The sequence below is a fragment of the Mytilus edulis genome, chromosome 3 (genome assembly GCF_963676685.1).
Source record: "Mytilus edulis chromosome 3, xbMytEdul2.2, whole genome shotgun sequence".
Taxonomy (NCBI): domain Eukaryota; kingdom Metazoa; phylum Mollusca; class Bivalvia; order Mytilida; family Mytilidae; genus Mytilus; species Mytilus edulis.
Genome location: NC_092346.1, coordinates 53,167,542 through 53,272,817, shown reverse-complemented (window position 1 = coordinate 53,272,817; position 105,276 = coordinate 53,167,542). Strand labels below are relative to the sequence as shown.

Here is a 105,276-nt window from a genome sequence, read left to right as displayed (position 1 = left end):
AACTAAAATATTTCCCTATTCTTTGAACATTTAACAAAATACATGAATTAGTGCTTTGCTTTGAATAGAACCCAGTCTGGTGTCTTGTGATTGTATTGGTCCTTGTCTTATTTTCGTATCTATTTTTTATATACAATCTAGAAAAAATAAGCTTAAATATTTCATTTGAGTTTTTTAGCCTATATATATAGAAGCTTCGGACGCACGAACTTTTAGTTTGCTTTTTTCACTGTTTGTAGTACACTGTGTATTTTGGCCTGAAATAGCGTCTAAGATGAAGAACCAGTTATACCAGGATTTGCTATTAATACTACTAGATGACTATTCCTTTTATGTTGTATTGTAAACGCTATGAACAATTGAAAATAACACTATTCAATGACATCCTAGACGACTACAACATAGATTTAAATAAGCTACCAGTGAACATCAGACCAAAACGTTTATTTTCTATTACAGCAAGTTTGTTTCTAACTTTATCTTGAACTGTTTTTACAATCAGAGAATCTTTGACCAACTTATTAAACGTGCCTTACCATATTTTCGTCTAAATTTGAATTATTTTTTCAATAATGAAAATCATATCATGAGGGTACATCGTAGATCTATTTAGCTGACTGAAAATCACTAGTATATTTGAATATAATTCTTTGTTACAATTCAGGTTGCACTTTGATATTAAAATTTCTAATTTCTATTATTACATTTCAAATGTTGTTACTACAATCCCGACACCTTTTTCATGAATGTTTCCTACCGTATTAGACTTACTGCGGGGTTTGTACTTACATGAATAACACGACGTATGTCGCGTGTAGAGAAGGATTTGCATACCCTCCATGATCACCTGAGATGACCTCCAGTTTTTGGTGGGATTCTTGTTGTTCAGTCTTTGATTTCTATGTTGTGTTTATTTACAATAGTTTGTCTTTTGGAGTTTTATCTTTATGTCATGGCGTTGTCAGTTTATTTTCGACTTATGAGTTTGAATGTCCCTTTCATATCTTTCGTCTCTCTTTTGCTGTCTCATGGTCTGTGTCACATACAACGTCGTGGGCAGCAGGTTTCATCTCATTTATATTCTGGTATTCCAAAAATGGTTGAATAATGCAAAAGTGATTGCACAATACAAATTGCTTCTAAAGCCTTTCATCTGCAAAATGTTCTTTTACTACAGTAAAACTGCAGAACCGACAGTAGGCTTTCAACGATAAGCGAAACCCATAACGTGTAGTTAGCTATAAAAGACACCAGCATGGCAAACCAAGAAAAAAATCGAAAGAGAAAACCAACGGCCTGATTTGAAAGAAAAAAAAACCCAAATAATATGCAACGACTACTAATTAGTCAGAAGCTAATATATTGAAACAGCTGACACAGAATGTGGTTGGGCTATTAAATCTAAATTGCTTAAAAGGAAAAAAAGAAAACCAACTATAAAAATCAGTTGGAAAATGGTCGATTCACCAGAACGCCACTAAGCTCACAAAAAAACTTACAAAACGGGGACAAAAACCAACATTAAGTCAAGGTACCTAAGAGTAATCACTGTCACTGCATGCTAGTTCAAAGGCTAATTCCAACTAATAAACTAACCAGGTTTCCCCAGACTGTCAAAATAGTTACGAATAAAACTGTACTAAACATTTATTCATACATTTCATTACCGTTATGTCTTAGAAACAACGAGTGTTCTCTGTATCATTTGTGTGTTGAGTTCCTGCTTATGCAGATAATTATCTTCAAAGCCTTGAGCTATTGCTAATACCGTAAATACAAGAAAGCATTCTCCCTATAATTTCCAAATTCTGAAAAATTACTACTGACTGGATTCAACTAAATATGAGAAAATTAAATTTTACGAGAAATACTTCTTACTTCATTAATGTTCCATTGGCAAAACAAATACTGCTTTTCGGCAATATGCACCAAGACTCTCATCAAGGCAATACAGCACCAACCAGTTAACGCAAGCGTTCCCACATGATATCTAACGTCGAAACGTCATAAACCTCTCTGGCAACCTTGTATCAGATCAGAACGTTGCTATCTATCTGCCTGCCGCTTTTATACGCCTGAATATATGTAATTGACTTTTGAAAGTTTGGTGAAGATTGTAGGAATCTCATTGTCAGGTAAGACGATTTCTTTTTGTCTTAAGCGTCATTTTCCGCAGTAAGTCCAAAGGAAAATTAGCAAACATTATTGGTGTATTTGATTATAACTGTAAACTATTAATCAAGTTTCTTGTTTGTCAAACCTCAATTTTACACAACTTTGCAATTTGGAACTGGGGTTTTTTTCTGACGCAAGTGGAATCTATACATCATTTCGGTCTTCCAAGTTAACAGTCAGGCTACAAAGTTAGAATAATTCAAGTATTGCCATATTGGTTGTTTGACTGAGAACCATTTAGTATAAAATAATCCTGTGAAAAAAGTCTCTTGTTTTCAAGTAAAGAAAAGTAGCTATTCCAACACTGCCTACGGTATTATCTATTTATTCATTTATTTATGCTTGGTTATTGTTTATTTTTTTTTTGCTGGAATATTGAACAATGATCAATACACGTAAAATTATGTACAATTGCAATATAAAATAATTATAAAGGTACTTGAAGACAGTCTGTTTATCTAACAGTAGTATGCATATAATTCAAATGTAATATATTTAAGTTAAAAGTAGCACAGGTAGTATTATACCAGCTGAACATTTAAAAAAATTCTACGGCCGTAGGCGCTTTTCTAGATTTACCTTCCCCAGTAACGCTCAAATGTGTTATCGATGTAAAACACGTAGACTGGTTGGAGGCACCACAAATAAATGCTGTAGAAAGTTAGAACCCTTGAAAACTGCTGTTTGAATAATAATGATATTTCTGTGGCAACGTCGCCACTTTGTTAACTTTCTTGCAACAGTGTACACGCTATTTACGATTTCAAACTAAATTATTCATTTGTCCGAGATTTTGCAATCGAGACTAACTAGGTAAGTTTATATTTATACACATTAAAACCCCAAAGATATTGCATGGACGAGCAATAGGTTGAATGGACCAAACAATAAGTTGTTTGATCAGATAAAAAAAAACATACGCGAGAGAGAGAAAGAGAGACAGAGAGATCTAATCAAAACAAATTACGCATGATATAAAAAAAAAAAACCACCGAAAAACAGCAACTTTACTGTAATATTTCTCTTTGGTTTTTTTTTTTAGAATAGAAATGGAGACCGATAATAGTAGTCTTGAATGGAATATCCGTAGTTTAATAGTGTCGTTATTTCAAGTTGTACTGCCTTAAACTAAGTTGCCGTCCGATATATGTTCACACTAATTTTATATTTGACAAACGTTATTATTCTAGAATGAAAGAACTATTAAGTAATAGCTATACTAAAATCTAAGTTTTTAACACTACAGAAATACACATTACTTCAATCAATAAAGAATATTGGCATCCATATTTTCTCATTTTGAAAAAAAAGAATGACATGTAGTGTGTCTCGCAGTCTGTATGCTCTCTTTCAGACTGTCCTCTTAATAATTTACTATTCATGTATTTCATTGAATGGGGTATAATTTTCTTTGACAGCGTTGCGTCAATTCTGAATACTCCTTGGTTTCATTTTCAGCGAAATAGAAGCTAACATTATGTCTGGTGCACAAATAGTTAATGGTATCGCGACTGAAATTCCATTAAATAACAGAAAAGAAGAAATAACAGACAGCGACGAATGCGCTGCTTTTTACAAATCCGTCAGAGATGCTGAATACAATAGACTTGTTGACGCATATGCCAGAGAAAAGATGATCCAAGAAGAAAAGGAGAGCAATATGAAAACAAGAGAACAAGAAAAGATAATTTCAACCAAAGAAATGACAGACGACGATGAATGTGCTGCTTTTTACAAATCCGTCAGAGATGCTGAATACAATAAACTTGTTGAAGCATATGCCAGAGAAAATATTATCCAAGAAGAAAGAGAGAGAAATATGATAACAAGAGAACAAGAAAAGATAAAGAAACAATTTGAAGAATTTTGGAAACCAGCCACTGACATTGATTCACTACGGCATGTTTTTCAGGAGGTATTAACACATATAATTTTGAAATCTACATGTATGTTTCCTTCACTTGATTGTCTGAGTATTGGGTTCTATGGAACGTAGCATTTTAACTCTTTAAGTACAGCAGTGTATATTTTTGTGTACAAAACTATGGTACCAGTGCAATTACACTTTCATAGAAGCAACTCTCCAATCAATCAGTAGCTCATAAAGTTTTCTTTCTTTTTAATCAAAATTTGAAAATGACCTGTTTCAATATTTTGTGCGTAGATAGCAAAAGTTTAATATCGTAATTTTCATGTCTTATATATTTTTTGTTGACAGACAAGAGTCAATAAAGAGAAGTCTGGGACTTCACAACAAGAACTATATCTTAAAGAGGAACACGTAGAGAAAAGACAACAAGGACCCTTTCTTTCACCGGTGAAAGAAGAAAGAATAAACTCATTTGTGAGAGAACAGCATAACAATCATCAAAGCTTCCAAATGACAGACACGTGGAATGTACCTATCAACAGTAAGCACATATAGAAATTAACTCATAGTACGAAAATGTGGGATTTAGAAAAAGGTCGAGTAACACAAATAAACAAATTTCGTGTCCGAAAGGAAAAAAAAACACCAAAACTAACAAATCAAAAAAACTTTCATTATACCTTCTTTCATACATTTTGATGTAAAATTACTAAGTTCCAAAGTCTGAAAACATGGCAAAAATCCTCAAACAATTCACCGATAGCCATAGCAGGTGCGCAACTTCAAAATCTTCCTGTGTAGTTTTAGGAATTTGGGTAAAAACTGTTGATTACTCAATACATGTACACTCTTTTATAAATCTTGCTGAACATTGAAAAATCAAACATGTATGTAATACATAAGTCATTTCAATAGTGTGTGTATTCAATTTTCAAGTTTATAATTGAGGAACATTTTTGCTTTGCTTTACAGAAGAACTGGACGGATATGTAATAAGTGAAACTGTTCCAAATAAGAGGGGATATCTTCAACGGATAGCCAATAAAGTATTTAAGGTAAATTATATTGATATTTTAATAGTGAAAAAAAAAATCAGTAAAAGATGAAATGACATTTTTCAATTGATTCGCAGGTACGGATGTAACGCTGTCTTTTATTATAAGTCATATTTTTAAAGGAAAACGTCAAAATAACATTAGATACACGCACATGTTTTCCCTGTTGAACTATTGGGGTGGTCTTTCAAAACAGAAAGCCCCCATCATGACTGGTATATAAAAAAGGATGTAATAACGCTTTAGTTCACTCTATTTTTCAGAGAAACAAGTCTTCAACAAAAGATAACCAGCTTGCGTTAAAGGAAGAACTAAAGTTAGATTTGTCGACATTGGATGAAGAAATAGAGGATGAAGGTAAATTATATCATATCCCCTTTTCTATTTGACGTAATATTCATTTTATAACCTTGATGGCTTAAAGTTCGGTTTATAACGAATTTTACAAATGATGGATATCAACACTAGTTGGTTTTTTTTTTACGTAAAACTTTAAAAAAGTCATCACTAAAATTTTAATCACAATTATGTACTTAACCTATAAAACTCAAAGTAGTTTTTCTATGATTGATAATGATATTGTAATTTAAAAGGCGTGAGTTATATATAAAAAAATCGGACTTCTACTGTTCCCATGTTAATAAAGTTCCATTTTCTTAAAGATATACCAGACACATCTAGGACGTCAGACAGTGAATGGTTCAGTATTAGTTTAAGTGACAAAGAAGAAACTCCTAGACCACATTTAAGGCCATTCTTTTCACCACTAGAGAAGGAAATGCATGTTTCAACGATTACTAGTAAAACAAATGAATCTGCAATAGATATAGAAGTTGACTTTCAATCCAAACCTAACGGTGGATTCACGAGCTTTCGACAGTGGTTATGTCAACTGTTTTGTTGTCATAGCAAACCTGATGAAGATTTTGACAATTGAATATAATTCTTTTCGTTGTTTTTTATTTATTTAATAAAACTTTTATTTTTGTTTAATTTTACATTTAATTCAAGTATTTAAAATTTGAACATCATCATGACATTGATGTTGTAGAGGAAAGAACATTAAATCTATGTTATAGATATGTGTAAACAACAAAGATTACTAGTACATAATTTTTACCGGAGACCAGCATTTATTACTTGGCGTTCAAGTCTCATATACTTTCACATATGAAAAAAATCATAAACCGCCTAAAACATGACCACTTCTTTCAACCGAATGACAAAATTACTCGGGTCAGTTACTACTAGCACCCTTTCTGTTATAATTTCCCTTATTTTAACAGGCATATTTTCAGCATCGCTAAAGTAATGTTTGATGCTATTATAAATAAAAATGCTAATTTAAAAGAGAGACGAGGGTTACAAAAATTATATTTAAAGTAAAAAACAAACTGACAATGCAATGACAAAAAGCGAAAAATGACCTATAACAAACAACAGTATACACAGAACAACATAGAAAACTTAAATTTGAGCATCATGCACCCCACCCAAAAGAAAGCGTGAAAATTGTATACTAAGTATTTCTATAAAAAAAAGAGAAATTTTCTGAATAAGGAAACTATATATGCACTGCCATATGGTTGCAATGATAACTTCTAAGGATTATGAAGTTTTTTAAATCCAACTGGCAGTAATTTACATGTCTACGCTTATTTCGCAAACTTATTACACAGCTACTTTTGCATAGGTACTATTTCTGTACTTAAAATCTGTAGTACTGGAAATTTACTTGTAATATTCAGTACTATTTCTTTACTTTAAAATTATTGTAATGCTTAGGTACTTGTATTTTCCAGTACTTGATTTGTACTCAAAATATTGGTACAAAAATGATGCCAACAAAGATCACAGTATTTCATGTTTGAACATCATAACTTCATGAGATTTGAAAAAGACAAACGTTCAAAATGCTGAAAAAATGTAACCGTGCAACCAAAAATCTGTAGTACTTAAATTTCAGGTACAAATCAAGTACTGTAAAATACAGGTACTTAAATATTACAATAATTCGTAAGTAACACAATAGTACTGAATATTAAAAGTAGATTTCCAGTACTACATATTTGTGGTACATAAATAGTACATAAATAGTACCTATGCAAAAGTAGCTGTGTACCCGAGTATAGCCATGGACAACAACATTACCATCGACCCAATATAAAACAAGTGTTTTTCTTTCTTTTGCATCTTCATCATCCGGTAGTTTTTGATTACATTATAACTATTCTCTTTTTACTTCTTGTTGATTTAAAAAAATGTTTGAATGACTAGTAATATTTTCTATGGTGTACCATTTGCACGTGTGTCATTCGGTTTATCGAGAGAAATGATCGTGAAAGAATACCGAACGGTGGTCAAGTATTGCAATTTGATCGTGAAAGCTCTATTACCGGATCGTGAATTCAATCTTATCGTGAAGACATATGCAAGGTCAATAACTTAAGCTAGGTTCACACTGCCGATCAGATCAACTCGATCAAGCCCGATCAAGACAAATTACGTGATCGGGAGACTGGTCTGATTCAATCGACAAGGATGTTCGGGATAGTCTACCTTACTCGTCATCGATCTGACTTTCTACCCGAGAGTTTTTGACACGTCAAAAACAATCGAGTAAGGACCGAAAAGCAAGCCACTCGAGAAGAGGTCGAGAATTCGTCGAGTAGCGGTCGAATTGATCGGGAAAGGATCGTGTAGAGATCGAGTTCGGTCGGAATACAAAAAAATTACCGATCAGTACTCGATCATTTCGATCTTTGCTCGACTAAAGTCCGATTATTTCCAGATTTACTCGACCAATGTCCGATCTCTTCCAGATCACTACGACTTATATATTGATTTTATCCCAGACCAACTCGACCAATACCCGATCCCTTTGCGACCACATTCGACCACTCTTCGATCTCTACTCGCCCATACACGAGAACACATGACTGCTACACGATTCTCTAAAAGTGTGTGCAGATCTGTCATAAATCTGTCTCCGCAAAAATATATTGGCAACATCATATTTAACTGTACAAAAACTCCTCTATGTACAGTACGTGTCTTTACTTTTGCAAGTAGAGATAACATTTTAAAAGAGAGGCAAAAGACACCAAAGGAACAATCCAACTAAAAGATCGAAAACAAAGCGACTCAGCCATAGCAAAAAAAGAGAACCGACGAGAAGACACACAGCAGGCCACATAACATAGAAAACTAAAAACTTAGCAACACATAACCCAACAAAAACCTGGGATGAAGTCAGGTGTTCCGTAAGGGAAGAATATCCTGTAATTTTGGCACCGGCGGTTTTTCAAATACGAAAGTAATTGATCAATAACATTCATTATTAGACTGCTGTCGACTAAGTTATCTTTCGAAGTTGGTTTATAAGAGCATCGATCAATATTATATTTACCTGTTTTATGGGATATTTTCTGTTTTGTCTGTAAGTATTTTTCGTTTGAAATGTTTGTACTAGTATAAAAAAAAGATGTAGTACAATTGCCAACGAGACAGCTCTTCACAGAACACCAAATGACATAGAAATGATTAATAACAACTATAGGTCACATTACTGTTTTCATTCGAACCTTTTTACGTAATTTCACACAAAAAGGAGACGAAAGACAATTTTATTTTTATTTGGAGCGAATTTCGTTCTTACACTAGCGATATAAACAGTTCAACGTGCACATATTTTGATCATTTGTTTCTAACATACTTTTGCAAAGTTTGCATAAACCCATTTCCCCGCGTAATAAGTTCAAATAACAACAAATTGTGCATGCGTTTTTGACAGTTCAAACAGGGTCAGCAAACTCCGATTAAACGATGCATTTGTTTCTACTAAACTATAACAAATGGCACTCAACGTTTACTCAACTTTGGTTAAAAAGAAATGCACTCTTGATCTCTTGATAGATATATGTAAAGTTGTAAACAGTTTCAGAAAAGGTATCACTCCAGGGGATTGAAATTCGACTTTGGGTAAAATGTTGGGGTTGTATATGACATCTTTGCCCTTTTTTGCAATATGTTTAAGCAAATATATGCAGGTTGTTGCCATACAGAAAAAAAGAAAATAAGTATTTTTAACCATTCAACTACTGGATATAGAGACTGGTCTGACTCATTCGACAAGAATGTTCGGGATAGTTTATCTTGCTCTTCATCGATCTGACTTTCTACCCGAGAGTTTTTGACATGTCAAAAACATTCGAGTAAGGATCAAGAAGCAAGTCACTCGAGAAGAGATCCATAATTCGTCGAGAAAAGGTCGAATTGATCTGGAATGGATCGTGTAGAGATCGAGTTTGGTCGGAATACAAAAAATTTACCGATCAGTACTCGATGATTGCGTAAACCCCTGGGGTTTACGCAGTATATATTGGACGAGTGATGTAGTCTTTCGGAACACCGGATGTTAGTCGGAACACTTCTGGTCTTTCTATGACCACCTTTCAAATACATGCGCAATAGCTATGACCACCTTTCAAATGCATGCGCAATAGCTTACAAATCTGTTGAATATGCATTAGCATCTTAAGTTGCTATAGAGATATTTTACGTATGATCTGAAATTTATTATGATATAATATTTTCTTGCACACGATTACAAGCTGCTAATATTAACCTACATGCGTAGTATTTTAATTAGTCAAACGATGTAACCAGCTGTGTTTAGATATGAGATAAGATTTCATGTAAACAATGCGCTTTATATTCTGAACGAGAATAATTAAAAATAAAATCTTTAGAAAGAGTTTTAGTAGCATTTTATTTTAGATTTTACGTTTAGTGAAGATGTACATGTTGTAAAAAGCAAGCTATTTATTTTTTTATACTGAAATTAAAGGGAAGTCTTTCTTGCATATGATTAAATTACAGTTATTTTTTTTGGTTAAATATTGCAACTTTAATAAAAAAAAAATGGTTATTAAAAATAAAATTAAATAGATATTGAATATGAAAAAATAAAATATTTTGAACGAGAACAATTAAAAATAATATCTTTAAAAAAAGTATTAGCACTTTTTGAAATTTTACGTCTAGGATAGACCAAGGACATGGAAATATAATCATAAATACGTGCCTCAAATAGGTGTAAAAACGAGGATTCAAAAAAAATTCGTTTATTGAAAATAACGTTAAAATTAATTATGAAAGTTATGTCCGTATTTATTTTCATTAATATTGCAAATTTAAAGTTATTTTCTTTGTTTAAATATTGCAACATTATTTACTTTTTTTTAAATAACCTCTGAATCCTTTTCGTCATTAAAATGCGACTGATAAGTATAAGTATTCAATATGAAGGGGAAAAAAATAACCGTGACTGAAATTTAAATCTAAAATTTATTTAAAAAAAATACACATTTGACCATGCAGATGTAAGAAATGATACTTCAAGCAATGAAACAACGAATTAAATGTGCCACTTTAATTACGACTGATCATGCATGCATTTTTAGCAGACTTAACCAGGTCGGCGATAAGATATCGAATATAAAAAAAGAAGATATCGGGTTTGGTGTCAATGAGACAACTATCTGCAAGAAACCAAAATAACAAAGAAATACAAACTATGGGTCACCGTACGGCCTTCAACAACAGGCAAAGCACATACCGCATAGTCGGCTATAAAAGGCCCCGAAATGACAATGTAAAACAATCAGTCAAAAAAGAAAATTAACAAAGTCCGTATCATCGTATCCGTAACTTAGTTGCTCACCAGAGGAACTTTACGCAAGCGTTTAAACACGCGTTCCATAAGTTTGAAGTACGTCGAAATGCAAAGGTATACGCTTGGTGAACGCTTTTACTTCAGGAAAATTTTAATGGAACATAAAAAAAAATCATTCAGCTCAAGCGTTTGTCAAACGTATATACATGTACCTGTAAACTGCACGCACATAATATACACGCTAAACGAGCGTTGAAAACGCTACAGATAAGTTTTAGACACGTTAAGGGCACATTGCATACAAAAATACTCGTCGCCTTAAAGCTTTCATTTAGGAAAAGAAGTCCGATACGGGTGAAACTTCATCAAACCTACAGAAGATATTACACCCTCTCTAACCATGCAACATGGGACTAGACATAGAAGTACAGGAACTACTCACATTAGTTTGAGCTGTACAAGATCTACAAAAATATCCCGCCTGCCTCAAAGGTGCAGGATCGACCATGGTCCAGCACTAATGATACAAATACCAACCAGAGTTACAATGACGTGGTAGTAAGTCTTTAAAGGCCACCGAGCGGCCTTCAAAAATGAAAAAAAAACTACTATTTAGTCGGCTATTAAATGCCCCGACCATTAAGATTTAAAAACAAAAATCAAACAAAACTAACCAGCCTTATTGATAACAAAATAATTTACGAAAACAACTTGACCGACATGAATTATGAACAACAACCACTGTACTACATGTTTCTGGCTTTAGAATGGACATTGGCACATAAACAATGTGGTGGCCATAAACCCAACCCTCCCAAATGAACCAAACCTTAAGGACAACACATCGCAAGAAAAAACTGTAAAATATCAGTTGCAATTCGCGTCCCTAAAATTATGGGTACGGTGCACAATAATCTCTTACATAAAAACAATAGACACAAATCACTGAAATAATCGCACTTACCGAAAGCTATTTCAAAGCTAGTGAACATGTAGACGAACCAGTGGACATAGACGGACTGGTAAACATATAAACAGACGGGCGAATGTGACAGACTTATTGACAAACATTCACATATAGACAGACCTGCAGTTGGGAATGTAGGAAGACCAGGAGAAACGCCAAGGTACGCTTTACGCACACCCAATACACGCTTTAAGCTCGTTGTGCACACGATACAGATATATATGATTGACAGGTTGAATGCATCAAAATTACTAGCGTTTTGGTAGCGTGCATGATTTTTTTTTTACCTCGGCCGACGTACGTCGGATCTATACGTTGATGTGTGAAGCCGGTATTACATTATTTAAACCACTAAACAGGCAATGTCAGTTTCTAATTCTTATGCACAACAAAAGTAATATAAGACAATACATCTTTATTAAACAATTATCTAATATATATATAATGCCAAACAAGCATTTGGGTTTACGATTGCATTTCTTTTTTTAAAGAAAGCAACTTGTTTCAACCTTTGCTCGACTATCCGATAATTTCCAGATTAACTAGACCAATGCCCGATCGCTTCCAGATCACTGCGACTTCTATATTTATTTTATCCCAGACCAACTCGACCAATACCCGATCCCTTCGAGACCGCATTCGACCACTCTTCGATCTCTACTCTGCCATACACGAGAACACATGACTGCTACATGGTTCATTAAAATTGTGTGTAGATCTGATTAACTCTCATAATTCTGCTTCCTAAAAATATGTTGTCACTATCTATTTTTAACTGAACAATAATTCCTCCGTGTACAGTACGTGTCTTTACTTTTGCAAGGAGATGTAACATTTTAAAAGAGAGGCAAAAGACACCAAAGGAACAATCAAACGCAAAGGTCGAAAACAAACCGAAACAGCCATTGCAAAAAAACGAAAACCGACAAGAAGACAAACAGCAGTCCAAATAACATATAATGTATAAAACTAAAAAACATAGCAACACGTAACTCAACAAAACCTGGGATGATCTCAGGTGTTCCGGAAGGGAAAAAAATCCTGCAATTTATGGCACCGGCGGATTTTTCAAATATGCAATCACATTTATTATTAGACTGCTGATGACTAAGTTATCTTTCAAAGTTGGTTTATAAGAACATCAAGATTATATTTTATCGGTCGTCCAACTGTCTATATCACTCTGTTCAGCTCTTAATATTATTCCGTATCATGTCTTTGTGACGTCAAATACGTTGACCCGGCCTTAATACATATGACCCGGACATATCAGCGACGTCATAATGTTTGAACCGACGTTAATAACTTTGACCCGAACTTATCAAGTCATCTTTTGTGTGCTGGTGAAACAAAGAAAACACTTCTGAAACACGCAAATATAGCCCGATAAATCGATTATCAGATTATCTGCATATTTATATTGTAAAATATCAGCTGCTTGACATTATATGAAGGCTTTTTGATCTCGTTCGCTACGCTCACTCGACAAAAAGCTTCATATTATGTCTCGCAGATGATATTTTACGATATCAACATGTAGATAACCTGATAATCGGTACTTAACTGTTTTATGGGCTATCATCTTTTTAGTCTGTCCGTATTTTTCGTTTGTCCAGAAATGTTTTTAGTGTTAACAAAGAAGATGTGGTACAATTACCAATGAGACAGCTCTTCACAGAACACCAAATAACACAGAAATTATTAATAACAACTATAGGTCACCTTAGTCATTTTTTTCCCATTCGAACTTTTAGACGTTATTTCACACAAAAATAAAACAAAAGGCAAATATTTTTTATTTGGACCGAATTTCCTTCTTAAATGTTAGTTTAACCGATGCATTTCTTTCTAACTTTAACATTAAATCAATTATCTAAACATGTTCTTGCTTGTCATAACTCAAAACAATGTCTAAAATTACTCAAATTTAGGTATTACCTTCCTTTCTTTCATTAAAATAACAGCTATGAAAGAAAATTTGAGTAAAATTAGACAATATTTTCAGTTATCATGCAGTGACAAGCAAGAACATACCTCTTTTTTTTTTTTTAAATAAAAGGCTTTATCGTCACTATCTGCACACATTCATCGGATTAAGATGAAGAACTGCCAATAAAATTATATATGCATAGATGAGCTGTGTCCTCTGTGTCTATGACATCTTCTACGGAGGCTATTTTCCTCGCGTAATAAGTTTAGATAACATCAAAATGTGCATGTGTTTTTGACAGTTCAAACAGGGTCAGCAAAGTATGATTAAACGATGCATTTGTTTCTACTTCTGTAACGTTTAACAAACTATAACAAACGGCACACAACATATGGTATTATAAAATACTGCAACCGAAGGAATTGTTTTAAAGAAATATAGTCGCTGGCATATATGTGCTTGCTTCTTGACTAGAATGTTTTCATGTGTAATTTATATACTTCTTTTTTGTCTTAATTAAAACCTGCAAAATAGCAAAACTTCTTATGAATCGCTAAACTGCCGAAGCAGGCAAAATAGCGCCAAGGAGGCTATTTTGCCGGCATCGGTAAAGACCGTAAACTAGCGGTTAAGAAGCTAATTTGCCGGAGCCGGCAAAATAGCTACTAGATATAGGAAAATGTGGTATGAATGCCAATGAGACAACTCTTCATCCAAGTCACAATTTATAAAAGTAAACTTTTATAGGTCAAGATATGGTCTTCAACACGGAGCATTGGCTCACACCGAACAGCAAGCTATAAAGGGTCCCCAAAATTACTAGTGTAAAACCATTCAAACGGGAAACCAAGCAGGCTGATCTATATAAAAACGAGAAACACTTAAGAACCACATAAACAGACGACAACCACTGAACATCAGATACCTGACTTAGGACAGGTGCAAACAATTGCAGCGGGATTAAACGGTTTAATGGTACCGAACCTTTTCCCTTTTCTGAAACAATAGTATAACATCACAACATAGAAAGACACACTGTAAACTATCAATTGGAATGGCTTAACTAAAAAATAATAAAAAAAATGTCTTTATTTCTATAAGGTCTTCATATAACAATACAAACACAAGCTCTAAGTAGCTGGGTTTTTTTTTTACCGAAAATCATCAGAATATTGTATTATCTATATCACAGGTAGTAATTAACCTCGTCATATCGAGGAGCATTTAGTAAAGTGATTTTGTCATCGTTTGTTTAAGTTGAACATGGTTAAGTTGAGTTACTTTCCCGAACGATTGCCTAAGTTCTATTCAAACGAGCAAATAGAAAGCAAATAAAATGTTTGTCAAACTATCTACATTCGTGATGTTTTTTTTTCTCAAGAAATTAACGCAGAATAAACAAACTATCGAAATTGCTATGGTTGTATTAAGCGATTGACATGGTTCGGTTAAGTGTCTAAATATTTGTCAATGTATATAGATATAAGATGTGGAATGAGTGACCATGAGATAATTCTTCATCCAAGTCACATAGACAATATGTAAAAGTAAACCATTATAGGTCAAACTACGATCTCCAACACGGAGCATTGGCTCATACCGAACAGCAAGTTTTAAAGAGCCCCCAAATTGTTAGTGTGTATACTTCTCATTTCTTAACATATATGTATTGCATGCATTATTTTTTAGTATTTTAACAGATATATTATGATATGATTACTATATGTATATTGAAATAGACATACACCAGGACAGGAACGGATTACTCCTTTAAGAATTTCCAGGAATTCAGTATTTTATCGGTTAATTATCGTCCACAACATATCGGCTCTCTCATTCATTATGACGTTAACCATCGGACGCAATCACGTGATATCAACAGTTATATTGCAAACTTGCCTAACGACGTTCTAAAAGAGTACAGTGATCGAGTCAACAATGCCGACATCTAGTCAGACAATGATTGTTATGAAGGACAACGGAGAAGATCCAAGAATTCCAAGGCGGCAGTTCCCTTCTGCATCTGCCTTTCCACCGATGGACAGCAGTCAGTACGATATTCCAGATACTACAAGGCGAAACAAACCATCTTTGAGTAATGACAACTCATCTGGATTTCCAGATGTTGCTGATGCAAATGGGTTCAGAGGAAAGATGTATTTTGATAGGAAGACACAAAGCCTGCGTTGGAAAATCCCAAACATGAATTTTAATCAGCTTGCCAGAAATAAACTATCGCCTACGGAAACTAAACAGCATGCTGCAATTAAAATTGAAGGAAATGAAGGTAGATAAAGTTAACACAAGTTGATTACCAAACACTGATGTATTAACTTGCAAAAATCTAGTAAACAAATCAAATAAAAAAATGCATTATCTTAATTACGCATTTAGCGTTAAATTATTCTTTTAATTCAAATAGTCGTTTTATATTCTCTTTGCGATCCTCTTTGGTCAGGGGTCGTTTTGTATAATCTTTGTGACCCTCTTTGGTCAGGGGTCGTTTTATATTCTCTTTGTGACCCTCTTTGGTCATATAGCTCTTCATATGTTCATGTTCCAATACATCCTTTAAATTTTTTTGGTTCGAGTGTTCCTGAGGAAGGTTTACTCAGAAAAGCGCATTAAACGTATCAACTTTTCTGTGTGTATATTGGCGATGGCACATTTTTGACACCAACGTTGTCTTGCTAAAGACTAATGAAAATTCTAGTGGAATCATGTCCTTCAATGGCAATATTTACTCGGCACCTTTTTATGCAACATACTTATTTTAAAGTAGGTAGAAAAACTTTCAATGACAAAAAATGATAAGCAAGATTAAGATCCACAATTAGGTTGAATAGACGAAGTCTATCCGCTCCTTTTAAGAGATATCCTTTAGCCCGGAACTGATGATTTTTTTTAACGATTTTAGGTATCTTGAAAATGATCATTAATTAATATCGACTAAAATTTCTCTGGTGTTTACTTTAAGCTGCTATATATATTATAGCGCAAAACTGGTTTACAGAGCTCTACCAGGACTTCTGACAGAGGTGTTCAGTAAATCATAATATTAACCAACTTTTTTTTAAAACAGTACCGATATACAAACAAACCTCCCTCAAATGTGATTTAATCAAAATATCTTTGATTTTATTAATTTTTAAAAGTACTATTCTATTATTCATTTGCTAAACAAGATCCGAGCTCAGATAAGATTGCAAAGAGAAATGCCACCAAAAAATCAGTTTGTTTTTTTACCAATTCAAGATGTTCTTTTTTATATATTTTTTCAGAAAACCAGATGCGCCTAGAAAATCTAGGTTTCAGAAGACGCCGAGGTATCCACGGGAACCGAATCGAAACTGTTAGCACGAGATCAATATCTTCAACCCTACCTAAAGACGCAAAATATATGCCAGCACCACCGGGAGTAAAACCAAGTCATATTCTTCCTGCTATTGTTCCACCTGTAAATAATTTCAGCTCTGGTGATAGCTTAAGTTGCAGTACTTACAAACACAATAGGTAATTATATATATTAAAGCAAGTGTACCACTTTAATGAAATGCCTGAATACAAAAGTTGTAAAGCACTTCGAGTTACTAACTTGATGATAGAACTTCAATCTAATTAACATATATATGTACAGTTCTGATTTCGGCGCACCTTATAAAAGCTATACGAGCACGTCAGTAAATATGGATCAGAATTTTGGTCAAATGATAGAACTTTAGTTACATTATTGATACTTACTGTTAATCTCACAATTCGTCATCTATTAAAATATTTACAAAAATGATTATCTTCTCTCACAGTAAAGAAAATAGATCACATGATGAAGGTATATATATGCTGTCACAATCCTTCAGCGGCATTTGAAGAATTGTTGCCAGAATTCGCATATTTTTAAATAGTTATTCAATTGGCGGATGTTAGTGCTTAAATACCTTAATCTATATTCAAAGACCCCTTCAAATGTTAAACAGTATCTTGTCTTTTTTTTATACATGCAAATTGATTAATATAAGCTCGGATTCTTTTCAGTGTACCAGACAAACCAAAATCCTTGTTGGATGAACTGAAGGAATGCATATCTTACGATAGTAGAGTGTTCCCCTCAATGGAGATGAGGAAATGTTTACCACCAAAGTCTCCAAATAGTGTCGTTTTCACCCTGAGAAACAATGAGGAATATACGTACAATGAAATTTTAGATTTGATAAAACAGGAAACCGGTTTAAAGGCGGTGTCCCTTCAGTATGACCCTGTGGATGTCCGAACTGGAAATTCTAAGGTTCCAAGTAGATGGATTGCTGAATTCGGTTTCCAAGATGATGTTAGGCTTATTTTACAGAACGGACTTCAGATCAATGGTGAAAAGGTTGTTGTCAGATTGCTTGACAACGTTCATAAAATGGAATTTGAAGCTTACAAGCAAAAAATGGAAGAAGAAAGAAAAAGAAATGAGAGAGAAGCGAATACTTGTGTTCAAAGAAAATCTAGAAGAAACAAAAAGAAAATCAGTAATAAATTGTAAATTATATTTATACTGAAAATAAAATTATTTTGAAAAAATAATGGTTTTATTTATCCAAAACTTTTAATGTTTTGCAATCTTTTTGTTTCAGACTGGTTTGTTCGTTGTTCTGTTTATTTCTAAAGAGCCAGATCTCCCACAGCTACACCATGGCGTTTCAAATAAAGATTCAACGTCCTCCAATTTTTTATCTTTCGTTTCTGGTAAGGTGAAGAAGAGAAAGATAAATCCTAGCACCACAACAGCAGCAAATAACCAATAAGTTCCTGGAAAGACACAAAAAAAATAAGAATGTGTTCCAAGTTCACGGATGCCCCATCCGCACTATCATTTTCTATGTTCAGTAGACCTTGAAAATGGTATAAAATCTCTAATTTGGCATTAAAATTAAAAAGATCATATCACAAGGAACATGTTTACTAAGTTTCAAGTTGATTGGACTTCAACTCTATCAAAAGCTACCTCGACCAAAAACTTTAACCTGAAGCGGGACAGACAGACGAACAAACGGACGAACGAACGAACGAATGAACGAACGGACGCACAGACCAGAAAACATAATGTCTATTAATGGGGCATAAAAAATAATATTCTTGTACCGGTATGATTTAAGCTTTAATCTTAATTGTGCACTGCTATCTTAACATTGTTTTTCCCCAGAGGACTAAGGGGGAAAATGGCTATGAGTCGATATAAATGAGAGAAAAATAAGTACTATCAATAACCAATATATGAAAGGAATTGCACTTACAATTGCTTTCTTCGTTTTAATAGAATCAGGGAGATGCCCCACAATGAAATAAAGAGCATACAGAACAGTCATTGTGATATTGTTTGAAAACCACTGCTTATATATCTTTCAGTGAAGGCCGGAATACAGATATTTTTATTCCGAAAGAATTTTCTTTGAAATGACATTAATTTTTAACATATATTGCAAACAAGTGTGACTATACCAGTCTGTATAAATGCACCATCCTACAGAGAACTGGTGAAATAGACAAAGAAGGTTGAATTAGATATGAACTTTAAATTTGATGGTACCGGTTTATTTGTCGGATACGATGAAAAAGATTTCGGTCATTAGCTTACACAAATCGAAGTACAACATATGACATCACAATTTAGGAATGAAACACAAATGTGTACATATGAAATCAGGAATTACAGACTTACCATAAGCTCCAACACTATCCGTCAGAGACAAGAACGACAATGAAATTACCAATGAAAATAACCAATTTGTTGATGATGCAATCGCCATACAAGTACTCCTGGCCCACAAAGGATATATCTCTGAGTTAATTGTCATCGGTAAAGGACCAATGCCTGAAATACATGTGGAGTTTACGTAAAGCAGACAGTAACATAACGACACGAATAACAAAAAAACACACACATATCATGTTTTCTTAGCAGCACATGATGATTTTGAAATTCTTAAATAATATTTAAGAACACGCAGTTCATGATTTTGAGAACAGAATGTTGCTTTATATGATTTTTACATTTTTTTGGGTTTTCCACAAAAGTTTTTTTTTATGACAGACTCAAAAATAAGAGAATACATTTAATTTTATCAACCAATATCCTTAGATCGAATTGTAAAGATTGACTTGGTTGCCACGTTTATAAACATCCTTATTGGTGATGAAATTAAAGTTTGAGACAATTGATATGAAGAAAACAAACCTGGAGAAAACGTTATAAGATATAACGAGAGACCTAGTAAGCACATCCAAAAATATTGAGATGGACACGATGTTGCTCCCCAGATTAAGCCATCTGATAACTCCGTTGAATTGCATCTACCATACTTAGCTGTCATAGTATCTAACTTTTGTGTACATGAACCATTAATTGCAGAATAACCGTCTTCTATATAACAAAATCCACAATTTGGTTCTTTGATACATGTTGCACAGGAACTACAAAGGCAACAGTAAAATTCAGAAAATATCTTCAAATACTTCAGTAATTTATACACATTTTTTCGCAATTTTCTTTTAGCTTTGATCAAATTGGATAAAAAAAAACATGGCTATATGTTAAATCAAGTTTGTTGTTTTGTATATAAATCATGCCGTTATTTTTTCTTTTTATTCGAATTGTTTTACATTTGTCATCTCAAGGCTTTTTATAGCTGGCTATGTGGTATTGGTTTTGCTAATTGTTAATTAAGGGCCATACAATAACCTATTATTGTTTACGTCTACGACATTTTGTCTCTGGTGCCGTGCTGGTGGAGAGTTGTTCCATTATATGCCAATGGTCTGCATATAAATTTTTATAAAAATTAAAAGATTGCTACAATACAACTCTTCACCAGAAACCAAATGATGTAGAAATAAATACTGTTTTTAAATATCTTATTCTAAAAAAAATACAAAAATAATTGAAATCACGGAAGAGTGTTGAGACAATATTTTTTTCACACTCTTTGGCAAATAATTTATAAGTATAATTACAGTATGTGTTACCTGTAAGATAAGCATGTATTGTTAACATCCTCACTATAAGTAACTTCTGGTGAGTTGATTTCAGACAACTGGAAGGCAACAGCTAAAACAATCAAACTTAAAAGAACACCTGAAAAATAGAAAACTTCTGAAAATGCCACAAAAGACAAGCCATTATGTTTAGTCATTCCAGCGATGAATGTTGCGATTTGAGACACACATTCCCAAAAGATGACATAATGTGAGGGTTTGCAATACATTAGTAAGAATACCAATATCATGCATGATTTGAAAGGTAACAATAAATAAGGAGATTTAGTGCGAATTTAGGGAAGAGGTGTGTGCATTGCCAACCCCCTTTATGGAGCTTCATACATTATAAATGCATAGACTTAATATTTACAACCATATCTTCAAACATTGGCCTGCACCCTTTAGAAATACAGGATCCGCAACTGCTAAGACTACCCTCCACCGGTAGTACAAATTATGCCAATGAGACAATTATCCAATAAAGACCAAACGAAAAGGATTTAATTCAGCAATTGTAATTTTCTGGAACAGATGATCAAGGATTGCGTTAATATGTTGTTTTATATAACTAGTCTTTTACTTTGCAGAATACTACTTAAGCGTCAGTTGACCGATATCAACTCCCCTTTAAATCTCTAACATTGTAACATTATCAGATGGTACCTGCAAGGCTACTCAAAATGAGTTTACGTCTGCCGACTTTTTCCACAAGATAAATGCCTGACAAAGTAAAAATACAGCTCACGCCTGCAGTGACAGCTGTCAGCCATATTGCCATTATTTCATCTCTCACACCTGACATTTGGATGATAGTACCACTATAGTACCTGTAGAAAGAGCCAAACAATCTTCAGATACAGATATTCATTGAAAATAGTGCACTTGGTCAACTCAGTTTCAAACAGTACTTCTTTTAGCAGGCAGTAACATAATAAGTTGATTCAATTCAAACGTTCAACTTGGAAATAACGATCAAATGATCATTGTGCCTCCCTTGCAGTTGTAAGTTGAAATTAACTTGTATTACACTTAATCAAAGGAATAATGATTGAAGTCTTTAAAACAGTTAATGAAAATGTTACATTAACTGAATTTACTCGTATATATCTTAAATTAGGAAATTAACTAAACCATTTTTTTTTTATTTATTTTTTTACATATCTACAAATTGTAATTACGATAAGAATTATAGTGTACGTACTCACATCACTGTATTTATGCCACTAAGTTGTTGAATTAAAGATGTAGAAACTCCAACTATAAGTGCTCTGCGAACTGATGGTGTGCACATTATCTTCTTTAATGTCCATTCATTTCCTTACAAAATAACCTTTCTTTATAATTTTACATAGTATCACCTAATTGACAAAGCTTAAACCAGTATCACTTAACAAGTACAAAATTCGTCTTTAATTTATTTAAAATAATTGATTATTTTTCTACTCTTCTCGTCTTTTTCTGTTTTTAAAAGACATTTTAGTAAACTTCAGATTTTTCACTAATTAAACGAAAGACACTTAAGATTTGTTTATGTTATAAAAAATTAGAAATAACCTTGAAGTTCTTTGAGTTCTTTTATCTCTTGTTGGCATATTTCTTTAATTTGTTTTATATCGTCCGAAACATCAGATCTTCCTCGAATCCTCTGTAGAATGTGTGTCGCCATGTCTTCCTTGCCATTCCGCACTAAATAACGAGGTGTCTCGGGCAGGAATAAGAATCCTATGAATTGTACTAATGATGGCACACCAGTGAGGCCTAGCATGTACCTAAAATACACAAAGACTACATGTTTGGAAAAGCATCATTATTTGCATTGCAATTCTCTTTTTATCAAAGATTCTGAAAAATGAATGAATTTCTATAAGATCTTTAAAAAAATATTTTTTTTAAAAAGATCTTTTATAGTTTCGATAAATAATAGTGAATTGTAAACAAATATAATAAATTTAAGTGAGTTCATTTTACCTCCATCCAGTCTTATCATAACTAAACGCGCCATCTACAATGCTGGCTACTGTCCTTCCTATCGCCATCATACCAGTACACAGTGTAACTAATGGTCCCCTGTACTTTACCGGTGAACATTCAGCAATATAAACTGGTGATATCATTAGTATTACTCCTATTAATCATAAAAAAACATGTTACAATTGTCAATCATATTCATGCTTACTGATAGTCAAGTGGTGTTTTCGTTCGCAACTTGATTCGTTTAATCCGTTCGTCTGTTCGTTTAATCCGTTCGTATGTTCGTTATTTGTAACCACAACTCCTTTTAAACAAGAGAATGACTAGCAACAAAGCTTTCGAATATTCTTTATTATAGCTTCCCATTTAAGCTTTTGATCTTTTGTGGTCCTCTATAAATCGAATAAGATCTTTGCGAGATCTACTAACCTAATATGGAATATACACGGTCTCCACACGGTTGCTTTTAACCAATCATATTCCTATAAATGTATAGGAGGTAAGATAAACATCAATATCCACAACTTCTCCATATTTCAATAAAACTTTCCCATAATCTTACTTACATATTACGGCATTCAAGTCCCTTTTCGGTCCAAATAATGTTGGCGGCTTTACGCAGCAAAACAAATGGACTCGGTTATCTCTCATTTATGCAGAAAAGAGTGGAATTAATTTCAATTTGTAAGCTCTGCATGTATATTCACAGATTTACTTATTATTTAAAAAAACATTGGAACCAAACATTTAGGGGCCGGCTATGCTGTTTGCAAATATAGCAAAAGTATATAGTTATCATGTCATTCACTTGGCATATACGTTCTGATCTTTGATTGCGAGTAAAAATTTATTTATATAAATGTAGCATATTTAATTTACTCTTGCAATGTTAGTTGTAAACACATGTATATTGCTAAGTCGCACTGAAACTTAGAATCAATACCAATTGTTTGAACGATAAAAATAACTCGCAAATGATTTCACAAGTCATGCCTAATAACATATCGAATAGAAGTTGAACTCCAATAGGATTAGTGACGAACAAACCACCTTCAAGCAGACTTACCAATTCCAATGCCTAGTAAACCACGTCCAAGTAGTAACATCCAGTAAGTCTTAGAAACTCCATTGAGTATTGTAGAAACTGTAAAAACAAAACTACCGATCAACATGGAAGGTCTTCTTCCAATTTTATCTCCAAGGTAGCCAGACATGAATGCTGTTATCATGGCAGTTGCTATAGTAACACTTACAAGTACTTCCTGGTCAAACGAATCTAATTCGAATTCTGCCCGTATAAAGAGTAATGCTCCTGAAACAACCCCAGTATCATATCCAAACGAAAAACCACCGAGTGCTCCAAATACTGCTACAAAACATAGATAGCATGTGAATTTAGAACTAGTATTCTTAGAGTCATATTCGGTTTTACCACTATTGTTTGTAATTTTGTTACTGGAGATAGTTGAAACTTTCTCCATTTTTGATATTGAACTATGTTTTCATGATATAGATAACTGGTTCAGCTTATCTTTCTAGATCTTCTAAGTCAGTTCAGATTTCATTATCGGAAGACTAAATATGTAAAGAGTTACACGAATAAATTGATAGATCTATAGTTATTGATAATGACCCTAGACAAGCTATTGTATTAATAATTTATATCACTTAAAAGAAAAATAGTAATGAACAAACAAGGAAGAATGACTACTCGGCTGTTTCAACAGAGTAAACACCGGTCTTCTAGAAATACTTTTTTTGCTACATTTTTTCCCCAATTAAAATCATAATACTGTTTTATTGCGTATGGATATCCTTGTTCGACCATCCGTCAACATATTGAAATATCAGTGAAGCATAATGCTCACAAAAATATCTTTACATAGATTATTTTTTTCAGGATATATACCATCCGATTTATTTGATTAAATTGTGTCATAGGAGCATAATATACAAATAAAGGAATTCCTTATTTTTGGATTGTAAAAAGGTCGTTGTATGCTTTAGACATATCAATGATTAAGTGCTTTTAATTGTACTTTCTATTCTGTTAACAGTTTTGACCTTTCGACTATCTACACTACACTTTCACGTTATCTTATCAGACAGAAACTTTTGTATTTAATAAAACGAGCCTTCGAAAAACCTGAATGTAAATCTATCGGCTGCAGTTCAGCCTTAAAGTTACATATGCTTACCCTTCCGGAGCACCAGGTAAAGGTAACATTCAGTTTTGTTGGGAACTTGTTGCTCTGTCTTTAGTTTTCTATGTAGTATTTTGTTTATTTCATTCTCTAGTTGTTCTTGGGAGGAATTAGTGGTAGGAGACATCTCTTTTCACTCAAGTTTTCTAAATTTGCGGTTGCCCCGGGTCCCACTGTCCCCTGATGTGTAGTATTTCGCTGGATCAATGGCAATCAACTGGTGTTGGGTCTCGTAACACAGCACTAGGCTCTGTTTCCATCGTCTGTGTTGCAGTGATTCCCATTGAAGTTGGCTCAGTAGTTAAGTAACACATCAAGGAGAGTTCTCCTTGAAACAAAGCGAGCTGCTCGTCTTTCTACCTGCTCTATGTCGCGTATGGTGGTAAACTAATTTGATGAGGATCTCATACCGTATATTTAGCTATAAAAGGCCCCGAAATGAAAATGTAAAACAATTCAAACGAGAAAACTAACGGTCTTATTTAAGCATATTCCAGAGTCGTTCTTACTAGCGTTGAGTAGGCTATGGCTTTTGTTGCTGGAGTACACCTACCAAGATTTCTTCGTAAAAAGCCAAGTGTCTTTCCCTATTGATATGGTTTGTCCAGATGAGGTGTTTGTTGATATAGTGAGCCTAAGGTATTCCCCTCTGTCTACTGTCTGGGGGGGGGGGGGGGGTCTAATGTGTGTCCATTGCGTGTATAGGACGTCTGGTGTTGCTGACGTCGTCCTGAGACACGGATGGATGACTGTACACATTTTTTTCGGGTTGAAACACTAATATGAGAGTAAAAAGGAAGGGCAAACAAAACAAATGTTAAGAGTTGTTTTTTTAAGTATTTTTGTTGTAGTTGTTGTTGTTACCGTTTTTTATACGACCGCAATTTTTTAGTTCGTATAATGCTATGGTGTCGTCGTTGTCTGTGTCGTCGTTCGGAGACACATTTGGTTGCTGGACAATAACTTTAGTTTAGTTGAATGGATATCTATGATTTTTTTAAGAAGGTTCAATACCACAAAAGGAAGGCTGGGATTGATTTTTGGGATGATGGTCCCAACCGTTAAGGAATTACTTAGGGGCCCAAAACAAGCATTTTTCTAGTTTCAGGATATCAACTTGTGTAAAAGTATTTCAATTACTCTAAAATTGTACCACTAGTAGAAAGTTTAGATTCATTTTGGGGGTTACGATGCCAACAGTTTAGGAATTAATGGCCAAAGAGGAACTAAAAACGAGCTAGATTCCATACTACAAGGGAAAGACGGATATTGAGTTACTGCTACGTAACAAGGGGTATACAAACATGACATTGGGGCCATTTGGGGTCCAATCTTTTTTAAGGGTTTCACTTTTTTTTCAAAATTTTTCAAATTTCAAATTTTTGAAAAGTTTCAAGAAGAAATCTTCAATTGCACAATATTGCGCTTCAGATTTGAAAGATCTTTGACCACGTCATATTATTTTGTGTCCGAAATCTATATTATATAAAAAAAAAATTGATCACAATACAAATTCAGTTAGTATCAAACTTGAATAGTGTGTCCAATTTTGCCCCAACTGTTCAGGGTTCGATCTCTGCTGTAGTATCAGGCTGTGCTCAATCACAGCATTTTAAATCAGGTTTTATTGATAGTTAAACAAATGTTAAACAGTTTTTACTTTATCAACTCTTCACAACAAAAAACTCTCTAATTTCTGTTGATGTTCTGGAAATCACGACAACTGTAAATAATTACATTAGCTGTATGTTTCATTATAATACGTTATTCTGATTGGCTAACTGCACATCACATGTTATTCCGTAAGCAATTGCATTTAAGAATTGAATGCTCTTTTTTGTAAATTTATTGGGGTGTAAAAGCGTTTATAGAAATGAATCGCTTCCGCGCTTCATACAAAATGTACTTCGGTCAACGCTTTTCCCACCCCAATAAATTTACAAAAAGAAGCATTCAATTCTTTAATAAGAAACTAAATATCATGGAATATAACATATTCAACTTTTAACCTGCCAGAATGGTCTGATTGATTTTTTACCTGCGAAAAAAAGAAGGAAATCAAATGCTGCACTATTTAAAATATGAAATTTGAATATACATAAAGCCTTAATTACATTAAAAATATATTATTAATTGTCAAAACAATTAACAATTGTTTGTGCATTTTATATGTTGATTTTACAGCTGGTCCTAACCATGGAAGATCAACGAAGCTAGTGTACATAAAACCTGACCATTTTTAAGATGGAAAATAGATCGGATACTTCACTTCATACTCATATATCATTTGTTTTTTTTTCTTCAAATATTTAGCCTTCGATATTTTTTTATATCCAATAACACTTTAAAATTTTAAAATAATATGTATTCTTTTAAACGTATAATTTTAATGTAAAGGTAAATTTTCGAAATTATGCGATATTTGTGGCACATTTACGGGTCTGTAGTGATGGAAATAGCGTCTCCATTAAAAAATCCGAATAGATGATCAACCAAAACGATTTTTTTTTAACTTCTGTTATTTACAATTTTGGAACCATTCAAACGAGATAAATTAAAAATTATAATTCATATAGTAGAAAGTGTTGTAAAAGAAAGATTTTAGTGTGAAACGTTTGTTATAAATATTTCAATATGAGACTATCTGCTTTGCTTGTTCAGTCTATGGTAAAAGTCAGAAGTGTTCCGATAAATTTGGCGCAAAATTTAAAAAGAACATTGATGATGCCGTCGACAGCTGAAGTTAGAGGAGCTCTTATTGTATTTGAAGGATGTGATCATAGTGGCAAAACAACTCAATGTAAAAAACTTGTTGCAGCTTTGAATGAAAAGGGAATTAAAACGGAAGCTATGCGTTTTCCAGGTAGTTTGAGGCGAACATCAGTTTGCCGCTTTATTTTAAAATTTTTGATTATGTGATTACTTGCACACCTCTATGAGCAAATTTTTGATGAGGGTCCTCAAAATTTGACATAAACTTTGGGATCTTGTACTGCTTACATAGTTCTGCCTAATGTCCTGACCAATATAAAACTATTTTTTTCCTTACATTAATTGACACTGAATTAGTCATTCTGTATTCTGATAGGCCTTCAACAATGGGCAAAACCAATACTGCACAGTGAGCTATGCACCTTATCACTATTTGGAAATCAGTCCAAGTTGACCTGAGAATTATCTGCCCGCTTGAACTATCATAGGGGGATCCAGTGGGGGGGGGGGGGGGCTCCGGTCCCCCCCCTTTTGTGGGAAAAATTTGGTTGATTATATAGGGAATCATTGAAGCATGACTGGAGCCCCCCCCCCCCCCCCCTTAGATCAGTCAGTTTTGAATTATTTCGAATCAAACAGGATTTTTCTGAATATCGAAAGAAAAAATTAGATCCACATTTTAGTCTAAAATGATAAAATCACTATAATGAATACATGCAATAATTTCTGAATTTACAGTAATTTATTTGTGTAAACGTCCTTAACTTCATAATTTTCTAGTACAACATAGATTCTAACATGACGTCCTTCAAACACTATGAGTACACACCCGTGGTAAAATATGAATATATTGCCAGGGCTGTTCTGATCGTACTCCCACGTCATATGCTTTTTCATGAATGAGGTGCCAGATGTCATAGAACGATGACCTAAGAATATAAGCATTTTACAGGCAAATACAGGATTGTGAGAGCGAAAATCATCACAACAAGGAAACATAAACAGACGATTGCTAAAATGAGGTATAAATGTGAAATGGGTCAGGATCCCTAATAGACCTTGAGATGAGGAACTCAGATGACGTAATTAAAAAAAATATTAGTCCGCCATACAATTGTGGATGCTGTGATTTTAAAAATGGACATAAATGAACAATAAGAACTGTTTTATAGAGCTGGTGTGATGAGAAAAGAAAGATGTAGATTTGACCTGAAATAAATTATTAGAAAGGACAATTTTTTCATTGAATTTTATGATCAGAATTTTGGGATTATTTCATGAGGAGACTGACATTTTTCACCATCTTCCGGGGTCCATCAATTTGCGAAAAAAGTAATCTCACTTGCCACCCCGAAAATTTAACCAGACATGTATAAATGTATCAGCTTCGATATGAGCCATCATACATGTTCAAGTAAACGATATGGACTGAGCAACGGAGGAAAACGTTACCATTACGGCCTATGGAGAATTAATTGTAAATGTATACCCAAATTAGAAGCTTACTTCCAGAAGTTTTCAGGCTGATTTATGGATGATTTCACCTTGTACACCACCGAAAATGATGGTTAGTAGTTTTTTATTTATACCTAGTTATTATAAATGGTTTAAGATAAATATTATTGATAAAGATCAGCAAAAACTCAATGAAACTTTGCTTTTAAAATGCATTACTGGCACGGGGCTGAACACTTTTTTTAGGCACAATCATCACTTTGTTTACTTCCGAGAGATCCGAAAGGAATTTGTTTACTATATTGAAAAAGGCAAGAAACAACTTTTAAATATTATTACAGTAAATTGTAAGTAAACATGACACAATATAGTCTTTGTTATGTAATTATCACTTCGGTCTACAGGAATACCTGATAATCAAGGGAGATAACACACTTCATACGAGTAAAGTGAGATACATCATCGCATGTGCTTTTATCCAATGATTTGACCCCTGGTCAGTAGATATCATATGCAAAAAAAACAGAAAAAACATGTACATGTTTTAAGAAAATCATGAACTAATATTTTTAATGCGCTTGAGCAAAACAATAGATATTGTCATTTCTCAGTGAAAAAGGGGGAGGGTCAAACCTTTTTGAAAACAATATTTCTGCACCTATTCAACTATTAAGCTAGTTAGCTACTACCCATTGCTTCTAAAATAAAAGGTTTAAATGAAGGTGACTAAGCCACAAGGGAGAAGCATTTGTCTTTCTTTGTGATTAAACTTCCAAGAATTAGATTTTTCTCTCTCAATAGTACTTATGTATTTAAATCAAATGATAACACAGCCTGAGTAATTTTTTTGTCTTATTTCAGTTCCAGACATATCATTACTTTTTAGCCTGAGATGGCAAACTAGAGGTTTTAAAAAGTCCTGAATAACTGGTAAGCATTTTGCTTTATTAGGCAAGCTCTAAATTGTTTATTTATGGTATTTATGCAATTGAAATTACAGTCGGTATGTTAAAAATATGCAAATATGAAAACTGTTGCTATGGTCTTGGTATTAAATGAAAAGGCTTAGTTACAGATCGTTTCGACTCAATATTTCGAGTTAAATCTTGCGGCAACTGTTTCTCACGTAACACTGCAAACTATATTTAGCTCTATTTTGATCTGTCGTTATTTAATGACGCCATAATACATGTGATGTCACAATGTTTCCTTTAAAACCTCATGTGGATTTCTCACTAATAAAAGGTTTTCACTGAAATACATGTTAAAAACATTTTTTCTCAAATAGAATTATGTGAAAGGACAAGTTTTGAAAATTTGCACTATATTGCACTCTAATTATATGATAAAGATGACTTTCCAAGTAGTTAAGAGTGCTTTCCACAGTTTTAAATACCAGATTTCCACTAGTAAGAATAATTATTTTGGTGTTGGTTTTTTTATAAAATCTTCATTTTTGCATAATTTCTCTGTCAAAATGCACTGTAAGGCACAAGAAAATTTTATAGAATGCTTTAACAGGGTCTGTGTATTGTAATTAAAGGTTATAATCAGAAGTTTTGTCCTTGTTTTGACTAGTGAAGGTATTCTGGAAGAAATTAATTATACAAACACATTGTATTCAAAATAAATGAATATAGCGACGAAAGTGGCATTGCCTTATAGTGCTAAAACAACTTTATTTTTTTTCAGAAATGGACAAAAATACACAGATTTATTCAGAATGTTATACCGATGAAGATCACATAAAAATATTTGGAAAAATCAGAAGTATGAATTTCAATATGGGTCAGGATCCCTAATAGACCTTGAGATGAGGAACTCAGATGACGTAATTAAAAAAAATATTAGTCCGCCATACAATTGTGGATGCTGTGATTTTAAAAATGGACATAAATGAACAATAAGAACTGTTTTATAGAGCTGGTGTGATGAGAAAAGAAAGATGTAGATTTGACCTGAAATAAATTATTAGAAAGGACAATTTTTTCATTGAATTTTATGATCAGAATTTTGGGATTATTTCATGAGGAGACTGACATTTTTCACCATCTTCCGGGGTCCATCAATTTGCGAAAAAAGTAATCTCACTTGCCACCCCGAAAATTTAACCAGACATGTATAAATGTATCAGCTTCGATATGAGCCATCATACATGTTCAAGTAAACGATATGGACTGAGCAACGGAGGAAAACGTTACCATTACGGCCTATGGAGAATTAATTGTAAATGTATACCCAAATAAGCCTTTTTTTTTTTTTTTTTACATATAAGACAAATAGTAAATTATCATTTAATTTCCTCCAAAAACTATCTAAATACGTTATGGTAAATACCGGTAGTTTAAGCATGTCACTAATTCAGTTTGCTCCATCCTTTTACTCCTATTTGATAGTGCATTTATTTATGGTAACGGCAAATATTTGCCTCCACCTAGAGTGCTTTCATCCAAAATAATTGCTGTATTTGTCCTATTAGAATCGAAATAATTGATATCCAAGATGTTACTGCAGTATAGAAAATCTCATATGTAACAAATTGTGATAGAAACACTAAGATGGTTCCATGGTGGTAAGAGAAGATACATTGTATATCTATATGTACAAATATTTAATATGTGACACTTTAATAAACTATTTTACTTACTAACAGGCTACTGTAACTATAAAACTTCAGCTTGATGAAATGTTTGAATTGTTTTCTTTGTAGACAGAACAACAACAATTGGTAAAATGATTGATGGTTACCTTAGTAACAAATGTGAAATAGAAGACCATTCAGTTCATCTTCTATTTTCAGCCAACAGATGGGAAATGGTGTAAGTTTGACATTTGCATGTTACATTTTTTTCAATTTTAATATAGGTTTGCTAATTACAAAGGTTAAGTAAAAACATAATACATGTACAGAATAGAATAGAAAATTGTTTAATTGCTAATCACAGCACCCAAAGCTAAGCTGAATAATTACATTAAACTTATTTACAATGATTACATTACAATGATTGTTTTAAAACAAATGCCGATGAAAAAACCCATTAGGAAAACAGTACAAATACATTGTTTTTGTAAATCCACCCAAAAAATCAATTAAGACCAGCAATATGAAGCAGCTGGTAAAGTAAAAATAAAAAATGTATGCTTCTTATTAGAAATAAATGAAATATATACATTTGGATTTCTTTTTAGTTATAAAATGTTATAAATATGTTTGTTTATATATAATTTTTACAAACACTAGGCTGTATGGCATTTTTATTTGGTCAATTACTATTGGCTCCTGGCAGCATATTTCTGTTCATCAAATGTTGCATTATACATGTCCTGCTCCATAGCATCCAACATGTACAAATGTACATACATACATGTACATTGTTGACCAACAGCATTTTATGATAAATAATGTGTGAATGTAAACAAGTTCATGAGGTTGGTATATAATCATCCATTTGAGCACATGGAAAGTTAAGGTGGTCAGACCCATAGGTTCATGTTCTTTGAAATATTTTAGGATTAGCCATACACTATAGTGCCAACATGTACATGTATCAGCTTGTTACATTTAACCCTTTTAAGACCATATATTTTGTGGATGTTTAGATACCTTTTGTGTCTGAATTAAAAAAAAAAATTTAACCTTGTTTTATTTTCAAACAGAAATTGCATGAGAAAATTAACATTGTATCTCTTACTACGTTAGATATTATTAAACATCCTTGAATATAGGTCAAAGCTACAATTTGTTGAATCTATTAGTTCACTTGTATTTCAGGCCTAAAATGAAATCCATGTTAGAAGCCGGGACTACATTGATAGTGGACAGATATGCTTTTTCTGGTGTGGCATTTACAGCAGCTAAAGAGGTACTGTTACCTTGTAATGTAAATTTAATTTTAACATGCTCTATTTTGATTATCTCAAAATTTGTTATATAGACACATACATGTATGTGAGCATGTAGATAGATATAAGATGTACATGTGAGCATGTAGATAGATATAAGATGTGGTACGAATAGAATAGAATAGAATATTCACGGGCCCCAGGAGGGCATATAAATCATACAAACAATATTATTATAAATAATAACATGCAATAAATTTGTACATAGACAGTATGTAACATGTGTAATAAAAAAAATATATACTACAGGAAATACACTCAACAAAATAATAGCAATATATTATAATTTAATTAACACTGTTGACATTGGCATTGGTATGAGTGCCAATGAGACAACTCTCCCTCGAAGTCACAATTGGTAAAAAGTAAACTATTATTATAGGTCAGTACAGCCTTCAACATATTCCTCATGTCATTAATGCTTTTGATGAACAGTTTCCACTTAAATATTGTTAATTTGTTTTCTTTAAAGTATAAAAAATAAGTTTTGTGATTCTGAATAAATAAAAATCTACAGTTTCAAAATGTTTTATGTGTAAACATTTTATAATTTTTCAGAGGCATTTTATAGGACATTTGTTAAATAAAATATGTTATTTATAATAGGGGTTTGATATGAATTGGTGTAAACAGCCAGATGTTGGTTTACCGAAACCAGACAGAGTTATCTACCTTACATTAAGTACAGAAGAGGCAGCAGCTAGAGGAACTTTTGGAAAAGAGAGATATGAACAAACAGAATTTCAACAAAAAGTCTCAACAAATTTTGAAAAGTTGAAAGATCCAACATGGCAGGTAATGTATTTTCATGTGCTGGTTACCATGGTAACCAGCTATTAAAAGTTTTGATTCCAGATTTTTCTCCATTTATAAAATACCAATGCTACTGACAGAGAACATAAGCAGTGATAATAACTTTTCATCTCATAAAATTAGTAATAGAATTTCAGTTACAGTGAGTTGCTTATAGGTGTTACTGTAAAATTTTACCTATAGCTCAACCTGTTTTTAAAATTGACAACACAATAGGGACATTTAAATTGACCAGTTGCATTTGTATTGTTAGATTTAAATCTACCTTGATGCTACCTGTAAAGATTTTTATTCACCTAACCCAAAGTTTCAGCATGATTTTTTCCTGAACTTTTTCTTACCTAGGATTATTCTATTAAAAAATTGATTGGGAAGAAAATAGTTTTGGTTTTCATTGTTTTAAATCCCTGATATATATAATTTATCTATTTTTTACCTAAAATTCTAAATCAGTAAAAGATTAAATTAAATATGTATTACTATGTTTGAAAATTAAACTGTTTTTACACACTAAATGCTTCTTTAAAATTCTAGCCCTTATATATAGTATTGTCCAGCTGCCAGTGAAACAAGAAATAGCTGTTCAGGTGTTTACAGTTTAAATTTTCAGATGGATATGTTGTTCATTTCTTCACATGTCCCTTCAAGATTCTCATTTTGGATTATTATTTGCCATGTTTGAAATCTTTTGGTGTCATTGTGCATACAATATTGGATTTTTTTTATTTGAATTCACTTCTTAGATTTTTTAAAGCAATTTTGCTTCTTAAAATGTGATGTGTTTTTTTCAAGATTTTATTGTCATGAAGGACATCAAGGAGGAAATAATTCATTCAAACTGTTTTGTGGGGCTTACATATGATGTTGTACATGTAAAATTCGAAAATAAGTTTGGAGTATACCTTGCTGTGTTTTTTCTTTGAAATCTATTATAATATTAGTGGGACTTCTGTGCATAAAATGCTGTGTTTGCTCAAGGAAATTCAAATTTTCATACGATGGGATTTAGTTATGTTAAAGATTAAAAAATTTCAAAACTGGAATTCAAGTAGGAGATATAGTGTGAGTTCATCCAACATGTTTCTGTGGCTTTAAATGTGATCATACTGTTATATTATTTATACATGTACAATGTCATGATAGTGATTTCAACTCTGAAGATCAGCTACAAACAAACTTGAATTTAATTCATCTCTAGAGGGACAAGGACAAATTTTGAATCATTTTTTTATGGCCCCGCCACTAAGTGGTCGGGGACATATAGTTTTACCCTTGTCAGTAATTCCGTCATTCCACAACAAACCATTATACAGAGTTTTTTCAAAACCGCTTCATATATTGGGCTGATCTATGGAATGTAAGTTCTTCATGATGAGTTACAGATCAAGTTTAAGTTTGTTCTGCTCCACTAATTTTTGCCAAAATTACGGGCCGTGGACTTTGATAAATTGTTGAAAATCACAGTTATATGGACTTTTCTAAACGCTTTCAGATATTGGGATGATTTTTGGTATGTGAGTTAACCAATCAAGTTTTTTTAGTTTTGTTCTGCTCGGCTAATTTTTGCCGAAATTACGGGCTTTGGACTTAGATAATTTTTGATAATCAAAGTTATATGGACTTTTTTTCTAAACGCTTTCAGATATTGGGATGATTTTTGGCATGTGAGTTAACCAATCAAGTTTAAGTTTTGTTCTGGTCGGCTAATTTTTACCGAAATTACGGGCTTTGGACTTTGATAAATTGTTGAAAATCACAGTTATACAGACTTTTTTTCTAAATGCTTTCAGATATTGGGATGATTTTTGGTTTGTGAGTTACTCTTGATGAGTTACAGATCAAGTTTAAATTTCGTTCGGTTCGGCTAATTTTTGCTGTAATTTCGAGCTTTTGACTTTGATAAATTTTTGAAAATCAGTTATGCGGACCTTTTTTGTAAATGCTTTCAGATATTGGGCTGACTTCTGGTATGTGAGCTAACAATGATAAGTTATAGATAAAGTTTTAAGTTTTGTTCCGCTCTGCTAATTTTTATTAAAATAAAGGGTTTACAAAATTGTTGAAAATGACAGTTATACAGACATTTTTCTATACCCCTCCAGATTTTGAGCTGGTTTTTTTTTATGTGACACTACCATCATGTTTGTGTCCACATGTGTTATTGAAATTGCACATTTTTTCAACTTTTGGAGACGGGCCATTCGTGTTGCTTTGACCCATCTAGTTTTTACATCTTTTGACAAGCACATATCTACCAATCAAAGAGAAAGGTGCTAACTACTCCTAAATATGAAAGTTTCTGACATTGAATTGGTGTAACCTTTGCTCATCAAGATAGCATTTAAATGAGACAGGTCTTTTACACACATAGTTTTGGATGCAGTTAGAGTTTTGAATACTCCCAATTTCAATCTGCTGCAGGCATGTGAATTATGAACTATGCATGTGTGTATATTTAAAAATACAAATTAAATAAAGAATTATACTAAGTGTGCATCTACCTTTGGGTGTTTATGAACAACACATACATTGTATTAATGAAACCATTGATTACATATAAAGAAAATAAGAAAATATATATGTATTAACAAAAATACTGAAATCCAAGGTAAATTGTAAATTAAAAGTTTATATTATATATTGTAGGAAGTTGAAGCTGACAAGTCTATAGAAGACCTACACAGAGAAATTCTAGTGATTACCCAAAACATTATTGAAGAATCTGGTCATAAACCTTTACAACAGTTATGGTCAGATGAATAGGGTTCAGGTTTCTAAAATATAAAATATATTTTAAAGAGGGGGTGACAAGTTTTTGGGGGATTAGGGATAAAATGGGTAAAAAAAAAAGCACAAATAAAACTGGATCATGCTGCATGTGCAGTATCAGCATATGCAATGATTTACACAGAATTTTTTTACATGTCATATTTGAGGAGCTCAATTATAAGGTATATTGGCCTATCAAAGTCGGATAATTTGTGCATATTTTCCTAAGTTATGAAGGGTATCCATATTATGTACTGTAATCAAGTCCAATTAGAAATATCTTAGTAATAAGTATTGCACGACTCATTTATGTAATTTATATAATATTCTAAGCATTCAATTTATTATAATCATACATTATTAAGTCTTGATACAATGTGTTTTCTGTGATATTATGTAAGTTATTATGTTGTTTACATCATTATACTTTGGAATAAATATTTTGTAGAATAGCATTTGTTAACTATACTAAGTGAAGGTTCAGGTATTCATATAGTTAGATACTGTAATTTAATTTACATGAAATTGTCTCACAGAAATCTTTTTGTCGATCCATCCTGCCACTTTTGTTACAGGAAGCTCAACATAGGGATAGTGATCAGGCAGCTTTAGCCAACCTCTTAGAAGGCAGAAGACCTGAATGCTTCATACTTTGTATATAGATACCTTATGTTACAAAGTTTCCGTCTATCACATGTCCATTGTGCTCATTTTCATGGTTCAGTGACTACTTGAAAAAAGAAGTTCAGATTTTTTACTGGACCATGACCTCATTTCATGGATCAGTAAACAATGTTAAGTTTTGATGGGCAAGTCCATATCTCAGATATTATAAGCAATAGGTCTAGTATATTTGGTGTATGAAAAGATTGTTAGCTGTATATGTCCAGCTGGCAGGTGTTATATGACTGTGACCTCATTTTCATGGTTCTGTGGTCAAAGTTTTTGAGTGTTTGTATTTTTTCTAATACTACCAGTATATGCAATAGGTCAACTATATTTGGTGTATGGAAATATTTAATGATGTATATGTCAGTCTCATCAGTTTTAATTGACCTTGACCCCATTTTTATCCGTCTATTGCTCAGTGTTAAGTTATTGTGTCTGGTCTTTTTTCTTACTATTTGTTGAATGGGAGGATTGTGAGATGTATGTCTGTCAGGCATGTATCATATGACCTTGACCTCATTTTAGTGGTTCATTTGTCAAGGTTAAGTTTGTTTCTTAGATACTATAAGCAATAGGACAACCATATTTAACGCAGATTGATTGTAAGGTGTACATGTCTGCCTGGCATGGTCCATCTGACCTTGACCTCATTTTCATGGTTCATTGGTCAATGTTTAGTTTTGGTTAAGTCTGTTTCTTGGAAACTATAAGCAATAGATCAACTATATTTAGTTCATTGAATAATTGTAAGGTGTACATGTATTTCTCGTTTGGTTTGGTTTTTCTTTCTTGGATTACATTAAATTTATGTGCTAGTTGTAATAAAGCATTATATTCAGGACTATCCACATAATATCAATGGTTAGTAAAAAAGACAAGAAAATTCAGCGTGTGCACACTTGTTTTCATTTTCAGACTTCAGCCTTGGGACTACAACATATAGCTATTTTGTCAGGTTTATAAATACCATGTGAAGTTAAGTGTGTTATCTCACCATTAACTAAATGTATTTCCTCCAATTTTAATGATTTATCTGAAAGCTAACCAACTCCCATCAAATTAAAAAACACATAATTTTTCTTTAATTATATCATAAAAGAATATAAGTGAACCAACACCTGAAGTGGTTATATCTTACTTAGTTTCTGTTCCCCTTTGGTGTATAATAGAGAACAGAAATATGCATGTATTGGATGGTAGTGTGTACTATCAGGAAATTATTATACCTAGTGATTGTGCGGTAGGGTAAAAATATAATTATATCAGTTAAGAGATTTCTCTCTGGATTTTTCTATTCAGGGAGTATTCACCCTAGTATTTTATAAGATAACTGTTTAGAACACCCAGAACATGAGATTGATAAAGCTGATTGGTTTGCATAGAACATTGAAAATAAATGGGGAATGTGTCCTCCCACTTTGCATATCATGTAAAGTTATAAAGGGACATAACTGTAGAACGGTAAAAAGTGACGCTACCCAAATTTGTACTTGATCCGAGTTTTGTGTAATAAGTATTATGTACAAGTTTCATAACATTTGTTTAGAGAACAGACTTTACAACCAATAACTCTGGAATGGTTTAAATGACACCCTTAATGTTCAAACTTGATCTGTATATTGTGGTAATAAGCATTGGGTATAAGTTTCATAATTTTTAGGCTAGGCATGCTAAAGTTAGAGAATGAGGGAAATTTTTCCTTTGAAAAGAGGCTCTAGAACTGTTAAATTAATGCCACCAAAATTCAAACTGCATCTGTGTTTTGTGGTTATAAGCATTGTGTGATGCAAGTTTCAATACATTTAGTTGAGGCAATTTCCATTTTAAAAGGGACATAACACTAGAATGGTAAAAGTGGTCCCACTAAGATTCAATCTTGATCAGTTTTTTTGTGGTAACAAGCACTGTGTATAGGTTTCATATTATTTGGTTGAGGCAAACTAAATTTAGAGAAAGCGAAAAACATATGTTCTGCAATTTTTCTATTTGAAAAGGGGCACAACTCTAGAACTGTTCAAGTGCCGCCACCAAAATTCTAAATTGATCTGTGTTTTGGGGTTATAAGCATTGTGCAATAAAGATTCATAACATTTGGTTGAGGCATACTAATGTTAGAGAACCGAAACCAACTGTGGGACATACAGACAAGGGTAAAATGGCCCCTCCGTGAATGTTCAAATGAGCAAGCAATACAAGGTCTATTGTGAAATTTGTCTGAAGGATCGAGATAAAAGACAATACATCTCACTTTCCCATTTACCAGTTCCAAGTCAGATTTGTTGTATGCTGGAGGATTTAGAGCTTTAAATATTGAAAAAGCACCTGTTTATTGTTGGTATATCTCTAGATGTATTTTGATAGTATTTGTCACTAAATCTTATTATACATACCTATAGAATCATTTTCATAATAGCATGGAAAACCACAATACTTGTGTAGGTAATAATACTTAATCATTTGCCTTTAACTTGTTTGTCATCGGCTATTGATAACAGCTATTTTTCGCTCACTCATTCTGTCAGAGGCCTTCCAATGGAATAAAAGAATAAAGTACATGCAGGTGCAAGAAAAGAAAGTTTAAGTATTCATCATTTAAATCATCACACAAGGTTTAGTCCTCTGCTAGTTATTGGTGTTATTCCATTTATGGGTTTAGAACCTTTTGCGACCCCAAAGTTAAAATTCGATAACACGTACATTATGACAAGTGGGCGTTACAGAAGAACGTTCAATTAATCTGACCCAGTCAAATAATTACCTGAGCATGCAAAGAAATGGTTTAGTCCACACTTATATGAAAATGATCCTATATTATATAATAGATGCTTAGGCCTTTATCTAAGAATTAGTATATCTGGAATAAACTTTATTAATAAAATATAACATTTATCAATATAAAACATCTTATGAAAATAATGAACTATGGGAAAAATGAAATGTGGAAACATGAAACTAATAACATTTTCTTAAAACTTGTCAAATAAAACTATTAAACAGTAAACATGTAATGATGACTTTATAATGCTGCCTTACCAATTCTGCTGCATATAATGATAAAATACGAAACAGTTGTAAATTCTGAACCATGTTTGATTAATTGAGCTATGACCAAAATCTTATTTTAATGCATCTTCTAAAAATTAAACTAAAAAATGTATCAATAGTATAAACTGTGTTGATGAATGTACAAAAATACACTAAAAATATACTAAATACCATTTTCGTCTTAAAAAAATATATAGAATTAACTTTTGCAATATCATATTTCACAATACAAATATTTCATTTAATAATGTTTTTTTGTCAAAGTCATAAAAATTTAAAATATGGTTATAAACACAAAAATACAGTTTTAATGTAGAGCAGTTTTAAAAATAATCCATTTCAGCTCAAATAATTGTAAAGATCCAAAAAGTATACTAAAAATTTAACAAAGGGCCTTGACCTTGGATGACAACAGTAACATTGATTCAGGGAAGCAGATAATTTGTGAGTCATCCAAAGGGTAAATATTTCTTTTTTTATAATGCAATATGATGTTTTCTAATAATAGGGTATCAAGTTACCCTTTCATGCCGTTTGACTGTACACGTCAATTACATATAGCACCAAGACATATACAAACATATATACTAGAACAATTATTCATCAACTTCTTTAAACTATATAAAAAATATTCTTGCAAATTAATTTAAATATACCAAAGCAATCTATATACACATTATTACTGCAACTGCAATTATGTATTTACTAAAAAGGAATCAAGCGTCTAAAGCATTCAGAATTTCTATCTCATTAACCTTTGCAAAGAAAAATCAGATTCCAATACCATTAGGCTGCTTCAATTTCATTGACCATTTCTGTCTGGTCTGATTTACATTCCATAGACTCCTCTGTAACTTTATTTTCTGATTCATCCTTCTTATGAAGCTCTGTAGAATCATTTGTTTCAATACAGTCCTCCACAGTATTTCCTGTTTTGTTTGTGTCTTCATTCTCTCCATCTTCCATTTTAACATCAAGTACCTTTTCATTAGATTCTGTTTCCATTAATTCAACTTTTTCCTTCAATTCATTATTTCCTTTCATTGTAGTTTTCTTCTTTGGTTCATCTTTTAAATTTTGTTTAGCATCATCCACATCCACACTTGAACCAGTTGCATTTTGATCACATTTTCCATTTGTATCTTTATCAGTTGATTTCAGCTCATTCAAATCTCCTGATATATTTTCAGCCTCTTCATTTTTTTCAGGGGCGTCTTGTCTTTCGCTCTTTATCTTTTTCTGAATTTCATCTTTTCCATCTTGTCTTGTAATTTCATCACTCTATGAAGAAGATTGTGAACTACTGATCTGACTAGCGGTTTCATCAGAATCAAAACCAGAGTCCTCTGTTAAACTTTGTCCATCACCCTGCAACAATAGAAGTTACAATAGAATGCTATTAAAATTACATTTGGTGGGGAACTATCCACTATTGTTTTCTTTTTATTTTTGTAAGTTTTAAGCTGACATGTATGTGTTTTTAATCACCTTATATTTAAAAATTTAACACATACAAATTTCTTTCTTTCTTATGATAATATTCAGCTCTGTGACAAACTTATGGTCTTTATTAATTTCTTACATATTCCTTTATTTGGGATAAAAATAAGAAGATATGGTATGATGGCCAATTAAAACTCTCCACCAGAGGCCAAATGACATAGATTTTAGCAAACTATATGTCATCGTTAGGCCTTAAAGAACGAACATTTGACAGTGAGTATGATTTTGAACACTATATATAGGTAAGTTAAATGAGCATAAATATTTCTACATTCATAGTTTTTTTCACCTCAAAAGTCCATGGTGGTGGTGGTTGATCGGTGCATCTTCTTAAAGCAAATTTCCACACCAAAAACCCAGACTGACCAGTTGTTGACCAATATTTCTCTACAGTGTATAAACCTAAAAAATAAATAATGTACAAATATTTTTATGAATATCTATATATTCAGTTTAGGTTAAAACAAAATTTAAGTGTTTCATTCTTTCAACATAACAAAGAAATGAATATTTTAACTTTGTCATCATGAAGCTGTAAACAATACATTCTCTGGCCTTTGTTAGTCTTGTATGATTTTAATTTTAGTTAATTTATGTTTCGAAGTTTAGTATGACGTCCATTATCACTGAACCAAGGGTCCGGAAACGGTCATATATGCCAGTCTTCACCTAAACTGAAAGTATTTTGTCCTAAATGAGTAATTGGGATTTAGGACAAACTTTATTTTTTTACAGAAATAATTTCGGTCATTCAATGTCATTTCGTTGACATCGAGTTTCTATAAACATTGTCTAAATCACCATTTTGAACTTTTTTTGTTTGTTTGTTATCCGTTTCCTGTAATAAAACTGCCACTCCAGTAAAGTGTTATAATTCTGAGGGCCTTCCTAATAACTATAGTAGTGCCTCGGGGAAATATTGGCTAATGATCGCTAATCTCTTTACCTGTGTTTTTAATTAAATTTTTTATTGATCACGAGCTCAGAACTAATATTTTAAAGAAATTAAAAGTTCATAACAACTGTCTGCATTATTTAATTACTTTCCTCAGCTTAGACAATTGTCAATTCTGATTTAAACTTAAATTAATTTACGTAGAACAAAATATTGTTTCACTACAAACACACGTGCTTTGTTTACTAATACGCATGCTTGAAATTCTCTTCCGCAAATTAGACACAAAATCGTAAATTCAAAATGATTTTATGCTAAATTTAACAAGTCCAACTATTATAATCATTATTCAAACACTATTAAAGGTAAAACAGTTAAAAAGCCGACGATTTCCTGTGAATTTGATAAAACTAATCCCGGAAATGAGTCCGGAATTGGTCGTTTTACTATTGTCGTAAAACATCCGGTTATAATTTTGTCTTCAAAATTGAAAGAAACGTAAGCGAAGTTTGAGAAATTTATCGTTTTGAGTCATTAAAATCATTTCATTTTTAAACTGTTGCCTTCCTTTTATTGCTCAAGATCGATTTTAAGGAAAATGGTAGGGAAATTTCTAAAGTAAATGCGATGCAACAGTAAACAAGCTTGTTGATGATACGAGTATGACTGTATGAGCATACACACAATCTTTGTTTGAAAAAGGGCACCAACTTTTTAAGTTATCCCAAAATGACCGAAATTAGGTGAAAAAATTTCCGGATCCTTGCACTGAACTAGTACACATTTTTGTTTAGGGGCCAGCTAAAGTACACATCTCGGTGTGTGATTTACTCGCAATTGGTGGCCTTGGGCTGTTTTCTCTTTAAAACATTCCCCAATTCCATTCTCAGTTATATATGCAGGAAGGTATACAAAATATATATACAGTTTGTGTCTAGGTCACCATGGAGCTATAATAAGCACTTTTAAAAAACAAACCATCATATCTGTATCCATCCTCAGGAGCATATTGACTGAACTGCTGTAGTTTATATCCCCTAATCACTCTGACTGGGTTTCCAGTTTCAACATTACGACTCAATGCAAGATTCCCACGGGTCAGTGTCTGATCTTTAGACTGTGGTGCTGTTCTCAAGTAGTTCTATAGAAATGTAAAATTTGTAATTACTGATGTTTCTTTCTTTCAACATAACAATAAAATGAATATTTCAACTTTGTCATCATGTAGCTGTAACCAATACATGTTATATATGAGTACCTTTGGTTTGTTAGCTGTCCCTTTCAATGAGATGCACATAACTACACTGTTTTTAGAAGTGAACTGCAATGATGGTGCTTATTTTCAATAGTATCAGTACACTTAAGGGCATACTATACAGTTACAGGGGAGGTAATGACGTTGCTAACGTAAAATTTTATTTTTGCGACGTCAAACTGTGACATATCGGGAAAAGATGCATTTTTTTACTGATTTTTATCATTCAAACTGATTTAATTTGAAAACGAGTGCATGGACCCCTATTTTTTAAAACAACATTTTGTTTCATTTTGCAGGGAGATTATGTGGACCAAATTTTATAAAACTAAATAGTGCAATTTTTTTAATTTTGGTAAATATACAGCAAAAAATGATGTTTTTTTTCTCAATTCATGACCATTTGATAAATATGAGTTATTTCTGATTAAAAAATGCATAAATTTTTAGGATACTTATAAAATACAGAAATTACAAAGTATTTAACAAAAAACAGTTTGTGTTTTTCTTTTATAACAAAAAGTTATGTATTTCTTTCGAAAGGAAAAATATGGCCACAAATCCGAATTTTGAGCAAATATACAAAATTTCGACCTCATTTAACTCAAAAAGTAGCACATGAAGGTATATATTTTATTACATATTTGATTTAATTAGTCCAAAAATAGCCTATATGGAAATTTTCATCAAACTGTAAATACAGGATCCAAACTATATCGTATGCCCTTAATTACTCTGACTTACAGGATCCAAACTGTATCGTATGCCCTTAATTACTCTGACTTGACTATCTGTTTTTTTTTCCATTGCCCAATTCTCTTTCCCTTTGCCCAATCAGATTGTAAAATTAACAAAACAATTGGGACCTTTATACCAGTTTGTATACGTGTTGATATATAGATGATCACTCATGCATTTTTAGAGTCTACCTTGATGCTGTGTCATAACTTCACCTATCCAAATGTTGTTGTTGTAGTGTTACTGAGACAGTTGTTTTCAAAACTTTCCAAAACACTTCAGTTTATATTTGTTTAGAAAAATTTCCTGGTAAAATTAGAATGTATGACTGAAGCTAGAGTATGGCCATGAGATGCAAATTTATGCAATACCAAATATATTTCATGTTGTTTTTACTGAAAGTATTTCCCAATATGTTTTAAAGAATCCTAATACAAGTGGTTATATAATTTTCCAACAAAGCATGTACAATACACTGTCAGAGTTGTAAAACAACATTTTATTGTAGTTTCATATTTTAAGTAGAGAAGACAGAGATTTTTTTTTCTTTCCAGCAGAATATTTAATTGTATACCATACATTGCACTGCATATTTGTTTGTTTAATGTTTTAATAGCCAAAAACTGAATGCTTTAATTTTTTTTTATACTTTTCATCTTTTACGACTATTTTCAATGGGAGATAACTCAAAAACTTTTTATGTAGAAATAAAAGTACTCCATAAACCAGTATACATGTTTTATACATATCTGAACAAAAGTGTGCAATCACTCATTTAGACTTTTGTTCAAAATAACAGTTATGAATGAAACCATTTTTTCTTCAAGTTGTGTATTACATTATAAATATTTTATTTTTCTTAATTGAACAGGCACTTGTCTCTGAGAAATACTATATTATTAACAGGGTTTATGTATACTAGGTAAGGAATAATTGTGTGTATACATTTTTTCCAATTGTCCAATACTTTTATGTATATTTAGATCAATAAAATATGATAAAGAAAAAAAAAAACTTTTTAAACATAATTCTACTCCCATCTGAATGAATCTGATATCTATTTATTTTAAGGAAGCACTTGTTTTAATTTATACTTATTAATATTTGGCAACTATAGTTACAGCGAAAGTGGGTAAAAACTTAAAATTAAGGGGAATTAATTCAAATACCGTAAGGGTGTTCAGATTTGTATGAAATTTTTGCATTTTCAACCTTAAGATATTGGAACAATGTCAAAAAATGATAAATTAAGTTTTCAGGAGTAGTTGCTAAAAAAAAAAGGTTGACATAATTTTCTCAAATTAAAAAAGACTTCAAAGATAGAACTTGTTGAGCTGGGCTGGCCATTAATACTCGTCAATTTCTTTTATCTAACTGCTTTAGATGTTTTAATTTACAATGTGCAGGATGATGGACTAACAAACAAGCACACACTACCCCGACACTTAATAGTAGGAGTATGACTTTCAAAAGACCTCAGTATTCTAAGTAGGGAGAGTTAAAGACCATATTTTACCTTATGTTTGTTAGCTGTCCCTTTCAAATCTCTGCCTCCTGCAAAATAAAATTACTAATATTATAACTCTTTTAATGCCATTATGGTCAATATTACTAGATAACTACCAAAATTTCTTCCAAGAAGCATGTTACAAATATTGCATTGTTGACCTGTAGAGGTCTTCTCTGTTTTTATGTTGTTGTTGTGTTGCTGTCTAACTGACCTATACCTTTTATCAATATGAATTTAATCAATTACTGATTTCTAATTAGTTTATAGCATTCTGCATGGTGTCTGTACCTTGACACTGAAGTAACAGTCATTGTCCATTATTTCAATTACACCGTATTTTTCCCATTTTATCCGAAAAAATGTGTCTTCTGGTCAGAATAGCTTACAAACCTTTTTTGTAAGTGGGTTCAAATTGAGGGCATCAAAGTAAATCCATTTAAAATTTGACAAGGGAAAAAGTGAATAATCTTTATTATTCCTTTAATTTTAGTTTATCAACATTAGCCACCTGTAAAACATGGTAAATAATTTTTCTGGTTTGTATATGCATGTATGTGTGACATAATTTGATGCTGCTATGTTGTTTATATGTTGCTTACGAAAGTTGTCACATTAAAACATGGTCTATCAAAAAATAAACTGCCCATAAGAGGCAGTTTATACTTAGGCCTTAATTACATAAATCATTTAAGAAATTTACTTTTATAGTAACGACAGAAACAACAGAGATGTAATAACCTTCTCCTGTGTAAGTAAAACAATCTCCCAAGTCAATATTGTCTTCATATCCACCAGAGAGAGCAATAGAAAATGATCCATCTTGTCCAGCATGGATTCCTGCTACTGTAGGCCTACAAATCACAAAAAAAATCTATCTATGATAAAAATCAGGGGAAATAACAAGGATGGCGCTATCAAAACTTCTACGCCATTTGGTCTGGGTCAGGATCCCTAATAGACCTTGAGATGAGGAACTCAGATGACGTAATTAAAAAACAATATAAGTCCGCCATACAATTGTGGATGCTGTGATTTTAAAAATGGACATAAATGAACAATAAGAACTGTTTTATAGAGCTGATGTGATGAGAAAAGAAATATGTAGATTTGACCTGAAATAAATTATTAGAAAGGACAATTTTTTTATTGAGTTTTATGATTAGAATTTTGGGATTATTTCATGTGGAGAGTGACATTTTTCACCATCTTCCGGGGTCCAGCAAATTGCGAAAAAAGTAATCTCACTTGCCACCCCGAAAATTTAACCAAACATGTATAAATGTATCAGCTTCGATATGAGCCATCCTACATGTTCAAGTAAACGATATGGACTGAGCAATGGAGGAAAACGTTACCATTGTCGCCTATGGAGAATTAATTAAAAATGTTGACCCAAATTGTGAACTATTATTTCAAAGGTGTTGGAGTGTTTCATGGTTCAATGATCACAATTTCGGATGGCAGCTGCTGAAATCGAGGTCAGTTACACTCTTTTAGTGCTATTTGATTAAAAAGAATACAAAATGGCTACCAATAATTTAGATTTTTATCAAAAATATACCAATTTTATACTTATAAACAGTGAAGAGGCAAAAAATGGGGCATGCATTATTTGGACTGGGGCCACTCAGAGGAGAAATAATTATATTCTAGGGATGATCAATGTCACATACCCAAATGCCAAACGTACTAAAATGAATGTTGCACGTTTAGCAAAAATTTTGCAATTGAAATCTACTGATTTAGCCAAAAATTTAGATGCTTCACACCTTTGTCATAATGCATTGTGTGTGAATACAGACCATATTGTTTTAGAACCTCGGGAGATTAACAATCAAAGAAAAATATGTGTAGCTGCACACCAATGCACCACACATATTGTGCATGGCACAAACTATACTAACTGCATGCTGAATCTGAAATTGTGGTTTGTTATGATTTTGTAGTAAACATATGCACCTTGCACATTTTACCTCCACATTAATCATCTCTGAAAATACAAGTTTTTAACACAAGTAAAAAACGAAAATGGGAAAAAAGCCCACCCTCATACCCCCAAGACACTGAAACAAACATGGCAAACATGTTTATGCAAGATTATAAGCTCAGTCAAACATTTATGTGGTTTTTTTCGCCAGTGTTTACTAATTTTTACAGTGCAAGGGGAGTAACTCTTGATGGTTTCATTACTGTGTCAGAAAACTGGGTCATTCAATCAACAGGTGATCACAGGAAGTAAACATGCGGTAGAGAACTAAATGAAAGTGAAACATAGAGACAAATCAATGAACAAAGTATGACAGTCATTAATTAAATAAGTTAACAAAAAACAAAAGAAAAAATAACAGAAAGGAAAAAATCCAAATATGACATCGAGTTACAAAGGCAAACTGTGAATGACCTAATGTTGTAATATTCATTTTACATGGTTTTATTTTGTTTATAATTTTGTTTCAAGGTATGTGTTTTCCAATAAATGCATGTACTGTGGCTGGATGCATTGCATTGGGAGATATGAAGTGGTCTTTTTGTCTGATACAAGGTTTATTTCAGTGTCTTGGACCATTATCCCATTTTCATAACAAACTTAAAATAAACAAACTTTTTAATTTAAAAAAAACACAACTAACTCATATCATGCTCATATATTCCTGAAAAGTGTTTGTTTTAATATAATATAAGATGTTTAGTATTCTCTGTAAATAAATAAATAACTACATATGCTTCCTGAAAGGCTGAAAGAAAACCATATTGTGTAACCTTTTAATATAAATGTTAATCTGGCCATGAACTACAACCTGGCTGTGGAACGAATTCTTTCGGACTTGAATTCTGACATAGCTTTGGTTCTAACTGATGTTTTTTATATCCACTAATCAACCTGTTTCGCACTCTCTTGTTTAACAAGAAATCGATAGCCTGTTTTTTACGAGCTTTTAACCTGTTTAATTTGACACGTAAACTTTTTTGATATGCACAATCATATATTTCACGTTTACGTATTTTTTTCAGAGCCACTACAGCACGAGACTTTCTACCCAGACCACAACCTACAGCTTTTAGGGTCTTAGCCAATGCAACATCCCGTTTATTATTGACTTTCAAGACTGCTGCAGATGCACGGCCTAAGGCATTGCGAGAAAAATTCTTATTCTTCGGTAGGTATGTAGAAATTGTCCTATTGACGGACTCACACTTATTTGTATTGCTGAAAAATTGCATCTGATTTAATGCGGTCTGAGACAGTTTCATTTCTAACAATGATTCTATTAATAATTTGTCAGTCTTATTTGGTTTCAAAGACCCATTTTGTAAACCATGACTGCTAAGGTTAATAGATTTGTACCACCAACTAGTTTTTATACCACCATTACATAGTGTTATGCTCCATCTACACGTATCGCTACAATTACCACTATAACAATTCACTACAGACTTAACAATGCGTGGCAAACATTTTGAAATTTGTTGTCGGTCACCATTATATTTTGCAAATAAACATTTCATTATACCATGCGAACGTAATTTTAAATCATTGGCAAAAGCTATTTTAATATCATTCCTCTGAGCCTTTGTAGCTCCAGGGAACATACCGACACTAAATTTTGCTCGCAATACCTCACGGAACTGACTTTGACCCCGGTGTATAGTATCTGCCAGTCTATTTACTGACCATAAAGGGTCAAATATTTCTTGCATGGCTTCTTGTAAACCTTGTACACTTTTTGCATCCCCATCAGTAGTACAATAGTCCACAAGTAAATCAAGTTTAGCAATTTTTTTACCTATTTCATACCCAAGATCCTTCTCACTCAAAGGATCATGCCTATTTGTATTTGATGTGCAGTACTCGTGATTAGGACATTCAATGTCATAACCTTTACCGCGTAACCATGCACCAACCCAGCAAAGTTTGTTTACAAGGTGAAAACCAATGATATCATGATTGTCAGTTTCATTTTCACAGGCAATACCAATGACTTGTGATGCATTTTGTCCCATTTTATGCCTACTTTTTATATGCACACTCTGATAGGTACCATCCATTTGCAATTTTATAGGACTATTTTTATTTAACCCTAAGGTTTCATTTCTCTTTCTGAAACTCTCAACCACTTGTTCGGTTTCATTTTCCGCAAGTTTAACAACCTTGTCACAAACAGTATTTGTTATTCTCTGCATTGTTCCTTTCGACATAGGAGGAATACATGAACTAGTTAAAAGTAGTTGCGCGCTATCATTACCAATATTACAGTTTATCACGCCAGTCTGAAACCCATAGTTAATTGTAGCACTCTTGCGACCAGCACGTCCTGTGTCAATTTCTCTAAATAGTTTATATTTTTCTGAAATAAATTTACAATTGGTACACTTCATTTTCCAAATCCAACCAAGACCCCATTGAGTCTCTTGTACCAGTTCAAAATGTGGAACAACACACTTTGGACTTTTATTTAAATGACATATTATAAGACTATTGATCATTAAAATATTAAGATCTCTATCTACCGTTCTATTTTCAGTACTTTTATCCTCTAAATATTCATCTAAATAATCATCTGACAATTTATGCGGTCTTAGTAGTTTGACTGTAGTCGCACATTTTTCAGTTTGGGGGGCTACATAAGATTTTTTATCGTAACTCTCTTTTGAGTACAGCTTGAATTCCTTTTCTGTAAGGCGGGGTAACCAGACAGATTCTGTGGTGTTTTTAGTTGCCAAATCTGTAGCGGAATTAGATAATTTAAATTTAGGTGGTGCAGGTGAAACTTGCATAGATAAATTTTTTAAAACCTGTGTAGATGGAGGTGTAGATGGAGCTGTAGATGGAGCAACACTATTATTAACACCACAATCTTGATCTGTTGTTAGGGATACAAAACGCAATAGATGGGCTTGGTTACCAACCTTATATTGGTTTCTTTTCCTTTTCCCTTTCATTATTGAATAAATACACACTCTGTTATGTTTGTACAATTCTAAATTATGACACCATAAAGTCATGACGTCACAAAAGCGATGACGTCACAATGTTATCTTTACCAAAGAAAAGCACCATTTTTCCCTATTTGAACACTCACACAAAAAGAACTCTAAAATGGTTATTGCTTGATGGATTTTAAAACTAAAACCTGTTTTAGAATGGTCTGTGAATGATCTTAACAGTTATAAAAAAATAAAAATGTTCTATTCCTTATTTGAAAGAAACAAATATCAAAAACATTATTTTCTGAGTGAAAAAATCCTTAAATTTACCTTATTTACAGTAAAAAACACAATATTTTCATGCTTTATCATCTAAACATGATGATTTTAATAAAGTCAGTAAGGTAATGAAGGTTTGTTGAATGGCACTTTAAGCTATGAAAAGTCTTAATTAATGTCTAAATTGTGGATTGATAACATATGGATTTTGTGCTTTTTTCTACTAAAAGATATAAGGAACAGTAATAAGCATGCTTACTTAAAAATACTAAAAATTAACTTATTCTATTTCAGATGCGGAAAAAAACTTCACAGAATTGTTCGAAAAGGTCTACCGATGGAATTCATACTGCAATACAAGTGGAATCTGACATTTGCTGATCTAATATGGGTCAGGATCCCTAATAGACCTTGAGATGAGGAACTCAGATGACGTAATTAAAAAACAATATAAGTCCGCCATACAATTGTGGATGCTGTGATTTTAAAAATGGACATAAATGAACAATAAGAACTGTTTTATAGAGCTGATGTGATGAGAAAAGAAATATGTAGATTTGACCTGAAATAAATTATTAGAAAGGACAATTTTTTTATTGAGTTTTATGATTAGAATTTTGGGATTATTTCATGTGGAGAGTGACATTTTTCACCATCTTCCGGGGTCCAGCAAATTGCGAAAAAAGTAATCTCACTTGCCACCCCGAAAATTTAACCAAACATGTATAAATGTATCAGCTTCGATATGAGCCATCCTACATGTTCAAGTAAACGATATGGACTGAGCAATGGAGGAAAACGTTACCATTGTCGCCTATGGAGAATTAATTAAAAATGTTGACCCGTCTCTTGTGTCGAGTTGTCTCATTGGTGACTCTACCACATCCTTTTATTTTTATATAACAAATTAAACATACTGATTTCATTGTGTGCTTTACATGTTCTGCCTTTAATAATAATTCAAGATTTGAATTCATAATTTATAACCAAATTATTTTATTTCATAATCTTTTCTTTGAAATTGGGAGTTGATGGACTCCACAAAGATTTATTAATATTTAAGCCAAAATCAAAATTAAACAGGTTTGCTTGCCATAGCCTGACTGACCTGATTTCAGATGATTTGGAAATTTCTTTAATCTCCATTCACCCAAATCTTAATTTCAATGTGATAGGAACAAATGGAAATAAATTTACCATTCTTAAAGGATTTCTATAATATTCTGACTGTCTGGATGATAAATGATGGAAGTTAGTATGGTGATACAGGTGAGGTATCATACAAGTAACCCAAACACATATTAAGCTAGGAACCATATTTTGTTTGAAAATCAAGCAATAATTTGAGCATCAAAATCTCAGTGTGGTCCTTGTATTGGATTTTGTAAGGAGTTTCACTTTAGCTCTAAACTTCAACATTTCTACTTCTAACATTCTAATAAACAAACATAAAATTTTCAAATGATTTTTGTCGAGCCTGCAACTTTTGATGCAGAAAGCTCGACATAGGGATAGTGATCCAGCGGCGGCGGTGTTAGCTCACTTCTTTAAAGCTTTATATTTTAGAAGATGGAAGACCTGGATGCTTCATACTTTGTATATACTGTATAAACATTAATTTTCGTGGGGTTAAAATTTCGTGGTTTTGTATCCAAAAGTAAGTTCGTGGGGATTAATTTTCGTGGTTTTTAAGTTTAGAAAAAAATTATACAAATGTCACTTTATAATTGACAATACTCAATAAAACTGATGTGAACTTTTGCCGTTGGGAAAAATCAATAATTGCATTTCATAGTAACAGTGAGCACTAATCAAGTGTTGTAACCTGCATACGCTAATTGGCTGTTACACACCTTTGATGTTTTATTCAAGGACAATGATTGTGTGATAAATGTATTACGACTTGAGGGCATTACAGACACATTAGACTGTTAAATGACATTGATTGACAGTTCTTGATCATTATTAATTACTGTACAAACAAAGGATTAGGATTATCATCTGACTTAAAGGAAACCTTTGAATATCGATGTCTAATCAATTAACCTATTTATTTCATTGTCTGCATTTATGTTCATCAATTATATAATGTCAATAAGATTTAGTCAGATCATAAAATAATGTAAATCTACAGTTAAATTTTCGTTGGGGTTTTAATTTCGTGGATACTTCTTATCCACAAAATAAACGAAATTAAATCCCCCACGAAAATATGTGCTTTTACAGTAAAAGCCTCATGTTACGAAGTTTCCGTCAGTCACATGTCCAATGTCCTTGACCTCATTTTCATGGTTCAGTGACCACTTGAAAAAAAAGTTCAGATTTTTTGAATTCTCTCTTATTATAAGTAATAGGATAACTATATTTGGTATGTGCGTACCTTGCAAGGTCCTCATGCCCGTCAGACAGTTTTCACATGACCTCGACCTCATTTCATGGATCAGTGAACAAGGTTAAGTTTTGGTGGTCAAGTCCATATCACAGATACTATAAGCAATAGGGCTAGTATATTCGGTGTATGGAAGGACTGTAAGGTGTACATGTCCAACTGGCAGGTGTCATCTGACCTTGACCTCATTTTCATGGTTCAGTGGTTATAGTTAAGTTTTTGTGTTTTGGTCTATTTTTCTCATACTTTATGCAATAGGTCTACTATATTTGTTGTATGGAATAATTGTAAGGTGAACATGTCTAGCGGACAGATGTCATCTGACCTTGACCTCATTTTCATGGTTCAGTGGTCAAAGTTAAGTTTTTTGAGTTTTGGTCTTTTCATCTGATACTATACGCCATAGGTCAACTTTATTTAGTGTATGGAAATATTTTATGATATATATATTAGTCGCGCAGGTTTTATTTGACCTTGACCTCATTTTCACGGTTCATTGCTCAGTCTTAAGTTTTTGTGTTTTGGTCTATTTTTCTTAAACTATAAGTATTAGGTCAACTATATTTGTTTTATGGAAGCATTGTAAGCTGTTCATGTCAGCCTGACATGGTTCATCTGACCTTGACCTCATTTTCATGGTTCATTGGTCTTTGTTTAGTTATCTTGGTTAATGTAACGTTTATGTGACAGTTGTAATAAAGCTTTATACTTAGGACTATCAACATAATATCAATGATTAGTAAAGAAGGCCAGACATTTCAGTGTGTGCACTCTTGTTTGCTTTAGCATTATTAATGAGAACATCCAATACCTGTGTATGCCATCACGACAGCATTCCATTCTTGTGGCCCATACTGTTCCTACTTCCACACCTAAAATGGAAAGAAAACAACATGGTAATTCAAATTTGTAAATGATAAAATATACCGTTTGAACAAAAACAATGGCCACTTGTCCAAATAAGAGAAATTATGTTTTCAATTATCATTGTAATATGAGTGTACTTTTTGCTATGTGTTACCATACTTATCAATTAACCACTACTATGACAGAAAGACTATCACAGTATAGAAACATGACCCTCAGTCGACTTATAAATGTCTACTGTTTTTGCATAGTTTGTTATCTGTCTCTAGACTTTCATTTAGGATAATTTCTCTTGTGTAGTTAATACATGAATAAGTTTTCGGCAAAAAAAACCCCAAAAAAACATTGAAGGAAGAGAGAACATTTACACTGTATTACAAAACCAGATGATGCCACAAATTAAGATGCTTTGACTTTTGTTAACTTTAGTTGCAGATTAAAAGCTGACAGAAATGATTCAATAATAAGACTAACAAATGAACAAGAAAAATAGGTATGCCTCCTCCTAAGAAATTTGGATAAACTGTATAACATATTACCTGGAACTGCTCCGTAAAAATTTGGTCTATTTGGTGCAACTTTGGCCGGAGCATCATTCTCATCAATCCATTGGTCAACTTCTTCCTTTAATTCTCTTTCTGTTGGCACTTCTTTAAATGCAAGCCAAAATATAAATAATTTTGTCAGTTTGTAAATTCAGACTTTTTATATGCATCTCAATATTATATTTTTATACTTATAAAACTAACAAAAGTTATAATTTTTTATTTAAAATAGATACTAGATTCGTGCACCAAGCACAGTTTATGCAAATTTTGTTAGTTAGCTATAACCATCACTCAATATATATCATTTATAATTTTTTTTATGTTCATCTATTGGATATTTCCAAGGTTGTGCTAGATCCACTTTGCTTTTTATTTTTTCTAATAAGAAGTGATTAAAAAATTGATAACAATAAAGCCAGTCCCTTTAGGATTTTGATTGTTTAAAGGCAATGTTTACCCCAAAACATACCATCTGTTACTAAAATCTCACACTGATTTATTTTTAATTGATCTCTTAGTCAACCAATATATATCACAATATGGCTTTAAAACAAATAAAATAGTTCAACCATGTATAAATTAAACAACAAAAGAAAGAGTTATAATTGCACAATATTAAGTCTTTAAAAATGCATGGCTATCATTCCAATTAGATATCAGAATTGCTTTTGTGGAAATTTCCAATATATATATGTACCTTTCCCTTAACACGAGCTGAACGTCTACCACTTCCCCTCAAAGATCCAGAATTTTCTGGGTCTAATTCAACATGCTTCTTTGCTGGTCGACTAGAAGTGCTGTCTTCTGCTTTTCTCTTGTTACCACGAATACCCTTCTTGAAGCTGACTTTCGGTAAGGATTTGTACTGAAATTGAAAATCATCTAGATCAAGTTTTTTTACTTTAACTGGAAAATACAACTCTTTTAGTACAATATGACATAAATTTCTAACCCTCTCACTGTATAGAAGTATCCAATTAGGTCGATGTTGTTTTCCTAGAATTAAATAAAATTTAAATTGCATGATCTATCTTTTTTCATACTTTGTTATTAAATCTCAGTGAATGTTGGTTTGTCCACAATAAAATTTCCCTCCTTGAATTATTTATGAGATCTTATAATAAATACACATTGCTGAAACTGCTTTTTATCAAAATTGGTAGAATGTCTGCAGCAGTTATTGTTAAAGTGGTAACCAGGCCAATACTTCTTCTATCAAAATAGATACAATGTAGTTATGCTATTTTTACAGTGTTTTCAGGGATTTATGGTTAAATATGGCTAGATAAAACATATTTCAATGGTTTGCAACTTTGCGGTTCATTAGTGTTTCTAGTTTTTTTTATGTAGATAAGACCGTTAGCTTTCCTGTTTGAATGATTTTAAACTAGTCATTTATTTTGGCCCTTTTAAGCTTACTGTTCAGTGTGAGCCATTGCTTTGTGTTGAAGACCGTACTTTGACCTGTAATAGTTTACTTTCACAAATTGTGACTTTGATGGAGAGTTGTCTCATTGGCACTCATATCACATCATCTTGTATCATTTTAACAATAGAGAAAAATTATCAAGGCAAGTATAAATTTTGTACGAGATTACTCTGACGTCCAAAGGCTGTTTTGCCAGACAAGCTGGACCCCTGGGACGTCAGAGCTCGTCCCATATCAAAAAGTGGCTATTTGCCCACCCAAAATAGATGCACTGCTTCGTCGCTTCTGTTTCGCTTTAAGTTTCACCTACCTGCCAACCTTTATTTTTCCATATTTTAACAGTTTTCACAGAGACCCATGATTTCTGCATTTTGACTTTCACTTTCAAATGGACGTCAAGTTACGAGAGAGTTCGTGGCCTCGAGACTCAAATATGCAAATATTTATATTTTTTCACCTCCTTTACAGGAGATCGGTATTAAGCATTTAGTTCCGACCACGATTACAATCGGAAGCTCTCGGACATTTAGATAACTTGCATCGTAAATGAATGAGGTGTTACATTATGGTCATTTGCACTGTTTTCTCGTGGTCACGTGATAATCTTTGAAAATGAAAGTCAAAATGCAGAAATCGATGGGTCTCAGTGAAAACTGTTAAAAAGTGGAAAAATGAAGGTTGGCAGGTAGGTGAAACTTACATAAATGAAGAGATAAATGAAAAATGAACAGATTGATGCCTGATTTATATAATTCCAAGGCCCTCAATCAGCACCAGAAGCGACGAAGCAGCGCATCTATTTTGGGTGGGCAAATAGCCACTTTTTGATATGGTGAGAGCTCTGACGTCCCACGGCCCCAGCTTGTCTGGCAAAACAGCCGTTGGACATCAGAGTAATCTCGGACTAGTATAAATTATTCTAGATGGTGTATAAAAAAAACCCACCCCAAAACGCAATTCATGGCTCTTTGTATCCTTTAACAATGTTTAATGACTAGATATGAAAAGTTTACAAGAAAAATATAATAAAAATCTCAACAAATCAAGTGTGTAGCCCTAAAACATATAAAAATAAATATAAAGGATAAATATAAATTATAAGTAATTTCATGGCTAATATTAAGAAAATATTTACTGGATTGATTAATCCAATCTCAGCCAAAATTCTTCTGTTATCTTCTAGATTCTTCAATCGGACTTGTTCATATTCGTTTTCAGGCATTGTCAACCTCCAATATTCTATCCTGATAATTATCTCGGTTTATGTTTACATTTGTAGAATACCATGTGTTATTTTCCCGCCGTTCATCACATGACTTACTGTTCTCTTGTTGCAGGCTCGAATCGTACGATAAACCTAGAGAACTAATCATGTGTTTGAGGTGACAAGCATCACATGACCCTTCAAAATGGTAGACGTTCCAAAAGTTTTACCGGTTACTTTATTTCTTGCATTTGTGCTTTCTTTAAGTGTAAATGCAGGTATTCCTAAACTTCTTCGAGGGCGACCAAAAGGTGGTATGCTTGGAGTACCAAAATGGAATGGAAAGAAAGAAGAATTGCCTCCTGACATGTGGCTGAAACAAAAATTGGACCATTTTGATAATGCTGATACATCATACTGGGAACAAGTTTGTACTATTGAATATTTTGAATTATTTTATTTTTATCTTCTTGTCTAAATTGGGGTCTCACTAATTAGCGACAAGAAGCGACAAGAAGCGTCAAGAAGCGACAAGAAGCAACAATTAAGAAGCGTCAAAAAGAATAATTTTAGCGACAAGAAGCGACAAGAAGCTTTTTATAATTAGCGACAAGAAAACTTTTTTTTTTATTAAATATAAAAAAATTTGCATTTAGGCAGCAACCATTTGATTTTCTGGGGGGGGGGGGGGGGGGGGGGGCTATGGTTTTTTTTTTCTGTGCAAACTTTTTTTTTCGCCTTCGGCGAAGAACAATCTATTTTTTTAGTGACAAACCGAAGACAATTTTTTTCTTTCAATTTTAGCATTACATATAGTGGCAACTGAGGGTGAAACAAACAATTTTTTTTACTCAGGGTCCAAAACAAATTATTTTTTTCACCAAAACCTGGAAACAAACTTTTTTTTCCAAAAAAAACCATATAGCGTGGACTATTTGTTGTAAGTTGTGTTGCTGCGGCTGTTTTTCTTTGCAACGCATACTGATCTTTCTCTTATATATATATATATGGTTGGGGCCTGTTATCTAATTTGTAACAAGTGTATTGACACTTTATTTCTACAATAATTAACAAATAACTCACTTGTTGCGCCTTAAAATCTTCTTTTTATCAAATTTTATAACACTCTGAAGCGGCTCAGAATCCAGAAAACACCCGGTGTTTATGTATGACACCAGAAGCATACCTATGACGTCACGTAGTGTAGGGACCAAAGAAGATAACATCTTTTCGCGGAATTTTCTTTAATGAAGATTTTACACTGAAATTGTGATTGAAATTTAATTATGAACTTGTTTTGCATTAGAATAGAGATAACTGTATTGTATTTGAAGCTTTGCGGACGTCCATCGGTAGTTTTACTGTCGCATACAGAGGGAAATTGAAATTGGAAGTTGTGCCAATTATTATGCCCTTTGCTCCGTTACATAACCGTACACGGGTTCCTTTCTTTAGTTCTTCGTCCATGATAAGATTTATATTAGATAATGCAGACTATAAAGCAGACGAAAATCGCGAAAACCGAAAGTAAACAATCAGTTGTCAAGAAAAAAAGTAGTCCCGGCATGACCTTTTCCAGTGAATAATGACCTGATCAACGGCCAATGAAAATATTGGAAATTTACGAGATAAGCCAACCAAATTAACGTAATTTTGATATCACTTTTTCATATCACACTCCGTACGGTGTGATACGAAAAATATCTATTCACGTGGGAGTTAGATAACAGGCCCCAACCATAAGAAAATTTTTATTATTATATTGATAGATGAAGAAATTTAAATTAAAATTACTGTGGTAACCTGATATATTTCTGTTTTTTATTACCTTTCAAGAAGTACCAATTTAAAAGTTCAGTAATAATCAACCTGTATAGGGGTCTCAATGGGGAGGGGAGTATGGGCAGTTTGATCTCTGATCCCGCTTATTGTTTAGTGAGAACCCTGTATCCCGCTACTCTTTGCCATAATAGCGCATGTAATTACACATGTCCCACTAGGCTTCGTTTCTGTTTTCAGGCTAAATTATTCAACTTTTATGGGTCGAGCTTTAAAAAAATCAGCCAATCATGGGTCACGTTTAGAACCCAATGCATACATGTGAACCTCCCAATGGGAGTACAATAATCCCCTTTTCAGGGGTCTCCTCCCGTCCTCCTGTTTAGGAGAAAAAACTCCTGTGTATGAAATATTTCATGAATGAAAATTTTTCAGCCGCCATATTTGATAAATTCTTACTACCATACGGGTGTAATTCACACCTGTGTTAAATTTAACCTGTAAATCAAAGAAGATGTATAATTATATGGCTTCACTTGACAGCTTGGGTGTCAATCATACTGGTAATCAACGATGTTTACCTATGGCTTACTGCCGTTGTGTAATAAAAACTTTGTGTTTTGAAAATAATCAGCTGATAATTGAAATACATTTTTGTTACTTCCCTTTGAATTATTCTGTTTTAAGTTATTTTGCTTTTAAAAAATGTAAATTGTAAAAAGACTATAAATGAATAATATTTTAATCAAATAATCATAAAAGGATGGTAATTAAATGAATTTAAATGTTTTGGGACAATAAAAAAAATATAAAATTATAAATTATTTTAGCAATCTAGACTTCTTTTCAAGGATTAAATTGAAGTTTATATATTAAGTCTATTTGAAACCTTCAGGACTTCTGCCATTGTATGTAGAAAAAAAGAAGACTGAATAAAAATCCTAGTGAGTTTAGTTCCTATGAAAACCTTGGGATCGAGAATTGTTTATGTCAGTATTTAAGATTTTATTGATTAAGCTAAAGATACATGTAGCAAGACATTTTACACTGTGTGAGTCTTTAAGTTTTTTTTAGAAATATGACTTTCATAATGCTTAAAAACCATGCAGTACTATTGTTAGTGTTTGTTATTTTTCTAATTAATTTATCATGTTGCAAATATACATGTATAGCATACATGTATTTCTTTCTTATTTGTCTATACAGTTACCAATGATAAGGAGATGGAGACATACAGATAAATAAATATAATGATTTATTTGCAAGCAGTGAACAATCAATTATCGAAAACAAAACAAAACAAGAAACAGATTATTCTTAATATTTTATTTTTATTCAAATAGAAAGGCAATTAGGGTACTATAAACATATTACAATTTGATGAAAATTGAAGAAAAAACACAATTTCTACATCATACGGTTACATTAACGACAAAATTTATGTCGATGAAAAACCTCCTGATCTGAGTCCTAATCTCCTGACCAAAATTTCCAAATCTCCTGATCTGAGTTTCACAGTCCATCACATGTATGCCAATGAGACCCACTGTATTGGCTGTATGCATTCTGATCAGAATTTTAGAAAGCCATTGATTTGGTGTACACTCTGAAATATATCTTTTAAACTGTTAAATTATTTAGCTATAGTTAATGATTCTTGTTTAACTGTACGAAATTACAACGCTTATAATTATGAACTTCAAGTCTGAATCTGATGTTATGGAAACCAAATTGAAATCTGTAATGTTGAAAAGTTCACTTCCTGCACTAAATTAAATACATCATGTACAATGGTAAAAAATGTCCATAAATGAAAGGGTTGTAAAATTTAAATGGTAAACTTTAATCTGCATTTACATCTATATTATATGATATATTAATATATAATTAAAAGAAATACTATTTTATTCAAACCATTGTTTGTGTTTGACATCCATTTTGTTTTCAGAACTTTTCTCTCTCGAGCGCTCCTTTTACTCTTACTTTTTCTTTATCATGCTTATGCTAATTTTTAATATTCATGATATTTACAGAGATATTTTGTAAATGATACCTTTTACAAAGATGGTGGTCCAATTTTTATTATGATTGGAGGTGAGGGTACAGCAAGTCCCGTCTGGATGGTGGAAGGGATGTGGATAGAATATGCCAAAACTTATAATGCAATGTGTTTCCAGTTAGAGCACAGATATTATGGTAAAAGTCATCCTACTGAGTAAGTTCCTCATATAATTGTCAGTTTTTGATGAGCCTATGATTTTTGTCGTAGAAAGCTCAACATAGGGATAGCATACATTGATAGAGGCTTTAGCTAACTTCTTAAAAGCTTTATATTTAAGAAGGTGGAAGACCTTGCTGCTTCATACTTTGTATATCGATGCCTCATGTTACCAAGTTTCTGTCTGTCACATGTCCATTGTCATTGACTTCATTTTCATGGTTCAGTGACCAGTACTTGAAAAATAGTAAAGATTTTTTGTAATGTTAATTTCTCTCTATGAGTCAGAGTAATAGGATAACTATATTTAGTATGTGTGTACCTTGCAAGTTCCTAATGTCTGTCAGACAGTTTTCACTTGACCTCAACCTCATTTCATGTTCAGTGATCAAAGTTAAGTTTTGGTGGTCAAGTTTATATCTCAGATACTATCAGCATTAGGTCTAGTATATTTGTTGTATGGAAGTACTGTAAGATGTACATGTCCAACTGGAAGTTGTCATCTGACCTTGACCTCATTTTCATGATTAAGCGGTTTTAATTAAGTTTTTGTGTTTTTGTCTGTTTTTCTTATACTGTGATACATGCAATAGGTCTACTATATTTGATATATATAATGATTTTAAGATGTACATGTCTAACTGGTAGTTGTCATCTGACCTTGACCTCATTTTCATGGTTCAGTGGTCAAAGTTAAGTTTTTGAAGTTTTTGTTTTTTTCTAATACATATCATTTTTGCAATAGGTCAACTATATTTGGTATATGGAAATATTGTATGATGTACATGTCAGTCTCACAGGTTTTGTCTGACCTTGACCTCATTTTCACGGTTCATTGCTGAATGTTACAATGTAAGTGAACTGTTTGTATATTTTTCTATTAATGGTAACTTTAATTAAAACATTATTCATTGTAATAGGATTAGATTAAACAATAAAATAGATTATTTTGAATATTAAGTATTATTTAAAAATCATTGAAGTGGTTTTCTACATACATTTTTTGAATGATAAATATCAAATGATTAATAAACAGTAGTGTATTATTTCAGAGATACAAGTGTAGAGAACCTGCATTACCTCAGCAGTGAACAGGCCTTAGCAGATTTAGCCTTTTTTATAAGATATGCCAGAGATAAATATCAACTGTATCATAACAAGCTTATTACATTTGGTGGATCTTATCCAGGTTAAGTCTTCAGATTCTGTATTATTTTGTTCTGCAATTCTTAGGAAAATAATCTTCAGTCGACATCCTATACTGGTAACATAATAACATGATAGTGTATATAAAATGTTGTAGAATTTTGTAAAAGGAAAAATATAACAAAGGAAAAGTTTTTGTATTTTTTGTTATTTTGAAAAAGTTGTGATGAATAGGTATCACAAAAACTAACAAGTTGTATTAGTACAATTCTGAACATGCAATCACTACACAAACAAACATGAGAATGAAACAAAAGGAAAGTTAGGCCTACAACATACATTTTCAGTCAAATACAGAAACGATACATACTTTAGACAACCATAGGTTCCATCACAAAAATTTTTGAGATAACTTATAAGAAATTACAATTTGTTCATTTAATTTTTTACTAATTCTGTATTAATGGTTGTATAGATAATGAACAAAACAAAAAAAAAAAAACTGGTAAAATTTTTCAAGATTTTTAACAGGATGCATAATAAGAATAAGAATAAGAATATTTATTATTCCAATCAAGGGCCTTTGATGGGCAGCATAACATGTACACATAAAACAATACATCATGATTTGTAACAGAAAAACATTTATATATGTGAGCTGGCAATGAATAGTTTTCCCCATTGAAATGATACTATCCAGTGCAGTGAAAGTGAAAACAAATAAAGAAATTATTGTGATCATAGATTGATATTTGTATATTTCAGGTTCCCTGTCTGCCTGGTTTAGAGTAAAATATCCACATTTAGTCAATGGTGCAGTTGCAACTAGTGCTCCAATAAATGCTGTTCTAAATTTTGTTGGTAAGAAAATAGCTTAACTTTCATATGAAGTGGATTTATAAATAAGATTGATTTTTTTAAGGAAAGAAAACAAATAAATTTTTATACTACAAAAAATAAAGTCTAGTCTACTACATGGTCTATTTTACATGTAAAATCATTGCCATTCTCATCTGTAATTTAGGTCCAAGAGTTAAGTGAACAGCTAAAAATAATAAGGAAAAATGCAACCTGAGCAAACTTAATAAATTATCTTGTAATACAGAAATGTTTATTATGAGATATTGCCTTATAATTTTTTTCTTTCTGGTCTTTGTACAATAGAATAAAACCATCATAATAAGATTATGGAAATGAAAATATTAACTAGATATGATGAAACATATTAAAGTGCAATTTAAAAGAAATTGTTATGAGAATTATCAGAATCACATTTTACGGAAAAATTGATATCTTTCTAAAGAAAAATTGATATCTTTCTAAAGAACTACGGTTAAATTATGCAGCTATATGCAATAATGGTAAATCTAGATTTTCCCCACCACCATACCTTAATGAAAGACTTAAAAAATGTTAAAATATATACAAAACCATTGCAATCTATGTACCAGTGATTTCAATCAATTGATCTATGTAATTTAGCTTGTGTTTTTGCAGAATATTTAGATGTAGTATCTAAAGCCTTAGACACAACTGGTCCAATGTGTAATAAGATGGTTCAAACAGCACACATGACAGTTGGCAAACTGCTTCAGACAGACTCAGGAAGAAAGCAACTGAAAAAACTATTCAAGTTTGTATTTCATTTTATGTCATTGTGTCAATGTTTTGCTGATGCAGCCAAAGTATTTGAATTTTGTTCATCTTACCTGACTTAAAAAATAAGTGTGAGCAGTTGTGTTAGCAATAGTCAGCCCTTTTTATTGACTTTTTCATACTTTAAAAAAAATAATCTCGTTTGAAATGCCTTGAGATGATTGCAAGGCTTGAAAAGGGTAATGTAGCTAAGAACCTTCATTAAGGAATTCATTGCCAAATGCTGTTCTAGATTCTGATTGAACATACTTTTGAACAAACCAACTGTCAGATCTTTTCTGGATATATACAGCTATAGGACTATAATATGTCCTTCTATATTGACAGCATTACAGTAGTCCATAATGAAAAAATCACATTTCTTTATTCATTTTAAGCCAAATTTGGCCAGAATTTTTTTTCAATTTTATCTCATATTATTTTGGTTAGATAAAATATATCATTTACTTTCTTAACACCTGTGCGACTCCACATGTTTCTTTTGTTCTCAGTTTTTTAGAAGAAGTTTGATATTTTGTAGGTTGTGTGATGATATTGATATTGCTAACACCAAGGATGTAGCTAACTTTTACTCTAATTTGGCTGGTAACTTTGAAGGTGTTGTACAGTACAATAAAGATAACAGGGCTTTTGAGGTTTGTTTCACTTCCTAAAAATTAAAATAATAATTTATTTACCATTATATTTTTCTTTTAATTACCATGCAGTGTTTATGGAAATAGAGGTAATAGCAAAAAAATAATAACTTTAGTGAGGCATCTTTTTTATAATTTTATGCAAAACAGGATGCTTTTTTTCTTATCTAAAAAAAGGGTGTATATACCCCTCAACATTAAAAAAATTATATATCAATATGGGATAACATTGTTCTAAAGCATCTTGATACTGTCCTAATCTTGTGTTTACTCTGTCATTTTCAAAAATATAATCCATAAATATTTGGTGGCAGTTTAGTGAAAAACATTTACTCTTTCCAGTTTTTACTCATATCAAAATGTAACAACCTGTTTGTTGTCTGAATATATATATATATGTAGGACTCAAATCTATGGTGGGTTCCAAATCTATGGCAGATTTCTAATCTATGGTAAATGTGACGTCATGCCATCCCAAATCTATGGCAGATTTTTTACAATCCTAATCTATGGCAAGTTTTACAGTTTCCTTATCTATGACGGATTTTTGTTGTTTCCAAATCTATGGCAAATTTTGAGCAAATGGAAAACAATGCAGTACATATATGATCAATGATTTCCGTGAAACCAGTGGAAATGTACGACATGTCTATAAACATTTGTGAAATAATGGTCAACCAAATCGTGATGTTAACCAATTTTTTTTTGTAAATGATGGAATTCCTCAATACAGACTTCAGGCTTGAAATGTTGTGCCCCGTAAAAATTAAAAAAATATATGTAATCATGGTACTTATAATTAATTAACCCATTCCTTAGACCAACTAGTAAGTCCCTTAACAAAAAAAAATTGTGAATTTTCAAAAATATTATTTTATCGTTAATACATTTTTTTTATTTGTTGACAAAATTTAATCAAATAGATATCCGTTAATTTTATCTATCACTTAATTAATAAACTTTTCCAACTGAAGATAGTAAAATATTTACTATAACTCCTTTTTTAATAATCCAGTACTGAAAAAGTGGTGCCCTAGCTTGTTCGTCGCGGGTTTTGGCTGGTACAGCACATTTGGACCCTCTTCCGAATAATAGGTCACATCTTCCTTTAAACCATCTGCAAATTGTTGTCCAGGATATTACCTTCATCTGGAATCGTGTTCAAATCTATGAGCTTCACAATAGTTTGTGGCGGCGACCATGTAATTTTGCGTTATTCCATTGTGACGCAATTTAAAGATCTGCCATGGATTTGGAGAAAACAAAAATCTGCCATAGATTGGGGATGGCATGACGTCATATTTGCCATAGATTGGGGATGGCATGACGTCACATTTGCCATAGATTGGGAATCTGCCATAAATTTGGAACCCGCCATAGATTTGAGTCCTACATATATATTGATTTGCACATTATAGCTTGTTAAATTAACCTCCATTTCGGGTAACATTTTTAAAGATTTTGATTTTTTTTTCTTTCTAAAAACAGAATTCCAAACCTAATCAATTTCAAGTTGATAGGTGCTTTCACTAATCAATTGATATGGCCATTGTAACTGTAAATTCAAAAAAGAACACTCAAACGCCACTTTTTTTTTCTCTTCAAACTTGAAATTGTTCTGTGCAGCTTTAATAAGGACATAGTTTTTTATCCACATGTCATGTATGTAGAAAAAGCAATAAACACAGTAGATATTCTTTGTAATATTAAGATTTTACTATGTTTACAGGGTGCAGTTGGGACCAATATAACTGTTGATACATTGTGTAACATAATGGAAGATGTTGGCCGTGGTGATCCTATTAATAGATATGCAGCTGTTAACACTTTGATGTTGACTACATATTCAGAAAAATGTATGGATTTTTCTTACAAAAATATGATAGATGATCTAACCAAAACTGATTGGAACAGCAGTGCTGCGGAAGGCGGTAAGAAACACATATGTGTATAACTTTTTCTATTTAAAATTATAAATTTTTTTATACTGATTTTTTTGCTCATCTTTTACATTTTAATTTACCAATAGTAAGGTCATATAAGCTTTGGCACACCATATTTGGCATAAGTTTTTTTTTCATTCACATCTTCTTGTTCTCTGAAAGCCCTGCTTTTAACTTACTTACAGGGCCTACTTTAAGAAATGACTATTTGATGTATTATCCTTTTATCAACCAGTATGGCAATTGAATTTTGGGGTATATGAGGGAAAAAAGAATTCTGATCCAAAAATTTTAGAATACAATTTGATGCTTTATTAACCCCTGAAACGCTCCTGTTGAGGACAAGTGTTTAAATTGCATATTGTTTATATTCTGGTGAGAAAATATACAGTTACAATTTTTTTTTTAGATATTAAAATTTTTTGTATTTGAAATTACTTTAACAAATGACTTCAAACTAGTTTTAAAATAAATATTTGGCATGTTGTATAATGAGTATGAAAATGAAATAAAATAGCCTTCCATTTATTTTGGCTGCAATTAATATTGCAAAGACAATATGTGCTAATTGTGTTTAACGTTGGGGATTGGAAATTTGTGAATGTCATTACTGCCTGTCCTACAATATTTTATTTATTTATTCTCACTTTTGCCTCTTTTCAGGACGTCAGTGGATGTACCAGACATGTACAGAGTTTGGATTTTATCAGACTTCAGATTTGAAAGATCAACCATTTACCGGTTTTCCTTTGAAGTAAGGCATTTTCATAGATGTAAGAAGTTGTGTTAGTAGTGCCAATGTGACAACCTTCCGTCAAAGTCACAATTTGTAAAAGTAAACCATTATATTCATATCCAGTTTATACAATTAAATAAGAAATAAATGTTGCAAAAGAATTATGTTGAACTGCCCTTTGCCTTTGGCATTTAATTAGTGTTGTCAACGACCGAATACCGAATACCAAAAACGCTAACCTGTTAACCGGACTTTTTTTTCAATTTTGATAGATTTGATATAAATTTGTATGAAATCAATAAATAGTTTTATTTGACAACACTACATTTAATGGAAGATGTTAATGAACAAAACTAAAGTGTTAGAAATATTTTTTTTACAAAGTTAGATGTTAATATAAAAAAGAAGATGTGGTATGATTGCCAATGAGACAACTCTCCACAAGAGACTAAAATGACACAGACATTAACAACTATAAGTCACTGTACGGCCTTCAAAAATGAGCAAAGGCCATACCGCTTGGTCACCTATAAAAGACCCTGAAATAACAATGTAAAACAATTCAAACAAGAAAACTAATGGCCTTATTTATGTAACTACTCTTAAAATGGAATCAAAGGAATACCTTTTATCAATGACACATTTAGCCTAAAATGAACCCAATGTCTCATATTTAGATTTGTCAAAAGCATATGGACTTGGTTAAAGCAGCAACAAAATATTTTGATTTATACTTTCAGTTTCTCTATACAGCAATGTATTGATATATTTGGAGCCAAATTTAATGCTGATTTAATACAGAAAGGAATCAACAGAACAAACACTAATTATGGAGCATATGCCATGAAGCCTACAAAAATTGTCTTCCCTAATGGTTCTATAGATCCATGGCATGCTCTTAGTTTTACTACAACCAGTGCAGATCAAAACTTCACTACTATTTATATTGACGGTAAGTTATTTCTTGCTTACATTTCTTGGAAAGAATCAAAAGCCATGGTGTATCTATCTACTCAGAACTTGCTAGTTTTACAATTGAAAAAAAATATAAATTAAGAGTTTGATATTCAGTAAATGTATTTGAAATTCCATCTACATGTAACATGAATATTTGCTGTTGTGGTGAAGTCTTTCCCGTAGAATACCTGAAAAATAACTGAAAATGAATGCATTAAAAGAAATCATAGGCTTTTTAAAGCATCTACAAAAACTGATAATCTTTTTATATAGCCTTTTTGAGTCATGTTCAGCAATTATATCTAACAATATCGTCTCTCACTGGCTGTCACACCCTTCAATCATTTTTAGCTCACCTGGCCCGAAGGGCCAAGTGAGCTTTTCCCATCACTTGGCGTCCGGCGTCGTCCGTCGTCCGTCGTCCGGCGTCGTTAACTTTTATAAAAATCTTCTCCTCTGAAACTGCTGGGCCAAATTTAACCAAACATTGCCATAATCATTATTAGGGTATCTAGTTTAAAAATTGTGTCCGGTGACCCGCCCAACCAACCAAGATGGCCGCCATGGCTAAAAATAGAACATAGGGGTAAAATGCAGTTTTTGGCTTGTAACTCAAAAACCAAAGCATTTAGAGCAAATCTGACATGGGGTAAAATTGTTTATCAGGTCAAGATCTATCTGCCCTCAAATTTTCAGATGAATCCGACAACCCGTTATTGGGTTGCTGCCCCTGAACTTGTAATTTTAGGGAATTTTTGCTGTTTTTGGCTATTATCTTGAATATTATTATAGATAGAGATAAACTGTAAACAGCAATAATGTTCAGCAAAGTAAGATTTACAAATAAGTCAACATGACCAAAATGGTCAGTTGACCCCTTTAGGAGTTATTGACCTTTATAGTTATTTTTTAACCATTTTTTCGTAAATCTTAGTAATCTTTTGCAAAAATCTTCTCCTCTGAAACTACTAGGCCAAATTAATCCAAACTTGGCCACAATCATCTTTGGGATATCTAGTTTAAAAAATGTGTGGCGTGACCCGGCCAACCAACCAAGATGGCCGCCATGGCTAAAAATAGAACATAGGGGTAAAATGCAGTTTTTGGCTTATAACTCAAAAACCAAAGCATTTAGTGCAAATCTGACAGCGGTAAAAGTGTTTATCAGGTCAAGATCTATCTGCCCTGAAATTTTCAGACAAATCAGACAACCTGTTGTTGGGTTGCTGCCCCCAAATTAGTAATTTTAAGGAAATTTTGCAGATTTTGGTTATTATCTTGAATATTATTATAGATAGAGATATACTATAAACAGCAATAATGTTCAGCAAAGTAAGATTTACAAATAAGTCAACATGACAGAAATGGTCAATTGACCCCCTAAGGAGTTATTGTCCTTTATAGTCAATTTTCAACAATTTTTATAAAATTTGTAAATTTTTACTAACATTTTCCACTGAAACTACTGGGCCAAGTTCATTATAGATAGAGATAATTGTAAGCAGCAAGGATGTTCAGTAAAGTGAGATGTACAAACACATCACCATCACCAAAATACAATTTTGTCATGAATCCATCTGCTTCCTTTGTTTAATAGTCACATAGAGCAAGGTGAGCAAAACAGGCTCTTTAGAGCCTCTAGTATATATCTTGGCATTACCAAGACAAAATGATTTTAAGTAGAACTCAGACTTAAATAACATAACAAATTACAAATAAACCAAAAGCATCATTCATCAAATAGAATGTAAAGACCAACAGCATGAAAATTAAAAGGGTTCACTTGATCTGGATCTCAATTTTAATGGGTTCATTGACAGGTTATATTCTCAGAAACTATAGATAGAAGGTCAATATGTTTTTAAAGTATTCCTTTTTTTTTTTTTTTTTTTTTTAAAGTTTCATCTAACATGGATGTCATTTTTATGAGTATTGTTTATGTTAAGTTTTGTGATGCCTGTATTATTAAAGACCTTGATACCAAACACTTTCAACATAAACTTTACACATTTGACCTATAAACCCGAGAAAAAAATGTTTTATATTGTTCTCTTAGACATGATCATTTTATATTATATAGGTACGGCCCACTGTGCTAACATGTATCCATCTACCCCAGCTGATCCACCACAACTAACTGAGTCAAGAAAAACAATAAATACCCTGATTGGTCAATGGCTAACCACATGACAACTCAGTGGGAACAATGCAACACATTTGATACACATGGTTTAACAATATATATAGCAGATGAATTTGAGAAATGAATGCAGTTCTCCGCTAGGATCACAGTCAAGAGATGATATTAATGAAAAGAGTATAAGATTTTAAATAGTATACATTATATGCATTTTGATAAATCTTGCCAATTTTTATTTCTACCTGAAATGTTTATTTTTACATTATAATTATTATATTTATATAATTCTCAATTGTTTTGTTAATTAAAATGTTTTTATGTAAGCTTAACATTACTTATTGTTTTTTGCAAGCCATAACTTTTTACTATACTGTGTTTGGTCTGATATTGACAAAATGGACATGGTAAAGATGTAGGTGAGACAACAATGTCATGATGAATTTGATTGATTGCTGATTGCATTACATCCAGTGGCAAATATTGCATGCATGTTCAGGACAAAAACAAATTAACAAAAAGTGCAATCATTAGGTCCTGTGATAGCGAACGTCCAAGAAGAAGTTGGAGAAATAAGGACTGCCACTGGAAAATCAGGGGGTCTTGAATAGCGACTGAAATTTTGCCTTGCAACAGGTTACCTACAGACCCCTAAAAGAGTTGTTGCAAGGAAAATGTGCAGAGAGTTTGGCACTCTCTCTACACAAGTATTAGATTTAACATCCCTATTCTAACCAAAAGTGGCTTCATATGTAAAAACCAATGCCCTACTATGGGAAGAGTTTTACTGCTTTATATATATTGCCCACCTGCAGTTGTAGCCTAATAGTCAGCACTTTTGTGTTGACTTGAGTTATCATTGATATGTTCATAATTATATTAAATTAAAATTAACTGTTAACAAAACATTTTATTTTTTAAATACTAAGGCTTTTCTACCTTAGAAATTGATTACCATGGCTGTATTTGGCAAAACGTTTAGGAACTTTTGATCCTTAGTGCACTTCAATTTCGTACTTTATTTGACCTTTTTAACATTTTTTGGTTGGAGTGTCACTGATGAGTCTTTTGTAGACGAAAAACTCGTCTAGCATAAATATAAAATTTCAATCCTGGTATCTATGATGAGTTTATTTGTATGAGAATCAGTATGTTTTCTGTGTGCCTGATTTTCTGTTATCGGGCTAAAGATTTGGTGAAAGTAGGGAAAACATAAAGATGTCTTTACATCAAATTGAAGCTTGAGAACCATTCATTATGAAATGAACTTTTTGAATTATAATCATGATATCAGGGTTCTCTGAACATAAACATGATACTGTAGGCAGAGCATAGTGTCCTCTGGACATATATGACTATTTCCCACAAAAGTAATCTAAGACAATTTTATGGATCTGGATAAGCTCCTTTTAATGCTTATGCCCTCAACAGTTTTATAAATTTTGCTTTTTTGCCTCTAAAACATAACTTCATGTATAGATTGGTTTTGTTTTAGTTGAAGGTTGTATGATGACTTGTATTTGTTCACATCATTGTCTTTGGTGGAAAGTTTTCTTGATTGCAATCATACTTAATCTGCTATTGCCCCCTGAAGTTTTGATTGTATAATTTCAATTATACATAGGAGCTAGGTATAAAGTGTTAATTGCAAAAATGATCAGTATGACAAGATGATTCCTCCCAGAAAATTGGAGAAAAATCTGTTGACAGTTTTTGTGTTATTGCTCAAGAAATAGTTTTTTTAGGCCATAAGTGGCTGTTATCATGAAAACAAATGTAAAAGAGTTAATTGCAAAAATGATTAGCACTATTAGATCAATAGTTCCTGAAAAAATCAGAAAAAAACTGTCAACTACCTTTGAGTAATTGGACCTGAAACAAATTTTTCCAATTTTGCCCAGGTGCTCAGGTAAAAGTCTTAAATATAAACTGCAAAACTTGTCAGCATAACAAGATCTATTTACTCTGATATTTATACTTTGTACTTGTTTGGCTTTATAAATATTTTTATATGAGCGTCACTGATGAGTCTTACATAGACGAAACGCGCGTCTGGCGTATTAAATTATAATTCTGGCACCTTTGACAACTATTTATTACAACCCTAGGGTATCACCAGCCCAGTAGTCAAAACTTCTGTGCTGACTTGAATTATCATTGATATGGTCATATTTATAAATTAACTGTTTACAAAACTTTAGAATTTTTGAAATACTAGGGTTTTATACCTCAGGAATAGATTACCTTAGTTGTATTTGGCAAACATTTTAGGAATTTGATCCTCAATACTCTTCAACTTTGTACTTTATTTGGCCTTTTTAATTTATTTGGATTTTAGCGTCACTGGTGAGTCTTTTGTAGACGAAACGCGAGTCTGGCATAAATACAAAATTTAAATCCTGGTATCTATGTTGAGTTTATTTACAACCGCTGGGTCGCTGCAAATTTTATTGATCTTTCATTGATTTACAAATTGAAAAATACGGATTTAAGTTCGGCCCTAACATGTTTGTACGTTTTAAAAATAAAGCCATCATATCATTCGGAAAGTCATTTTTTGTCGAAAGTATTGGAAAACTTGAAAGTTATATAAAGTTTTTGAGGTAGTAGAAACATATGACAGAGGTCAACACTAGACAACATACATTGAATAGAAATTACAAAGATCATATCACAATGATCATGACATTCATTTAGTATTGTGCATTTCCCTCTCTCCTCAGTTAGCACAGATGCACTGCCCTGTCATCACGAAACATTTCTAAGGACAACTATTTAGTTAAAAGCTATTATATATGAAACAATGAACTGCTATATATTTATTTGAGCAAAGCAAAAACCACATACCCACTATTTATCCCTGCCAATAGTGGGCGGATGAAAAATTCAGAATCCTTGCTGACTGTAGTGTTTATAAAATTATAATTTAAAAGTGACTTCTTTTATGCATACCAACAATACACATAACCTTTTCCAATATTTATTTAAATAGTGATGTCAAAGTCAATATACAGAACTAACATACACTGTTTAGAAAAAAAACCAGGTCCCATGATCACAAAACGTATACTCTGATAACATAGAATATATATCCATATGGGTCAATCAGTTTTTGCCACTTGAAATTAAGTTGAGAGGAGGTTGGGTCAGTGAAAAAACTATGTGAATTCATTTTTTTGTTATCCTACATTAAATTTTTGATGTTGTCCTTAATTCCGGCATGGGTCGATTTTATATATTGTGTACATCAATATATAAATTCTTTTAAATAATGTTGTGTTTTTTGCACTGTTGTTTGTTTATCTTTTTCTTTTAAGGAATGGCGTTGTGAGTTTGAATGTCCCTTCGCCTCTCTTTAACTATTATGCCGTCAAAATATACACAGAGCAGATGTAAGATAGAAGGATTGAATCTTATTTCATATGTAAAACAACACAATTACAATAACCTTTTAAATTAAGACAGAAAGATTAATACGAATAATATTTGCACAGCTCATTGTTTGTCAATTTATACTTCTGATTTGTATGACCCAGTCGTAGTTAATTTGGACATAAAATGATACTCTTGACCTACCATCCGTCTGTACCTATTTCGTTTCGCACTCTTACTTTTAAGCTTCCTGATTAAAATTTGAAGACACTATATACGGTGCTAAGAACCATTACTCGCAGACAGAATTTGAATTTTGGCAGTGAGTCACTTACCGTTCTAGAGTTATGCTCCTGTTCAACTTAAAAAATTGCAAAGCTTCCCATCATGATTTTCTTGATAGAAGGTTGCTGCTCACATGGAAGCTTTTCAACCAAGAGTTCCAAATGGTGAAGTTGAAATCATCCCTTCGTAAATTTTACGGACGCCATCACGAGTTGGTTGACCGTTATGTGATGACCGTTTCACTTATGATATCGGATTCTTTACGTAGTAACTACAATCACCTGCCCTTTTCACGAATGTGACCTACCGAATTAGACTGTTTACCGGATTTGTTACAACACGAGCAACACAACGGGCGTCACAGGATCTGCTTACCCTTTCGGAGCATCTGATATCACCCCCAGTGTTTTGCAGGGTTCGTGTTGCTTATTCTTCAGTTTTATATGTTGTGTCATGTGTACTATTGTTTGTCTGTTTGTCTTTTTAATTTTTAGCCATTTTAGTCAGTTTATCTTCGATTTATGAGTTTGACATAAAGTGACACTCTTAACCTACCATCCGTCTGTACCTATTTCGTTTTCGCACTCTAACCTTTTTCAGCTTCCTGATCCAAATTTGATAAAAATTATATACAATGCTAAGAACCATTACTCGCAGACACAGTTTGAAATTTGGCAGTGAGTCACTTACCGTTCTTAGTCTAGAGCTATGCTCCTGTTCAAATTAAAAAAATGCAAAGCTTAAGAGCGGATCATATGAGGATTCAAAGAAAGTTCTCATCAATACACTGTGCCGTGTAAACTACCAAAAAGAAGAAAAAAAAGACTTAAATAAAGCTAACCAGCCAATGCTATACAAGGATTATGCTTCTAGAGTTTTTCTTTCTCGAAAATCATTAGGATCCTTAATTTGAGACTCATAATATGTTATAGGCGAGGAAATCTCTTTGTCGAGATATGTATGAAATACCTAAATTGATTGCATAATTAATTCAACTTACACAACCCGTTTTACTTGGGTCCGACAGGTAGAAAAGAGGGGACCAGAAATAACCTTTAATAGTTATGTCATGAATGAATAGCTTCTTGAATTTTGTCCCAGAACACAATATTTCCTTCTACGTCATTTGGATATTCGATGTACGATTGTTTCTCTATAAGTTCGAGCATCATAAGTGGCATTTCTCTTGGTTGAATTTGCTCCAGGAATACTAGGAAAATGATATTCCTTCCATCTCGAGAATAAATGTTTTCCATACGGGCCATGTTGAATTCAAACATACAGTAGTGCGACTCAAAAAACTTTCTTGTTATAATGCAAACCGTCTTTCTGCTGTCATGAATAGCGTTTGTAATATTGACTGTTATCTCTTGGCCATGTAAGAAATCACGTTGGTGCACGCATAATTTAGCATTCCCTTCAGTTTCTAAGTTTGCAATGCAATCTTTTAATACAAATGCTTTATCATCATCACAGTACGAAATAAAAGCATCGGAAGTGTATTCACCGTCGTCTGTGGAACCCTTGTAACCATAGAGTTAACTTTTGGCAAGATAAAACATGTATCGAAGTTTTCATCTGTATTTATACACTAAAGCCAAAACAATAACGGTCAGCATGACTGCCAAACCTACAGACAACGCTATGACTAAGGTCGTATATGCCGTACACCCCTTCTGTACTTGCTGTATTAGTGAGTTTATGGGGTAGAAACTAAAACCGGTCCCATCTTCTAAATTACACTTTTCGTTAAGCAGCAAATCAACTTTTGTTTTGGAAATCCACTTTAAAAACGGTAGTGTGTTGCAGGTACATCGCAATGCATTTTTTTGTAAATTAACTGTGAAATGGGTATTTTTAGACAGGCCATCGAACATTGCCATAGCTTTCCCGTCTAATGTCGTAAAATTGTTGCTTGATAAATCCAAATACTGAAGACTTTTCGAATTGCGAAACATCAAAAGTAACCTTTTGCAGCTTGTTGTCATTCAGATTGATATATTTTAAATTTGGCTGTCCCTTGAATAATATAAATGCTAGTTTTTCAATACCATTCATCGACAAATCTATAATCTCAAGCCTGCTATATTTACTTGACATTTTATAACTGCGAGTACTAAGAAATCTTCCTAAATAATTATTTTGTAGACTAAGATTTCGAATATTCACTAAATCTAACGCAAACTTCTCGAGTTTATTACTGGAAAGATTCAGTTCTTGTAAACTTGGAGGAGGTGCATAAAGTTTAGACGGTGGAAAGCTTTCACCAAGTCTATTGTCGGTCATTCTCAGATACTTTAGAGACGAGTTCTTTAAATTTAAACTAATCGGATTCCATGGATAATATTCAAAACTACATGAAAAGGTGTTTTCAAATGACAAAGTTTCTAATGGCGTCAGTTTCAGTTCGTTTGTGAGACTAATAAAATGCAGTAAATCTTGTACCAACTCCAGGACTAGACTGTGCACGTAAAGCTGTCTTATACTTTGTAGACTTTGGTGTCCACCCAAGATGATAAACATCTTACACTGATTGTCAAAAGAAATGTTTGTCAAACGTGGAAGAAACTGAAAAGTTTTTGCATCAATGTATACTGGATAATAACATCTGCCGATATTTAGAGAACTAAGATGCTTTAAATATTTATATCCGTCTCCAAATATAATGTGTGTGGCGGATTGTATAGGAACGTCTAATTCCAATTTCTCCAATGTCTTCAAGTCTGACATTGTTTTATCCGAGATCACTTTTGTCCGTTTACTAACCCTTTTAGTTGTACTTTTAATGCAAAGATGTTTTAGAGAGATTTACGGGATAAAAGCACCGTTTGGAAACATTGTATAAGCTATTGGGTTGTCATTTAAGTTTAATACTTTGAGTTTCCCCAATCCCTTAAAAGAGTGTAATTTCAAAAGATTAATCTTATTATATGATAAATCCAATAAGGATAGATTTGTTAGATTTTGAAATACGTTGTCCTCTATTTCCTTTATACAGTTATGTTGTAGGTTTAAAGTGTAAACATTTCGTGGAACGTCAGGAATTTCCATAAGTTTACCGTTTGCACAGTCGACATGTAATTGGGATGTTCCTGTCGCATTAAAGCACTGACACTGAGTATTGAAAATACACACGGAGGATAACTTTAAATCGATATCCATATTTGCACCAAGGCAAATTAACACAAATAGAAAATTAACAATTGCAGTCACCATCATTGTCCTTTGTTGGTTAAGGGACCTGTAAAATATAAAACTTTTTCTATAATATTTATTTAAACACAAACATTTCATTTGCAACAATACAAGAAAACAACTTATATTTTCCATATTCGCAATAACAATCAAAACGAGACTAGGTTTTGTATTGTATTATGATATAAAAAATGAAAATCGAAACATTTGAATTTTTCGTTTTCTCTATTTAAAACAAAAAATAAAAACAAAAACGAATGGACGAAGAAAACAGTAATCTATTATAGATAGCCGTTGCAATCTCAATTTTATAAAGCATCTGGTACTTTATTCATTTATTATAATTGTATTTAAGAAAAGGTTAACTTACTTTTCATGTACTGAATGATTTAGACATGTTAGATGGATTGAAGGACGTTTTCGAAACTGAAAATTATATCCTAGTAATCAAGTCAGTCGGGCGGTACTTCCTGTTTCTACGTCATATTCATTCATCACAAAGAGGAAATTAATGTGCTTAATTTGTTTAAAAAATTACAATTTTGACAGACACATATCCTGTCTTTTTATCATTTGATAGTTTTGTTCAAATGTTGAAATTGAATTCGTAACTATTTAACATATAAATATGAAAACTTTCAAAGTCGATAAATAGTAACAAAGGATGCAGTGCAACATATCTTCGCTCCTTTATGTACATAAAACCATAAAAAAAAGATTGTGGATTACTTTCCAGTTCATGCCTGTGTGAGGTCTTACGTGCTCGTACAATACTCATTTTGATTAAGAATATTACTAAAAGCAATGCGTTTAACAGTGGGTTCAATAAAAAGTGAAATCACTAAAATACTGTACTCCGCGGAAATTCAAAACAGAAAGTCCCGTCACAAATGGCAAAATCAAAACTCAAACACATCAGACGAATGCATAACAACTGACATATTTCAGACTTGGTATATGCAGTTTCTTATGTAGAAAATGGTGGATAAATTTGGGTTGTATAGCTAGTTAAACCTCTCACATGTATGCCAGTCACATGAAATTCCATTATATTGTTACGATGTGTGAACAAAACGACACTCATAATAGGTAAAAATTTCAAAAAAGTGATACAACAGTCAACATTGTTTTATAATCTTAATAAATATGAAAACAAATAAATATGTACGAAAGAAAAACAAAAGGGCATAAAGACAAAGCACATAAGCAAAAAATGAAATGTAATAACAATGTGTCAATTTATTTCAAGAAAAATAGTGTTGTAAAAACTAAAATCTAAGAATTCAAATTTGAAATACCCTTATATAAGCATGTCATTGCCTCATTTATAATCGTCAAATGTGACGTCATTTTTTTGTCATTTGTTACAATTTCTAATATGACGTCACTTGGCGTTGAGGTTTAAACTTATTCTGATGTGTTGCATTTTGTCGGGTTATGTAATGTATTTCGGTTGTTTCCTGCAATTAGTTAATACTTCAGTTTTATCATGTACATCTTTTGTAAAGTCATTTTATAAAATTAACTGTTTGCAAAAGTATAAATTATTCTAAATAATAGGGATGCTCTTGTACCTAACAGAAAACCCTGGCCGTTTTTTGCACAACTTTTTTGAACTTTTGGTCCTCAATGCTGTTCAACTTTGTACTTGTTTCGGCTTTCAAACTTTTGTATCTGGGCGTCACTAGTAAGTCTTGTGTGGACAAAATGCACTTCTGACGTATTAAAACTTGTTGCCTTTATTAGCTATTATTCGTGTGTTTCTTTGTCAGTTGTGTTCTCCTATTTATTTATATTGTAGTCCTGGAATGTTGTGTTGTCATTTTAATGTTATTTTTCACATGGCCATAAAAGAGGGAGGTTTGGCATGCCACAAAACCAGGTTCAACCCACCATTTTTTTTTACTTTAAAAACGTCCTGTACCAAGTCAGGAATATTGCCATTGTTATATTATAATTCGTTTCTGTGTGTGTTACATTTTAACGTTGTGTTTCGGTTGTGTCGTTTGTTTTCTCTTATTTTTGAGTGTGAATTCACATTACTATAAGACGTGTCACGGTACTTATCTATCCCAAATTCATGTATTTGGTTTTGATGTTATATTTGTTATTTTCAAATTTTTGGATTTTGTCTAATGCTTAGTCCGTTTTTCTGTGTGTATAGGTGTGTGTGTGTGTGTTACATTTTAATGTTGTGTTGTTGTTCTCCTCTTATATTTAATGCGTTTCCCTCAGTTTTAGTTTGTTACCGATTTTGTTTTTTGTCCATGGATTTATGAGTTTTGAACAGCGGTATACTACTGTTGCTTTATTTATACGCAATAATGTCATGTCTAACATTTCATTCCGCCAATAGTAGATCATAATGTGTGTCTATATATCATATATGTCTCCTCAAAATGGAGAGTATAGTTGATAGAAATATTGTTTTTGTATTCTTATAATAAAGATTAATGAAAATGTCTAGGAAATTCGTAGGTTTGCATATAGCCGCGTAATGTATGAATATTTTGAATTTCTAGGTTTCTATGTTAATCTGTGCTCCACATTAAAAGCTATTTTGACTTATGAACTAGTACTAGAATCTCCAAATAAGGAATGCCGTGTATTCAAACATGCATTTTTAATGTTCGAGACTGTCACGGAAAACAAAAGCACACTATTTTTCAAAAAAAGGATATGTTTTTTATGTGCACGATTTCTGAGAAACTGTATGTATGCACTTGTCGTATGGTTCCACTTATGGTCCATGGTGATGATAATTTCTTAGTTGATTAGTTAAGAACTAACCCACTATCATTAATGAAAGTCTTTTAAGTGTACATTACAAAAGAGGGACGAAAGATACCAAAGGGACAGTCAAACTCATAAATCTAAAACAAACTGACAACGCCATGCTAAAAATGAAAAAGACAAAAAACAACAGCACACACGACACAACATAGAAAACTAAAGAATAAACAACACGAACCCCACCAAAAAACTAGGGGTGATCTCAGGTGCTCCGGAAGGGTTTGCAGATCCTGCTCCACATGTGGCACCCGTCGTGTTGCTTATGTGATAACAAATCCGGTAAATAGTCTAATTCGGTAGGTCACATTCATGAAAGGGAAGGGGATTGTAGTTTCGACGTAAGGAACATATTCGATATCATTTGTGAAACGGTTATTACATGACGGTCAACCAACTCGTAATGGCGTCCGTAAAATTGACGAAGGGATGATTTCAACTCCACCATTTGGAACTCTTGGTTTAATAGCTTCCTTGTGAGCAGCAACCCTCTATCAAGAAAATCATGATAGGAAATGCAAGCACGGGAATATCGTATCAATTGGGAGATATATACCCCGTATGCAGGTGCTGCTGGAATGTTGCTACTTAGAAATAGAAAGTTCACAATTGGAAAGCTGAAATCATCTCTTTTGTCGTAAAGTTTTGTTTTCAACCGACCCTCATTGTCAGTTTCTAGATGTAAGATATGAGGCCGACTTAACTGTAGTATCCTTTATCTCTAGCTCGATTGGATAGATGCGTTCCACATAGTCACCAAATTTTGAATTATTTAATGAAAGAACATCATCTATATAGCGAAAAGTAGAGTTAAAGGATATTGCTAACTTCTTATCTTTCTTCCTAAGAAGTTCCTGCATGAAATCAGCCTCATAATAATAAAGAAACAAGTCGGCAAGTAGAGGGGCACAGTTTGTTCCCATTGAAATGCCGACAGTCTGTTGAAAAAGACGTCCTCCGAACGTAACCAATATGTTGTCAATCAAGAAATCAAGCATCTTGATAATGTCAGTTTCAGAGAATTTTTTGATTACAACATGTAAACTGCAGAAGAAAAAGAATATATTCTATTAAGGGCATCTGATACAGTTACAGATGAGGTAATGACGTTGCTAACGTAAATTGTTATTTTCGCGACGTCGAACTGACTTATCAGGAAAAGATGCACTTTTCGACTTATCATTCAAACTAATTTTACTTAAACACGAGTTCATGGACCCCTTTTTTAAAATGACATTTAGTTTGATTATGTACCGAACTGCTGTATCACTAGCCTGTCAACAGCGACGTTGTGAGTTCGAATCCTGCACGTGGTAAGTAGGTTCAACTCAAATTTTATTTGAATATGATTGTCAATTTTTCTACCGAAGGATGGTGAGTCTCTCCGATCACTCCGGCTATAATGAGATGATGTATCATCTCCTATTAGATAACTTAGAATCAAAATTGAAATGAGTTAGATGTAAGCAATACTAGTCAACCATACGACCTTTAATAAGTATATAAACGTATACTGTACAGTCGGCAGACATTAGAAAACTAACAGCCTAATCGATAAATTTTACGACCACCATCACCATTTTGTTGATCGTTATGGAATATCCCTTTCACAGATGATAGTGGATATATTTTTTTATGTCGTTACCGCCCCCTTATCCCGAATGTGACCCACCGATTTAGATTTATTACCAGGTTTTTAATAAAATGAATAACATGACGGGCCACAGGTTGAGCAGGAAATAAACTCACCATAGATACCAGGACTAAATTTAATATATACGCCAGACGCGCGTTTCGTCTACAAAAGACTCATCAGTGACGCTCGAATCCAAAAAAGTTAAAAAGGCCAAATAAAGTACGAAGTTGAAGAGCATTGAGGACCAAAATTCCTAAAAGTTTTCCAAATACAGCTAAGGTAATCTATTCCTGAGGTAGAAAAGCCTTAGTATTTCAAAAAATTCAATATTTTGTTAACAGTAAATTTATAAATATAACCATATCAATTACAATTCATGTCTACTGGGCTTGTGGTACTCTCGGGGAAATAAATCTCCACCAGCAGTGGCATCGACCCAGTGGTTATAAATAAACTCATCATAGATACCAGGACTAAATTTAATATATACGCCAGACGAACTGATTACCCTTTCGGAGTAACTTAGATCACTAACAGTTTTTGGTGTTGTTCTGTTGGCTAAGTCTTTATGTTTTATATTCTGTTTTATGTACTATCGGTATTGTTTGCCTGTTTGTCTTTTGCTTTTAAAGCCATGACGTTAGCAGTTAACTTTTTGATTTTGAATGTCCTTTTGATATCTTTCGTTTCTATTTTATAACAAAACAATTTACGAAAAACAAATATGACAGACACGAACCAACAACAATAACAGAAGCACATGCTCATGGCTTGGGACAGACACATACATTATCCGTCGGATCACCAGTGATGGTGATATAATGCTGAAAACACATTCTGTAAATATAATTCGTCAGTTTAATATAAGCCTAACAATGTTAGATATGTAAATTGCGGAAGTAATTTTTTTGTTCTTTCCTGGCCGTCATCACTGGTGACCCGATGGATAAAATCCGTCGTAGAGTTGTCACTGGTTTTGACGTTCGTATAGTATAATTATTTCTTTGAGATAGAAAGGTTACGATAGTTATATTTTATTTATTATACAAAACAATGAAAATACAGTTAATAATTTTAAAGACAAGATAAGAATACACAATAATACAGCTATGTTTAGCTGGGAAAATCAAAAACACAGTAGCAAACATCAATAATCATATATCACCTGCAAAGAAATCATTGGTCACTATGTCAAAGGAAAATACAAAAATCATAAATTTTACCAACCGATTGAAAAAACTGACATTGAAACACACAAATCTACACCTCGGATACTTTATGGACATTAAATTTAAATGCATATTTAGAATTGATCATACTTTAATACTTCTTCCATCATCATGATATTGTGATTTAAAAAGAACCTTGCTATATTCAATCTTTCTTTGTGCTTACATATTACGAGATCCTCCCTTTACAGTTTATTTTACACAAATTCGTAAAACGAATAGTTCCTTTCATATAACTGTATAACTGACACGACATATAGTGTATTGTAATTATTTTTTTACATGTAGTTTGATTCTAAATGGTATTCTTAAAGGGAAGTGAACAATTGATATGTTTACTAATTGAATCAGTATTGGTCTTGCGGGCATTTTCTTATTTACACTGCTGATTTAATTGTTAGTTTAAACTGCTGATTAGTTTTGTCTTTTTTTCAAATACAGCTGATGTTTAATGGCGTTGCTTTGCCACGTTTAAGATGACATGATCTTTATACTTATTTTGAAACACATGTACAATGTTGCAACAGTATTAGGTTATTATGTGCTTTTAAAGTTAATTGGAATCTTCTATACCCCGTGTCAACCAGTTCAGTTGACCATACTTGCTTTGAAATTACATAATTTTAAAATTCAATTATTGCACGTATAACTTTTATTCATAACGTTTTTCAAAGGTGTTTTATTTTCTCAAATATTATTTTGTTGACATCTCAGCAAAGCATTAGATCGATTCAATGGTGCTCGCTTCGAGTGCAGAAGCGAGTGCGGAATGTTATGGGTTTGATAACCCGACGGGATTATTTCCTCACATTGAAATAAATACATAATGAAAATGAATATAAAAAAAAACTGAAGAGAACGATTTCAGTATTGCAACAAATGTCATGAATGAATAGCTTCTTTTATTTTTTCCCAGAACACAATATTTCCTTCTTCGTCATTAGGATATTCAATGTAAGACTGTTTCTCTATAAGTTCGAGCATCATAAGTGGCATTTCTTTTGGTTGAATTTGCTCTAGAAATACTAGGAAAATGATATTTCTTCCATCTCGAGAATAAATATTTTCCATTCGGGCCATATTAAATTCAAACATACAGTAGTAAGACTCAAAAAACTTTCTCGTTATTATGCAAAAAGTCTTTCTGCTTTCATGAATGGCGTTTGTAATATTGACTGTTATCTCTTGGCCTGGTATGAAGTCTCGTTGGTGCACGCATAATTTAGCATTCCCTTCAGTTTCTAAATTTGCAATGCAATCTTTTAATACAAATGCTCTATCATCATCACAGTACGATATAAAAGCATCGTAAGTGTATTCACCGTCGTCTGTTGAAGCCTTGTAGCCATAGTGTTTACTTTTGGCAAGGTAAAACATGTATCGAAGTTTCCATCTGTATTTATACACTAAAGCCAAAATAATAACGGTCAGCATGACTGCCAACCCTACAGACAACACTATGACTAACGTCGTATATGACATACATCCCTTCTGTACTTGCTGTATTAGTGAGTTTATTGGGTAGAAACTGAAACCGATCCCATCTTCTAAATAACACTTATCGTTCAGCAGCAAATTTACTTTCGTTATTGAAATCCACTTTAAAAATGGTAGTGTGTTACAAGTACATAGCAGTGCATTTTTTTGTAAATTAACTGTGAAATTTGTATTTTTAAACAAACCATCGAACATTACCATAGCTTTCTCGTCTAATGTCGTAAAATTGTTGCTTGATAAATCCAAATAACGAAGACTTTTTAATCGAGAAACATCAAAAGTAACCTTTTGCAACTTATTACGATTCAGATTGATATATTTTAAATTTGGCTGTCCCTTGAATAATATAAATGTTAGATTTTCAATACCATTCATCGACAAATCTATAAACTCAAGCTTGCTAGATTTATTTGACATTTTATAACTGCGAGTACTTAGAAATCTTCCAATATAATTATTTTGTAGACTAAGATTTCGAATATTCTCTAAATCTAACGCAAACTTCTCGAGTTTATTACTGGAAAGATTCAGTTCTAGTAAACTTGGAGGAGGTGGATAAAGTTTAGACGGTGGAAAGCTTTCACCGAGTCTATTTTCGGTCATTCTCAGATTCTTAAGAGACGAGTTGTTCAAACTTAAACTAATTGGATTCCATGGATAATAATCAAAATTATCCGAAAAGGTGTTTTCAAATGACAAAGTTTCTATTGGCGTCAGTTTTAATTCGTCAGTGAGATTTTTAAAATATAGCAAATCGTATACCAAGTCTTTAGCTAAATGGTGCACGTAAAGTTGTCTTATGCTTTGTAGACTTTGATGTCCACCCGGAGATATAAACATACTACACTGAATGTCAAAAGAAATTATTGTCAAATGTGGCATAAACTGGAAGGTTTTTTCGTTAACCGATACTGGATAATAACATGTCCCGATATTGAGAGAAATAAGATGATTTAGATATCTATATCCTTCTCCAAATATATTTTTTCCTCCGATTGGTACTGGAATGTCTATTTCCAAATTCTCTAATGTCTTCAAGTCTGACATTGTTTTATCCGAAAAAATGTGTGTACGTTCACGGACCGCTTTGGTTGTACTTTTAATGCAAAGACGTATGAGAGATACTAACGGTATAAATGATCCGTTTGGAAACCTTGTATATTTTATTGGGTTGTCATTCAAGTTTAACACTTTTAGTTCTCCCAATCCCTCAAAAGACTTTGATTTCAAACTGTTAATTTTATTAAATGATAAATCCAACAAGAATAAAGTCGTTAAACTTTGAAATACGTTGTCCCCAATTTTCTTTATACGGTTATGTTGCAGGTTTAAAATGTAAACATTTCGTGGAACGTCTGGAATTTCCACTAGTTTACCGTTTGCACAGTCGACATGCAATTCAGATGTTCCTGTCTCATTAAAGCACCGGCACTGAGTATTGAAAATACACACGGAGGATAACTTCAAATCGGCATCCATCTTCACAATAAGGCAAGTTATCACAAATAGAAATTTAACAGTTACAGATGTCATCGTTAATGGACCTGTAAAAAACAAACCTTTTCTTATAAATGTTTATTTAAACATAATAATTGCTTTGCCAAAATTCAGGCCGTTGTGACGTAGAAAGCAGTAATTTATTCTAGATAGCCGTTGCAATCTCAATTTTATAAGGCATCTGGTACTTTATTCATTTACTATGATTTTATTTAAAAAAAAAGTTAAACTTACTTTTTATGTACTGAATGTATCAACCTGGACTTGTAGAGATCCACAAATTGATTGAAGGCCGGTTTGGAAACTGAAATATATATAATTAGTCAGTCTTGTGGAACTTCCTGTTTCTACGTCATACTCATTAATCACAACGAGGAAATTAATTTGCTTAATTTGTTTTAAAAAAATAAACTTTTGACAGAGATATATTCTGCCAGTATCAAGGGGTACAATCAAAATCACGTGATGGATATACACACACCGGAAGTAACAGTCGAGCAGACCGCTTGAAAGGTAAGTAGTCGTATTTACTTGTTTATATCAATAAAATTTAATAAATAAGGTAGTGCACCGAATGTAGGATACTATCTAGTTTTGAAATACACAATTATCCTTGCTGGAAAGCGTGCAGTTAATGCGAACACTTCGACACAGTTCCAACATTTCACCGTCGAAGTGTTTGCAATAACTGCACGCTTTCTAGCAAAAACAATTGTGTATTTTAAAACTACATACTATCCGACATTCGGTGTGCCAACTTATTAATCAAAATTTAATTGATATAAACAAGAAAATGCAACTACTAACCTTTCAAGCGGCGAGTTCGACTGTAACTTCCGGTGTGTGTATATCCATCACGTGATTTTGATTGTACCCCTTGAGTATATCATTTGATAATTTTGTGCAAATGTTGAAATTAAATTTGCAGGCAACAGATTAACGTATAAATATGCAAACTGTTAAAGTAAAAAATCATAACAAAGTGTGAATGGCAACATATCTTCTTCTTAAACACAAATTCATGAAAAAAAATGTGTATTACTTTCAAGCGCTTCCCTGAGTGAGGTTTTGCGTGCTGGTAAAATATTCATTTTGAAATAGAATATTACAGAAAGCAATGCGTTTAACAGTCAGATCAATAAAAGTAAAATAACAAAAAACCAGACTCCAAGGAAATTCAAAACGGAAAGTTCTTTAACAAATAAAAAAATAAAAAGCTCAAACACCTCAGACGAATGAATAACAACTGACATATTTTATACTTGGTACAGGTATATTCATATGTCAAAAATGGTGGCTTAAACCTGGTTTTCTAGCTAGCTAAACCTCTCACTTGTATGCCAGTTGCATGAAATTCCATCATATTGTAACGATGTGTGAACAAAACAAAAGAATAATAAGTAAACATGTCAAAATAATGGAACAACAGTCAACGTTGTGTTACAATGTTAATCCATTGAAAAAGAAACAAATATGTAACAAAGAAACACAAAAGGGCATAAAGACAAAGCACATAAGCAAAAATGAAATGTAACGACATTGTGTCGATTTATTTCAAGTTCAATAGTCTTGTAAAAAGTCAAAAGTAGGAATTCAAATTTGAAATACCCTTATTCAGCATTCCATTGTCTATTTATACGTAATAACGGCATGTCCAACATTTCATCGTTCAAATAGTAGATCAGAATGTGTGTCTTTATTTTCTATTTTTCCTAAGAATACAAAATAGAGTTGGCAGAAATATTGCTTTTGCATTCTTATGGTTAAGATAAATGAAAATGTCTAGAAAAGATCAAGGTTAGCAAATAGCCGGTGTATGCAACATGTTTAACCCCGCTGCATTTTTGCGCCTGTCCCAAGTCAGGAGCCTCTGACCTTTGTTAGTCTTGTAATATTTTAATTTTAGTTTCTTGTGTACAATTTGGAAATTAGTATGGCGTTCATTATCGCTGAACTAGTATATATTTGTTTAGGGGCCAGCTGAAGAACGCCTCCGGGTGCGGGAATTTCTCGCTACATTGAAGACCTGACCTGAAGATTGACACTGTCCTTATCTGTCTGCGTTCCATGATAACAACTGCATTAATTGCTTTATTAAGCTTTAACACTCTATTATCCAACGTTTGTGTCCTAAAGCAATAACGTGTTTGCCCTTAAACAAAAGTTTTATAAATCTGTAACACTCTATAATCCTTTTTTTGTGTCCTAAAGCAATAACGTGTGTGCCCTGAAACAAAAGTTTTATAATCTTCACTGGTCAGTTTATTAAACTTGTGCTTATTGTTATGCGTTTACTTTTCTGCATTGGCTAGAGGTATAGGGGGAGGGTTGAGATCTCATAAACATGTTTAACCCCGCCGCATTTTTGCGCCAGTCCTAAGTCAGGAGCCTCCGGCCTTTGTTAATCTGGTATTATTTTAACTTTTAGTTTCTTGTGTACAATTTGGAGTTAAGTATGGCGTTAATTATCACTGAACTAGTATATATATTTGTTTATGGGCCAGCCGAAGGACGCCTCCGGGTGCGGGAATTGGTGTTGGTGACCTTCTGTTGTTGTCTGCTCTATGGTCGGGTTGTTGTCTCTTTGACACATTCCCCATTTCCATTCTCAATTTTATCAAAACATAAAAATCAAATAGTATTGAATAAAGGCAACATAAGTCATAGATCGGAAAAGAGAAAACACATCAACTTTAAGAGGAAAACAACGGAACAACAGAAACAATGAACTGCAACAAAAACAAATGCAAACTTACAGAATGTCGGACTATTTGATACTAAATGAAATATTCCTGATTTGGTACAGGATATTTATAGAAATAATGGTAGTCTGAACTTGTTTTTATGGCTAGCCAAACCTCACTCTTATATGACAATTAATTAATTTAAACAAGAATGTGTACACGGATGCCCCACTCAATCATTTTCCATGTTCCATGGACCGTGAAATAGGGTAAAAAATCTGATTTGGCATTAAAATCAGAAAGATTATACTATAGGGAACATGTGTACTAAGTTTCAAATTGATTGGACTTCATCTTCATCAAAAACTACCTTGACCAAAAACTTTAACCTGAAACTCCCACTTTCATTTTCTATGTTGAATGGACCATGAAATTGGGTTCAAAAGACTAATTTGGCTTTAAAATAAGAAAGATCATATCATAAGCAACAAGTGTACTAAGTTTCAAGTTGATTGGACTTCAGCTTCATCAAAAACTACCTTGACCAAAAACTTTAACCTGAAGCGGGATGAACGAACGAACGGACGGACGAACGGAGCCACAGACCAGAAAACATAATGCCCCTGTACTATCGTAGGTGGGGCATAACAATATATCTCTAAAACGAGAACACTACGTTAAGACATACAGTACAAACAAACAAAAGAACACTCAGCACAGGTAAATGTATAAATAGATAATTACTATACTATATATATAAAAATATTAATTTTCGCGAAGCATTTAGGTCACGGAAATTCCACAATATGGCATCAGTAAGGAGAGTTGTACAAATAATGTGAATACACAGGACCCCCATCCAAATTATCTTTAACTAAAAGTATTCATCTTTTTTCTATTTTATATGTACTAACAATATTCCATTTTTCTATAAATTCGATTAAAATGTGCCAAAATCTGAGTTGAATTAGGTCGAATGCCCCAAATAAACATTCCCTGATTGATTGAAGTACTGTGGCGTCGATGTAAAGCATAGCAAGCCTCGATGTAAAGCACACGCTTCACAGGAAAAAGGAGAGTTTTACAAGTATTTACTCTCAATCCAATTTATGTATTGCTGAAAATAATCAAGTGTTCATCATTTTCTGTTTTGATTCTGCTAACAACATTCCATTTTTCCATAATTCCGATTTAAATATGTGAAACCCCGCAATAAAAATAGATGGCCTCAATGGCAAAAGCAACGCTAAAAATTTCCGTTAATATGTAAACATCTTGAAGTTCGACCCTGGGTTTAAAAGGGTTAATAAACCGATTCACAAATCGGGATCTCCTTGCGCTCAAATGTAATCCTTAGTGAAGTATGGAACCTTTCATTCTGCCATGTCAATTATTATAGTTGTATGTAATGCCATAGGTCTTAACCATTTATTGTTAATGAGTTTGTGCAAATAAAAATATTTGTATTTGTATTTGCATAGTATACAGGCAAATTCGTTAACATAAATATATAGTACACACTTTATCAGTAATATATTGTCATGCTTCTGCATGTTCTCGTTTTTTTATGCTGAACTTTAGTCAAATCTAATTCTATACAAATTTTATTACGTAAAGCAATAAGAGTAAGAATATTTTTAGCGCCAATTTAACAAGCTTCATCGCCATCATCAAAATCATTATCATAGTGAGATTTCACTTACATAAGGTTAATTAATATAGAGTAATTTTGGTAAGTATGGATTATCAATTATAAGGTTCTCGAGGTGTGCTTCTCTAAACATTTTTAACGGTGAGTTAAATCCCACTTATCTCAATATTAACCCCGATGACAGAAATGTCAATCCGACCTATTCGTGTCAAAAGGTAAAATTTAATCTATTTGATGAACTAAATTCTTCTAAAACTGTACATGCATTATGTCTGTATAATTTGAATCACATTCACGTTGCATGTTTGCATGATAATGGGTTCAGTATGAGTGAACTGTGGTTACATCCCAGCTCCTTTGTTCTAACAGAGGTGATCTGAGCCGGATCACCCCTACCAAATCACCCCAGTTTGAGTTTCTTTGTTATGCATGCTTTCCTTTGTTCTGTAACATTTGGCGGGAATGTCAAATCCACTATAAAACTTATAATTAATTATATAGAAAAGACTATCTATCAAAATTCACGTAGAAAAAATCCAGTGTATATGCTGAGATTAGAACTCAAGACCTTTAGCATATCAAGCCAGGACACATACCACTAAACCAGGACGACTGGATACGAACTAATAGTAATTTGACATACTTAAAGGAAGCAAGATCTTTTTATAAGTGGGGCGAGTTGTCAGACCTTTTTACAGTGGGGTTTAAACCTTTTTCGAAAATAAGTGATATTTCAGACTGATTGTTCAATCTGATTTTACATTTTTCAAAAGTCGAGCGAGTCGGTAAACAAGAGTGGGGCGATTTGTTTATAAAGTGGCGATATAGTGTGGGCCGATTGGCAAGTGGGGCGAGTTGACATTGTTTGATATCTACTCATCGTGTTTGGGGGTCATAAAGGGTATACATCAAATTGTAATATATAAAGTATATTGTAATGGTTGTGTGGTGTCCTAAACTAGATTTTAGGAATTGTAATTGTTTTTTCGTCTAATCTAAAACAGCTGGGATGTAAAATAGTTATCCCATTCGGTCTTGGTGTGTCAGTGTTAGATCACCCTCTGGCCTCCGGCCATCGGGGTGATCTTACACTGACACACCGCGTCCTTGTGGGATAACTATTAATGAATTGCAAGATCGATGCAAATTGTGACGTCAGTCAGTGCGCCTTCACGTGACATTATTATTTGTAAACAAACCGGCTCCTCATGTAACACGTGTCTGAATTATACATTCAAAGTGCAATCAATCTTTCAATCACTATTTCATGTTATTTTTGTGTCTGTTTTTAGGTTTGCATCAGTCAAAATAATTATGACGTCTGGCAAGGCTATTTCATTTTTTTTTCAGGAAGGCGTACTAGAAAAAAAATAAATAGCCTTGCCAGACGTCATAATTATTTGGACTAGGTTTGGGTATCAGCTGATCAGTAGTCGAAGTAAATTAGACATAGTGTCATTGTTCCTGTTCGGAGTTATGATTTTTTATACAGAATTAAAAGGCAAGTCTAAATAAGTCATTATTAAGAGGGGGATCCGAGAGGTCCTGATCCCGAAATCCCAGGCTTAAAAACATGAAATCCGAAGTCCCGAATTTAAAAAATATCAAATTCCAACATCCCGAAATTCAAAAAAAGACATCCCGGATCCCGAAAGGGTCAATAGTACATGGGTTTAAGGTCAGGTTTGTAAGCATGAAATCTCTAGTCTAAAAAAGCCAGTGATAGAACGATAAACAGATAAGCAACTGTCTAGGGCCAAGTAAGAAAGGGGGAAAAAGCCAGTATTAGTATTATTACGCAGAACGATTTAGTTGATTATATAGGAAATCATCGAAGCATGACAGGAGTTGTCAACCCTCTGGTCAGTCAGAGGCTCCACCCCTTTATGAACAATTCTGGATCCGCCACTGAGAGTTGCAGGTTTTTTTTTGTAAAGATACCTTAAAATATCACCAACTCTGAGTACACAATTTGATTCATTTTAGCTCATTAGCTGGGCTCACTCGCTAAAAATTTTCATTACGGTCACTGGCAAATATTTCATGATTATTATGTGTAGAAAAGCCTATAATCAATACATGTGTGTGAGGAGTATAGTTATGAAGCTTGCTTTCGTCTGTAAAAAATGCCATATGCCAAGTTAGGGAGGTGAAAAATCCAGTAAAAAAGATATAACAGAACGATAAACAGATAATCAGGTTTTCTTCGCATAGATCCCTTAAAATATCCCCCACTGAGTACACAATTTGATTCACATTAGCTCATTAGCTGCACTCACTCGCCATTATGTTCATTGCGGCTCATTGGCTTATATGTAGAAAGCTGATAACATGTACATACATGAGGGTGGTTAAGCTCTTTACTGTCGGGCGTCAAATGGTCATTCTCGGCTACCTTTAGCTTCAAATTGGTTAAAATTTAACTGTGATTAGTCAAAATATCCTTAAGGTGATTCGTCTGAAAAAAAGTGTACATTGTATCGTCATGTCTAAAAATTACTGTTGACATCATTTGGCATAAATACCTCAATAACATACCCCAAATTTTACCCTCATCCATGTACATGTATAGACTCAAGAATGCATTCTTAATAGCACAATAACCGATGAGAAAAGGATACGTATGTCAACCAAAATTTTGCAGCCACGTCAAAATGTGTGAGGACACCATATGAAGCTTGCGTTTATTTTGTGTTAAAACTGTGTTAGGAAGCTGAAAATACCAACAATAGAACAATAAATAGATAATCGATGATGTAAAATATCAATGGGTTGAAAAGCCAATGATCTACATACATGTATATACATAAATATGTCAACCATAAAATACAACTGATTATATTTACACCACAACTATTGGAAAAAACCTTTATGTCTATATAACTTATCTCATTTTTGTCCATTCAACTGACAGAATCGGTGTAAATTTCATGATTTTTTTAATAACATGTATCATCATGGACTATTCTGTAAACATTTATTCCCTCATTTCAAAACCGAAGCTTGAATGTAGTGTCTATCCTTGCCCCAACTGTTCAGGGTTCGACCTCTGCGGTCGTATAAAGCTGCCCCCTGCGGAGCAACTGGTTGTAACATGTACAGCAATCAAACATCAACCCACACCAAATTGAATGTAATTGAAAGACATCTAGAGGTCAATATACAGTCTCGAATAGAAGACAAAAAAGGAAAAATATAGTGAATTTTAGAGAATTTATATTATTACATGTACGTGCATTTGAAATATTAAAGATATATTGTTTCAATTTTTTTAGTTTTAGGTTCCACCTAGCTACCATTTTAGAAAACTGGGATTCCAATGCTAGTCTATTAGAGTGATATTTGATTTTCATTGGTTGTAGATAATTATGGCATCTTATTTTATCATGAAGTCAGATTTGAAAATGTCTTGGGGAATGAAGATGTAGTGAAGACCAAATGACAGTTTTAGTCTTATATATGTACTTTAAAAATTTTAGTCTTACATGTATATAATTATGTGTACATATATTATTGATTCAGTGGCAATGGTAAATAGACACTGACAAGTCTAAGATAACATTTTATAGTTTTGAATGTTTCTTCATCAGATGACTAAAATTAGGAGGAGATGTGTTCTTATTTCTAACAGAGGGGCACTCAACCTATATCAATATGTGCATGAAGCAAATTGATAGTTGCTAGATCCTGAATGATTATACCACAATAAAGTTTTAACCTCTGCATATATACATAAAATACGATAAAAAAAATCATGCCTTTTTCAGGACTTCTGAATCCAACCATGAAGTATGGAATGTTATTGAGATATGGTTTTGATCGATGGATGTTCATGAAGGACCTATAGTACAAAGTATATCACTGGATTTCGTTCTTTGTCTACGTGTATTATTAAAGTACTTTGATTTGAGCTCAGTTCATTGTTATGCAATTCATTCTTTGTGAAATAAAGATTTGACAGAAAACTCTCATGTACAAGGATTTGTCAAAGTAGTATCACCTCTATGTACAATGTAAGTATTAGGGAGATAAAAGCATCCTATTTCGATTTGAACCAAACATATATCCATTGACCAAATTAAAAAAAAAAAATTACCCTACATTGCTACTCCCTCTACTAGCAATATGATGCTAGGTTGTTTTAATACATCTGTACTGCCTACTGATGACTCGGTCCTGAGTGTAAATGGTCCTTCAATTATGTTAAAAAATATTATAAGGCCTATCTAGCCTAATCGATTTCATCATACATGTTCAACATTTTTCATTCATTTGTTAATTTGTTAATTTGTGTGAATTAACATTGTTACAGTAAATGTTAATTACTACACTTTCATACAAACAAATTCTGTATTGGTACATGTATCACTTATATTTGTATCCATATAACCAAAAAAAAAAAAAAAAATGAAAAGGAATAATTTTGCAATACCTTTTGAATGCTAAAACTTTTTAGATATTTAAACATATTAAGACTAATTAAGTAGATGTTGATAATATCCACTTGACATGCTAGAAATTCTATCAGATTACTCTTGGAGCAGTTATGAGTCTTTGAAGCATGCTCACAAAGATTCTTTTGGTGAAATCATTTTCATATTGGTCAAAATGTTACTTTGCTTCGACCAGGTTTGGAGGAGATATAAAAAAATTGATAAAAATCAGCACAGAAGTTTACTTCCTTGCTCATCTAGCCCCAAGCATCATGTCAGGCATTGTCATTTAATACTAAAATCCAATAAATAGATATAGGAAGATGTGGTGTGAGTGCCAATGAGACAACTCTCCATACAAACAACAATTTAAAAAGTAAACCATTATAGGTTAAAGTACGTGTATTCTAATCTGAGGAAAAATTTGACATTTTAACAATTTTTTTTACTAATGACACTGACGATCCACCACAAAGTAATATAAATAGAACCAGTCAAATAGTTTGCAAAAACATATAAAATGATTGGTATGATTGCCAATGAGACAATTCTCCACAAGAGACCAAATCGACACAGAAATTAACAAATACAGGTCACCGTACGGCTATCAACAATGAGCAAAGTCAATACCGCATAATCAGCTATACAAAAAGGCCCGGAAATGACAAATGTAAAACAATTCAAACAAGAAAAATAATGGCATTATTGATGTTAAAAAAATAAACAAAAAACGAATATGTAAGACATAAACAAACGACAACCACTGAATTAAAGGCTCCTTATATCATGTTCTCAAATCTAGATATCATCTCCCATTTAGAAAAAAAACAACGTGAAAAAATACACCTATTAATATGTGTTGCTCGCCTAGCTACAAAATGTATCCAAAATCAAAGATGTATCTAACATATTCTATCATAATCATTTGGTAACTAATGCAATTACTGTTTCCTCCATGCCTCATGAAAAAAGATATTAAATAAATAACACTCCAAATGCTCAGATTGGCTGTCATCGAGCAACACAGTTAATAACACCATAGGAAAAACTTAAAAATCCTTTTGTCATAAGACACTGTAAAACATCCAAATATACTATCCACACTCATCTGTGTCCACACTTGTATTTAAAAAAAAAAAAAGAATAAAAGGCAGAATTAAAGTTCAATTCTTCTTGAATAATTGATAGGTCTTTCCTTCCATTTTCTTTTAATCATACTGTCATAAATAAATATATCATATATATGTTGATTGATAAATTTATTGATTAGTTGGTTGGTTAGTTGGTTGGTTGGTTTATTAGTTAAACACTTGATATATTGTTTCTTGAAACAAGCGAAAAAAGAGACCTTGGATTCCGTATTAAACACATGAAACGGAAACATGTATTGAATGATTGATTGATTGATTGGTTGGTTGGTTGGTTGGTTGGTTAAACACGTTTGTTAAATATGCTGGTTAAACACGTTGGTTAAATATGCTGGTTAAACACGTTGGTTGGTTAAACACGTTTAATAGGCTCAATTAAAACAAGCAAAAAAAAACACCTTGGATCCCTTATGACACACATTAAACGGAAACATTGATTGATTGATTGATTGATTGATTGATTGATTGATTGAATGATTGATTGGTTGGTTGGTTGGTTGGTTTGGATTCAAACACACATAAAACTGTTTAAATAGTGCCAAAACCACATAATTTGATGACCTTGACCTTTGACCTTGTGACCTTCGTGAAGGTCATTGCTCCACAAGGTCATTGCAAAAGACCCTATGGGTCAAGGACCTTTTGTTTAAGAGTTTTGCCTAAAAATGGCTTTTTAAAAACCATCAGTGGGAGTTATGTCCCTTACATGATGGTAAAATCAATATAGTCATAATGTAAAAAAGTTGCCCCTGGAAGTACCAATCATTTTTCACTGCTTAAATTTTCTGTATCTATAACCGTTCAATAGTTATAGGGAAATGAAAAACTTTTGAAAATCTAAAATATGACCTTGACCTTTGACCTTGACCTATATTTTTAAGTTTTGGTCCAAAGAACTCAAATCTGAAGACCCGCAGTCTTTACGACTTACGGTTCATGAGATTTATATGCATATCCAAAATTAAAATATTCAAGGGGAAATAACTCCTATAATAAGTCACTGGATCGCTTCGGTTAAAATTATTTGAACTTGTATCATTTGGCAAGGAACATTTAAAAAAAAACCATTTGCCGCTAAGTTTTATAGTTCATGAGTTATAGCGATAACAGTGTTTTTTGTAATTGGGGAGATAACTCCTATAAGGTAAATAGTACACTACGGTGCCCTTAATACAAGATAGCTTTTATTAACCCGATACTTGATACCAAAGATCATTTTGATATCTTGCGTACTTTTATCACCGATTAACTTTGAAAAACGGCGGAAGAAAAAGAATAATAAACAAACGAAATACAGTAAGGTCTTTCCATTTAAGAAAGGAAAGACCTTAATAACAAATTTCATTCTGATCTAACAGTCAACAATATGAACAGATATCTATGTTGTTTGTAATTATAATTGTATATTAAAACATGTAAACCACAGAATAACAACGGACATCTCCAATTTCCAACAAGGACAGGACACCACAGACTGCGCTTCACATAAGGGTCATTTTCAAAAAATGTGGATATTTCAGTTGTGAAATAACAATACAAAAAAATATTCAATTTTCAACTTTAAAATATGAAATTGAATAGTTTAACAACAATACAACCTGAAATAAAAATATGCAATCTTAAATGCTACTACAAAAATATTTTAAAAAATAACATAGAAACAAGTATGGGACATATGTCAACTACATAACGGATTTAGTTTCGGTCCCTAATTTTTTTTTAATAATATTTACATTTTGCTTGATATATATTTCCATAAAAATCATCACACTTTTTTCAAAACAGTTAACATGGTTAAAATAACACTTTTAGAAACATATTTTAAAGTGAATTTAATTCAGCATTGTCAACTACATAACGCTTTTTGTCAACTACATAACGATTCACTGCGTTATGTAGTTGACCTATTTGTGGTTTTTGGATGTTTTTCTTGACCCTAATACTACCAGATACATGGTTTTTTATTGAATTAGAGTCAGTATTATAGACTTTGAATGATTTATATAAAAAAAAATATTTATGCCAAAATTTATCAATGTTTTTGCCGTTACAAAGTTGACATTTTTTTAAGTACGAAATGAAAAGTAAAAAAAAATGCTAATAAAATCTAGTAATTCCCTGTATTTATGTATACATACCTGCAGTGATAACTATATATTTATAATAACAAAAGAAAAATAATAATTTCCGCTGGGTATTAAAACCAGCATTTAAAAAAGATTAGTTTTTCAATTTCGTACAAGCAATTTTGGGGTTTTTGGACCCTTTGAAACCCACTGGAAGCAATTTCTGTAGCTAAATTTCATATTGAATTTGCTGGAACTTGTTACACACACCAAAAACTAAATGGTGTATCTAAAAATTGGATAAAAATATGTTACACTTTTTTTTAGAAATATTGATTGTACAAGAAAATCCACATTTTTTGAAAAAGGCCCATAAATGATTGAATAAAATGTGGCAAACATATTGCTTAATGTCAATCAGGAAATATTACATTCAAAATTTTGATTTTTCAAAAATACATATTTTTTAAAATTGTGCTCAATGTTGCGACATTATTTCCTGCCATTTTTTTACATTCCCTTCGGAAAGAGATTTACAATAGACAATAAACAATAACACACGCGAAAGTATGAGCTAGAATCGATAAAGGCTCAATATTCAGTACATTTTATCATCTATAATACTAAAATTACGAGGTCCAATTTGTCAGCCGTCATCACGTAAAAACGACGAATCAAAGAATTCAACTTCATATACAACTAGATTTGTAATTGCTAGCAATAACGGATGGCACCCTTCCCCTATTGCCAGGTGAGCGGCGGCCATTTAGAAAATTCCAAACTCAAAAGTCAAGTCTACATAAGCTAGGCAACATTTGTTATAAGTTTCCTTAAATTTGAAGCATTTTGAAGTTTTTCATATTTTTGCTGTTTCCATGGTAACGGCGGCCATTTTGAATATTGCAAAGTCAAACCCCTGCTGCATTTTTTGCCCTCCATAATCATATACCATTTAATGTCTCTAGAATAAATTTAACATTGATGTTCTGGAATGTTCTGTGAAAATTCAAAGTTTTGACCTTTTTGCATTGTTTCCAAGGTAACAACAGATATTTTGGAAATTCCAACGCCAAATTCCACATCTTCCAATGTTGCTCATCATTACTGTGAAGTTTCCTGAAGTTTGGAGCATTTTGAGAATTTCGAAATTTTTGGTGTAGTTTCCATGGCAACATAGTAGTTCCAATGATCACCAAAATCATCCAACACCTGTATATAGTGGGCACCTACATTGTATTAAAATATAATGATTCTGAGATAAAGCATATCCAAACAGTTCACCAAAACAAAAAACTGGATTTTTTCACATTTGTTCTGTTTCCATGGAAACGGTAGCCATCTTGAACCATTCCATGCTTCCTGCAACTCTGCACATGGGGGTCCTTAATATAGTAAAGTTCTATCAACTTTGGTGCTTTAGCTTTGGAGAAATCGCCTGGACAAAATTTGTTGCAAGAAAAATAATAATAACTAGATTTGTAATTGCTAGCAATAACGGATGGCACCCTTCCCCTATTGCCAGGTGAGCGGCGGCCATTTAGAAAATTCCAAACTCAAAAGTCAAGTCTACATAAGCTAGGCAACATTTGTTATAAGTTTCCTTAAATTTGAAGCATTTTGAAGTTTTTCATATTTTTGCTGTTTCCATGGTAACGGCGGCCATTTTGAATATTCCAAAGTCAAACCCCTGCTGCATTTTTTGCCCTCCATAATCATATACCATTTAATGTCTCTACAATAAATTTAACATTGATGTTCTGGAATGTTCTGTGAAAATTCAAAGTTTTGACCTTTTTGCATTGTTTCCAAGGTAACAACAGATATTTTGGAAATTCCAACGCCAAATTCCACATCTTCCAATGTTGCTCATCGTTACTGTGAAGTCGCCTGAAGTTTGGAGCATTTTGAGAATTTCGAAATTTTTAGAGTAGTTTCCATGGCAACATAGTAGTTCCAATGATCACCAAAATCATCCAACACCTGTATATAGTGGGCTCCTACATTGTATTAAAATATAATGATTCTGAGTTTAAGCATATCCAAACAGTTCACCAAAACAAAAAACTGGATTTTTTCACATTTGTTCTGTTTCCATGGAAACGGTAGCCATCTTAAACCATTCCATGCTTCCTGCAACTCTGCACTTGGGGGTCCTTACTATAGTAGAGTTCCATCAATATTGGTCCATTGGATTTCGAGAAATCACCTGGACAAAATTTGTTGCAAGAAAAATAATAAAAACTAGAATTGCCATTGCAAGCAATAGCGGATGTCACCCTGGTTCCCCAATTGCCACTAAACGACAGCCATTTCGAAATGTTCCATCAGTAAATGTAGATATATCCATAACAAAAGATCTTTCTTTCAGTTTTCATAGCTTTATGTACGTTTTTCTGTTCTTAACAATTGTGCCGTTTCCATGGCAACGGCGGCCATTTTGGAAATTCCGAACTCAAAAGTCAAGTCTACATTAGCTAGGCAACATTTGTTTTAAGTTTCATTAAATTTGAAGCATTTTGGAGTTTTTCATATTTTTGCTGTTTCCATGGTAACGGCTGCCATTTTGAATATTCCAAAGTCTAACTTCTTCTGCAAATTGATCTCTCCATAATTATATACCATCATATACCATTTAATGTCTCTAGAATAAATTTAACACTTATGTTCTGGAATGTTCCATGAAAAATTCACCCCCCTAAAATTATGTCTAGAGACCCCCCAGTTGAAAAAAAAATGTACCATGTTGCAGTGTGCATGAGTCTCTTAATATCATAGAAGTTTCATATCAATTGGAACACATTTCTATTTTTCACATTTTTGCTGTTTCCATGGCAATGGCAGCCATTTTTTTAATTCCAAGGTAAGGTGCAAAACTGCACATGGTGATTAACATTATGTTATAGTTCCATCAACATTGGTCCATTCAATTCTGAGAACTAAGCCGGACAAAAAGTGTGGAATAAAAATAATAAGAAAAAAAGAATCGTACAATAACAATATGTCACCCGACCTCCGTCAGGGTGACATAATAATAATAAGAAAAAAAAGAAACGTAGAATAACAATACGTCACCCCAACTCCGTTGAGGGTGCCATAATAACTAGAATTGCCATTGCAAGCAATAGCGGATGTCACCCTTCCCCCTATTGCCACTAAGCGACAGCCATTTAAACTTGTTTAACAGTAAATGCACAAATATGCATGGCTATTCATCTTTTTGTTAATTTTCAGTATATTCAGAGCATTTTAAAGTATATCACATTTATACCGTTTCCATGGCAACGGCAGCCATTTTGAAAATTTCAAAGTCAAAAGTCTCATCTTTACTTGTCAGTTACCAATCATATCAAGTTTCATCAATTTTGAAGAATTCTGAAATTTTTGCTCCTGTATCCATGGTAACATAGTAGTTCCAATGATTGTCAAAATCATTCAAAACCTGTATATAATGGACAACTATATTGCATTAAAATTTGATGATTTTAAGTTCAAGCATACCAAAGTTATTCACCAAACCCGGAAGTTTTTGGAGCATTTTGACCTTTTTGCATTGTTTCCATGGAAACGGCAGACATTTTGGAAATACCAAAGCGTAATTCCACATCTACCAAAGTTGCTCATCGTTATGCTTAAGTTTCAAAAAAATTGGAGCATTTTCATATTTTTGAAATTTTTGGTGTAGTTTCCATGGCAACATAGTAGTTCCAATGATTGCCAAAATCATCCAAAACCAGTATATGGGTGGCACCTTTATTGTATTTAAATATAATGATTCTGAGTTTAAGCATCTCCAAATTATTCACAAAAACCAAAAACTGGAATTTTTCACAATTGTTCCGTTTCCATGGTAACGGCAGCCAATTTTAATGGTCTTAAGACCTACTGCAACCCGAAATTTTGTGTTCCTCATTATAGTCAACTATCATTAAGATTGGTTCCATTGTCTCCAAGAAAACTGCCGGACAAAAATCATTGGAAGAATAATAATAATAGTAAAGAAACAGAGGAAAAGCAATATGTCACCCGACATTGTCGATCGGGTGACATAATAAGAAAAAAAAGAAACGTAGAATAACAATACGTCACCCCAACTCCGTTGAGGGTGCCATAACTAATATAGTACAAAGGTGTAGATTAAAAATTACACCACTCCAGGCCCTTTTGTTTCCTACGTAATTAATATCGCCAATAATTAGGAAGTTCCGGGTCGAGTCGGATACCGATACCAATAGTATAATCACCTGTTACCTATTACCTTATCTGTACGTTCCGCATCTGACAGGCGCACCACCAAACGGTGTATTCAGGATTAATATGCTATATAAACGGGTCATAATCACAGGGTTGACACTACTAAATTGTCAAATTCTTACCTATTGTAGTATTTTAATCCGTAAGACTTTCTAAGATAACAATACGAATACTAAAAATCTGGACTAAAAATAAGTTTCAATTTGTTAGCGGGCATAACGTAAAACAGCGAATCAAAGAATTCAACTTTATTTATAACTAATATAGGACAATGCTGTTGATTAAAAAATACTCCATTCCAGGACCTTTTGTTTTCCAAATATTTAATATTACCAATAATTGATAAGTTCCAGTTCGACGGGTTCAAACAGAAAGATTTGAAAGCAGAGAAAATTGTGTATCTTATAATCGGCATGACTTTATCAGATGACAGTACTAATACTAAGATAAGGCTTGCGCATAGTTATATACTTTAATTCAGTCACGGACCCGCGATATCACGGGTGTGTTCTAGTAATAAATAAAGGATACGACTAGAAACTAGACTAGCAATAGGTTTTCTACATTTGATATTACTGCATTTTATAATATTATTATTTTTGTAATACATGATGTCTAGAAATTGACAAGAAGAGTCGAATAAAAACTAAATTTAACGATAAAAGAGATCATTGAAGGTTCTCAGTTGTAAACGTCCCATTTTTATGTAGCAATTAAATATTCCTGTATCGCAAAGTGGTGTAAGTAGCCGAAATGGTGTATTACTAGCATGTCCTCTAATAGTTGATGTGCTTTCCTCGGTTTTAGATTGCAGATCGGATTTGTTTTCTTTAAACCTATTTATGACTTCTGAACATCGATAAACTACTGTGGCCTTTACCTGTCACCACTGAGGTTGTGAGTTCAAATCCCACATGTTGCAGGCTGAGTTTATGACCCCTTCTGTAGCCATTTATGTACGAATTTTCAAATATAAATTGTATCAAAACTACAGATATTATGAATAATAGAGACAGGTCATTTTGTACATAGAATGACATTCAAAACAGTGTGGCTGTGGCCATTGATTGACAAATTAAATTCATCCGTTGACTGGGACAATTTACGTGAACGTGTGTCTGTAACGACCACTGTTCACGACGTACCTACGATAGACATTTAAACTGTGGGGTCACCAAAGGTTTCTTAACGCCTTTAATTATAAAATAATTCGAAAAATTAATCAGGAATAACCTTTATGTTTTGATTTATACAAATGATATAAATCAAAACATCGTGTTATTCCTGATTAATTTTTCGAATTACTTTATTAAGGTGTTGAGAACCTTTGGTGACCCCATAGTTTAAGTGTCTTTAAAAAGTACATAGTGAGCAGTGATCGTTACATACAAACGTTCACCTAAATTGTCCCAGTCAATGGATGAATTTAATGTTTCAATCAATGGCCACAGCCACACTGTTTTGAATTTCATTCTATAATAGGGGGAACCTTGATGCAAAACACTATTATTTACTGTTTCATTGCATTTAATAGAAAAAAGAGTACTTTGTGGCAATTAAACAGATTTTTGTTATAAAATTTGAAACATAGATTACTCACTTGCTTTTCTATGATGTGCTAGTGTTTATTTTTTACAAAAGTTCTAACCAACCTGTAAATTCCAAAATACCTCTTGCGGAGTCACTAAAGTCAAACGCACCCTAAAAGGTGTACCTGTTTTGGTCCATATTTTTTATTTGTTTTAACCAATAACTACATTAATAAACTTGTTTTAAGGAAACCAATGCTAGTACTGCATGAAATAATCTTATATCCATCAGTCGTCAAATTGCCAAATATGGTAGAACAAGGATAAAGGCTGTGGATTTTCTTTAAAATTTCCATATGTTTAGCATTGAATCAACAGAAGGGTACATACTCCTTAAGGTTTATGTACCCTTGAGGGCCCTCATGGGGTTTTTGATTATGTGATTACTTGGCCGTTTTTTTAATGATTATTTGATTATTAAGCCAAATATTTCATGATTATTTGATTACCTAGGACTGTATTTTTAGTTTATGATTATTTGATTACTAAAGATAAGCAAATATTTAATGATTATGTGATTATATTGGCAAAAAAATGGTGATTATGTGATTACTAGGACCCCCCCCCCCCCATCCATGAGGGGCCTCACCCTTCTGTAGCCATTTTTGTATGAATTTTTCAAACCTCAATTGTATCAAAACTAAAGATATAATAAATAATAGAGATAGGCCATTTAGTACTTGTTCCAAGGGGAAACTTGATGTAAAGCATTATTTTTTACTGTTTCATTGCATTTGATAGAAAAAGAGGACTTTGTGGCAAATAAATCAAGAATTTTATAGAAAATCCACAGCCTTTAATACAGAGATTTTTGTTATAAAATTTGAAACATAAATTACTCACTTGATTTTCTATGATGTGCTAGTGTTTATTTTTTACAAAAAGTTCTAAGTAACCTGTAAATTCCAAAACACCTCGTGCTGAGTCACTAAAGTCGAGCGCACCCTAAAAGGTGTACTTGATTTTGGCCA

General features: G+C 32.7%; 8 protein-coding genes, 2 long non-coding RNA genes and 1 pseudogene across 11 annotated transcripts; 5 read left to right on the top strand and 6 right to left on the bottom strand.

Moving 5' to 3' along the window:
• The first annotated feature begins 3,633 nt into the window (after nucleotides 1–3,633).
• On the top strand, nucleotides 3,634–6,088 carry LOC139514888 (golgin subfamily A member 6-like protein 1). Of its 2 annotated transcripts, none has more exons than XM_071304480.1 (5): nucleotides 3,634–4,090; nucleotides 4,394–4,586; nucleotides 5,018–5,100; nucleotides 5,364–5,443; nucleotides 5,764–6,088. In XM_071304480.1, exons 1-5 carry the CDS (start codon nucleotides 3,653–3,655, stop codon nucleotides 6,035–6,037), a joined length of 1,068 nt encoding a protein of 355 aa, XP_071160581.1. In that variant the 5' UTR covers nucleotides 3,634–3,652; the 3' UTR covers nucleotides 6,038–6,088. The 2 variants fall into 2 exon arrangements, with proteins under 2 accessions (XP_071160581.1, XP_071160580.1); XM_071304479.1 differs by having other exon boundaries at nucleotides 5,364–5,457; nucleotides 5,763–6,088.
• A 9,444-nt stretch (nucleotides 6,089–15,532) lies between these two features.
• Nucleotides 15,533–18,208, top strand: LOC139516829 (uncharacterized). The gene is made up of 3 exons (XM_071307156.1): nucleotides 15,533–15,961; nucleotides 16,956–17,187; nucleotides 17,707–18,208. The coding sequence occupies exons 1-3, from the start codon at nucleotides 15,613–15,615 to the stop codon at nucleotides 18,197–18,199; spliced, it is 1,074 nt and encodes a 357-aa protein (XP_071163257.1). The 5' UTR covers nucleotides 15,533–15,612; the 3' UTR covers nucleotides 18,200–18,208.
• A 40-nt stretch (nucleotides 18,209–18,248) lies between these two features.
• LOC139516825 (proton myo-inositol cotransporter-like) lies at nucleotides 18,249–24,157 on the bottom strand. Its single transcript, XM_071307154.1, has 9 exons — nucleotides 23,729–24,157; nucleotides 22,660–22,816; nucleotides 22,246–22,460; nucleotides 21,897–22,008; nucleotides 21,355–21,518; nucleotides 20,680–20,788; nucleotides 19,892–20,127; nucleotides 19,376–19,528; nucleotides 18,249–18,465 (listed from the first exon to the last, which is right to left on the bottom strand). The coding sequence occupies exons 1-9, from the start codon at nucleotides 24,141–24,143 to the stop codon at nucleotides 18,287–18,289; spliced, it is 1,740 nt and encodes a 579-aa protein (XP_071163255.1). The 5' UTR covers nucleotides 24,144–24,157; the 3' UTR covers nucleotides 18,249–18,286.
• Nucleotides 24,158–27,316: 3,159 nt separating this feature from the next.
• On the top strand, nucleotides 27,317–36,968 carry LOC139516826 (thymidylate kinase-like). Its single transcript, XM_071307155.1, has 5 exons — nucleotides 27,317–27,729; nucleotides 31,744–31,852; nucleotides 32,806–32,896; nucleotides 33,543–33,731; nucleotides 36,396–36,968. The coding sequence occupies exons 1-5, from the start codon at nucleotides 27,501–27,503 to the stop codon at nucleotides 36,510–36,512; spliced, it is 735 nt and encodes a 244-aa protein (XP_071163256.1). The 5' UTR covers nucleotides 27,317–27,500; the 3' UTR covers nucleotides 36,513–36,968.
• On the top strand, nucleotides 28,618–31,274 carry LOC139516827 (uncharacterized). The gene is made up of 3 exons (XR_011663029.1): nucleotides 28,618–29,145; nucleotides 29,895–29,963; nucleotides 30,726–31,274. It is a non-coding gene; the product is annotated as an uncharacterized lncRNA (long non-coding RNA).
• A 4,050-nt stretch (nucleotides 36,969–41,018) lies between the features above and the next one.
• On the bottom strand, nucleotides 41,019–41,557 carry LOC139515317 (DNA polymerase epsilon subunit 2-like). The gene is made up of 2 exons (XM_071304883.1): nucleotides 41,546–41,557; nucleotides 41,019–41,513 (listed from the first exon to the last, which is right to left on the bottom strand). Exons 1-2 carry the CDS (start codon nucleotides 41,555–41,557, stop codon nucleotides 41,019–41,021), a joined length of 507 nt encoding a protein of 168 aa, XP_071160984.1.
• Nucleotides 41,558–41,574: 17 nt separating this feature from the next.
• Nucleotides 41,575–43,786, bottom strand: LOC139516824 (uncharacterized). Its single transcript, XR_011663028.1, has 3 exons — nucleotides 43,609–43,786; nucleotides 42,025–42,137; nucleotides 41,575–41,600 (listed from the first exon to the last, which is right to left on the bottom strand). It is a non-coding gene; the product is annotated as an uncharacterized lncRNA (long non-coding RNA).
• Nucleotides 43,787–46,079: 2,293 nt separating this feature from the next.
• Nucleotides 46,080–57,793, bottom strand: LOC139515316 (uncharacterized). The gene is made up of 6 exons (XM_071304882.1): nucleotides 57,707–57,793; nucleotides 55,869–56,007; nucleotides 55,134–55,244; nucleotides 54,539–54,599; nucleotides 46,872–46,984; nucleotides 46,080–46,177 (listed from the first exon to the last, which is right to left on the bottom strand). Exons 1-6 carry the CDS (start codon nucleotides 57,791–57,793, stop codon nucleotides 46,122–46,124), a joined length of 567 nt encoding a protein of 188 aa, XP_071160983.1. The 3' UTR covers nucleotides 46,080–46,121.
• Nucleotides 57,794–57,868: 75 nt separating this feature from the next.
• On the top strand, nucleotides 57,869–71,314 carry LOC139516823 (putative serine protease K12H4.7). The gene is made up of 10 exons (XM_071307153.1): nucleotides 57,869–58,202; nucleotides 61,588–61,769; nucleotides 62,825–62,961; nucleotides 63,684–63,779; nucleotides 64,416–64,551; nucleotides 65,095–65,209; nucleotides 66,939–67,140; nucleotides 67,816–67,906; nucleotides 68,629–68,840; nucleotides 70,926–71,314. Exons 1-10 carry the CDS (start codon nucleotides 57,981–57,983, stop codon nucleotides 71,033–71,035), a joined length of 1,503 nt encoding a protein of 500 aa, XP_071163254.1. The 5' UTR covers nucleotides 57,869–57,980; the 3' UTR covers nucleotides 71,036–71,314.
• Nucleotides 71,315–76,054: 4,740 nt separating this feature from the next.
• On the bottom strand, nucleotides 76,055–78,307 carry LOC139515315 (toll-like receptor 4; annotated as a pseudogene).
• A 5,147-nt stretch (nucleotides 78,308–83,454) lies between these two features.
• On the bottom strand, nucleotides 83,455–86,790 carry LOC139516822 (toll-like receptor 4). The gene is made up of 2 exons (XM_071307152.1): nucleotides 86,718–86,790; nucleotides 83,455–86,530 (listed from the first exon to the last, which is right to left on the bottom strand). The coding sequence occupies exon 2, from the start codon at nucleotides 86,517–86,519 to the stop codon at nucleotides 84,372–84,374; it is 2,148 nt and encodes a 715-aa protein (XP_071163253.1). The 5' UTR covers nucleotides 86,520–86,530; nucleotides 86,718–86,790; the 3' UTR covers nucleotides 83,455–84,371.
• Between the last annotated feature and the right edge of the window lie 18,486 nt (nucleotides 86,791–105,276).

Bases quoted from the DNA above. Each gene is read 5' to 3' on its own strand.
- LOC139514888 (XM_071304479.1), top strand. From the start codon at position 3,653: ATGTCTGGTGCACAAATAGTTAATGGTATCGCGACTGAAATTCCATTA. The intron at 4,587-5,017 runs GTAAGCACATAT...TTTGCTTTACAG, and splicing joins GTGGAATGTACCTATCAACA to AAGAACTGGACGGATATGTA. The intron at 5,458-5,762 runs GTAAATTATATC...ATTTTCTTAAAG, and splicing joins TGAAGAAATAGAGGATGAAG to ATATACCAGACACATCTAGG.
- LOC139516826 (XM_071307155.1), top strand. From the start codon at position 27,501: ATGAGACTATCTGCTTTGCTTGTTCAGTCTATGGTAAAAGTCAGAAGT. The intron at 27,730-31,743 runs GTAGTTTGAGGC...TTTTCTTTGTAG, and splicing joins GGAAGCTATGCGTTTTCCAG to ACAGAACAACAACAATTGGT. The intron at 31,853-32,805 runs GTAAGTTTGACA...CTTGTATTTCAG, and splicing joins GCCAACAGATGGGAAATGGT to GCCTAAAATGAAATCCATGT.
- LOC139516823 (XM_071307153.1), top strand. From the start codon at position 57,981: ATGGTAGACGTTCCAAAAGTTTTACCGGTTACTTTATTTCTTGCATTT. The intron at 63,780-64,415 runs GTAAGAAAATAG...GTGTTTTTGCAG, and splicing joins TGCTGTTCTAAATTTTGTTG to AATATTTAGATGTAGTATCT. The intron at 67,907-68,628 runs GTAAGGCATTTT...TTATACTTTCAG, and splicing joins TTTACCGGTTTTCCTTTGAA to TTTCTCTATACAGCAATGTA.
- LOC139516829 (XM_071307156.1), top strand. From the start codon at position 15,613: ATGCCGACATCTAGTCAGACAATGATTGTTATGAAGGACAACGGAGAA. The intron at 15,962-16,955 runs GTAGATAAAGTT...ATATTTTTTCAG, and splicing joins TAAAATTGAAGGAAATGAAG to AAAACCAGATGCGCCTAGAA. The intron at 17,188-17,706 runs GTAATTATATAT...GATTCTTTTCAG, and splicing joins AGTACTTACAAACACAATAG to TGTACCAGACAAACCAAAAT.
- LOC139516822 (XM_071307152.1), bottom strand. From the start codon at position 86,519: ATGACATCTGTAACTGTTAAATTTCTATTTGTGATAACTTGCCTTATT.
- LOC139515316 (XM_071304882.1), bottom strand. From the start codon at position 57,793: ATGCCTGAAAACGAATATGAACAAGTCCGATTGAAGAATCTAGAAGAT. The intron at 56,008-57,706 runs GTAAATATTTTC...TTTCAATTTCAG, and splicing joins AGATTGGATTAATCAATCCA to TACAAATCCTTACCGAAAGT. The intron at 46,985-54,538 runs GTATTGGATGTT...TGTGATTTGTAG, and splicing joins TGTCGTGATGGCATACACAG to GCCTACAGTAGCAGGAATCC.
- LOC139516825 (XM_071307154.1), bottom strand. From the start codon at position 24,143: ATGGAGAAAGTTTCAACTATCTCCAGTAACAAAATTACAAACAATAGT. The intron at 22,461-22,659 runs GTAAAATGAACT...TGTGTATTTTAG, and splicing joins TATGATAAGACTGGATGGAG to GTACATGCTAGGCCTCACTG. The intron at 18,466-19,375 runs GTAAGTCTGTAA...GTGTCTTTCCAG, and splicing joins GGATAGTGTTGGAGCTTATG to GAACTTATTGGTTATTTGCT.